Source organism: Phalacrocorax carbo, chromosome 1, assembly GCF_963921805.1.
Source record: "Phalacrocorax carbo chromosome 1, bPhaCar2.1, whole genome shotgun sequence".
Lineage (NCBI taxonomy): Eukaryota > Metazoa > Chordata > Aves > Suliformes > Phalacrocoracidae > Phalacrocorax > Phalacrocorax carbo.
Window position 1 is genome coordinate 147,776,876 of NC_087513.1, and position 118,267 is coordinate 147,895,142.

At 41.3% G+C, this 118,267-nt stretch overlaps 3 protein-coding genes across 4 annotated transcripts; 2 read left to right on the plus strand and 1 right to left on the minus strand.

Moving 5' to 3' along the window:
* The first annotated feature begins 9,092 nt into the window (after positions 1–9,092).
* On the plus strand, positions 9,093–43,797 carry SLC9A2 (solute carrier family 9 member A2). The gene is made up of 12 exons (XM_064439349.1): positions 9,093–9,469; positions 14,904–15,367; positions 20,836–21,086; positions 27,814–28,031; positions 29,390–29,592; positions 32,393–32,482; positions 33,816–33,886; positions 35,374–35,535; positions 36,114–36,210; positions 37,110–37,241; positions 39,157–39,247; positions 41,335–43,797. The coding sequence occupies exons 1-12, from the start codon at positions 9,187–9,189 to the stop codon at positions 41,703–41,705; spliced, it is 2,433 nt and encodes an 810-aa protein (XP_064295419.1). The 5' UTR covers positions 9,093–9,186; the 3' UTR covers positions 41,706–43,797.
* A 5,074-nt stretch (positions 43,798–48,871) lies between these two features.
* On the minus strand, positions 48,872–57,991 carry MFSD9 (major facilitator superfamily domain containing 9). The gene is made up of 6 exons (XM_064439362.1): positions 57,656–57,991; positions 55,355–55,442; positions 54,015–54,058; positions 52,580–52,709; positions 51,080–51,289; positions 48,872–50,532 (listed from the first exon to the last, which is right to left on the minus strand). The coding sequence occupies exons 1-6, from the start codon at positions 57,830–57,832 to the stop codon at positions 49,739–49,741; spliced, it is 1,443 nt and encodes a 480-aa protein (XP_064295432.1). The 5' UTR covers positions 57,833–57,991; the 3' UTR covers positions 48,872–49,738.
* On the plus strand, positions 57,115–91,894 carry TMEM182 (transmembrane protein 182). Of its 2 annotated transcripts, none has more exons than XM_064439383.1 (5): positions 57,115–57,152; positions 69,167–69,266; positions 70,634–70,732; positions 79,398–79,535; positions 90,409–91,894. In XM_064439383.1, the coding sequence occupies exons 2-5, from the start codon at positions 69,248–69,250 to the stop codon at positions 90,630–90,632; spliced, it is 480 nt and encodes a 159-aa protein (XP_064295453.1). In that variant the 5' UTR covers positions 57,115–57,152; positions 69,167–69,247; the 3' UTR covers positions 90,633–91,894. The 2 variants fall into 2 exon arrangements, with proteins under 2 accessions (XP_064295453.1, XP_064295446.1); XM_064439376.1 differs by lacking the exon at positions 57,115–57,152 and adding an exon at positions 68,406–68,765.
* The last annotated feature ends 26,373 nt before the right edge of the window (positions 91,895–118,267 follow it).

The following is a 118,267-nucleotide window of genomic DNA, read 5'->3' on the forward strand; positions in this document are numbered from 1 at the left end:
AAAATTTGTCATCTTCCTTATGATGGCAACGTGTCTAGTTTGTTTCTACAGCAGCCAGCAACCATTAGCTTGTTAACAAAAGTTTCCACTCATCTGGAAGCTTTCCAATGAAGTGTCCACATTTTCCATTCCTGAAAGCTCCTGTAGTCCTGTATCCAACGTCCCAACTTAAAACGCCGTAAAATTCTCTGAAAAGTTTTATAATATTACTAATTCGTCCCATTACTTTTCACTCTTTATTTGGAGAACTCTAATAATGAAAATATTGTACATTTTTCTTTGCACTCTTTTGGAAGGTTAAATGAGGCATGGGGTTCAACCATATCATCTCTGAGATCAAGAGAAAGCTCTTTCTATAAAACAAAAGATTTTGATGCTTGTCTGCTGCTTGCTCTGACCACTGCAACATTGAATATTTTAGGCTGAGACTGTGTTAACCCCATGTACTGATGTTGTTCCACCTAGCACAGAAGGAAGTGCTAAAGACAGGGCTGCAGGTTAGAGGGCATTCTCTGTGCAGCTGAATGCCGTACCCTTTATCTCCAGAGTGAAGATGCAGAGTTTAACAGCCGTGGTCATTTTGACTCTGTGTTTATGGTGCCTACAGGGAACTTCAAACCAAAGGCTTTCTTTTAACTCTCACAGCCTCACTAACTATATTCTCTCAAACACACTTTATCCTTAAGCAGCAATGGGGAGGGTGGGCTGTCCCATTATATTTCTTCATGAATAAATGAATGATTTTCACTAATTTCTTACCTGATTCTTCTGTGCTAATTTTCCCAAGGACAGGGTTACGTGAAGAGATGAGGAAGGTTTATTTTTACACATGACTTTGGAACAACAATGAACTGGACTAATTTTTATTGAAAACAACCCATATATAACACTCTGTGTAAAGTGTAAAGCCAAACTTTCAGCAAGTCAAGTGGAAAACCTATGTTCACAACAGCTGTCTACTGGTCATAAAGCCAAGCAGCTGAGATCAACGAGATTCTGCAAGGGTTTATTAACCTTTTGCAATGAAAATACGGTGACACACGAGGTGCAAACAACGGCTCATTGACCTCAGTGAGTAGGCTGGATAAAAAGAAATAAGAAATAAGGTAAATTGGAGAGAGATAAGCAAAACATAAACTCAAGCTACTGAAAAGAAGCAAGAGTTCAGCAACTCTGGCAATATATATTTCTGAACGCTAATAGAAAGTTACACATAGCATATAGAAAATATCACCCACCCTAGGTTTCTTTTTCTAGATAACATATGATCGCTATTTAACCCCTGCGTACATAATATTAGTATACAGGCAGTTAATTCTTTGGCTGACCACTGCAGTAATCACAAACTACCTTTTAGTGCAACTCAAACTGCAAAACGCCTTCTTTGTACTGGGGCTGCTTCTACTTCAGCCATCAGGAACGCTGTCCCGGCTTCAGTGGGATACTTATAGCATCACACAAGACAGAGTCACCTTTGAGGATTGTGGAGGATCTAAGATAGTTTTTTATGCCATTGCTAAAGGATGGTTCCTCTTGGCTCAGTGATGACCATTGCTGGTCAGCTCTGACTGAGCAAGCACAGGGTGCAGGTATTTGCATTTTGCAGATGGGCTCTTGGTGTAATGGGGAAAGATGAGAGGGTGTCAGAAACAAAGTGGCAGGTGAGAAGAGGGCCATGAGGTGAACAGCTCCCCATAGTACCCACACACACATAGCTATTCCAGCTACTGGTTATATATTGGCCTGCATCACTGACTACAGGATGATGTTCTGCAAGACATGCCAATAGACATTTCTAGGCACCTTCTGAAGATCTGAGTCCTCTTAGAAAAGCCCTTATCGAGGGCCTAAATCTAACCTGCTCTGTCTGCCTGTACAAACCAGCTCATGTCGGTGAAGGGGAAAGCAGGCTTTAGCCTGTGCTTATGAGCTGGGTGCAAGCACAGAGAAGAAAGCTCCTGGGCCAGACGAGCTGGTCATGGTAGGAGAGTCTGAGAATATGGTGGCAGTTGAATTGATTCAAGACAGAGCACAGCCTGGACACATTTTTTGCATCCTTCAGAACTGCTTAAAAAATATTGTAACATTTATTTTTAAATTAAATTTTCTTCAGGAAAAAAAAAAAGCCAACAAAACAAACCAACCCTTCAGCATTTTTGAAAGTGGCGCTTGTTCAACACGCTTGTGCCATTAATCTACAAAGAGCGAGTAGGAAATGTAGCTTAGCAGAAGGCCTCCCAGGACTCTAGTAGTGGGTCAGCCTTTACCTTGCCTTTTGCAAAGAGAGGTTATGCCTATGCTTTACAGGTTGCTAGAGCTATAAATGTAAGTTATAGTACTAAAGGAATCACTTCAGTCACCAACTCCAATGCTTGCACTTATGGGAAAGCATTTAAAAATACTTATATAATCCTATCAAACTCTGCTTTCAAAGAAAAATTCTCGTTGTCGGTTATGATGCCATTGTAAGGCTGAAACTAGAGGCATTCTTTTAGTCATTAACTTTTTTCTCCCCCAAAAAGTTAAACATTTAAATTAGTATTTCTGTATTCATGGCAGTAACAGGTGCTAGGCTTGAGAACAGTGGCTACTTTTGACAGCCAGTGTGGGGACACAGCCTCAGAAATCATTCAGTGACTAAGTGTTCTGGTGCAGAGTGAGCTAAAGAGGGAATTTACAGTTTAAACATTAAACATGTTGCTTAGCTATTAAACAATTACATTGTTCTAATCCTTAAGAGATGGAGACCGGTCTGTCATCTCTGGTTCTGTGTTTCCAGCAAATATGCCCAACAATGTCATTTTCCAGGGATGCCCAGATCACCCAGAACACAAGAATGAAAGAAAGGGAAAATAGCACAAACTCCCTCTGGGCAGCTCCTCTTGATTTTGTCTGTCTTATGAACAGAAGAAGGGCATTTTACTTTCAAGTAACGGCAAAAATTAACTTCATGGTTATTAGCCTTCCTGTGTTATAAGTGTCCCTCTGGAGCTAGAAACATCACTTAGCCTTCCTGCAGTAGCTGACAGCAGGTTCCTTTTTTGTTCTTTGGGATGATATTTAATGCTGATGCCTTGCAGCATTGCAAAAACCTCTCTGTTATTTGGTATGAGGCACAAAATACTCTCCCAGAGCTTCCTGGCTGAACCTGCTGGAGCTGCTGACTCACAGTGAGCACAAGCGCCTGTGTACACACCACCTGGCTGGGAAAGGCCTTAGGAGAAGTCTTCAGGAGAGTGTTCACCTGGGTGCAATTACTCTGATGCCCAGATTAGCTCTGGCTCTGGGGAGGTGGTTGCCCATAATCCTCAGAAGATCCCTCAGGGCTTCATGCTGGAATAACTGTGACTGGTGTTGCGGTGCGGTAGCCTTCACTTGTAGCCTCAGGGGACCCCAAAAAAGCAGAGTTTATCACTCTGAATTCAGCGCTGGCTGTCTCCGCTCTGCATCATGAACTTATGCTCAGCCTCGCTGCTGTTCCGTTCATGGGGCTGCTTTTGAAGATTAAAAAAAATAGCTATGCTCCTCCCGTTGTGCTCCGCGCCTATAGCCTATAGCCTATAGCCATGTAGGCTGTTACTCCTCCCACTCCTCCATTTCTAGAAAATTAGGCGGGTGCCAGTACCTGTGCCCTTTCCAATTTAAACACCGAGTTGTGCAGACACAACAGTTAACATCCTAAGGGCCTTAAAAGGGCTTACCAAAGTTCAGACCTGCACAAGTAAATTGCTGCCATTAAAGTGCCCATATTAGGAAGGTCTAATGCCTCTGGTAGACCTGGTTTATGGGGACGGTTGCTAAGCAGCCCTGGAAAAGGCTGTGGAAAAACACATCTTCAGTGGACTATTGATTTCATATAATAAATCACTTGATAGCTGAGATACTCTTTCACTAATTAATGGATTTAGAGGCAGAGTTACATGGTCAAGGCCCTGATGACATAGCCCTCATAAAAAGAGTCTATCCCCTAATGGAAGAGAGATTTTGAGAAATGTTTGTTAATATAATGCATGCAGGTGAGCGATCAGCTCCCCTCCTAAAGAAAACAACTCTCAGTCAAGCACGTCTGTATTTTATAATCCTTATATCTCCACTGAAGCTACTTCTAAATAAGTAAAAGAAATCTATGTCACCTCTTTGGTGTCTCTTCTCCCTTAACTCTTTGAACATCCCAGTGACATGTGCCACAGACACAGGTTTTCCCTGCGCTACTGTGATTCCCACGCAGCTGCAGATGTCAAGAAAAACTGCCTTTTTACCTGAGGTAACCTCAAAACTTCCTTCTTTGTTCTAATGGAACTACCATAATTTTTAACAAACTTTTTTTAGTAACACCCTGATGTATTTCAGTAAGATGGTTTGTGTTTAAGTCTCCTATACTATACTTTTGGGGAAAATTAGAGAAAATCTTTCTTTCTGTTTTAGGGAAGTGGCTAGGAAGAAGGGTGAAATTTATCCTATTCTTCTGAACCAGGAACACAGAGTTTACAATACTGCTATGTGGACTGTGTCAGAGAAAATTTAAAAAGTATGCAACCTAAAAGCTCCTCCGCACAGATTTAATTTCCATCAAAATAAAATATCAGCAGTAGAATATAACATTTATTTTTAATCTGCTGAAAATGTCTGTCAAACTGAAACAGCAATGAAAATGATGGACAAATATTTATTAATATATTTAGGATTTCCCAACCGTTTTGATTCCTTGATCATATTTACCAGAAAACACGTATAACGTTGCTCATAGGAAATCCAGTTATTGCAATAGTCACAGTAACATTTTCCAGAAATGCTTCCTCGGTATCAAAGAGAGGTCAGAAAATTAAGTACAAAAATATGACCTCATGCTTTCTTGGGAATCCCTAAAAACTGAGCTACATTTATGATACAGTGAAATTTCTCATTTGTTCAAATCAGTATTCTTTTTTTTCATTGTGAAAGCAAAGTTTTGACAATAGCAATAAAGAAAGACCTTCTCCTACTGTATCTATAAAGCTGGATTAATATTAGCAGGTGACATACAACCCTGTAACTCAAAGCCGTGCCTACAACGAAAAAGTCCCAATGCCTACAACAGCAAAAGTAAAACTAAGCTGTCCTAACACCTGTATGAACCACCTGAACTCTTGGAAACCTGCGTGGCGTGACTACCAATGCCTCTTTCCCAAACAGCACGCTATGGGCAGCCTGAGCAGTTCCTTTCTCTGGTAGTAATTTCCAGTAGTAATCAATAAATGGATTAAAAGGTAAACAAACTGAATTATGTGAGTTACCATCTTGATGTATAAAATAGCATGCACTTTGTCACGTGAAATGCTGTTAGCACTGTATCTGGTAAAACAGACAATGCCTGTGAGCAGAATTAAAGAGATGAAAGTACACCCAGGTGCAGATGGCACGGCACAGCGCCGGCAGTGAGGCATCGGTGGGGGCATTGCGGGAAGGTCCTCTATGGATCAGTTGCAATCAGGCAAGTGTGGCGTACGTGCTTTCTGTTTGTGCTATCATTGAAATGGTGCGGAGTGACCCGACAGAAAATTGTTCTGAAGTGGGAGCAGATGCATTGAGCTGTCAGGGGCAGAGCCATGACGAGACACCGTGGCGCCAGGGACACACCTTCACGTCTCCTCTACTGCTCTCTCTGGTTGAGGAGACCACCCCTCCTCCCCTCCCTGGGCAGCTTTGAGACTCAGGAATGTTTTACTCCATATGGTGATGTCCCCAGCCATGTCCTCAGGAAGAGCTGCTTATTGTGCAGACACCAGCAGGGCTGGGCGCAGTGCGAGCGGTGGTGGAGGGGGGTGAAGCTGTCGCTGCTGTCTCATACAGCCTGGGTGAAGCAGAGATAATGGGAATGTCATACCCCACACTGCTGTCTCAGGCAAATCTCTGCCTGGATTTAAAGACCTTCCACCAGTGGTGAAACGTTTCAGCATCTGTGGGACCAGCTGCACAGGGCTGGTGGCAATGAAAAGCAGCACCGGCTGCAAATGCCGAGAGAAACTCCACAAGATCTTTGGCACCTTATACTGTACTGGCATCTGTTTCAACAAGCTCCAAAGTCAAATATGGTCCACTTCCCTGCTGTGTCATGCTATCCTGTAAAGGCAATTCCTACCCAAATGTTGGATATTCTCATCTATACAATCCATCCATAAAATAGCTTATTTTGATGTAACAATAGACAGTATCAACTCTAGTAATTAATCTCAACTCCAGTTTTCTTCGCTCCCTGTTTTTTGGGGTCTGTGTCAATGTATTATTTCCAGGTTTTTTTCTGGCATGTAATTCACCAGCCTCAGGATTAATGACATCTTTCCCTCATTTATTTTTTTTCCCCATTTACCAACTTCTCATTTTCATAATACCATAAAATTTAAAAAGTAGCCTAGTACCCAGACCCACAGCAGTGTTAGATCTAGAAGGTTTTCTGTTGTGTGCGCCCTTTTATTTTTGGGGAGAAGGAAAGTAAGAGGACAAAATAAGGTAAATATGTAGATGGTGCCCCAAGGAAGGGTCCGTATTCCTGCGTCTGGGGGAAACTTTGTGACTGTAGAGGCATGACCTGGGTGCCAAAGCATCGCTCTGTCTCTGCCAGTCCGCAGCAGCCGGGCTCTGTCATCCCTCACTCTCTGTAATGAAAAGGGCAGCGATGAAGAACATTTTCCATGAGAAGGGACCTTCCTCCACCTTCTCATGCCTCAGCACTTTCCCACCCAAAGTCTTCCTTCCCCTCTTGTGGCAAACCGATAATGCTCAGCCGGTTGTTCACAATTTCCAAACACCTGCGGGGCTATCGTACGGTGCTCCGATTCCCTGCCCAGCAGCCTATTTCTGCTGTGACTGAATTGGGGTATGAATCCCAGCACAGGGCGGGATTATGAGGTGGTATTAGAGAAAAGGGTTGATGGGAGAGTACATAAGCAACCGTGCTTCCAATAGCCTTGGCCAGCTTGCTCTTGCCAATGCTTTTTCATTGACATCACTGAGGATAATTCTCGGTCCAGTGCAACATCCTGAAGGCACAGGTCAGACAAGTACAGAGGATCGGTAACACTGCTCTTAGGAGGGCAGGTATCGACACTTTCATAATGGTATTTTTCAGAAAGGCTTTCTTCATCTGCAGGAAAGATCATAAAACGAGACATGCAAGTACAATTACAGATCTCATGATTTCTGGCTGAATTAAAGTTATGATTTACAGTCTTATTTCCAAGTTAGAGATAATGCTATGTCTGTCACCTGAGGGTTAGACTTCTCTTCTTATGGATGGTCTTTTGACAGGGACCAGGAGATTCAGGAATGACGGATCATTTCCTTTCTGTACTTTTTTCCCCATATAAAGGAAATGTCCTCAGAATTGGCAATATTTATCTGTTTCTTTTATTTCAGAGAATCTAATATAACAGATAAAAGGACCTATAAAGATATCACGTACATCTAGAGTATTATATGGTATATAGACCGATTTGATATTCAAACGTGTTCTCTTGGCTGACTTGTAGAAAAAAAATATTATTAGTGTCATGTTTTTAAATTTGTGGTTAAAACCAAAGGCTTAGTGCCCTGTTTTCAGGTTCTGGGGCTAAATGACAGCTACAGATATTCAGCTAATTGATTCTGAGCTTTAACCTTAACTCCCTACAGAAATGGTAGCCACTGGCTACTTTTTGCTGCCTGGGGAAAAAAAGGAGAGCACTCACTACCTGCTTTCGTTTTATCTGAAGTCAGGAAAGACACGCTCTGCTATAAGGGCATGCGGAACGGAGTGCTATAAAGATTTTATAAGTTTGATCTTTGGAATATTGCCTTACTCACAAGTGGTGAAGTCATGAGCACATCGTGGCTGAGATTCCATTCTGTCAGAAATACAGAAAGCCCGTGCTCAGCAGTATCTGATGGAATACCGGCCGTGCTGAAATTCATGGCAAATGCCCAATGCCTCCAGGGACAGGATTTTGCCAATCACTTGTTCAATATTGGTAACACACACTCACAGACACGCGCGTAAATAAATTAGTAGTTATATATTTATACACACATATATGAGAATATGAGTGCGATCACTCATATACGTTTATAGAGTGTGTTCTTTTAACTCTCTGAATGAACAGAATGGAAATCTCTTAACTGACAGGAACAGGATCGTGCCTATCGTGTTTCATGGGGCAACATATATCCATATACTATATATTATTTTATGTATTAAATATATTATATAATGTTACATGCTATGTAATTACATAGCTTATATGAGACAACATATAGTATATATAAAATATATATGAACTTATATGCATATAAGTATACAGAGTGTGTTCTTTTAACTCTCTAAATTAACAGGTTTTAACTCTTAGTTAGCGGGAACAGAATGTTGTCTTTCATATATTTGGTAGAAGCACCTTTCCTGTATTTGGTAACAGCAACACATATATGTACAAATACATTCATGCATATGTACAGAGACATATAAAACTTCATTAAAATACCTATAGAAATACACATCCATATGTGCATATACACACGTTCTGACATATGTATATACACAGTGTTTATACACATATATCTAAACTACTGTTTTATGAATATCTACGTATATTATAGATGCATAGGTATATGCATGTACTATATAGAGATATAGGTATATGTATAGAGACTATACACGTGCATACGTAGATGCATATGTAGGCACCCACATACCCATCTAGAATGTGTTAACTCTCTAAATTCGTTTACATTAATATATACGTGCATGCGTGTGACTGCATACCGACCTCTTTTAAGGCAATTCAGAGTGAAAAGATTTTAACGCCGGCCCTGCCTCGACCTTCGCAGGCCCGCTCATTTCGGGGGGTCGGGGGGGGGGGTCGGAGCCGGTGCTTGGGGGCCCGACCCGCTCCCGCGCCGGAGCCCCGCAGGCCGCTGGCGGGGGCGGGGGGGGGGGGGGTCCGGGTGCGGCTTTGCCCCGCGGGGGCGGCCCCGGGGGCGGCCCGGGGAGGGAGCGGGGCGCCGCGGCCGGCCGGCGGCGCCGGGCCGGGACTCGCCCAGTCACCGGGAGGAGGCGGAGCCGGCGGGGCCGCGGCGGCGGCAGGTGCCCGCGGCGGCGGGATGGTGGCGGCGGCGGCGGCGGCCGGCGCGGGGCCGTAGGGCAGCGGCGCGCCGGGCCGGGCCGGGAGCGGGGAGGCCATGGGCAGCCGCGGCGGCCCCCCGCGCCCCGCCGCGCCTCTGCTGCCGCTGCCGCTGCTGGTGCCGGTGCTGGCGGTGCTGGCGGCCGGGGCGGCGGAGGCGCGGGCCACCTCGGAGAGCCAGCCGCCCGGCGCCTCGGCGATGGGCACCGGCACCCCGCCGAGCCCCAGCGGCACCGCCTTCGAGGAGACGCGGCTCCACGTCTTCACCCTGGACTACCCCCACGTGCAAATCCCCTTCGAGATCACCCTCTGGATCCTGCTGGCCTCCCTCGCCAAGATCGGTGAGCGGGGCCGTCGGGCGACCCTCCCTCCCCCTGCTCTCCCGCACCCGCCGCCCCGGGACCCGCAGCCCCCGGGACCGGCCGCGCCGGGGCCCACCGGCGGCCGCAGCAGCCCAGCCGGGCTGGGGCGGTGCGGGCCCGGCGGCGGGGGGCGCGGGGGCGGCCGGCGGCTGGTGCCGCTCCGCGGGGCGGGATGCCCGGGCGTCATTTGCCGGGCGGAAGATGGGCTTCTCGCGGTTGGGAAAAGTTGCGGAGGAGGAAAGCGGTTATTACCTCCAGCCCTCGCATAAACCCCGGGCTGTGAGCACTATGAAACCCGGAGCTCACCCAGAGCGCGTCTGGCTTTCCCTTGATCGCCCTACTGTCATCCGAGCACTGTCTTCTTTTTCTTAAAATAACGCCTGGTATAATGACAGCTTCAGAACAGAACCACGGATCGATGGAAAGCAAATGTTTATGAGGGCAGAGTAAGCTCATTGTACTTTCCCACCACTCACTTACGTCCCGAGAAAGACAGAAAAAGACGACGCTGAATGAGTAAGAAAAGCCACCTCTTCCCTCATGTGGAAAATATTTGTATTGCATAGTTTCACTGTGTTTTGTGCAGCTTATATATAATGGTTTTTAATTAGCTTTCTATGTTCCAAACAGAAGAATGAGTCCACTATAATAATCTAAAGAATGTCAGGTAAAGGTGTACTAGAGAGCTATTTAAAAATCAGGAAATCTCTGCCAACGATGAACTTTGTATCCTCTTAACTAGAAGATAGTGTAAGGAATAAATCCGTGGGAACAAAAAAAAAAAAAGAAAAAAAGGTTTACTCATGCTCCAGCTGCTTGATTCAGCAGCCTGATTTTGCAGCGCAGATTTCCATAAAAATTATGATCATATTCATTCTGATAAAAAGCTTTGAAAAAACATAAAACTTTGAGTCCTGCTTGTGACATTTAAATAGACTGTGTCACATTCTGGTTAGTGATTAGGTAGTTGGTGATTAGGTAATTAGGATTCCGCAACACCAAAAATTTGTACTCACCTGCCGTGGCCAGGGTTGTAGTTGGGGGCCTGATCCTCTACCCAAGCAACTTGCTATTTCTGCGTTACTTTTTGTGGAAATAATTGCACGTTGCATCCATTAAAGATGCACGTATCTTGATGCATGTATCTTAATGCAGTAAAAATGCATGCTTAGTCTTGAATATGTATTTAGGTGTTTGCGGAATGAGGACAGAGTTCAAATACGATACTCTCAAGTATGTCATGAACTGTAATAGCCAAGTAGTTTGGTAGAGAAGTTACCTCAGCCAGTTGAGTACTGTAAAATAGCTCTGGCTTCTGAGTTTAGATACAGCAAGAGCTCATGAATAAGCTAAGACTAGTGAAAATATTTCTGTTTTATTAAAGATTACAAGGAAGCCATTTGAACAATGCAAACACACATACATACACTAATATATAATATCCGTAGGACTGTACATTCTGACTATCATGATATTTTGCTAGTGCACAGGCATCTAAAAAGTAAAAAAAAAAAAGTGACTTGACTAATTTTCCCAGCTTACTGCAGTACAGTAAACAAGCGAACAGCATAGATGAGGAAAAATGCCCATAATTTTAAAATCCCTTCAGTTACACCAACCGAAAGCTAGTGTGGCTAATCTAGGGCATTACCTCTGCTGTTCTAAGTGTGCGTGCACTAAGCAATGAGGGCTCGATCCAGGAGAGGCCCTAGGTGTGGCAGTGCTCAGCTTCACCACGCCTATCTGCAGGTGCCCTGACTCCGGGACTGGAATTAGGAACATCCAGTTCTTGCTCCTGAAGCTCTGTCTGTGCTTTCTTATCCAGTGAGTGCATCAAGGTAACCCTCCCTGAGACAGACTCCATCGCTCCTAAGTCACGATCCCACAGTGCCAATTTTTCACTCGCTTGTGCCTTCTTTTATATTGAAGGTAGCGCAAACGGGCAGAGTTGTCTATCCACTGAGATACAGGAACGTTGGTTCTGCCACGTCCTACTGTGGGACTAAGCGTGGACCACGTCTCAGTTCAAAGGGATGGAGAGGGATTTTCCAGCCCATCTCTGCCTGTAGCCCTGAGAGTGGCCCTGTAGGACAGGAGGCTCTCCAGTGCATTCCTCTCCCCAGCATTTCCTGCCAGGCATCTCACCCCTGTCATGCCAGGCAGCGTGAAATCCACCTCGAGACTCATGCACTGCCCAGGAAACTTCGGTGCTTAATCTGGCATCGCAAATTCCTTTCTGGGGCTAGGCACCGAACGCTTATGCTTGGCACTGGCGAGCAGCAAACCTTTAAGAACAGAACCCTAAATTCTTTTCAGCTGCAAGGAGCTCGGAAAATAGGGTCGCATTTAATAACAGCTCTCACAGTGTGTGAAGGATCCCCAAGAAAACACTATTGTAGCACCTGCTTATTGCCCGACTGGAGCCTTTTTGAACAAATGTGTTTTCACAGTTTCACTGGAGCTGAAATGTTCCAGCATTTGCTGATTTTTACAGGGGACTTACCTGAAAGGTTTCTCAGACCCTGGCTGTGATCATGTCATTGCAGGCTAGGTTTAGAGGGAGCGAAAGAGACAGCATGAGAAAGGAAAACCCGAAGTGGTCAAGCAGAATTGAGCATTTTGAGAAGGTACATTTTCACAAAGACATTAGAAACATGGTGCTTTTTATTCCAGCACAGAACCAGGGCACATTTGGAAATCTAAGAAATTGCCTTGAAGGGAATTGTTATTTTCTGGCTACCTCTACTTATTTATGTTGTGTGGTGATACCATATAGGTGGTATGTTACATGCTGATGGACTCCATGAGCATATTAGGCGGGACCCAGCGCACCAAAGGTATGCTGCAGCCTCTAGGCAGTGAGACTAGTCCACTTACCTCCCAGTTTTGCTTCATTCTTATGCTACTAAACCTACAAAATTTTTGTCTAGCTGATCCAGATCCCTATTGCTCTACGTTCAATCTCAAATGTGCGATTAGAAGTGTTTCTTCTGGGAACTGAGCTGATATCCTTCCAACACTTCTCTCCCGAAAAAAGGTTTAAGCTGTTTAGAGGGCCCTTGGAAAACTCTCTTGTAATCAGAAGTACATATCTCAGTACTCTGACCCAAGGACAGGGTCAGGGGAGGAGAAAGTGGCTGTGGTCCTGGGTTCAGCATAAAAGTCTGAGTATTCATGTGCTGCAAGGTATCTGCTCCCAGGGTGCTCCTGACCATGTGGCTGTGGATCTGTCAGAGCTGGGAAGATGTCCTTCACCCCGCAGGGCACCTACGCGTGACTTGATGTGCTCTGGATCCTAAATCCTAGCTCTCTGCCCTTAAATTGGGAACCACAGGCTGTCCCTGGTCACCTTTGAATGCTTTTTGTGGAGGCAGGTGGTCTTTCAGGAGCTTTGATGCTGTTTACACGGATAAAAAGCACATTTAACCTAGTGGCAGCCTTTCCATTACCTTTAAGGATAAGGTGGCGTCCCAAAAGCTCTGAGACGGTATGAACTTTCCAAAGAGTGACTTGAAGAAAAGGAAAATATTTTTATTTTTATATTCACAGTAGACATTTCATTGCCATTGCATTACCACTCTGGTTGGGATGTTTTTTGTTTTCACTGAAAGCTGCATTTACTGAAATTCCCTCCTCTTCAATGTTTCTTGAGAAAACAGTTTAAGATACTTTTGAAGGGTTTAAAAACACTTCTCTTTTAGCAAAATCTACTTACTCAGTGGAAACTTCAATCACTGCATTGGAAATTTTGGCATCCTGCCATGGCAGAAACTAAGACAAGCCATAAAATGTTTTATGAGGAAGTGGCTGAAAGGTGAAGAGTCAAGTCTCCACCAGCAAATGCTTGTGTTTCCCGGGTCACTACCTGTTCTGCCAATACAGGGTATTGGTGATTCCAGTTTTGAATAATGACAGTGAATTTGGGCAGTCCTTCTAACGAGTCACATAGGCTGTGTTTCTAAATATTAAAAAGCAGTCTGTCCTTTCATCCAGAAAGGACAAAAATGCAGCTTGAGCTGCTTACTTTAAAAAATAGCTTTAGTAGTTATAGAATATGTAAGTAAAAAATCTGTAGATTACAACAGGTTTCCCCTTGGTCCATCTTAACCATTTGTTTTTCCTAATTGTAAGTTTGGGCTTTCTTTTACCTGGAAAAAAAAATCTGTAATGAAAGGAGAATTAACAAAATACACGTTACAAGACACAGAAGCCTGAAATTGGGAAACTGGATGTGGACTATACCAAGCTTGCACTAGTTTAACTGTTTCGAGTACAGGTGTGATTTCTACTGAAATAGTTTTACTGAAATAGACGCCCGTTATTACCGCACCCAGTGTTTCTGTGCAGCTCTCATTTAGAATAATTTAAATGCTTTTTAGTTAGGCAGGAACTGTGGGATCTTGTGGGTGTGGGTAGTTTTCTATATAATTATGTGGGCCAAATATAGATAAGGAGGAGCCTGGAAAAGATTGGCATCGCCAAGACCTGGAATGTGACCTTGGTGCATAAGGTTGATCATTCCATTAGATTGGCGAAAGTAAGTTCCTTCAAAACTCTTCCCATTCATTACCAGAACCATCCTTAAAACAGTCAACTTATGCAAGTAATGGGAATCTTTAAATCGAAGCTGCATGGCTTGGAGAGTTTTAGTAGGCTAAGGAACATACAACCATTAAGTCCTCATTCAGAACCTTTTTTTATTCATTTTTGCAGCACTTTGCACAGATCTTTATGAGAGGCTCCTGATGCTGACGCAATTCATAGAATACAGAAGAAAGAGCATAATAATACAGGCTGCAACTTACTGTCACGTTATGGAAAACATGTTGGTTATTGCAAAATTAATTCGGAGGCTCCACTAAAATTGAATAATAATACGATGTAAATGCTTCCTCATGGTGGCTGAGGAAGTGACTGGGTGCAGACACATGTGCTAGTTCCCCTCCCTAGCTTTGAGACTCTGAAAGACTTCTAAAAATGAAGTGAATGTACTCCTTAAGCTCTTCCGTGAAGCTGTGCATGAAGGAAGGGTTTGGTTTTTTCCCTCTATCTGTATGTAATTTGCCCTACAGAAGTGTTTGGATTGTTTTTCTGGAGGATTCCACATTACATAAATCCCCACACTTTCACAAACAGAACCCTTTCACACAGTTGCTCCAGCCAGCCTAACTATTAACTGGAACATCTAGCTATTAAATTGGCTCTCCACCAGCTTAACTGAATTAACTACCCTAGCTGACAAATTTGCCTTGCCCTGCTGTGGTGGTCCAGTTCAGTCTTTGCAATGAAAATGAAATTGCCCTGCAGTCGCTGTTTGTTTACTATAGAAACTAAGATAACAGAATCCAAAATAATCTTTTGGGTTCTGTACAAATAACCGTTTTACTTTCTTGTGTTTGAATTTCCTTTGAAGGCTTTCATCTCTATCACAAGTTGCCCTCAATAGTACCTGAAAGCTGTCTCCTCATTCTGGTTGGACTGCTTCTTGGTGGGATTATTTTTGGAGCAGAGGAGAAGTCCCCACCTGTAATGAACAGTGACGTTTTTTTCTTGTACCTTTTACCACCCATTGTACTCGACGCTGGATATTTTATGCCAACTCGTCTTTTCTTTGAGAACTTTGGTACCATATTCTGGTATGCCGTGGTGGGCACGCTCTGGAATGCCATCGGCATTGGAATTTCACTTTATGGAATTTGCCAGATCAGTGCATTTGGTTTGACTGATATCACATTGCTGCAGAATTTGCTCTTTGGCAGCCTCATTTCAGCTGTGGATCCTGTGGCGGTGTTAGCTGTTTTTGAAAATATTCATGTCAATGAGCAGCTTTACATCCTGGTGTTTGGAGAGTCTTTGCTGAATGATGCTATAACCGTGGTAAGTTACTTGATTACTGATTAGTTGATAAAAATGAGAAATGATTCTTTGCATCCCACTTCATTACATCTCTTTGTATCTGGTTATTAGTTTGCTCATAGATGGAAGTCAAGGAGTGCTAATGTGTTTATGTAATTCTAAACTTTAGATTTAGAAACTATGGTACTCTTACTATGCCAGAGTAATGTGTAATGGTAGCATATTTACTCGAGGGATTTTACTACCTGATCTCTTTATTTTCTTTATCTTTGAAGTCTGTTACTTCTCTAATCTGAAACTGGAGGTTTTCCTCACCTGCAGAAATGTCGTTGGCCAGGAGAGGGAAAAGGGCCAATGTGGGGTGTCCCAGCATGTTCACAGGGAGAATGGGCAAGTCATTGAGATGGCACAGGACCCGGTTGATGCTAGCCTTTTGCATGTGCCCATCCAGTTGGAACTGCCCTGAGACCACCAATACATTTCTCCCAGGCTACAGATGAGGTAGGACAGCCATCTGGAGGCAGTAATTTCTAATCATTAACTAGCTGAACTGGGTTTGCAGTGCTGACCTGAGGACAGCAATCTGCAAATTCCATTAACACCCTCAGTACCCCTTGTTTGTACCTGATGACACCACATCTGGGGCACTACACCCATTTATCCATGCCTTACTTGAAATCCTGCCCGTGCCAACTATGTCCTGGCTTGCTTTTTGTTTTGTGAGACATGGAGGTCCAGTTTTTCGTATGCCAGAGGGATCAGAAAGATTCATGAACTGGGTCCACACCTTCCCTGTCTGTGTCACTGGCTTTTTATTCCTGTCCCATTCTATGCACAATTGTCTTTTGGTTTTCCCCTTCCTAGGGCTTTGCCTCACCTGCTTAACACATGTATATCTCATCATTTAATCTGAACCTTGGTACTGATCATTTCTTCTGTGTCTGTGGGAGTACTGTTGTTTGTTTTTTTTCACTTACGCTTCGTGCTTTACATGATTCTGTTGCTATCCAGCCAGCTGAATCACATCCTCTCTTATGAGCTTGCCTTAAAGCCTAGCTTTTCTCAGTGGCTTGGAGCTGAAACTGCCTGCCCCTGCTAAACTGGTACTTAAGCCAGTCCTGAAAATAAGTGGCTGTAAATACTGAGTTTCAAAAGGCTAAGCAGTTCAGCCATGGCTGCGTCTGTCTCTACTCTTACTGGCCACTCATGTGGTGGAGTTCTTTTCATGCAAGTTTTTGTGAGGGGAAAAAAGTCTGGGTTTATGTTAGTGTACAGACTTTATTTGGTGGATTTGTCTAACCAAATTCACTTTTTCCAATCACAAAATCAATCACCTTTCCACTGGAGCAGCAGTTAATCCAGCAAGATTTGTTAGGGAAACACTGCGTCCTGATAACGGAAGTGTTCAGGCGTGCCATTGCCCAATGGCAAATTACTCTAAAACACCATTTTTCTAGGTGCTGGCACAGCAATTTAATAACCGTGATGCATGGCTTTCCTGTAGGCATCATTATTGCCTTCTGTGGAGGTAGTCCTTTTTCACGGCATGCCTGCCCAAATGCCCTAATGCAGGGGAAGATACTCTGAGGAGTCTGCCAGGCCAGCCCAGCATACGCATTGGCCATACATATATTCATGAGAGACTGAAAGCAATATAGCGTATGTTCGGTCCTACTTCCCAGCGATTGCTTAAAGGTAGCACTCGGCAGGAGATTAAGTGGTTTCCACATGCTAAGCATTGGTCTGCTAATGGTTCCTTTTCATGATTTTGCACACCTGCAATCGTGTGATTATACTTAAAATGTCACCCAGGCCGTCACAGATCCCCCATGGGGCACCCTTAGAGGACCTCGCCTCCTCTGCCTGTAGCGGTGCTGCTGGACCAGTCCTCGCTGTGGTGCTGCAGGGGTTACGCAGCTATGCGCTCAAAGGAGACGATGTTTTGTAAATACAGTCTCTTCCTCTGCCCTTGTTGTGTTACAAGGAGAGCTGATAAAACCAGCTAGCAGGCAGAGCTCAGCCCCTTCCAGCTTTTGCCCTTGAGTCCCACCTGCCCTGGCAGATGCCTCCGGTGGGATGTGGGGATGAGGCAGGGGGGCAGCTGACAGCAGGCTGGCCATCCACATCAGCTGCCTAATTCCTACGGCCACTGCAGTTTCAAAAAAACCAGAGGCTATACAGATGGGCAGTCCAGAATGGTGTGGCTTTAGTAAGCATGCTTTCTAAATACTTTAAGCCCTTCTTCCTGATATCCCACTTGCACTGCCTGGCTGCTCCTAATGAAAACTTTTATTACGGTAGCAGTTTCATTATGCTTTCCCTTATCAGGAAACGTGCTACCACACCCTTGTATTAGCTACAAAGCGAGGTGGGCTTTCTCAGGAATCTTAGCTCTGCTGCATTTCTCAGATGGTCTTTCATGCCTGATGGTTTTAACAATATGCCCGTGCATTTGGCTGATCCCTTTCCCCCATGATGGAATTTTGGAGCTCGAATTTGGCTAAGGACAATGTTTGCCAGTTGGCTTCTTGTTCAGATTTGGTCCTTTACCGAAAGACTGGCTTGGTGATAACTAGCACAGTGGTATTAAATGGCAAGATCACAGTTGAAATTGAGCATTAGCAGTTCAAATACCAATTCTGAGCTTAAAATCACAAAGAAGGAGCCAGTGTCATTACAATAATATTATTCCCATGTTAGAAAACATTACAGCAGTGTTCTGTATTCTGCCTCTACTGAAAACATCACTTTAGAGTGCTTTAAAGTAATTTCAGAATTAAAAACTAAAAACTGGCAATTGGTGAAAATAAGCTATTAGTGTCTAGGAAAAATAGAGATACTCTGAGACAAGATTAAAAAGTGAATGCTGACTAATATTCCTTGGTGTAACCTTCAGTGAGTTCAGCTGAAGGATGTTGAGTAAATGAAAATCTTGAACTTGAAAAAAACCCTGGCCTCATACCAAATGCATTACAAAGCATGACTAGAGTTGATGTTGGTTAACTCACCGGAAAGCTTAGAGAGAGCTGTAAAACTGAACTTCTGTAGAGTAAAAGGGAAGAGAACTTGATTATGATCTCATTTACAGCAGTGTAAATAAAGAACAATAGGAACGAGATTAAAATCGTGTTCATTACATTCCGTAGTCCTACCTGCTGCTTCTGCCACAGCGGTCTGATTTTGATCCGAGGTACAAAGGAGAACATTGGTTTTCTTCTTTCAAATATGGCAAGACACTTGAGATTTACAGGGATATCTGTATGTGGAAAAACCAGGCTCCATTCTGCTTGCAGGGTGAACACTCTGCTGTGAGGATGAGGTGATGTTATGGAAAGGCTATTGTTTCAGTAGATCAGAATTATATGCTTCTTTACAAGCAGCTCTCAGTGGCCTTACTTTGGAGACTTGTCTTATATGTATTTGTATAGCTACTTTTAAAAGTATTTAAAAGGCTATTTAAAACTCCAGTTAAAGGAAAAAAATACCTTCCCTAATACATACCAAGGGAGTGTTCTGCCAGGTCAAATTCTGTAGGTGTCTTGAAGAAAACACAGTTCTGGGGTAGTACCAAGTTTCAACACATGACGCGGGGGGACTCATCTCCTTGCAAACAACACAAATGAACAGTATTTTTTTCTCCAGTCTGTAACTCATGGGGACTCCTGGGAGTCAGTGGACTGAGAAGTCCTTGTAAAGTGACTGACAAAGGCACACCTATTGTCTATAGGCTTAATTCTGGTATACTTCTCTTCGTGCAGATCCATAAGGTCCACAAATAAAACCAAGCTGAAAACAAGTGGAGCCTATGCATTACTTTTCTGTCCTGCACGGGACATAGTAACAAGGAACAGGGCAAAAAAGCTGGGAATCTGCCCCAGACAAAAAAATTGAAGGGGTTTGTCCAGGTGAAAAAGAACACTTCTCCCAGCTGGACTCATCCTGAGGGCATCATTCTCACCAAATAAATAGTTCATGCTCCTGCTCTTGCCCTGTTTGCCGCTTTGTAATGAAAATTGGAAATTACTGGTGATCATGCTAGGTTTGATTTAATCTTCTCTTTTCATGCTTGCTCTGGAATGTGTTTTTTCTTTTCTTTTTCAGTTCTTTCCTTTCACGTATCCCAAAGGACCCATAATAGGCCATGTCTTTGCAGTAGTCTATAGCGAGAACTTTTACCTCTGTGAGACCTATCAAATTTTGGCCAAGATGAGCTGTACAACTTACTTTCTATCACGTGAGAGAGAACAAGACTGCGAACATGACAAATCCCTCCCAGTCGCTATTCAAACACCTACATTTTCAGCACAATGCAAGTACTGATAAAACATTGTTCTCTCAAATAGCATTTCTGATAGAGAACCCTGTTTGGCTTACTAAGAAGTCCAGAAAGAACACAGAGGTTTAACTCCTGCAGACTCTCCAAGATGACTAGTCAGGTGTTTTTTGTGACTAAGGTGGCTTAGCCTGTGAACCCACTTTCCACTTCTGGCTTAGATCCTTTTTCTGATAGGAGTACCTTCTCTTGTGACCAAGCCTAGATCTGTACAAGGGGACTGCGTAACCATCATGGTATCGCGAGGCTGGGAGCATACATGCAGCACTAGGCAATGCTTAAATCTCCCAAGTAAGTGTAAATGGGGAGACCCTTTAAAGTTTCTTTAAAAGTAACCGATTCCATTGTTGTCTGTTTTGTAGTAACTGAAATACTGGATATTAGACAAACGTGAAGTCTACATCATTCTGTTTCCAGAATGTTTCTGGCTAAGAAAATGTGATAATCCCATTGACCCAGTTTGTTTTGGAGCGTGGTTATAAACTCTCTGAAAATTAAACTGAGCGAATACATAGTAACAGGTCTTTCAACGGGAATTAAATCCACATCTCTAGAAATCATCTAAAGTTGGAGACATCTTTAAACTGTTGGACTCTTAATGGTTAATACATCAGAGAAAAAGCACTCTATGGATGCCATGTTTCTTATACTCCTTGGGGTGGTCACTGTCCATCCCCTTTCCCCTCCCACCCCATGCTGGGTGGGTCTATGGTCTAAGGCAGTACTGCAGCTCTTGGTATCTTACATAGATCAAACACATTTGAAAATAACCTTATTTTTCACTGTTGTTTTTCCTCCTCCTTTTTTATTTCTTTGATTCTGGGGAAAATATGAAATGGCCGTCTGTGGAAAAATTGGAAGCTTTGCAAATAAGTGAATTTAAAGAAAGATAATGCTCCTGGCCTGCAGAATGTATGGGTTAAGAAACCTGTCCCATTTGCAAAAATTGGAATAATTGTATTTACCCTTCTTTGTATATCACCCTGATATTTATGGATGACAAGTAATATGTCAGAGGTAAACAACAGCATATCTCAAAAGTGAGTTCAAGGTAGATAGAGAAATCAAAGTTCAACATTGAAGCAGAGGAACATAACGACAAGAAGGGAAATTAAGAAGAGTTCAGAAACATAATGTGCTTTCTTTTTCCTCATAGGTCCTGTACAATTTGTTCAAGTCTTTCTGCCAGATGCGCACAATTAAGGTTATTGACATATTCGCTGGGATTGCTAACTTCTTTATAGTGGGGATCGGTGGAGTATTGATTGGAATCCTTTTGGGATTTGTAGCAGCCTTTACCACCCGTTTCACCCATAAAATCCGAGTGATTGAGCCACTCTTTGTCTTCCTGTACAGTTACTTGTCATACATAACAGCTGAAATGTTTCATCTCTCGGGCATCATGGCGTAAGTACCCCAAACTTCAGTAATAATAGCACACAAGTAAGAATGCTAAAGGAAATTGCAGAGAGGACCAGATTTTGCAAACTTTGCCATATGGCATCGTTCCATCGTGCATAGCAGTGATGCTGGCTTGAGGATTTCCGGCCTCTCCCCTCCCGCTTCTATCCCATTCTCTCAGCTTGCTGCCACACCAGCTGTGTCACTAAAACTGTTCATGGCATCACACCATAAACCATATCTTTGAAATGTTCCAAGTTAAAAATAATCCCTTGTATTTTCACTGCGGTTATTTTTAACTCAGGTCAGTTTGGTGACCTGTGTCCTCATGTGACCCTACAACTAGTCATAAGGGCATGGCTGAGGGGTGGCCCACAGTGATGTGGTGGTAGCGGTGGCCGGGAGGGAGTGGGAGTGGTAGCTGGGTTCTTCATGAACTGGCTTCGCTTCTGATGCCAATATGTTGTGAAACTACATTTTAGGATTAGTCATGTGAGCAGCCAGTAAGTACCATTCAATGAAGACAATGTATATATCATTAAGGCAAACTCCTGCTGGATTACAAGCACAGTAAGGACTGGGTGAATGTAAAATTTGCAGAATCTAGTCCTATGTTGATAAACCCTTTAGTTTAGTACCTTGATACGTGTGCCTGTATGCTACAATGCTCTCCGTATACATCATTATGTATAAAATAATATTATTCTTCCCACTTCCAACAGATAAAAATATTTTCACTCCTGGCTTTTCACTCCTGGGCTCCAGTAAAGACAGAGCACAGCCTCTCGCTTGATGCTGTTTATACTGTAGCAACCTCAACTTTAGAAAGAGCCTTTATGACATTTGATATGCTTAAACGGTTTGCTCTTGTTCCAAGTAATATTTTTAAAGGCCAGCCTTCTTTAATGACTTTGTATTGTTCTAGTGGCAAATATGAGTCATTCAGGCATTAGGAACATAGCTTTTTATGAAAACTCAGATGTTACTTCTGAGTATCACTAATAGTTGATAATACCTCATCTGATGATCATCTTTCAGAAAAGCGAAGATAGGTTTGATATCATAGTCATGCCAGTGTAAGGTTTTCTGGGGCTGGGAAGCAATTTACATGGAAACTTACAGCTAATGATTTCAGTAGTATAAAAATAGAAATATGCCATGAAACAGGAGGGGTTAGTACTTTAATATAAGTAAATAACTAAAGATTGCATGGCTTTCTTTCTCTGATATGAGCCTAAATAAAGTAACATATGCATCCACTTTGACTGAGTTCATAAATGTGCCTGCCATCTCTTTCCCTAGCTTCTATTCATAGCATTTGTGTGGTTTCTAGTTTCCTCCACTTCTTAAGTCAAATGTCCTTGTCATCCTATGATCAAATTCTTAAAGGGCTTCTAAAACAAAACGTGTGGCTAAACTGTACGTGGAAAAAATTGTGGCGGTGTGCATGAAAGTACTGATTTGGACATGCTGAATCCAGGATACAACAGAAAGGGCACGGTGGGTCTGCTGGTGGGTCAGTGGACCCACCACGTGCCAGTGCCTGCATCCAGCACACCCGTGCTTCCCATGGCACTAACAACCTCTTCCTTTTCATTTGTAACAGTGGCCCCTGAGTGGGTGCAAAACAGAAGAGGAAACACAAAGTATTTTTTCCTTCCAGCAGCACGACAGAAAAAAAGTTATCTTTAAAATGCCCTGTATGTTTTTTGACTCTAAATTTGTTTTGTGTAGAGCTGGATACATCAGTAACGCCCAGCTGGAGCAGGAAGGCTCCGGGCAGCCTCTCTCCAGCCATACAGTGTCTCAGCTCTCATGACACATAAAGTGTGCCCCCTCCCAGCAGTGCTGCTGAGGGCCTTAGGGCTCCTGTAATCTCTACGTCCCCTTGGAGTGAATCTACCCTGTGCTTTTCACAATTCGTTGGGCTTTGAACTGCGGAGAATATTTTGCTCTGTGTCACAATGCAACATGCACTGGTATTGAGTTCCCTGTCGTTTTCTGCAGTGAATGACCCATGGCAGGATTGCTTGGGTTTGACTTCAAAGTCAGCCCTCCTTTGAGCATGTAGTTGGACCAAATGACCTTGGAGTGTCCCTTACAACCTGGCTTGTTTATTCGTTATATGCTTCTGTGGCCATTTATTGTTCAGCCTACAGGAAATAATTGCCTGATCTCCCTTTTCTCACCCATATCCACATGAGACTGTTACACTATTGATTTCCACTCCCTTCAAAACTAGGTTCATAAAGATACTCAGTGAGAGCTTTTGCTTTACCGTACTTTAGGTGGAGGACGTGAGCAGGAACATATGGTGTTACCAAATAAATAAGATACATACACAGAGTGCCTCATTTCTCTGCAAGTAGGAATTCATTGGCAGAGGAATAGAGGGGAATGCAAACTGCTTGTCCCTCTACTGATAAGTCTGTGTACACGTTCTGGGGACAAACGATTCTTGAACCCTGCACCAGGTTACCTGGCTGAAATAGCGAAAGGACTGAACTGTATCCCTGTGACCTGCAGTGAGAAAGTCCTCTCCAGAAGAGGAGGAAAGAGCTGCTACTGTAGTTAGAGCCAGGCTTGAATCAGGAGCATGGCTGTAAAAAATAAAGATGGGAATCTGAACTTTATTTGCTTGGTTCCATTTCTAATTATAATGCTGCGTTTTCTGCTTACTAATTTCTCATCAAGGCTGTGAAGCAGCAGAACTATGAATATGTGTTTCTTTTTTTTTGCAACAGTGAGTTAGCAGGCTGAAAAGAGCAAACATTGAAACTACTGTAAATTTAGTAGGTCAAGGAAACTTGAGGATTCAACCCAGTGGCCTAGTTTATTGCAGTCATGACAGAAACTGTACTGTTTGTACAGAAGAACTTTTATTCTTCGGAAGCATAGAAGGTTGCAGGTTAATTGCAAATGACTGTTTTTTCCCTCCCCTTCTTGACCAAGGCAACTACCTCAGGTAACACAAGTGGAAGCCAGAATTAATGTGTGTGGATAAGAAATGTAGAATAAAACACACCTAAGCTTTTGCTTAGATTACAGTGACAGTAAAAATTTAGTTTGGGACGAACATATTATAATAGTGTACATAAAATCTTGGATATTTAAATAAATCTATTTTACATTCTAACACTATATTGCCATGTCATTTTCAAATTAAAGAAACCTCAACAATTTTTTTTCTAATGTAGATAAGTACTCTGAAGAAGTACAAGATTCATAAAGTGAGCAGTGCTTAGCTGTGCAGTATTACTTACCCAAAGTGTAACAAATAACATACAGCACTATTTGTTATACTGGTGAACCAACTCATCAATTAGTTGACACTAATTGAAAGAATGCAAAATGTGACCGAAAATAATATTATATATATGTCTTGTCCCTTTAAATTCTAGTGGTTAAGCATGGTAGGTGTTTTATGTTACAGCTTGCAAAGATCCTTATTAATCTGGTGACAGATTCTTATCAGACATCTATTTACAGTGTCTCCATTACCTCAGGATCCAAAAACAAACCATGTCCAGGGCATGCTTCCCCACTCCTCAAGCTGCAGGATTTTCCTAAGTGACTATAATAATGAAAACTATTTATTTTAAAAAGGTAATAAATAGTACTGAGTGTTTTGTTGTGTCTTTAATGCGGGCCTGGCAGCCCTAATGCTTTGGGCAGTAAGCTGCAGCTTTGAGACTGAAACGACGGCGGGTCTGGAAATGCCTGTTTTGCAGCCTGCTCACTGCATTCTTCCCGTATTGCATTTGCTGCCCCTGCACTTGCCAGCACCACTGTGTGTGCAGTCGGCTGGAAGTAGATGGGATGCGTTGGACTTGTTACACTTGTACAGATAAGCTGTGCACGCTCAGGAGAGTTGTTACAACCCATGACATAACCTGAGATATTTGTAGGTCTGCCAGTGCAGCCTGTGGGTTGCAAAGAGCTGTTTTGCTACTGAATATGAGACTTCTGGAGGGTGAAAGTGTTAAGTAGATTTGAGACCCTTCCCCACGTATACTTTTGAGGAAGGTCACTAGAACTATGTATAAACTGAAGAGCTTGGGAACGTTTGACATCTTCCAGGCTTGGGTGTATGTCCTGGCCAAAATATCATTCCTTGTCAGGGCAAAGTCCCTGCATGGCCCACTTTCTTCCTGAGATATGCAGGCACATGCCTTTGTGGGATCTATGGTGGCACCTATGACAAGTCCCCAGGCTGGGTAACTGTAAGATCAGAACAAGGAGGAGAGTTGTGACGAGCATCAGCAGTCTGTCAATATTGGCAAAAATGCAAGGACCTCTGTTGTCCCAGCCACATGCTTAAACTAGAAACATTACCTAAACCACTGAGTGTTGCAGGGAGGAAACCCGCATGCTTATGAAATCTGCATCATTTCTTCCACGGTGGATCCCATGTAACCATGATGATCTCTGCTTCACAGACAGCATGCAACCCTTGGGCCACAGAGGATCCTTCTGTTCCAGACCGTGGTAAAATCAGCCAACAGTGAGGAGAGAGCTCACAATTATGTCAGTACTAAATGCAGATGGGGGTCTGGGATAGTTCTAGTCAAGCTTTCCTTCTTCTTAGTCTTGGAGTTTGCTTAGGATTGGAGCTAGTTTTTGCATGGCAATGGCCATTTTAGTTTTTGCTGACTAGGTCTGCCTCTCTATCACCAAGTGCAGGTGGACAAAAATGCAGGGTGAAGGACAGGTTAGGTGCACTGTTCTGCTAGCACACCTGCTCCACCTGTATTGGTAAGCCACTACCTCCCCCATCAGATTGCATTTGTCCCCACATCAGACCCTCATCTCTGGGTTTTATTCACCCTGGTGTGCCTGCAGGGGCTGTGCTGCTTGACAGAGGTCAGCGAAGTACACTGTGTCATCTGCCAGTGTCCACGTGTCCTCCCAGATTCATCCCTCGGAAGTAATGCTGCCCAGTCACTTTGGGGATGTGGATGTGTGGGTGGGGTCAGAGATCTATAACTATGCTTCAGATCTTGGCCATTGTCCCCCAGAGCAGGCCATACCAACTCCACATAAAAGAAGAAAACTTCTGGACAAAACTAACTTTAATTAATGAGGAGAAACATGTTTGGTGTCTGCCAGTGACTACAGCCTCAGCTGCTGCTATGGACACCCTCTTGCAAAATACTAAGAAAGTTTACTGTGTGAAGGTCTTGTTGACGTTACTGCTGCTTTTGGGATTCTTCTTTATGCTTTGCAAAAATTTTTTTATCCCATGTTTTAGAAAAAAGAACCTAGACCTGTGTGTTCATAATGTCAGTGAGCTTTATCTGAGCTCTCCCTCAGTCTGCCTTTCCATTTTCACTCGCTCTGAGGGATGTTTGAGCTGTTCAGAGATGGGGCACTTGGCTTAGAGGCAGGACATGCTCTGCAGAAGACTTTCTGCAGTGGTATGTATCTCCACGAGATGTGGGAGACTCTTCTTCAGCTTTTTCCAAAGAGATGCTGGCAAACTTACCATCGTCCTCCATGAGAAAGGGAAGTCTGGAGATTTCAGAAGGAAAAAATGTCCCCTGTGTTGGCAAATAAATATAATCTCAAAACCTGGTGGAACTGGGATAAATAACCATAGGACAAGTCCTCATGGGCTGTATTCAGAAAGACAACATAAATACACCTCTCTCTCTCTCTCTGTTTAGGTTTAGTGTACATGGTTTGACTGAGAACCCATACATGGGTATGCATAGCGTTTTTAAGTGGGAGATCAGAGAAGACATGTTTTTGCCCTAGATAGTAGAACCAGGAGTGACAGCTGTTTCACAACACATCTTGCCTTAGTTGCCCACCCTGATAACAGGCAATTCAGATTGTGCTTTCCTACACTGAGTCACCACCGTGAGGTTATCCTCCAGCCAGCTCTGCCAGCTCCCCTTAAACCTGTTAACTTGGTAGCTGAGTGGTCCTGCACCATGGGCAACCATGCTGAGCAAGTGATGTACAGCCAGTAATGTCATTCTTTGCTCTTCCTGCTGTTATAAGAAACTCAGTTTACTGACAGACTTGGGGCACGGGCATGTAGGTGTACTTCGAGTAAGCCCTGTCTGTTCTCTCATGTGTCAGCTGAGATGGCCATTTCATTCATTTGTAGGTGCTTTGGATGTTCAACAGCACCAGCGTGATTTCTGGGGGTGTTTTTCTCCTATTCAGCCCTATGCACAGGCAAAGCAAGCAGTAGCCTAAAGTGGTGGAGGATGACAAATTGTCTGTAGTCTTGCTGCTTACTTTGCCTGGAAAGAGGAGCTGGCTACTGTCACTGGCATTGAGGAGGGGAATGGTTTGGTGGGACAATCGCTGGTGGGAAGGGAGAGAAGCCCTGCCCCAGGACATGCAGTTGCCACCCTGTCTGATATTGCTTAGCAGCAATAGAAGCAGCAATCCTTGCTTTCCAGGGATGCCCCTGGCTCTCCTCTGCTCTGCTTCTTTCAAAACACAGACTTTGAGTGACTCCTGCACAGATTGTATGGATTAATATGTGACAAAACCCTCCATACACTGATGTCTTCTCAGAAAACTCCCCACTGTGGAAAACAAGTCTCGTGCCCGAAACTGTAGGTTCACCAAGTGTATAAATTTGAGCTTGGTTATGGAATGCGTTATGCTTTGTCTGTAAAGAGGACTATGGAAAAGTGAATAATATTCTGTAGACATGAGAGAGGCTGAAAAAAAAATCAAGCCAATGAAATACAGGGTAATGTTTTCCTTTCAGGATTACAGCTTGTGCCATGACCATGAATAAATATGTGGAGGAAAATGTTTCTCAAAAATCCTATACAACAATAAAGTATTTCATGAAGATGCTGAGCAGTGTCAGTGAGACCTTAATCTTCATCTTCATGGGAGTGTCTACAGTTGGGAAGAACCATGAGTGGAACTGGGCCTTTGTTAGCTTCACCCTCCTTTTCTGTTTAATCTGGAGGGCACTGGGTAAGCGAGTCTCAGACTACATGTCAGTATTCTTTGCAAGTGAAACTTTTTACCTCTTCTCAAGTAGAAAAATGCCAAAATTTAGACAGTCATCAGCTTGTAGAATGGTATTCTTATTTGTAAAGTGTCCTAGATTGCAGGTCAGCTTCCACCTTCCCCCAGAATGGAGCCCAAAAATCAGTTTGGTCCTGATCTTGCCCATCTAAAGACAGAGGCAGTCTGCTTGTTAATCAAGGTACATGCATTTAAGTAAATATTTATTTACCAGTAAGCAAATTTTGCTTAAAAGGATTAGCAGTTGTAAAACAATTAAACAGATTGTGGGGGCTTTTTTATTTATGCTTACTAGCTTTGGGATTTTCCCAGTCATTGGCATAAAGAGCATCAAAACAGGAAATGCTCTTAATTGAAGTGCTGTTCAGGTATACATTTTGAAGAAAAAAATCCTGTAAGAAACTTCTTGATCCATCCTGAGTTTGCAGTACTAGCTCTTTTTTTTAAACTTGAGACCTAAGTGCAGGTTAGGCTCGTAGGTCTTAAACCTGCCTCTCGCCCTGGTTTCATCTGTAATGATTCAGTCCCTCTGTGTGTAAAGGCGGCTCATGCTCTGATCTGCCTCTGCACCCCTACTTCCAGCTCCCAAGTCTCCCTTCAGTGCAGAAATCTGGACTATTTTCCCTCCTGTGCCTGCAACCCCACAATTAATACCTTATGCTGAAAAGCAGCCAAGCAGCCTGACTGCTCCCCCCCAGCTCCTGGCCCCCACGCTTGCTCTTTTCACTTGCCTTTATACCTTTGCTCCAGTCCACAACATCCCTGGAGCTTTTGCCTTTGGTACAGCAGCATGCGCTAGTATCTTCTCCCTCCATCCTCAGTCCTGCATCCTTCTTGTATGTGCAAGTAAAATTAAGAGAGTGAATAGGAGTTTGCAGGATCCAAAGCACAGATTGATGAAGGTGACAAGCCAAAGTGATCAAAAGCACTTCAAATCCTATTAAAAAAAAAATTAGGAGTCTTGGTCTATACTGACAGAGAGAATTATTGCTGTTCTAGAGGTGCAGAGTCTAGCAGATAGCTGTCTTGTGGAGATCAATTAGCTGCTTCAGGTCCTAAATCCAGCTGACCTGAGGTAGTTAGCTCACTAAATATGTTTAAGGTGATGGTCCTTAGGCATTTTAAATTTTTCTTCCGTGGTATTTTCAAGCTGCTAAGTAACATTTCATTTCTTCAATAATATATAGGTAAGAAGCAAATAAAAGTGTTTTAAAACTAATGTTAGCATTGTGGGGGATTTCTGTGTAATTTAATTTCCCCTTTTTTTCCCTCCTCCCTTTATTTCTCTTTTTTTTCCCCCTCAGGTGTTTTTGTTCTGACTCAGATCATTAATGTGTTCCGGACAATTCCTCTCACTTTTAAGGACCAATTTATTATTGCCTATGGAGGCCTCCGAGGAGCTATTTGTTTTTCACTTGTATTTCTGCTTCCTCCTGCTGTGTTCCCCAGGAAGAAATTGTTCATCACTGCTGTTATTGTGGTGATATTCTTTACAGTTTTCATTCAGGTAATGCTTTTCTTCTGGACTTCTTTCTCAGACAGGTTGTAAATAAGCAGTGGGTAGAAAAACAAATGTCCTAACTTACTGGAAGGAACATACTTGAAGGTACTCTCCATGGTCATAGTTATCAAAAAACCCCACACTATGCAGACCACAGTCAGGTACCCAAAGTATGCCAGATATTACATACTTATGCTAACATGGAAGTAGTATTAAGCATTTAAGACCTAGCGAGGTTGGAGTAGAGATACAAGATAATCTGGGCACAGCCCCAGCACTAATTCCTTGTTAGAATATTTAAAGTTGTGCATTTACTCAGGAGGTCAGTGTTGGATACGGTGAACAGTGAGCAGGGGCTGGAGGCCACTGAGGGCACTGGGAGGTGAACTGGAGTGTTTGAGTCTGGGTGTTAAGCAGTGATCATGCAAGCCAGCTGGACATCCATCCAAAAGCACCAGGTGTGTGGAAGAAGGTGAAGAACTTGTCTCTGGTGTCAACCTGGCTGTGGAGGCCCGGTCAAGGGTGACCAAGAGAGAGGGAAGTGACTGAAACCAGCAAAATGAAGAGGAGGCTAAGCCCCTCAAATAAACATGTGAGTCTAGTCACTACCCAGAGAGGTGAGAGAGATGCGAGAGGCTAGTACATGGAATTTCACATCTGTGGGAAAAAAAAATGTACTTTTTTAGCCTGCCTTTTACATCAATAAAGGTGCCATGGGAAGCATCAAGTATCTGTGCTTGGGAAAGGGGAAAAGGTGGCTGGAGCAGCTGGAGGTCAGTTAGTTGACCTTAGTATGTAAGCTGTGAAAACTGACTTTGAAGGAGAGAATAATTTAAAATATGGAGGTAATTGGAATGTGTTATGAAATGCAACATGGCTTACGAAAGGGAAACCTGGTATCATTCTTTGATAAGGCAATTTATTTTCTAGACTAATCTCATCTAACTGGGTTATTGTAAAATCTTCAGGGGAGAGGCCTACACTGGAGATTGTTAGCTTAACTACTCGTGAAACTGAAGTTTAGATTGACATTAGGATGATTGTAAAGTTAATGAGGAAGCAGCTGACAGTTTCTCCTATAAAGGGAAACAGAAGCATATGGTCCTTTGGGTCAGAAAGGACCTCTGGGGGTCTCTAGTCCAAACCCATTCCCAAAGGAAGGCCGCCTTCAAAGTTAGATCATGTTCCTCAGGGCCATGTCAAGTTGAGTTCTGAATATCTCTATGGATTCCACAACCTCTCCGGGCACCTGGTCCAGTGTTCGACCACCCTGGTCAGATAATAGGCTGACAAGATGTTATTAATGGAATTCCTCAAGGATGGTTCCTGGGTATGGTTTTGTTTAATATTCTTGTTATCGACCATGACACATAAATGTAGGAGTTTTTTGTTGCTCATGTTTCTTGATTACAGGCTTTGGAAGGTGTTCTCAGGGTGCCAGCGAGATGGGGTATCAAGTAGAAAGAAGAGAATAACTGAGGGCCAATACGATAGAAACAGAATGAAATTTAACAGTAATGAGGTGAAAGGTGTTCTTGCTAGGCCTTTCTTACTAGGGATTTCTCTTATGAAATGAGAACCTTTCATTTGGAGAAAAACAGAAAGGGAAAAATACACAGGTGTACTAGTTGATAACGGGGTAGAGTTTATGCCACCAATGCAGTGGGGACAGAAGAAAGGCAAAACGTGTCTTAAGACATATTGTGATACAGAATAGTGTAATGTTCTAGAGTGATCACGAGACTGGTAAGCCTGTCATGTGAAAGGAGACCAGGATGCCTTGGCCTTAGCAAAATTAAGGAGAAGAGGGAATATAATTACTGTTTATATGAGGGAGTGAACACCAGAGGAGGAACACTGTTTAAACCTAAAAGACAAATGTTGGCACAAGAACAAAGTGGTACAAAGTGGCCATGATGCAATTAAGAAGCAGCTTTCTAATTATCAGAACAATGAGGTTCAGGATGAGTGTTCCAGTATGAGCAATGGGGCAAAGAAACCTACCTACTTTTAAGATAAAGCTTGATTCATTTACAGAAAGAAATGCGTGACCTGGTTGTCTGGGATAGTAGGGACTGATCTCAACACCATGAGAGATTCATTCCTCTCCCCTGTGCCAGTGTGCCTATACAAATAAACTAATTATGTCAATTCTTCCACAAATAATTGTTCAAAACCATGATATCATTCTGGGATAGCCAAAACTTTTTGTTCTTTCTCTGAGAATAGTCATGCAAGGACACATATTTACAAAAAGTCTTAGCGTCACGGGTCTTGAACAGCAATTTTAGTGCCACTGTTGACACATCTTGGAGTACCTGTTGTGGAAGCAATCACTGAAAAAGAGGATTTCATATGTTTCCTTTGGAATGATGGGGATTCTGTTTATTAAATCAGAAAACAAGTGAGGCTTTTTCTAATATATAACAGAACTGAAAAAAAAAAAGTTTAAAAATACCATGGATGGGTTAATTGACCTATTCCTGATGGGGTTTGTCAGGTTGTCCATCTTGGACCTTTTAACTCTAGAGAGACTCTTCCTTCCTTCTGTTGTGTTAGTGGAGTCTGTGCGCAGGCGAGGACTTCATAACTAAATGCAACACTTGCTAATCACAAGAGTGAATTCACTATTATTGTGGCAGGCTGGATTTTGGGGTTAGGAAGGTGAAACGGTATCCAGAGCTAAAAAGATAACCACAGCCACTTTCAGTGCTCTGACAGAGATGGAAAAGACCAAAAGTCTTTGTTTTTTTCTTTACGCCTATGGAAAAAAACCCAGAATTATTTGCCTCTTTTTTCTTCACAGGGTATAACGATTCGCCCACTGGTGGAGTTTCTTGATGTCAAAAGGTCAAATAAAAAGCAGCCTGCTGTCAGTGAAGAAATTTATAACAGAGTACGTTGCAGCTTCAGTGTCATAGATGAAACCCTCATATAGATGTAATTCCTAGTGGCTTTCAGTAAGACACGGATTCAGCATACAGTATTACAGAGAGACACACACTCTTTTAGATTTCTTTCTGATAGCTCTTATAAGCACAATAACTGTAAGCTTATATTTAACCTTTGGCAGTTATCAAAATTAACATTATTATGTATCACTATTTTGGAATCTTCACTTTCTTAACTGCTCACCTCTTGGGGTAAATTAACCTTCTGTAGTTTGTTTCACGTATGAGATAGATACATATTATTTTAGAACTTGGCTATATTAGGAAAGCTTTGGCAATTTAATTACATTACACTGCATTTGAGTTAGTCTAATTAAACAAATGCAAACTCCTCCTAAATACACTCTTAAACTTAACTCTCACATCATCAACCTCTTTATGGATTTGTATTTGGTATGTGTATGTCTGTAATTATTGCAGTTTATTAGCCATGCAAATTCATGAATGTATATCTCCTTGCAGCACACCTGTGGCAGGTGGTTTGAAATTCTAAAAATGAGGAATAATAAGGGCCATATGCAGCAAAAGAGTCAATCTAAGCATCTAAAAGTCCATCCTTTAAGAGCTTATCCTTTGGACATATCTACCAGGATTTCCCCCTGAATTTGAGAGACCCCTACTATAGTACTTGAATTAAGGGCAAACGAGCTGCCTCTGGGGATCAAGTGAGATCTTAGGTGAACTGGTTCACCCTTTTGTAATTCATAATAGACTGAGGAAGAGCATGTTTCTAATACTAGGCTTTGAGGATGCTTTGAGGTGAGTCTAGATCACAGTCCCCCAAAATAGGAGCTCAGGACTGATGCTAGGTATCTCAGTTCTGTCCTGTGCATCCCGAGGGACCAGTGCTAATGCAGGGAGCTGTGGCCCACTCAGGTTGTCTCTTCCACAAAGTCATACCTAGTTCACTGTCAGGCCTGGGGGAAATCCCTGGAGAAGTCCCAGGCATAGCCCTAAGTGGCTAGGGAACCTAAAAAAAAAAGAAAATATGGGAAAAAATAGTTACCTCCACATTCAGGCAGGATCTGAGCAAGACTGATGTTGAGGAAATTAGCGACTAACTTCTGTCCTTTCGGGGCTGTGAGCTAAGGAAGGTCCAGGGGAACAAAACAGAGCCTGGCTCTGAGTTTGCTTAGACCGCAGTTAGTTAAATTGAAGCATCATCCTGAAGTCTGACTATACTTTCCTGTTTTGAATTAAGTTAGAAACTGATCATATCTAAGGGCAAGTCAAGTAATGTCTGTAAGTTTATGTAATGAACCAACATTTTGCCTTTAGTTCTTTGACCACGTGAAGACTGGAATTGAAGATGTGTGTGGACACTGGGGTCACAACTTTTGGAGAGATAAGTAAGAATGCAATTTAACACTTCTGTTATACAGGAGAGGCTAAACTGCTCAGCAGCAACAAACGAAGGCTGTTGGGCATCAGATTTCATTTTCAGTGTTTTATTCTTGAAAGTGGATGGTTGTTTTTAGACCATGTGGGTTACAAAGGGAAAACAGAAAAACAATGGCTTTTTACTAAACCACAAGCAAGTAGAACAAAATCTCCAGCTGGGAAGAAAGGCAGCTCTCTGATCCCAGAGTAAAGGAGTGTACCTTCTGAGGGTGTGTGTCCTCTCCCTGTTTCTGACTGTTTTGGAGCATTTCCTGTGTGTCTGCTGAACCTTTCATCCCATGCAGCTTTCCTCCTTCAAATTGTACATCTCTGTGGTGTTAAGTGAGGGGTTAGTTCCCTATTTGGTGAAAAATATACAAAAGCTTTGGGACTTTCCCTAGACAGATCAAGGCACTAGCTGGCATGAGGTGCATGAGAGATCCTAATGGCAGGCAGCTCCACAGTTCTTGATGGTATTATTTAAGACTTAGTGTCAATTAAGAAGATTACCACTGGCAATACCTGAATAATTCATGTTTTCAGTTTAGCTGCTGAGTCATCATCATCATTGGTTTGGATCTAACTCCTTTTTCTCAGAAGCACACTCTTTTACACTCAAATTCTTTAGACCCAAAGTGTGGGCATTGCTCACTCACCTTCTAGTCATTGCTCCAACAAGAACTTAAATGTTTTCTACAAAGAGGAATAGCAGCTCAGCACCTCGGCAGGAAGGGCTGAGAAGGGCCCTCTCCAAACGACTTGAGGGCATGACAGTGAGGACACACTCCTGCTCCTGACTGCATGATGTGGGTACAACTTCCCTTCACCCACCCTGGTTCTCCTCCAGTCTGTGTAAAATCTTTAGTTACCAGGTTACGGAGCAAGGAGAGTCCCACCTCTTCATGACCTTCAGAAACATTTCTGACCCAAATTCAAGAACAATTTCAGAATCACTGGAGGGCAAAATATTTTCTGACAAACAAAATCACCCCAGCTGTAATCACTATTTTTTCACTAAGCATCCAAGAGGGTTGCAGTTGCTCTAGAGGAAGGGATAACTTCCAAAGTTTTACAAAAGCAGGCTACAATTTCAAAGAAAAAGCAGCCGGTGCAAATTTAGATCTTTTGTTTGTTATTACAGTAAATATTTAATGTTCTCTTTGTCTTGATGAAAATGGAGAATTAAAAATAATATTGTCTAATAACACAGTATACCTTAAAGTTGCTGCTAGGGAGACTGTCCATTAATGTATTAACCAAAACACAGGTTAAGTCCATCTATCTGAAGCAAAGATGAACTTCATCTTTATTATGTTACTCAGCAGTAGGTTCTTAATATGAACAGACATTCCCAGGACATAAACTCCTTCTCAATTGCATTAGCTAGAGTATATTGGCTTTCCCTAACTATACACAATAAAAATTAACTGGTTGGGTTGGTTTGCCTCACGTACAGGTTTAAAAAGTTTGACAACAAATACCTGCGAAGACTTCTAATTCGGGAGAATCAGCCCAAATCCAGCATTGTTTCTTTATACAAGAAGCTGGAAATCAAACATGCCATTGAGATGGCAGAGAGCGGAATGATAAGCAAGGTCCCATCGTCGGTGTCTCTCAGGTAAGCGAGCAATGCCACTGTGGCCAAGCATTTCAGCTGGGTCATGTAATTTATTTCACAGCCCAGTCTGTAGGCAGAATAATCACTTTGACTTAGGACACTTCGCGTCCAAATGTCACCTGAACAGTAAGTGTACACAAAACAAGAGTGTTTTTCTTGCAGCTCACACACAAAGCACTTGGTGAGCTGTGCTTGTCTGGAGCATGTAGTTTTACAAGGGCAGCTGCTCACAGGGACACTGATTTGCCATGTAGAGTAGAGCTGGACTTGAACCAGTGCCTGTACATCTGCTGCAAGTAGCGACGGGAAGCCTAAGGGGAATTTTGAAAAGTACCTGAATCAGACTTACAGTTTAATGTAATTTATGTCAAATTTTGGAGACTGAGTTTTGTGGTTTATCACTGACTCAAATGAGATCAAGGTTTTACTCCTACATGTTACATTTTTACCTGTTCCTTGGTTGTTTTGTTTCCAACTCTAACAAAGGAAATAGTTCAAATGTAATTCCCAACCAGAAAAATAAACCCATTCTTCCTCTCTCTCTCTTTCCTCTATTTTCCTTTTTTGTTCTGCCACAGTGAATATCATGAAGGAAAAATAAAGCCACTTTCTCCCACTGAAATGGAAAACATGCGAGAAATATTAACAAAGAATCTCTACCAAATACGACATCGAGTAAGGATGAAGTTTTGCATACTTAAATATCCCACTATTCTTTGAATATACTGATTCCCTTCCTAACATATCTTTGGACTAGTGCAGCGTCTACTGTATTGCAGCAAAATAATTATTGCTGTTACTTACTACTATTGCCTATGAATCCATTTCCTATCACGTGTAGAGCAACATATTCATACTCCTTTATGTAAATAGCTTACTTGATTGTATACTATGGATAAAGATGAATGTTTTTGTTTTGTTATTATCTGCAATATACTTTAAAAGGATCATAGGTCCAAATTCAACCTGACATTGTCCCACTTATATCAGTATTTTGTTCACTTTGTGATATGGGATTAGATTTCCTATTTGCCTCCAGTTGTGTTAATGTTTGTATTAACAGCAGAGGTGATGAGCTGGAAAAATAGTGAAATAGAAACAAAAGGACATTTCACATTTACCCTCCTGTGGCTAAGTAGTTTGAATGCCTGAGCCCTTGGAAAGCATTCAAAAGTGGAGCAAGCTTCAGCTTGCTGGAGGTAAAAATGACTTCCCCCTAGGTGACTCATCACTTTCAAATGTGCGTCCTCTATTGACATATTGACTGAGCTAGTACAATGTTGTGGTAAACTGTATTATGCCAGCTTCTTCCAATTTCTCATTCATTATAAATATCAGCAGGTTAAAAAAGCCCTCAAACCAAACAAAACAGGTGCTTATGAAGCAGATGACCAAAAAAAATGCTGGCATATTTGCTGCTTTTGTTCTTAATCATCTGCAAGATGATTTTGTTCACAAGGATTTATGATGCTTATTAAAACATTAAAGCAAAAAGCCTGTTTTGCACTCTGCATATTGTTCAACACATTTGACATTATGATTTTCAGAATGTGACCACTGCTTTTATATTTCAGACAATGTCATATAACCGACATAGCCTGGCTGCAGATGCAAATGAAAAGCAGGCCAAAGAAATTCTGATCCGTCGCCGGCACAGCCTTAGGGAGAGCCTGAGGAAAACGAACAGCCTGTCAAGAGAAAGACCGGTACTTGCATTTTGGTTGTTTTAGAGAAATCAGTTCTTTGTAGCTAAATGTCATGCGGAAAAAAGTCTTCTGAAATGCAGAAAAAATAATTCCTTTGGAAATTTGAAAGACAACTGTACGTATAGTGTCACACTTACACCTTGAGTTGCACACATAGGCCCCTTAATTTGTGTTGTCCTGTTCAGCAAAGCTTCAGTCTTGCAGAATGTGATATGGGAGTGGGATCTGCTGCCATAGTTTTATCTCGGAGGAGCTGAACAGACTCTGTGCACAGTGTTCTTCTAAGGGATGGTCAGTATTCTTTATCAGTATTTTGATGAAGTGTGGATGATCAAGGTCAAAAATGACTTTGAGATAGACAAACTACTTACAGTATGCTCCAAAATACGGGAAAGAGAACTTTTAATTGAGTCAGTCAGAGCGAGCTCTTCATTTGACAAATGTTGTGGGCTTTTTAGTATTTATAAAATGTAGTCAGGACTTCACATTTTGACACAGAGTAGGAAAACCCCCTCCGCCTACAAGAAATGCTGTAGCATGATAATATTTGGCGCTCTGAGGCAATCCTGCAATACCTTTGCTGTAAACTTCAGACCATATTTGAATGGAGCACAGTGATTCAGCAGGGAAGCTGATCCCCCAAAATCATCTTGCCATTTAGGTATCATGGAAATTAACCATCCTATAAATATGTATTTTCATGTTACAGGAATACTTAGTGACTGTGGTCTTCATTGATACAGTTGTTCTTCAGCAGCTGAGGCTGGAGTGATGTCTCCAATAATAGCTATATCTCATTTGTCATCATCACCAGGGCTACTGTGGTGTTAATTGTGGCAATAATTCTGTTCCTGAATGACTTTTTCCCCTTCAACCACAGCTACATATGTTGCCTTTGTCATACAAATAAATTATTTATTAGGTGGAATGCTGAAGACACTCAGCAGGATGGAGACATTTTTGGGGCAGGGGGAGAAACAGGGTGTCTGACGGCTTTTTAAAATGCACAGGCTGTAATTTCAAAAGTAATTATCCTTGGATAGATCCACCACAGAAGGAAGCATGGTGGTCCTGGGCAGCACAACAATATCCAAAGAGGAAGAATGTCTCATGGAAAATGAATTTCCTTCCAGGTTCCCTTTGAGTGTGCAGCAATGAATGGTACAAGCAAGGGAGAGCTGGTAGACTGTAAAGGTTTTAAGAAATCTTTGCCACAAATGTAAGAAAGGATGCTTTTGAGAAATCTTTTAATTTTAAAAAAACAGCAGCCTGTCCTGGAAAGTACTTCTCATGTTGCAGGAAGCATGAGGTGTGCTCTGCACCCAGGGCCTTTAGAGCTTAGTCCTGGGAAAACAAGGATTTTATGCCCTGAACTGGTAAATGATCACACTGGTGCCTAACTTCCCCATCAACTTCAGTGTGACTAGTCAACTGTATAAAGTAATTTATATGTATAAAGTGCTTGCAGGATCAGAATACAGATTAGTTCTTGCGTCCGAGCTTCAGTCTCACCCTAATTTTTGCAGCTGACTAGTAAAAAGTTTCAATCTGGAGTTGCATGAAGCGATGTCATGCTTGCAGCGTTTGCCTTCCTTAGGAACACCTGTACAGGTAAGGTTGAGGTTAGAGAGCATACATTTATTAACTTCGATCTCAGAAGGCATATCACTAGGCTTTCCTTTGATTAAGCTGCTTGAGATTACTCAGTCTTTCCCTTAGTTAGCACAGACCTTAACCAGCAATCACCGTTAACTTCAGTGTGTATTAAAAGGTCACATATTAGCTAATCCCAAACTACTCTCCAGCCCTTTAGCTACATAACCCCGTTCAAGCCTCAGTTGTGTATCTTAACATACATTATACAGGTACTTCAGTCTGCAGTAACTTAACATTTCTTGTATTTCTTTGCACGCAGGCTGCTGCGAATACAAAAAGATTCCTTTCACTTCCTAAAAACACTAAACTCCCAGAGAAACTACGAGTGAGAAATAAAACATCATCCAGAGGTAATGAAAATTTTTCTGCTGTCTTTTACTGTGGTGCAGTTGTTTTGCCTATGTAGAAGGAAAGTTTTTCCAGGGGTGATGTAGAGAAATCAGCATATTAATTTTCAAATAGATATTAAATGTTTTATGTGCACCTGCTCTCGTTCCAGAGTTAATACCTTCATAGCATATTTCTAAGTATTGGATATTTAGCAGTGGTCTTAGAGCATTAAAAGTGGTGGGTCCTAAAGCATGTATTTCAAACCTTGCGGGGCTTTCTCAGTTCAAATGCCGCGGTGGCATAGTCCTCGCAGCACATCTCCTCTTATGAGCAAGCAGCAATCTGAAACACTTCTGCACTACCATGGCTCATTCTCCTTGTCTTTATTCTGTAATGTCCAGGTCTTCCTCTTGGATTATTAGCCTATTTGGTTTCTTTTTTCGCTGGGGTCAGGGTAGAGGACGCTGCCCTGAGAACCAAACTAGAGGGGAGAATGAGTACATGAAATCTGGTTTGTAGTTCTTATGAAGAACTTCTCAAAATGCTGTAGTTTACAACCAAAATGTAATAATTTTTTCTGCCTAAACTCACAGATGTTTTTCTATTGGAGATCTTGAATTCTAACAAAAAAAAAATCTGGAGGAAACCAACAATTTGGTGTGAAAATTTGCCCAATTCTATATATTACTTTTGATTATTACCAGCTGCATTACCATGCTTACACCGTGCTCAGGAGCATTCCCTTTCATGAGAAGCGGCCATCAAGATCACTTGCTGGGAAGATGAAATCTCTGCACAATCACTAAAATGTCTTGATTCCCACTCTTCCAAATTAATTTAGCAATAGACCATGTTTTTGTCTGTTAATAATTATATCTTTGCTCTCCTGAATGTAGGATGCCTTTTATTCTGTAGTTCTATCTGCAGAGGTCACCTACTGTCACCTAGAATTAAAGAGGAAATGTGCCTCCAGATTATTCAGTTGTCAAAAAATGTATTATTTGACATATTTAGGGGGGAAAAAGCCTGCAAACACAGTCTGATGAAGACCTTCCTTGATATATATTTATCTGCGTGAACGGACAATTATGTGGTGATATATTTTGTTGACCACTTCCTCACCTTTTTAAAAGAAATAACATGTAGGCTACTAATGGAAGTTGTTCTGATGACTGTTGCACAATACACAATTCTTTGCTTTGATATATTGAAATAATCATAGCTGACTTAAGTCTAAGAACAAATTTGAGGCATTCATAAATGATTGTTAAAATTATTCTCAAATGACTGAAGTGTGCAAGTTTTGGTGAAGATGTTAGTCAATTTAAAAGAAGTCTGCTGGGGAAAGTCTATGCACACGTACACATCCAGCTTAGTTTCCCTGATAGCGATCGCTTAAGGGTATTGCCTGAACGATTCTCAGAAAGAACTGACCAAAAGGTCAGCTTTACCTTGACCATTTACTACCCTGCTGTGATGGAGTGAAGGAGTCTGCAGCACTTGCAGCCTGTGAGATTTGTCATGTAGATTTTCTCTGATATCTTACATTCAGGCGTATTAAGGATAGGATGTTTCCTCCCATCTGTACATTGTCGTTGGAAGATCCTTTGCTCAGTGGGCTATTGACGCTCCTTTTCCAGAGTCAGGTTTCTAGAGCCCCTGTGCATGGAACATTTCCAAAAACATTGGAAATGCCTCTCAGATTAGCTTTCATGGGATGTGAGGGTGAGAAATCTCATTTCTGTATCCTGCTTGGACGTAAGTGGGAACTAGACCCCAGGTAGCTCAAAGACAGGTTTTTCCATGTCCAGAGGCAGAATTGCAGAAATGTCAACTCAAACAGGGGAGCACTTGGCGATTAAGGAACAGCTGAGCAAGGGCTTTCTAAAAAATCGCAGTTTTGAGGGGAGGGATGTTTGTAAGTCAGATCTATCCTGTCCTGGCAGAGGTCAGTGTCAATTCTTAGGTCTAATCAGAAAGCACCAAATTTAGGAAACACAGGAAAACATTCTTCTTTGGGTGCTGGTGCTCAGTGTACTCTTATCTGAATACTCCTGAAACGGTACTATTCTGCACCTAAAATTTTAATTTTGTTTTCAATAAACAGTGGGTGACAGCAGTGACTCTGAGATGGATGCAGCTACCACAGTGCTCAATCTAAGACCCAGAGCCGGGAAAATCTTGAGAGACCAGAGGCTGAGACAGCAGAGGCCACTGCCTGAGTTCAGGGTGGAGTGGAAGAACGAAGTTGACGGGAGCCAGGATGGCCAAGGAGAGCAGCAGGAGCCGAGCACCTTGCCTCAGCCGTCCATCGGGTTCAGGCAGCCACTGCTGACGCGACCAAGATTTGGCACCTTGAGCAGGGAAGATTTGACTGCAGACCATGGGTCAGCAAGACCTATACCACCACCACGGTTAGTTAGGCAGGCATCACAAGGGGAAAGGCAGAGAAATAAGCCTGAGAACCAGCCATATTGAACATAGCTAAAAGAGAACTATTGGTAATAAACCATGGACGTATCTAATTAGGTTTCTAAACTATCTGATCAGACTATGGGATCCATTGAAAAAAAAAACAAGTCTCAATGTGGGTCTAACCACTTACATTTGGGTAAAGTCATTGCCATTAATAAAGTGAAAGGAATACTGAAGCAATTGCAAAGCTGAAGACATCAAAAAAAATCTCTTTTATAAATAACTCATGGCAATGCTTTAATTACATTATTTCCACTATTAAGATAGGATGGAAATGTGCCTTATCACATCATCTCTTGTGGAACCAAGTCATGCAGCTTCAGTACCCAGTTATCCATTGAAAATCATTGTTGAAAGTCTGGTGAAGAATGGGTTCTTAAAAAAATTCTGTATCACTTCAGATTTTATTTATAATCGAGTAATACTTGTTTTAACCAGAGCTTTAATATGAGTAACACTGAAAATTGCACAATGCACCTATCGTACAGACTTTATAAGAAGAATAAATATGTTCCTGAAGCCCAGTTTGTTTGAAGAGCTGTGATGCAGAAAAAGAGGAAGAAGAGAAGGAACAAGCTGTAGGAGCAGAATTGCAAATACAGTATATAGAGAGGAGTTGCAACAGAGGGAAGACCTGAATAGCTTGAATTTTTACTTTCTGAATTTTTGGCATTATGTAACTTTTGAAAGGTACTGAGGGCCGCCAAGGGAAATCTGAATGACCTTGACCTTCACTGATGTCAGCAAGAGCTGAGAACACCTACCAAGACACCAGAAGCCCTAAAAGAGAATATTTCAAGCGGAAAAATAACATTCTTATTCAAAATTGCTTTTTGCACCTTAGTTTCTTGATTGCAGTGCAAACACAGCGGTAGAATAGTTGCAGAGCACTGCACATAGACAAAGCAAGCAGTCTCCTGTTTGAGTCAGGGACCACTGAGACTCGAGAAACGCATTCACTCATGCTTATGACCCTGGTCGACTTCTTTTACTTTTTCTTTCCTCATCTGTAAAAGGGGAAAAAAATATTTTCATTGCCTGAGCTATGCACTCCAAGGAACAAAAATGTTCTGTCTAATTTGTTTGTACCGAAAAGTAGCACAGCAGGGCCCTGGAATCAGCTGAAGTCACTGTGCACCTTAATAACACCCATAAGAAACATGGACTTCGTCACCCTAGTGTAAAAGGCTGCCATTTGAGTGCATATGGGAAGGGAGGGTGCATTAAAATAAATGATACTTAACTGTAGCTCTCAGGAATCTGCACTTTCTGTCCCACTTAATCTGTCTTAAGTTTTGAGCTTGCTTTAGCACAGATACACATTTCAGCACAATGCATAAATTGTTTTCATTCTACTTGTTGCAAGATTGATAACTTTCATTGAAGAATGTACACTGTGAAATCATAACTTTTCATTAGCACATTTCTAAATCTGTGGGCAATAAGATTAATTTTTTTAATTTAAGCTTGTTTTGAAAGAACTATTAAAAATCAGAATTTCCTTTTAAAATCACAGGGTAGATTTCTTTCAAATGTTCACATGCGGTGTTGATGAATTAGTTTTATAAATGGGCATTTAAGACTTTCCTTCTTCTAACAGCTTTTCCAAAATCTTTATTTCATGTGTCTATTTGAAATGTCTAACCTTCCTAAACTCATTTATTGGCATAGGTCTTTTAGTCTTTTTCCTCTGTTCCAGCTATGGAAGTTACTGCTGCATGACAAATGTCCCTCTAAGCTGCCGAGGGATGGCTATGCGAATCCGAGAAATCTCAGTCAAATGATCATGGCTATTCTCGACAAATTATTTTTGTGGAAGGCAATACTTAGCTATCCTTTAATGATCACCTCCTGTTTGGAAATAAAATGGGATTCAAACAAAGCCACCAAGCTTTAAAAACAAATTTTTAATTTGTCTTTCAACAGGAAAACATGTTTCATCAGTAAAATTGTCAGTGAGTACTCTGTCACTGCCTTATCTGGATCATGTTTGAATAAGAAAGAAGCCTTCAGTTTGGATTTCGGTTTTGAAACCACGTCTTCCTGGCAGATCAGACTGCTTAGACTAGGTGCTTTGTAGCAGGCCCATCTGAAATCTGACCAAATAAATAAATAAATAAATAAATAAATAAATAAATAAATCTGAAATGTTGCACAAACACATCTAGTTTACACAATGTGGAGCTTTCTCTTTCATGAGCTGGTAATGACCAGCCAAGCAATTGGCTCGTATCTGGGGAAAGCTGCCTTTTGTTTTCAAATGGTTGTCATTTTTGGGGGGGCACAATTTTAAATAATGAATGCAGGTTTCAGGAACTTTACTGCTCTGCTGGTTGTCCTTTAGTACAGTGCATGCTCAGCTCATCGGTACTTAAACCGGGTGCCCCAGAATACAAGCACATCAAATTGGAGGTTGCTTTTATGAAATCTGGTCCTAAGCTCTTGGTGCTTCAAAACATGCTAGCATGTTGTTACCTTTCCAAAGCACTTTGGGATCCACAGAAGACAAGCATCAAGGCAGACCTGCAGCAACATTACACTGTGAAGCAGAATCACATATCTCCTGGGACTCTCTTACCTTAAAAGTGCTCTCTCCCTTCCCCACTCCTGCTCCTCCCACCCTTTTCAGGCTCTTTTTCACTACTGCTGGGTGAGACCCTCATCACCTATGGGAACTATCCTCATTGTTCTCTTCAGTAGCAATGACAGCGGCAGGTGACAGTCTGTGTCCCAGGTAGCCCTTCTCATTCAACTCTTGCTGTGGTTTGGATCAGAGGTTTGCCTTTTCCTACTTTTTTTTTTTTTTCTTTTCCTGTGAAGGAAAACCAACTTCAATAGCACTTTTTGATCTTTCTAAAAGGCCCATCTAACTTTAGTTTGCAAAGGAGACTTTTCCTTAATGTTGTAGCAAAGAGAGTTTTTCTGCTCGAGAAAGAAATGCCCAATAAATCTGTCCTCGAGCACCATCTGATGGGGAAAGTCATGTATTGACTGGGGACATGTGTTTCACTTTTTCAGGAAACCACATCTTCAGCAGTGACTGGGAAACTCGCCAAATCCATGTACCAATTTTTTGTTTCCAGATGGACTCACCAGTACACTCTGTAGAATTGATATTTTACTGCCCTGGTAAGGAAGCACAATGCCCAGTTATCCAGTTTTAGGGACAGTAGGAAAATATATATGTTACACTCTTAATTAGGGTTTTCTGAGAATTTCTTTCCCCCTTAGCTGCTGAGAGGCCTATAAATCAAAGGTAAATAGGATACGAAAGTAGGTATAGCAAGGGCTAGAGAGTAGAAAGACAACCAGTTATCTGCTTTAAGCAGATATTTGAAAGAGAAAACAAGAATAATTTGCCATGAGGCAAAATTTTAAGGGCTCTCCAGGTAGGAGCAATAGTAGATAGAAGCATAGTGCAAGCTCTACAGAAAGCACTGGTGTTCAACAAAGGAAAACTATGCTGCGTAACAATTTAGAAACTTATCCTTCTCTGCTGAAGCCACGGAGAAATCACACAGAGAAACAAAGTTAAAAATTTGGCCACAATACCATGCCTGCTGTTACGAAAAGTATCTTGGGGTCTCTGGGAGCAAACGCGCTGCCCCCTGCACAGCCTTTTTCAAGAGGTCCACCAATGCCAGACTCCAGCAACATTCAAGGCTGACTCCGCAAGAAATGCTTCAGCTGATCACCATTTCCAAAACTGTCTAAGTTCTGTGACCATCCTCCCGCTCCTGAAAAAAGATGAAGGATTTTGAAATTGGCTGGAGGAATGGGGTTTATACTGTAAGAGCTCTGATCCTATAAAAATACGCTTGTGGATATACTTAAAACATGGCACCTGCAATACAGTCCCAGCCAGGCCAACAACGGATGGGTTGCAGGTGGTAGACAGATCTTCTAATAGGACAACACGATGGGAGATTGGGTTAGCATCATTTCTCTCCCAAGCAGGCAAACACTGATGCGGTTCCCATACAGCACAGACATGCTTTGGAAACCTTTTTATCCTGTGAGATTTGACAGAATATGAGGGACTAGTAGGAGGGAAAGTAATAGTTGCCCTGGCTGCTCTGGTGAGTCTCAGTGTTTCATGATCTGAAACGTGCTCAGGTGAATATGTATGATTTGTGAGTCACAACAGCACCCTAATTGCCACAGGTTTTGTTTCAAAAAGTATTTTTTTTGCCACAAAAATGAAAATGCATTTTAAATACCCCAGTTTACTTCATTTGTTTCATATCTAAGACCTATTTATTACAAACTGGACAACAGAAGACCAGTTCCTATCATGTAGCACATCTCAAAAATAGTCCTTTGATGCTAACATAGGATTAAAAAAACCCCTAGAAATTTGGCTTCATTTCTCCTTGTAAGTTAACACAGAAGTTTTTCAAAACTTCCCTTTAAAACAAGCCCTACAAACTTTCATTTTTATAAGCAGTCTGAACTCCACTCACAATCATGTAATTCTCAGAGTTCAGGCTACAATCTGCTCCCTTGCAAGATTCACGATCAGCTCTTTGCGAGTCTTCAAAATTACAGCAACAAGAGCACAGTCGGATCTTGGGTTTTCAAATTAGTGTCAGGCTATAAAACCTCACTGACCCAGGCGTATTCCACAGCACCCGTAGCGGAATGGGGGCTGGCAGCACCTGAGCATACCCAGAGAGGTTCCCATCAGCTAGAACGAGATGGCATCACAGAGTGTTTGAAGTAATGAGCGAGCCAGTTAGTAAGCAATACTCGTCCTGTTTTGGTGCTGCGTTATCTGCTCAATAATCAACCCATTCTCAGAAAATGAGAATGGTACTGACCTCTCTGATGGTGCTGCGGTGAGTAAATTCAGAGAAAAGAAAACAGGACAAGAAACTGAAATCTGCAGAACTGGTATGTTTATAAAGGATCTCTTCAAAGGAAAGCAGTATACACCAACATAGAATAAATCTTACATATGCTTCATCATTTCAAAGCAACAAAATCAGTACATATCATATGCTACCAGCTGTTTTACAGAAATAAATTACTATATTGTAGACACAGCGTCTTCAACATCAGCTGATCATAAAGGTCAGAAAAGTAGTCACTGTTAAAAAAGTGAAAATTTAAAAAGGTAAAAAAAACCCCAAAACCCAGCCCTGCCTACAAGCCCCCAGAAATTGACCCAGAACTGGAGCAACAGCAAGCAAGCAAAAAAAAAATCTTAATCTGCAGTGATTTCCATGTAGAAACTTTCTTTTCTTTAGTCCACATTCAGATCTCTGTTTTGTTACAGCCTTCAGATGCCACAATTGGATTCAAGAAACTGCTGAGTAATTCAGCAAAGCCCACCAGACTGAAGGCAAAATAGCTGCAACTGGTCCTTCAACTTAAAAGGGGGAGTCGCATCTCCTCATCTCCAGGGATGTCATTTACTCATCACTCTCTGAACTTGCACGGTTATGGCAACTAAGAGACAGCACAGGGGATCCAAACATAGTCTCCAGGCACTAGGAACAGTAGCTTTAAGCACTCCAGCATAAAAACGGTAAGTTCTCTTTTTTCTTTTATTTCTTCTTTTTCATTCACTGTCAAGCCACTTCTTGGATGAATCCTTGGCTCCTGTGCCTTTTGTGTGAAACGCAGGCAGATTCAAATGATCATTTTAAGGAACAGCTTGAAGAGAAAACAAACATCTCCGTTTCACATTGACTTGAACCCCTCTATTTTGTGCTGTAGTTTCAGCAGAGGAAAAGGGGAAAAAGCACAGTGACAAAATGACAGACGTGGAATGTCACTTCATTTTATTTCTATTCCTTAAAAAAAAAAAATAGGGCAAATTTTCTGTAACTGAGTCTTAAAAAGAAGAAATGTTTCTGCAGCACTTCAGAAATCATTTTGGCCTACAAGTCAAAGACTTTCTTCTGTAGCATCAGTTGCAACATCCCCCTGATACCACAGCCTGCCACAGATTTCTCAATTCGATTATTTAATTTCATTTTTACTTAGCATATATGGAGAACTTCTTTTCAAAATAAACCAAAAATATTTGCTGATTCTGGAAAGCATGTTTTTCACATAAGTATATCCAAAAACAGTGAAGTTTTGAAGGTTTTTTTTTTAAGCAGAAAAGCAATATCCAGGCAGCTGTATATGTTAGTATAAACTGAATTTTATGGTGTTGACAGAATTCAGCTTTAATCAGTGCAGCAGCCTAGAAGGGTAAATGTTGTCTGTTACCTCATATAACAAGAAGTATGATAAAAACTACTAAATCTTTCATATATATTAATTTTTTAGGGTTTTTTCCCTACCTTTTTCCTTCCCCCTTGCTATAGTTTCAAAACAGAAGCTCCTGACTTACAGAAGGGTAGCTTTAGGTTAAAAAAAAATATTTTTCAAAGATGGAAAGAAAGAACATAGGAAATTTAGGGCAAGAATGTTTTGGGGCACCTAACAAGTAAGACAAGAACACTTGAAAATGCCTCAGGTTCCTAGGGAGGAATGAAACACAGATTATTATGATAAGGAACTCTGAGGATATGTACTGAAATCATAGCAGTAATATGACACACACTCATTATGTCAACATATAAAATTAAAACAACTCAGAATTCTATACATATTCCCATGGTGGGGAACCACTGAGCTTTCAACAAGAATTTAAATTATAGCAGGCACTGGAAAATGTAAAGAAGGAAAACAATGCAAAACACCTTATATGATTCTCCTGAAGCAGCAACACCATTTGCACGCATGTGTTCAAGGAGATAACTAAATTCTTTCTAATAACATCCCCCGCCCCAAAAAAATAAACCCCCAACCAAACCAAAAATTATACATAAGTGACTTTGTACTTTCATCAAATAATACTGGGAAAAGCATATGGAACGTTATTAGTGCAAAATAGTTTTTTCTATGTTTCAAATGAAATGCAGACATTGCTGACTGGCAAATAGTATGAGCTTGAACAATAAATAGCACAGGAGAGTGCTACAACTCTTAGTAGAGCTCTGAGAGTAATCCCTCATTAGTTAAGCGTTGCAGACAAATGAAGACTAAAATACCAAAAATTACACAGTTTTTCTCTTGTCACTGAAATGTCACTTATGCCTTCAGAGATGAGAGAATGCATTAATCCAGATCCATGAACTTCCAGTAGCTGCTCCAGCACACCTTTACAGTCATTCAAAAGAATTAAGAAGCAAATTTATTCTTAAAATGAAGGTACAAAAATTGCACAGGAAATATTAACAAATAATTTATGACAAAATTGCTCAGTAGAAGTTATTACTAAACAGAAACCACCAGGTCAAGTTTCAATACAGCTTACATTCAGTCTCTGTTTCAGGCTGAATGACCCCGTATTATCCTTACATTGTCCATTTTAGGCCTTCTAATACATGAGGTTAGCATACACCCAGTTCTGTTACCTGGGAAAGACCAGGAATCAGCAGGGGCCAGATGGCTACCCAAGGTGCCTGGTCATGCTGTGCAGCAAGTTTTATAGACAAAGTATGCCTAAAAAATCACGGAAGCAAATGCTTTGTTAATTAAGCTACTGTCACAGCAGACAAGTGGCAGCAGACCACAGCATAAGATATCAAGGCTAACGAGCTGTATTGCAAATTCTCCTTCTGATTAAATAATAAAAATTCACCTCGGATTAAATAATAAGAACCAGTTTCTGTCTTTTAACAATCTATCAATCTAAACATTTCAAATGTGAACTACAAGCGGGATTTCTGTATTTCATGTCATTCTTTTTTCCCCTCCAAAAAGGTTAAAAATCCATTTAAAAAATCGAGCCAGTACAATACAGCAACACCTGTCCCTCTCACAAGTGTTCTAGTGGTACAAGTTAGAATAACATTTGTCTAGAGTTAACATCCCTGCAGCAGAAATATTTACATGTACTTGCCTCCACATGAGTATTACGTGCCCTCTTAAACGATCCTGTTGCTACTACACAAGTCTGGCAGGTGTAAGCATCACCCCAGGTTGATTCACTTTGCCTCTCCTGTAAGATACCTCTATGCAATACAAATTTGCAGCTACTGTTTTTTTAACTTAACATTTCCACGGCTACGGTATTTTTGTTTGTTCACGTTCATTATCAGAATAGCTACTAAAGCTAGTACAACCCCTAGACTTGGAGGGCCACAAGGACTGAACTCCTGAGCAACTCCAGAAAGGAGCGGGGCAACTATACGTCCCACTGATGTCACAGACTGTCCCACGCCTAGGAGCGTACCGCTGGCCTCATTCCCACCAATGGTCAATTCAAGGTCAATGATACAAGTACGACCTATAGTAGTTGAAAAGGCTAAAAATGTGGAAGACAAAATGACCATCCATATGCTCAGCGCTGACGCGTACAGGAGAATCAACATGCAGGTAAGACTGCTGGAGTGCAACAACATTCTGTAGGTGTTGTACTGGTAGAATCTTGTTATTGGTCCAAGCAGACAACCAGCCAGGACTCCAAGTGCACTGCTATAGCTCATCAGGTATCCAGCAAACAAGGGTTTCACCCCAAATCTCTCCTCCAAGGCCAGACTAAAATTACTATAGTACAGCAGTATAGCAACAGACATCAGCAACCGCACTAAAAATATATCCCACAGATCAGAGCACGCGATTTCTTTAATCCTCTTCAGCACTGTTGCAACTTGGATCCACGGAGACCGGAAAAGGCTATTGCTTGCCAGAGCTCCTCCACTAGTTGCTGATTTCAAGTGCAGGTCATGATTTGCCTTTGCTGAGAATCTGTCCATTCCTTTGTTGCCTTGTTGATGTTCCCGATTGCCAGTGCTTTCTTCACTCCAGGGTAACATCCACACAAGACCTTTATAGATCAAGAAATTAGTTGCTTTCTTTCAATTGCATTAACTTTACGTGAAAGACGTTACTCTGATTGTAACACTTTTAGTGTAAAGATCAAAATCCAAAAAAGGACTTTAACAATCATTGCACTTTAAAAAACTACAAAGATTAAGTCTAGTTTTATTCACAGTATCAGCTCAGTTTTAAATGTGGTGAAAACAAGGAAGGTAGAAACACTGATGTGATACATTTGCAAGATATAAACAAATCTAAAGGTTAAAGCCAAAATTCTGATTTCTAGTCTTTATCTTTGGGCACATGAAAAATTCCCCTTCCTGTGTCGGAACGTAAAAGTGATACATACAATACAGAGGAGAAGCACCTGGAGGTTAACTGTTTCAAAATTCCCACCCGTCCACACAGGCTCAAATTCAAAGTGTAGTATCAGTAAACAGAATGTGTGCCATAGATGATAAACACACTGTGAATTCAAGGTATTACAAATGACGTAAAAACACAAAAGTGAGGAACGAAGGGACCCAAGATGCAAAATATGACATGCAGCTTACCAGCATTCATAAGGAAGATAGAGGCACAGATGAAAGCCGTTCGATAAAAGCCATCTTCCAGCTCTGTAAGGTAGCCACCAACGACAGGCCCCAGAATGAAGCCCACACTAGAGGCTGCATTGAAGCGTCCCATTACTAAAGGGCGGTCTCTCTCAGAAACCAAGTCAGAAAGCAGGGCTTTAGAGATGGAGAGAGTGTGTTTAAAAATACCTGCAACATAATATAAACAAAATAATAAACACGTATTGCTCAGTCCAAAATACTTCAAGTGACAGAAACTATCTGAAATATCAATGTTCAAAATCTATTTTTAAGACTCCATAAGTGACAGATTCTTCAATGCTAGAGTCATGCAACACGTTGGGCCATGACCGTCATCCCGGCCAGGATCAAGGGGTTGGACTTGGGAATCAAAATTATTCACGCATCTGTGTTGAAGAAATGCTTCTGCACCCCTGCTGAAAGAAGTAGTAATTTAGCTGAGTGCTGGAGCACACTAGGAATAAAATAGCCACTAAAATAGGAAATCGTGGGTGGGTAATGGTGGAGTAGGCATGGCTTCTCTGTTTATGAACATAGCTCTGTACGAGCTTTGCTGAGTATGTAGATTTCCAGGATTGTGACATACCAAACTCATATGGGAGACTGGTGGGTGGCAAAAGAAGAGCACAGAAGGGTAAGCATACTGCAGGAAGACTAATAATGCAATCTTTTATGCTCCCTCCCTCTGACCAGGGCAATGCTGTCACAGCCACAGTGCTGTTACGTTAAAAAGTATTATGTCTACTAAGTAATGAAATAGCAACCAAATAATTCATTAGTAAGTTGTCTTTAAACTAAGACATAATATAAACAGTTCCTAAATCAAGACTACGGGCCATAAAAATGCCCTTCAGTAGATGTGTTCACAGTAATAGCAATGCTTATTATATCAGAATATATGCAAAAGGTATTCAGCTATTATAAGAACTCTGATATGAACCCTGGCACAAACTCATCTTCAGTGCTGCAAACGTACATGCTTTTGCACAACATAAATATTCTGTTGAAGCAGTCACCTAAAATTTCAGCCAAATTCTGTAGTATCACTTTGAGGTATATTTTATACATGGGAAAAAAACAATAATCCACATATTCCATTCCACATTGTAAAAACAGGCCAAGATTTCCAGCAGTGACCTGGTGTATTGTGTACTTGTTATGACTACCCTTATAATAGCCTCTTTCAAGGAAATTGCTGCACTCCTATTCTTATAAAATTCAGCCACTCAAGGTGGCATAAAAGCTGTGACAGTTTTTGAGTATTCATTTCTAATTATTTTCAGAAAAAAAAGCCACGTGAAAGTTTGATTTGTAGAGATTTTTCCATTACTAGGGTACAGTTGGTGCCGCTGGATGATGCTGCTATGTAGCCATCCACATACCATGATTTCTCTAGTAGAAATTCTCAACCTGAGACTAGAGGGAATTTCAACTGCAAAATGCCAAGCATTTACTCACCTACAGGGACTCTAGAAATGGCAAACAGGAACACAGAGGTGGATGTTCCAAGAAGGAAGTAACCCAGTGCACTGAGAAGAATACAAGCAAGCAGGGAATACTGTCTTCCTACTATATCACTCCAGCAGCCCTTTCAGAAAGCAGGAAATTAATATTAGCTTTTTATAACATTTAACTATGTACAGTGAACAATCAGTAACTCTAAATTAAATTGAGAAAAAAGATCAGAGGACTGTCAATGAAAGCTCAGTAAGTATATTGCACAACATTCCCAAGTGCTCAAAAACTGGAAGTGACGAGCAGAGTTCTGCCCTGCCAGCAGTGCACCTGCTAAAACTATCATTCTATTCAATGTCATGCATACAGCTTTTAAAAAAATAATTTCTCTCTTTAAAAATAAAATCCTGCAATAAACACCATGAAATATTAGTAGCAGGGGCCCTCTGAACATGTTATCACAACCAACCACAAATATTTCTTTGCAACAATGGTTGCTATATACTAGATGCTTGTTGAGCATCCTAAAAGGAATGATCTTAGCTATGAGGAGTTTGTCATCTGAATGCAGACAAGTAGGAATTATTTATGAGGAGGGCAAACAGTAAATTTGCATGTAGCATGCTTATAAATCAGCTTGATTCCAAACAGAACATTTTTTAAGAAAGCAGGCAATAGTCTTGCTGTTCAAAGAAAATGCCACAAGACTATAGAAACAAATTATCCCAGGTGGCCTGCATAACAAACCCTGAAACAGTTTTTTTCATGAGATGCTCAAAATCTGCTCTCTTGAAAGCTAGGAGGTACCGGGGTAATATTAAAGGTGCTCCTGGCTAAACAAATGGATCTAAGGTATTGATAGATAAAGCATCCATTCAAGAGGTTCAGCCTTGAAGTTTAATCTTTGTACTCTTGCTTAGATTAGGATGTAAAAAAAAAGCCAAATGCTAATAGAAAACAAAACCAAACAAAGCTTAAAGGCATAATGCATTAATTTAGGCCAGATGGCAAATTACAGGGCACTACTTATTAAGCAGGGAAAGCAAACTCTAGATAACAAGCTTACGAAGAGCTGACTTGTGAGACTGCTTTTTGGACAGGCTACTGCACTGAAGAAAACTGTTTTACTAGTACCAACACTGAAGAGAAAGCTGTGCGACTGAGACCTACCCAGTCATGTGTCACTGAGCCCAAACCCGGATTCTAGTTTTTGTCTAAAGATTGTATTCTGTTTCGTTCTGAAAAATTTGATAAGTGCCTATAAATGATACAAACATTTTCCACACAAACTAAAAACTGGATCAACCAACCAAAAATGCTTATATAAACACTATAAACATTTGAAAAATTTCGAGAAAAACTATTAATAACTACATCCTTTTTCCCCTAAAATCCATAGAAATACCAACTTACTTAGGAATGTAGGGTTAGAACTCACCACAAGTGTGCTGGAAAATAGTTGCATTATACCATAGAGAGATCCTAAACCAAACAAGTAAAATACCAATGTTAAAAATTAAACTGATTTTTTTTAAAATGAAAACACACAAAATTTTTAAATAAGGAAATATGAGAAAAACTCTGGGAATAATTTACTAGAAGAATAAGAGGGAGCAGGACAAACCAAGGGTGGAGTTTAGCACATAATCAAGGAAATAGTTTCTGCATAGTACAACTATGTAAAGAAGAAGGATGTTGCTTTGTGTAGCGTATTAAACAAAACAGATCTTGGTATTTATAAATGCTTTCTCAGAATCAGGAGAGAATTTTATTATTGGGAGGGTCTAATTACTTTCCACTTGGCGCTTCAACGTGTTACAAGGCACCACAGAAGCCCTGAAGAAACCACAGACCCTGCTCTCTCATTTTGGAGGCTAGGAGTTTAGCAGCAGTTAGCAACAGAATAGAAGCAGCAAAGAGAAGCAGAGAGAAACAGCTGCCACCTCTTTCATTTATAAGAATACAACTGAAAACCCAGTTTCTTTCAATGTTAAACATCAAAGCAGACTGTTGAAATGAAAACATAATTTTTATGAACTGCTGCTTAAAATAATACTCTGACAACTCAGAGCAGAACCAGAATTATTTCATGAAAAGTGCTAAATTTCATCCAAAATAAAAAAGGTAATAAAAGACTGAATAACAGAGCCCATGTCAGCCACATGTAGCCATAAAGAAATCATATTTGTATCATTTCGAACAGCACCATAAGACATAAATAAGAACTTTAGAACCACAGAACTTCATCTTACCACTTCATTTTTAAGATAAAATTCCAAACCTTCAGAATTTACTTGTAGACACTCCTTAAAGACGTAATTATTTTGCCAAAAGCCAGCTGCAAGGAATTCAATCAAACTGGGAGCAATCACAGGCTTTGGAAAGCTCAGGAGAACCAGCTGCTGAAGTATTGTTTACAAAGCCTGTAAATAACAATAAAACTAAAAGCGACACCTCCAGCTCCCAAAGTTGCTGAGCTGTCAATTCTTGGTTGCTGGAAATGCACCTGTACAAGTACTACTGCAAGACTTACCTGTTCTTTCCAAGAATGCTCTTTCCCAAGCACCTGCTTTTGACTATTGTCAATATGCAAGTTTGGACAGGTCTTTGGGTCTAACACAGCATGGCTGCCCTTGCAGTTTTACTTGCAAATTGGCCATACTTTTTATTATTCTACTAGCAAAGAAGAATTATCTTACAGTGTCCAATTTGCAATAAGGCATAATCCAGTTCACATTACCTTATTCTTTGATAAATCAGTCAAGTACTGTAACTCACCTATTATTCCAGCAACTGTATGACTTGCTCCTAGAGATTTGATATGAAGGTTCATTAATGGAACAACCATGCTCACACCAAATAAATCCTGAAAAGAAGGCAGCAAAAGTTTTAATAACTGATCATTTTTACAAAGATGATGGCAACCTGGCTTAATAACAGTCAATATTCAAAAACAAAATAAATTATTTCTATACCAATACAAGATTAAAAGAAAATTTTTCATGGCCATTGTGGTATGTTGTAACCTCTACAATGCATCCAGTTTGTACAAAATTACAAAAACACACAAACTGAAAGATAAAGGATTGCCTCACAGAGGAGTTAAAACTATGAAAATAGCAACCCTTTTTGCCCTCCAGATACAGTCATTCTGAAGATATATATTTAAATTTTAAATATTCCTTTAATGTATATTAAACCTTATCTGTTAAACCTTATCTGTTTAAATTCAAAGTAGTTTGAAATTTCAATCACCTTAAAATAATTTTTACTTGTACAAAGACAGTATATTTGGAAAATCTACAGTATTTTAACACTTAACCACAATGGGGAAGAAGCTATGGTAGATCTAAACCTACTTACAGACTGCCTTTGTGTATAACTTAAGAAATGTAGTGAAAAGAAAGAAACATGAAAAAAAAAAAAGAGCAAAGCATAAATGAACAACGTTCTGTAAAAGGAGGGCAAAGGACACTGCCCATCCAGAACAGTACAAGGATCTCCTACTCATTCCTTTTGATTTTTTATCTTTTGTTAAGCTAACCACACTGACCCAGTAGTTCTTTCACTACTACTGTCTGGCACAGCATACAGTGTCCTATTTCAGAGGAGGCTTACAGAAGATGTATTGGAGCAAGATCACCTTTTATCAGTAACTGCTTGAGTTGAACTAGACTAGCCTTTCATAGTACGCCCAAAGCCTGAATAACTGTGACAAGGTGTATCACTAAGTAAATGCTCAGTCTGTCATTAAGTATCTTTTGATGGTTGAAGTTGAGACTTACAAGGTTAGAATCATTATTAAATAAATCAGCGTGAGCAAACACAGCACATAACTTATGAACATCTTCAATAACACAATATTAGGTGTCACCTGCAATCCTGAAGAGAGGTTCAATGACCTAGTCCAGGTCTTTGATAGAGGCATTAAAAAGAACGAGTCTCAGAATATAGCCTGGCAGTACTGGAATTGTCACAGGCATGCAGGCAGAGCAAGACCCATTAACCACTATCCTCTGATGGCTAGTTATTTCTCATTTCACCTATAATTTCTCATGCTGAAAGATAACTGTGCTGTACTTGCCTTGGTTATAGGAAGCCGACATCACAGGCAACAGCTCTTTATTATGACATTTCACCACACTTTCAACCATCCTCTAAAAGGACACCCACTTCTTGGTAGATTTGTGTACGCCAGCTCAGTGTCAGCAACGTACTACAGGGTTGGAGATCCACAATGTTTAGAAGCGAGCTAAGAAGCAAAGCTTGTTCTAACACAACTTTTCCTGGAGTATTTGCTGGAATTATATTGCACCTTCCCAGGGCTCACGAATCACTACAGAATACAAACCCTCTTTAAATTCTATACACCATGTTCTTTCTGTAAGGATTTTTTTTTCCTAGAAAAAGTAAAGGGGTTTTGTGTTTGCTTTTTTTTTTAAATTTTATTTCATTTTGGTTGGCTTGTGTTTGTTTGTTGGGGGGGAGTGTTGGGTTTTTTATTTGTTTTGTTTTTAGTTTACACCAGCCACTGGTATTTCAAGGAAACAAGGAGCAGCTCTCCGATAAGCAGAAGGTAACCCTCGTCTTTAAGGGCGCTGCGCTATTCCATTGCATTCACAGGGTAAAAATGACCCCTTTGTATCACGCTGCACGGATAAAACAATGCAGCCGCTACAAGCCAACATTCAGACTCCCCCCCAAAAAACTGCAGTTAAAGTGAGGTACCTCAAAACCCAGCAGCCTTATCTAGAGCGCAACGGGGGAGCCGCCGGCGCCCCCGGGGTTCAGCCAGGCAGAGGCACTGGGCACGGGGGCGGCAGGTGTGTGTGTCCCTGTGTGTGTGTGTGTGGCGGGGAGGGGGCGTCTGCCCGACCGCGGCTTTGCACCATCTCCTGACGGCCCTGAGGGGACCTCACGGCTCCGGAGCCGCCCCCCCTCCGGAGCCGCCCCCCCTCCGCCGCCGCCTGCCAGCACGGGGCGGCGAAGGGGGTGGGGGAGTTTCCCTTGGCGGGCACGGCCGCCCGCCCCGGGCCGCGCCACTGCCGCACCCTGCCCCCTCCCCCCCGCCCCTCTTACCAGGAAGCCCACCACGTAAAGGCACCGCACGAAGCGGACAGATGCCGCCGGGCTTCCCTGGCCTCCATCCTCCTCATCTTCCTCCTCCTCCATCCGGCCAACGGCAGCCCCTGGCCCGCGCCCCGTGGCGGCCGGCGGCGCTGGGCATGCGCGCTGCCGGCGGCGCGGCGGGAACATGGCGGCGGCGGGGCAGGCCAGGCCGCAGGGGCGAAGTGCGGTGTTGTGTTTGCGTTAACGAGTGTATTCTTTGGGTTTCCTTTTCTTCACGCGAGGAGGAGGAGGAATAAGGATCCTCGCAGGTTTCGGAGGCCATCGGGATCTCTGCCGCCCCCCACCATCTGTAGGACTTTGCCCCTCCTGCCTCTTCTTGCCTGTGTGTAAATGGAGAGTTTTGCAACCAGTCACCTCAGGGCCTGAGGCTCTAAGGAAAGCAGGAAGGGCTAGGTAGGGTGGAGGGGCTTTAGAGACAGTTGTATGCCCTAGGAACATGGTAACGTGTTCTCTCCCCTGCACTGTTCTCTCATTTGCTGTAGAAAGATTACTTTTAAACCTTGGCACCAGTGAGCCTGCCTCCTTCGTGGGGAAAAGCGGCTGTGTCCCACCACTGCTGTGTCTCTCAGCCCTCTCACGGGGCTCAGCCCGGTGCCTTCATCAAGTGGCGAAGCATTTTCCTGCCTTCTTACGTGGCTGGTGGTTGTGGTACCAAGCCAGGCAAGAAGGGCATCCCTCTTTCTGCTTAGCACTTACGCAGCTGTGCTGCGTTTCTCTTCAAGTCGGGGATAGCTGGAGTTGCAGATGGCTATTATGTTGTAATGCATTTGCATCCAAAGAAGTAAAATGGCATTCTTAAATCCCTGAGCTGCACAGGTAGAAGCGAGTGTCGCATTCAAAATACCTTTATGCTGGAGACAGAGGGGATTATTATTTTGTTGGTTTTGTTTTGGTTTTTTTTTTTTACATAGCTGCTAGGCCAGGTATCCGTGAAAGGGCTGCAGTTTTAAATACTTAAAAAAAAACAACCCAAAGTGCATAAAGGGACAGGGGATGCTTTAACTTGTTTTTTAATTATCAGTAAGAAGCTGCTTTTGAAAAATGATGATGACTTTCAAATTTAAAAAGTTAGCACCGGTTGATAAAGTGTGAGAATGGTCAATCAATAACTGATAATAGGATAACTTCAGTTCTATCTTCATGTTTTCAGAAGAAATAAATATTACAGGATCGAGGGTCTTCAGCAGATTTAGGTAATAAAAAAGGAAGAATGTGGTTTTCCTTATGGTTATGAAGAAATAAGCTCAAAAAAAGCCCAAACCAAACCCAAAAAGGGAAAGTAAGAGATATTCCTAGATATGCAGCTTATTTATAAGATAGCAAAGCTTAGCCTAGCATATGTATAGGGAGGTGTTATCAGAGTCTCCAGAATAACTCAGTTGTTTAATATTCCAGTGACTGTGATATGTTATAGTTGGCTTAACCAATACATCCCATTAATTTACCTCTCTGAGGCCACTTTGTATAACAAATACTCTCAGTGAGATTTTTTAAATTCTGGATATAACATTAATGGAGATCACAGTTGCATACAATTCCTTCTGAAATGGACAAAATGGTTACAAGATATTGAAATATTAGAGCGTCATGGGAATTGGCACTACATTGTCTGCTCAATATTGCACTAATTTTAACTCTGATAGAAGAAATGGAAAGGGCCTGAAGATTTATCAGAGGAAGCTGTTGAAGAGGAGTATGATTAAAGGATGTTGCAAGGGTTTAGGTACTCTTCCTGGGGTACAACGCAGATTGACTTTTGTGCAAACACTAAGCCCAAGTGAAATTTATGAGGTTCTATGTAAATTCAGTCTCTGCTATAAGTCTCAGAAACCAGAGTTAACAATTCTTCATTCTCAGATTTGGAGGATCAAAATGATCTAATATAATGGGGACAAAATATTGTAGGCAGGAATATTGAATTCCCTGACAATGAAAACTCTCTTTTAGTTTTGTCTATTATTTCAAGCTACCTCCATGCAGAATGGCTTGTAAAGCAGAGAATAACTGAACTTTTTGCTGCCTCAATAACACTGTTCATGGAGAAAAAAAGTATTTAGAAAATATATAGGTGTGTCTTCCTTTAACAGATCTCTTACTGCTTTTGTCCTGGCAAACTTGATTAGATTATTAAACAATTGAGCATATTACATGTTTACTTTTACATAATATATTAATAAAAAGGCATTTATATATAGTAACATGGCAAATATCTCCATTGCCTTCGAACTGAAGGCAGATGGTTCCTGCTACCTCAGAGGTTTCCACTCATGTTCTGTCATTGCAGTTACAAAATCTAAGATAAAGGCTCCCAAATAAAGAAATCTTAAGATAATGTTCCCAGATAAAGGGATGGTATGACTGATAAGGGAATTTACTAACAATTAAAGGAATGAAATACAATGAAGACCTTTTATCACAGTCTTAAGGAAAACAGAACCAGTCTGATATCTTTGGGGGCAGAATTACATCATTGTTTGATTAAAATGATGCTATCAATATAGCACACTTACATTACTCTAAGGTATTTGACTCATGGCTACTTTAAGCTGTTTGACTTGTTACTGGATGATTCTTAAAGACAGTAGAGCAATACATACTCAGAAATGGCAAACAGCATGTGGATTCAGAATTGTTTGATATATCTCCAGACTGTATTTGTGAATGGATAATCTTCCCTGGAAAAAAGGGTAAGTCTAGGTGGTCTTCTCATTTCTAACGCTTTTTCCATGACCTGCAAGAAGAGATAGAATCTAAATTATTGATTTTATGGGAAATTATGTAGACTACTATCACAACACAGTCTGAGTACTCAGCTTTCATGAATTATTTATATTCTAAGTGTAAAGGCACAGCTAGAAACAAAGCGTGATGCACGCATAAGGGTTGCACATGTGTTGTGGCAGTCAGTGATTATGAAATGAACTTAGTAGTTGTAGTAGATAACCAGTGACCGTATGTTTTTATTGCTATTCTGTGGCCCAAAAAGCGAACTCCAGTTTTTTATAAGAATAGAGGAACCTGAAGTAGAAAAGCAGGAAAACAATGGTATCAGTTATTTGGTCTGAATGTTTAATGCAACATTGTGTCTAGTTCTGCTGTCCTAATTGAAGATCAATGATGAATAAATGGAGAGGGTTAAAGAAAAAGAAAAAAAAATGCATTTTAATGGCAGAAAGAACATTTCTTACAGTGCTGGGCTGCCAGAGATCGGACTGTCCTCAGCCTTCCCTAGTGAGCTGTTCTTGCCTCAGATTATGAATGGAGGAGAACTAGTCCGGGAGAGAATGTCTGAGGTTCATTTTGCTAATGAGGAGAGGGCTGAAGGGTCTGCAATCCTTTACTAAAAACATCCACTGTGGCAAACGCTTGGTGTCGCCTTCCAAGCAAGGGGTTGAGGCAGCCTGCAGCTGCCTTTTCTCAGACAGCTATGTGGTTGAGTGTGCTCCAAGCCATGACAAAGTGAAAGTGATGGGAGTAACCTGAAATGTAACAAAGTTTTGAAAAAAAAAAAGATCCTTGCATTCCTTCAACAGGGGAGAAAATTTTAAACCTTATAAATTCTTAAATAAAGTTTGTAAAATACTTTTGTAAGACAGATCTAAGACAACTACAGCAATTTACTGTAGTTAAATGGAACATATTCTTGGATTCCTTCATTACAAATAGGTAAGGTCAAGACCCCCAAATGTACAATTTGTCATCAGATGTAGTGAATCTAACAATGACTTATTTCATTCTGGTTTACTGCTTCAGATCATTAGGGTAACATTCAACAGTCATTTCAACTTTTCATATACAAATTGAGCCCGGTAGAAAAAATTACAATCCAGTGATCCAGAACAATTTAAGAGGTACTGTAAATGAACTTGAGTTTGGAAACTGCTGTTAATCTTAAAGACATTTAAAGTGTAATCTCTCTGAAAAGATCTGCAGATGTAAGGAATGTGGAAAGAAGCCTTCTTAATTGACTCCATCCTCAAACCTGCAAGTGCTGGTGAGCGTAACAGAGTGACTTAGAAAACATTTCTAAAAACCTTGATAAAGGAAAGAATTATTTCAGGCGTTGGGCCTAGTTCTTACCTTCTGGATTTTTTCCATGGCAGCATAACTAAGACCACGTAGCTTTCCATGTTTCTTTCAATTTGTGTTTAACAGATAAAATAAATACACTATGAGTGGTTTAGATACTACTAATACTGCTCTGGAGCAGAGGATGGCCTGGATGACTCCTTTTGACTCTAATCCATTTCTTGTACTACAGTACCCTTATGTCACACACACACACAGAGCCTATGTTTTGTTTTGAGGTTGTTTTTTTTTTTTTTTAAATCTTAGGAGCTCTGTAGAAGCTGGAAGTGTACAGAAAGGATTGGAAGCTAGTTCCTCAGGCTTCCTGAATGAAATCCTAAAATGTGTATTAAAGTGTCCGTGCAGTAGGTGGAAGGAGTTACCGCCTCAGACATTCATCATACCTTCCTGCTGTGAAAGGGCACGTGTAAAACAGCAATAGAAACATTAAAGGAGGGTGCAACTCTTAATTTCCGACTATTTCTGGTGTGCAGGTGCATTAACTGCTTCCATGGGAAACTGCCTGAAACACCTCCTAAAATTAGGCAACTCACTCATTTCTGTATAAATTGCACAGAGGGATAAGTCATTTCTTTAAAGCAGGAAACATTAATGGCTTTGGCCTGGCTTTCTTAACAAGTGTAAGAAAAATTCAGAGCACTCATCAAGGATATGAGGAATTCAGATGCACCTTCTTGTACCTCTGATGATTCTTGCAGGGACATATATTCATCACAACTTGAATCAATATCATGACTCAATTTGAAAATATTGTACCTTCTGAAATTTTTTACCTGCAATGTAGATTTAATGTAAAACATTGCAGAATGGGATACGTGAAACAGAGTGACCCACTCAGTCATACTAAAGTTTTCTCTTCCGTTCTGTGATGCTTTGTAGAGCGTCAAAGACCTGAACGCAGAGACGGGGTGAGGCAGGGTCCAAATGGGATATGCAACCTCTAGCTTTGTTTGTCTGGGTGGCTGCAAGTGTACCACATGTTCCTGCAGACGTGTGTTGCACCAGATTGTGCTGATAGAACTGCGAGGGAGAGGCTGTAGTTTTCATTGCCTCCCACACAGTAAATAAGCAGCGTGTGTGATATAATCCCTGGATACATAAATGCGTGTGGATATAATGGTCCATAAAGAGGATTGTTCATGTTGGTTTATTAGAGTTCCTGTTGAAGCTGTTGCTGGGATATGGGTTGCTTCTGTCCTTAGGTCAGAAGGGTAGTTACCATCATCTATCTCTTCATGAGTTTAGTAGAGCTCATATGAAATTAATGTCTTAGTGATGATACCTGTGTTCAAAATGGCTTGATTTCATTCACGTGTAGAGTCTCTGCAATCTCTACTCAGGTTTTACATGAGCCAACAATGTGCCCCTGCTGCAAAGAAGGTGAATGCTATCTTGGTCTGCATTAGGCAAAGCATTGCCAGCAAGTTGAGGGATGTGATCCTTCCTCTCTACTCAGTACTGGTGAGGCCACACTTGGTGCTGGGTCTAGTTCTGGGCTCCCCAGTACAAGAGAGACATGAACTTGTTGAGGAGAGTCCAATGAAGGGCCACTAAGATGATGAAGAGGCTAGAGCATCTCTCTTATGAGGAAAAGCTGAGAGAGCTGGGGAAGTTCAGCCTGGAGAAGAAAAGGCTCAGGGGGATCCTTTAAATGTGTATAAATACCTGAAGAAAGTGTATGAGGAGGACAGAGCCAGGCTCTGTTCAGTCGTGCCCAGTGACAGACCAGAAGCAATGGGCACAACCTGAAACACAGGAGGTTCCCTCTGAACATCAGGAAGCACTTTTTTACTGTGAGGGCAACCCAGGACTGGCACAGGCTGCTCAGGGAGTTTCTGGTGTCTCCAGCCTTGAAGATATTCAAAAGCTGCCTCGACATGGTCCTGGGCAACCAGGTCCTGCTTAAGCAGGTGGATTGGGCCAGGTGACCTCCAGAGGTCCCTTCCAACCTCAATCATTCTGTGATTCTGTGATTTCTGACCTGATTTACTGTAGTATTAAGATTAAAGTGGTCGCATCTCAAACTAGTTATTCCAGGCCCCCTTGTAGTCAGTGGAGAGAGAGAAAAAAATGTAATTGCGCTTTTAGGGTGTGATTCATTGCACATTGAAGTAGTCATCCAAAAATAGGTCAGATGGACTGCCATAAAAGTGCCAATATGACTGTAAAGGAAACCTGAGGTGACCAGCTCAATTGGAGACAGCTACCCTGCAGCTGTCTAGTGTTAGGTAAGATGAATCCCAGCAAAAGATTTAATGGACAAGGTGTACTATACCCTGTATGTCTGCCCAGCACGCTGCTGACGATTGATTGTGTAGGTGCGATGGATAACATCCTGCCCGGCTGGGGAGGATGGACGGGATGAGGATCTGAATCAGCAGGTGAGATACTCCATTGCTGTTCAAAATGTTTTTCTTCAACAGTAAATGGGCAGCGAGGTCTCAGAAGGACTCAGCTCTGAGGCAGCTGCTGAAATTTTTTCTTGGTGTATAGTGAGTGAGACATGCAGCCAGTTCTAAAAGGCTGTTTTTAGATCATGGACATATCTGCCAGCACAGATAAGGAGCTGCCTGCCAATTCCAAACATACACATACAACATTTACTCAATCACACACAAACATAAACAAGCAAATAAACAACCTCCTCCTCCCATGAACTAATCAAGCTTTTTCTCCTTCAGATAGAAAAGGAAGAAAGAGACAGCCTGCTATTGTTTTGTTTTGTTTTTTTTCTTCTTTTCTATTTTTAAATACAAGGAGGGGCTCAGATACTATGTTGAAGCTGGAGCTATTTAGATACATAAATCAAATATGGAGGTTTAGGAGTTTAGCCCTACCTATCTGGAAGGTGCACGGAAATAAAACCATAAAACTTTTGCCAGCTTTGTTAAATGAGATTGCAATCCATCCATTATGTGGGGGCCCTCAATCTTCACACTAAGAATCAACAAAATCAGTGAATGTTGGGCTTAATTGGCCAAACTGAGTGTATATTAAAACTTATCTAATTACTTCATTGTCATAGTAGGGATAAATTTGGCTAAATCACTTTGGTTTTAAAATGCCAGTCTTTCTGTAGAAATTCAGGAGTTTTGGAAGGAGTTGTGGAATTACCTTGTTTAAGATTCAGAATAATAATCAATATTTTTTGGCTTGATAACCTGGCCCTGTTTTCCCTGCCTTGAAACTTTCTCTTTTCTATTGAGTAACCTTCAGAATTTAATTTAACTGAAGAAAAAGTGACCTGAGACTTTCTGTGAGTATTCAAGTAGTGGATAACATGAATTTTTTAAGCTGACATAACGAGTCTTAACATGGCTTCTGATTCATTCCTGACATAGCCAGGCATAATACTGGAGATGTTAGAGAATCTGGAAGATAGCACTGCCAGAGAACGTGCCATAAATATAAAAGAGAGTAATTACATTAGATCCTCTCAGGATGAACATGCTAAACTCAGACCAGAGTGCATGTGCAGTATATTAAAAATAAATACTTGTACTGCACAGGCTGTCATTTGAATTCAGTGAAACTTTTCATGCAAACTAATTTCAGTGAAGCTACTCATGAGAGTAAGTTACTCTCATGAAGAAATGGGTTAACAGAGACACTGACTTATTTCTGACCTGACACCAAGTAGGTGCAATAAGACTGAAACCAGTCGTTTTATTTCTTTTATTCTTGTGGGTCAGTGGCTGAGTCAGGTGGCTGGAGTTCTCTTTTTACTTCTGATGTAACGTTGAGAAAATCACTTCACCATTGTGAACCACAGTTTCCTTAGTTACAGGTATGAATAGCAGTGCATAACCAACTTTGAAGAAAGCTTTGAGATTTGTAGACTAAAGCATGAGAGTGAAAAGTATTTTTATTATTTTCACTGTCAAAATTCACCAAACTCAGGTTTGCATCTTTTGCAGTAGTCATATAACGAGCTGTGCAGCTGGTGTTTTGGAGGTTATAAACACGTATCCTATAATGCTGAAAAATCACATTATTTAAGATGAGCTAAATGGTGTTATGTTAAACAGGACATCAGAAGTAATGAAATTTTATCTGTTGTTTTTTTTTTTTTTAAATGGCTGTCATGAAGAACTTTGTATCATTGATTTTGTTTATATCACAACTACCTGCATCTCTGGATTTCACTGAGTAAAGTTTCTTGAGCTTTGTGCCAATGCTTTGTAAGGCCACACATACAAGCGCAAAATGGTTGGGAGCTCCAGCCCACTGAGTGGGATTCAGTTCCAGATTAAGACCTTTGCATTCAGACATCTCTGTGTGAAATGGGATCTGTGCTGCTGTTATAGTCGATGGAGGTCTGGTTAAAACAATCAGTAGTGCCTCCAGAATAACCTGACCAGCTAATGGAGACTGGTTCCAGCCATCTAAACAGAGGTATCTAGCATCACTTTCAGGTGGTGTGAACCTGGCCTGTAGCTGTCGTTCAAGAAACGTGTGGGTCTCAGAGCTCTAAGTCCCTTGTCATACCTACCTGCCAAATATGGATGCTTTAGACATCCTGGAGCATCCAATGGCAGGAGATATCAGTAAGGCAACTGTATCCCTCTGTCCAGGCTTGATGCGGTCACCATCACGTAGGCTTCTAGTGCCATTTGAGGGGAAAGAGGGTACCTAAGACCCCTGCATGGGGCTGGCAGATATGGTTAAAACTGGGACAGAAATATGACAGTGGCAGCTGAGATCCAGAGCTAGGTGTCTGCCTGAGTGCTTGAAATGAGCTCTCTGATTCTAATCTAGGTTGTGCTGAACTGCTCTCCAGGATCCACTGACTGTATTGACTAGATTGCTATTGATTATAGTGGAAAAACATCTAACTCCTGAAATTGTCTGAATTTGGGCACATTAGTCCTGAACTGAGTCCTACCTTTTTTGTTTGTTTGTTTGTTTTTCTCTCTATTTTGGACAGAATAGAATAGAATAGAATAGAATAGAATAGAATAGAATAGAATAGAATAGAATAGAATAGAATAGAATAGAATAGAATAGAATAGAATAGAATAGAATAGAATAGAATAGAATAGTTCGATCGGTAGGGACCCACAACAATCTTCTATTCCAACTGCCCGACCACTTCAGGGCTCACCAAAAGCTGAAGTATTATTCTAATCTGCAGGTAATTATTTTCTGAAATATACCTTATTTTTGTTTCTAGCACATTCTATGTGTTCTTCTTTTTCCTGAAGATTTTTCTTCAATAAAGAACAATAAGACATCACTTTCCAAAGAGATGTTTCCAAAAATCGCTTTCTGCTATAGCAAAGTGAACGGCATCACTGGCTGTCAGGGGAAGCAAATATGGCAAAAAGAGTCTGTTTGACCAAAAATTCATTTACTGTTCTGCATACACTGAGACTGTGCTGTGCAAAAAGGCCACAAAATACTAGATGTGGTTTTGTATGAGGCTAGTATAGTAACAGGTTTGCATAAAATATGACTTGAAACAAATGGGAATGTGGCGTTAGGCAGATAATGTATTATAAAAACAGGGCACATCTCGGTTCATTTGTCTGGAAATAAGGCAAGGTGGTAGAAACAGTCTTTTCCTTGCTGTCCTTCAGCACACTGCTGCACTGTCCAAAAGGATACCGGCCTATTGGAAGTAGGAGTCCCTCTGGAGACATAAGTCTGTTGCAATAAAATTTTGTGACAAATGTTATCTGGAGTAAAGTGACTTCATCTTTCTCTTGGTCCCAGAGCTTCCCAGCATGGGAAGCCAGTGGAATGTTTCCTACTCTAGTGCTAGGTAACACCAGCGGAAGTTTATTGGGTAAGGACTGCAGGATCTGGTGCGTTATGAACTCAACAGATCTCTACAGGAGCATGCTCTGTAATCCACTAGAGATGTTTGGGAAGGCCTGCTTGGCATGAAAAGAAGTTATTGGAAAAGCTGCCTTCTTGTGCAGCGAGTCCTTAGAGTTTAAATGTGTTACCTCATCACCTTCCAAAATGACCAAAGCACACGTATAGGAAAGTGTATTTTTTTAAAAGATTGAAGTTTCTTTATCATCTGATAAAGAAAGAAGATAAAGAAGCTGGGATTTGTGATAGATGCAGGTAAGATGCATCTGAATAAATAAAGAAGTTAAATGCTTCGTTTAGTGTCGTTAAAGCTATTACTTTAAGGGTAAGATGTAGATTTTTAACGCTAACTGGATTTGTAATAGAAGTCAGGATTTTTCAAAGGCATCTCTGCAATTTGGCTACCATGTTTTCAAAGTTCCATAATAAAATCTCAGCCTTCATTTATTAACATGATTTGCAGTAACTTCCAAAGTGTTGCATGTGTTTCTTTCCCTGCTAGCGACCAAGGAAACATTCACTACCAAGCCTGAACTTTGGAAGTCCTTGCTGCTTGTGTGTGCCCTGTAGCACAGTTCACGTGGACGGACAGAGCCATTGCATCGCCATCTCCACTGATGTTGATGCACCAGCTGTAATAATATTTCAAGTCAATCCCTGATTAGTTAGGGGAAGGTCAGCTATTTCTGACTGGCCTTGCCCAGACAGAGAAACAGAATGAAGCTGTGCCATCAGTGTCCTAAAATAGAAGGCCCTTTTCATCTGTCAGGCTTGAGTCAGCCACATGGAACACAAATTAGGAGACGCAAATCAACTCACAGGGCATTGGGAAACACAGGCAGAAAGTCAATTGAAGAGAAACTTCTTCAGATATGAGCTATATTCTCCAAACAGCTTTTTAGTTACTTTCCCAAATATTTTATTTATTTATTTTACTGCTTCTTTTTAAGTAATTAAAAAAGCAGTGTTTTGGTGTTTTGTTTTGTTTTGTTTTAAGATAACTTTAATAATGAAACTGAGTGTGGGGATATTCTTTGGAGGCTTCTTTGCGGCTCTGGGGGTTTTGCTTTTTTTAGTGGCATTTGGAACTGATTATTGGCTTCTTGCTACAGAAAGAGGAAGGTGTTCAAAAGCACCTGAAGATGCTGGGGTTAGTATGGACATTTTTATTTATAATAAGAATTACATACGTAGGTTTCTTGGATGTGTTTATTTTGTAAGCATTTAATTCTGTATGAACTTTTGAATATACTCATTTTGACCCTCTGGAGGCTTACAAGCCTGCTTCAGAACCTGTTGTAACCAGCTATAATAAACTCTAAAATGACTTTGTCATATTCCCAGAGTAGTATTCACAAATGACAGTCTTTCAAGGGAAGTATAACTTCAGTTATGCTATAGCTAACTGTCATGTATATATTCAGACAGGCTGTGTTTCATTGTGACAGTAGCATTTTTTTACCTCAATATCTATTTCAGTTGAACTTGATTCTTTCAGCATTTAAAAATTTTATGATAATGGCTTCTTTCCCCCTCCCCCCCACCCTGCAGGGAGAGAAGGCCACTTTCCATCATGAAGGTTTCTTCTGGAGGTGCTGGTTTAGTGGAAATGTAGGAGAGAATAATGCCAGCATGTGGAATTTCTGGTATAGTAAGTAACTTTTTCCTTTTATATTATCTACAGTAGTTCTCAAAATCGTTGTGGGGGTTTTTTCCATCTTATGAATCACTGGATTTCACATGGCTTCTTTGGTGATCAGGTTCTTCAGCTACCGTAAATTAAGTTATTGACAAATGCTTTTGTAATCTGTACTAAAGGAAACCCTGGAACAAAATAATACATGTTTAACTATCAACTTATGCTGTGAGTGTTATGGCTGTCCTGTTAACCTGAGTCTATTCTTATCAGGACAGTTTGTTGCCACTTATTGTTAAACAGTTTATTTCCGTAACGTAGGTGAAAAGAGCTTAGTGGTTGGGGTGGTCCATGAAGTTTTGCTTGGAGAGTTTCTCCAACTAATTCTATGAGTGGGTTAAGGAGGGCGTGGGCAATTCCACTGTGAAAGTGGTGTAGGACATATCATCTCCAGAAAAAATCCCTCTACTAAATTCACAGATGATCCTTTGCTTTCTTTCACTACATGCCAGGATTCTGGAAGATCAGATAGTATTTTATAACAAAAATCTCCCATGAAGAAGAGGTCAGTTAAAACTTGTTTTGCAGGCTTTGACCCTACCTCTGAGGTACAGACCTCCCTCTCCTTATTGCAAGATTTCCACAATCCTTGTGAAAACCAGATGCCATCATACAAATTTGACTTCAGTAACCCACATTTGCTAAATATGTTGCTTGGTCTTAGATGAAAAATATAATATTCACTGTAGTTAATTTCCCCTTGTTATTTATCTGGAGAATTCTGTGGCCAGGAATCTGATATTTAAATGTGGTTTAAGCTATAGTCAGCCTTTATCTTTCACAAGGAGGATGGTGATTTTTTATAAGCATTTAATACAGAGTGAAATAACCCTTCTCGCGGGATATTGATTCCATAGACTAAACTCATATTTGTTGAGACAGCAGACTTTCTGAAGATGCTTGATATTTTTCATGTTCTTTAACAAGAGAAAAAGTAATTTCCTGGTTGTTTTTTTTTTTTTTTTGTGGGACATGCAATAATGAGACAGACATAATTAACTCTCACAAGAGAAAGGTACGTATGCATATAAAAGCACATGTATGCATTGCATATAAATTGCAGTGTGCCAGATCCTTGCCTTCGGCAAGGCTGCTTTACTGTTCCCATAGTACAAATCTGTGTTGCCCTTTAAGGAATATCCTTGGCTGGCTAACAAGGCTGGTATCTCTTACCAAAGCAAAATCCACTGTAAAGCTATTGCCTGGGAAAGAACCTGGAATCTTGACCTACAAAACTCAGTTTGCCCATTTGAAGAGTAGGCTTAAAATATTTTATTGTTAAGGCAGTAAAATATTAATCTTTAGCTTTCTTTCACTTTTAGCTAACCAGTCACCTTCTAAGAACTGTACACATGCTTACCTGTCACCATTTCCTCTTATCCGAGATGAACACAATTCAACCTCCTATGACTCTGCAATCAGTAAGTATTTTTTTTGGCTGCAAATGGATACAAGGCCTGTAGTTTCAAGAAAACAGTTTGGATGCTTCAGTATAAAACAGCCTTATCGCTCCACACAGTTTAATTAACAGAGTTTTGGTGTTTCGTACTTCTCATAATTTTACAACATGCATATTTAAGCCACTGTTTAGCAAAGCACTTGAAGCTTAGCTTTAAGCATGATGGCAGAATGGAAGTATTTTCTAAAAAAAGAGGCATTTCCTTTTGTAGTGCTTTTTTATCCAGCATAAAAAGTATCTTCCTTGGGCTGAATGCATGAAACAAGTACTTCTCATGTATTCCAATAAAACTGGGGTTTTTTTTTGTTAAATAAATAATCACATATGGAATTATATTGCATTTTTACTTTGTGAGGAAGAAGGAGAGGGTCCTTGATACTGTCTAAGTTTATTCAACTAACTCAGATATCCTGCACTGACAGCTGGATGTGCTGGCTTCTCTCCATTGATACCATAAGGAGCCGAGGCACTGAAATTATACTGAACAGTGTGTGCCATACATCCATAATGTAGTTTAAGATTGTAGCAATGGGCAGTTTTGTTTTGTGAGCTAAGCTCTTTTTCTCTATAATAGTTTTAAACACTTACTGTATTAAACTGACATATTAGCACCAGGAAACTCTAGTGCAGTAGGAGAGATGTGTATATATATGGAAAATATAGAGTAATTTAAAAACTTACGTTTGAATAATGCCTGGAAAGCTGTTTTTACAATTCCACTTAAAAATATTGGTCACATTTCATCAGATCAAGGGCTTTATGCAAACGTTTTTGTAGTAAATAACTTGTGATACCTATTTCATATGACTTTTTAAATAACCCGTTATGTGTAGATGCTGCACATCTCTGAGCTTGCTGACTCGGTGACTTAAATGATCCCTTCCTGTCCTGAAGCTGTTATTACGCCTTTGCTAACTTTGAAGTGTCTTCAGAATCCAATTTTTATGCTGCAGACATGAGAAAAAAATAAGTTGGACTGATAATGGTTCTGTTAATCTTTAGAAATTATGACCTGTTTGTCCAGGTGGAATTCAGACCCCACCATTCAGAGATCTAATCTGTAACTTCACAGCACATCTAGAACAATTTATCTTTCCATTTGAAAGTGACAAAGTCATCAGCTCCTAATAATCTAGACAGAGTTTGTATTCCACCATTCGCTCATACATTCACAGAGGATCCTCAAATTATATTGCATGATTACACAGAAGTGGACAAACAAAGAATAAGGAAAGGAGAAGGAATATCATCAAAAGTTTAATTAATTTTAGTTAATGTTTGCCAAAAGAACCACTGCTCAAATATAATTTTCCTATCTATATTTCATATTAGGAGATTAAAAATAGACAGAACTGTAATATAGATGCTGGCCCAGGTAGAGTATATTCAGAGCCATTCCTGCTATATAAATAGATACAATTGGATTGCTTTTGGGCTCATTAAAACTGAAGAGGGTTTTTTTTTTCTATGCCTTCAGTTCATTTTCAGCATCCAAGACGAGTTATTTACTAGAGGAGGTGTGCTTGTTCAAGAATCTTTCACAACTTTTTTGAAGAAGGTTATGTCATCATCTCTTCTGTTAGTTCAAAACTTGTTTCTTTAGTCTAGTTTGACACTCCTGCCCATGATATTTGGCAAACAAGTTTTTAAAACCTTGCTGCAACTGCAGCTGCTAAATTAAGAAATACTAGAAGGTTATCCTCTTCTTCCTGATTCGCAGCAGAGGAAATGCTTCTCTATAAAAGCCAGTGGCAAACACCCCTGGTTTGATTTCATGAAGAACAAGATTTCATGAACTATTTGTACATCCATTTGGCTGCATCTAATACCTTACATCAACTAAACAGAGAATAAAAGGGCACTACCAAAAGATTGAGGCTATTGTCCCTTTCTTTTTTGGTTCTGCTACTGCTGCCTGATACAATATTACCATTTTCATGGCTCATAGCTTTCTCAACATATTCACTTTTGGGGATAAAAAAAAAAAAGAAATCTCCCACACAGGTTTATGACTGTGTTTTTACTGAGTCCCTCACGTCCTATTTTAATTAGGAGTGGATAAGAAGAAATATTCTGTCATTTGAAAAAATGTTTGTTCTTTCATAGAAAAATAAACAGCTGAATAAAAAGCTTTAAACGTTATTAGAAAAACCAAACATGTATGTACAACACATTTTTCTAAAAATCTCTGGCTTTCTGTTAACAGTACTGTTAGTTTCTGAGCAAGCAAAGGCACATGACTTCTTTTCAGACTGTTTGGCTTGAGAGACTTTGGGACCTTATCAGAGGAATTTGGGTTTAACTGCAGCCCCTAGTGGAAACGCAAGTGTGGTTTGTTGGTGGAGTGCCATGTTACCATCCAGTTAGAAGGGCTCAGGCAAAGATAAGTTTCCTGAGGAACAGAAAATCTCTGATGATTTTTGAGCGCAGTGACTGGACCGAGTTCTCTGTTGACATAACTCCTTTGGTGTTAGTATCAGTAGGAATTTGACTCGGGGCTTTTCTGGCCCAGAATTCAAAAGACACTCAATAATCTGTCCCCTCTTAGCTTATTTACATCCTTTTGTGTGTCGGTTTTATGGTGTTTGTGTGATAGTTCCCAAAAGACCTTCAAGTTAAGCATTTTAGTACACTTTACAAAGCTTTACACCAAAGGCTCGGTTCATCCTGCTGTGCAAACCTAGACTATGAGCTCTTGGTGTCAAGAATTATAGCCTTAGATGGAAATGTAAAGACAGAGGAGCCTACAGTCATGCTTATATTGGGGATTTGAATGCATGTTTTAATGTCTCAGGTTTCTTTTCATCATTACTGTCAGATGCATGATCAGCTTCAAAGAGTTAGATAGCACGCTTTGAAATTGCAGCTTTCTGTATCTTTTAATTGCAGTTATAACGGTTTTGTTCATTCACAGGTTTTGTTAAATATCTTGGTAGAGTGGGGAGGACTTCACCTAGCTGCAGTGTAAGGTGCAGTCCACAGCTGTGCTAACCATCATTTATGGTTAATGTGCTTAAAGGAATTTGTAGGCCATTTCATTTATCTTAACCTGAAATAGGCATCTAAGTTAACTCAGGGGAAGCCTGACTCTAGTGACTTTCAGTGATGGTACAGTGGTTTATAGTGACAGCTATTATAGTGTGAAGCTATTAAGTAGACCTAGACAGCACCTCATTGTGTTGCCAGCACATTAATTTATATGATGATCCACAAACATATGTGCAACAAACTACAAGCTAGGAACAAAAAACCTGAAATTAGCCCATACAATAAAAGTGCCAGAGTAGTGACCTCTACATTCTAAAATAAACATACACTTGTATAATCATTATCAGATTGGTTATCCCATCAGGCTATTTTGAAAACATAATAATCTACTACTTAAATAATAATTAATTGCTAGCTAGATTAATGCATGGTATCATGCTATTAGATTACTGAACACTGACATTCAAGGACTATCACACTTTTATAAAACTCTCTTTTACTACAGGACAATTCTAGGTCTGTTTTTTAAAAATGTTGAAAGTCTTTACTTGTACGAGTAGTCCCATTGGCTACAGTGAGACTATTCCTAAGACAAAGAAGTGCAAGATCTAGCACTTAGTCAAGTCATTAATTTTATTTTTGAGGTTTTTTTTAACTTAACTTGGAAATAAACAATAGTTCCTTAACTGTTGTAAATTGCCCCAGTGCCTACTTAATATAAATTGGAAGGCATTTAATGGGGCTGCGCCAACACATTAGTTTAATACTGTGATTTGTAGTTACTAGTACTTTTTTTCCTAAGCATTAGTGTCTTATTTTGTCCAGTACTGGGCACATTGCCAGCATTTGAAATAATGCCTAATATAATGTTAGAATACAGAATGTTCACAGGACTGAAGCAAAATTGTTGTTCAGCAACTATTACATCTAAAATGGTGTGATCAAATTTATTGGCACATTTCTTACTAGGTTGAAATTAACCTAAAGTAATCTAGATAATATCAGCAATGAAATCTGAAAATAAAAACTGTACAGTGAAATGTTAGCAGTAGCCTATTTCTAGGGCAAAAAAATGCTGTTATGTAATACAGTCACATAATTGCCCATGAGAGATTGTAATACAGTACATTTACTAAAGGAGAGCTCCCCAGCCACCAAGCAGTGATAAAACAAAGAGTATTTAAAAAAGCAATGTATTCATACTGTGAATCTTGTATTTGTTTTACTGTTAATGTTATTTAAAAAATTATTACTACTACTAAGGGATAGTAAAAGGTACTGAGTGAAACTGAGAAAAGTTTTGCAAGGTTTACTGTGTTGCCACATGTGTCTCTTGCACTGCTGATGAGATGTGTGATCTCATTTATAGCTGTTTATCTGCAGAGAAGATACTCCTGATTTAGAGCAGTTCAGACATTTCACCTTTCATTGTATTTTATATTGTGGGTGGCATTTTGACACCTCTTGTCAAAAGCATTTTGATACCTCCTACATTAAATAGAGAGGTAAAAAAGACATATTCTAGAATACAATCCACAGTCAAATCACAGGAAAGGTTCACTTTAGGATTTGAGCTTGTGGGTGAAAATACAAGGCAACATTTCCAAGTCATTTTGCCTATCCTTAGTAATGTTTATGCAGCACTGTACTCACACATGCTTCAAAAAGTTTTTCAGCTTTGTAGTGCTTAATAATTCGTGTTTGATATTGAATTTTATATTGAGTGACTGGGGTTTTTTTGACAGGCCATAGAAAATGTTTGGGCCAATGGCTGGGATTTTGAAACGCTTGAAGTCAGCAAGGGCAATAAAAATACGTGGTGTGGTTTCAGGAAGTTGGTGTTAACATCTCCGGTTGTCCATGGGTGTTGCACTGTGTCATTAGCTAACCTGTTCTTGAATAGCCCATAGGCTACTACACAACAAGCGTGCGTTGCAGGTGACACAGCTGCGTAACGTTGTCACATATGTTATTGCTTCTCTGTCATATCATGCACCAGCAACATCTTAAAATACGAATCTGGCTTCAGTTTGTAATCAACACTGGGATCTACTATACTAGAAAAGCAGGCTTTTGATAATTCTCAGCTATTTCTCAAAAATTTGGTCCCTTTCTCAAAACCAGGTATTTCTTCCAGTTTTTGAATGATGCAGAAGTCTCCAGAGGAATCTAAATTAGGACCTTTAGGGAGAAAAGCAAGTGGCAATGGAAAACTACAGGTCATGCAATTTTGGAGGAATATACTGCAGCTATAATGTTCCCATAGCATCCAGGCTGAACGGTACAGACCTCAAAGGCAAGCATACCGTGTGTACTCCTGTTTTCCTCTAAGTCCTATTTTATTTTTAGGGCTGCCTGTCACTGCCAAGCCAAATGTTGTACCCCAACGAAGGGGCAGCTTACCAAGAGAAGTTACAGAACCTTCTGTTTAGCACTCTTGCAACACAGAGCAATGGTATCTAAGATTAACACTGCAGATATGTTTACCTCGGACTCTTGTCTGAGCGGTAGTGCTTGTACTCTATTACTTCTACTGTAGGAAACACTAGGAATAATGCATGTAGTTGAGGTAGCTAACTCAAACATGTCTGTGAAGTACCTTGCAGAGGCAAGGGCACTCCATATCATGTGGACCAGAACATGGCCTGTCTTATGAACTGTCTCAGTGAAATTTGAAATGGTGCAAACTTCTCTAAACACCGTGTATAGGTACACTGAACCATTATTTCTTGAAACAGGCTGCTTGGATCACATCCATTTTCATGGGATATAAAGAAGGAAAATTCAAAGCAGGATCTTCTGTTGTTTTTTATCTGTAATGGTTCACCTCAGTCTCAGAGCAGCAAAGTCTGTGACTTGCAGAGTAAGTTCATTCTTAGGTGGTTTTAATTTCATCCAGCTCTTTTGTGTTCGTCTATAGATGCCAGCAAAGCTAAATGACAGCGGTCGGGCTGCATTGTAGTTTTGAATGATTAGCTCTGCAGGAGCTGATCTTGCCCATCTAAGCAGAGAAGATGGGAAATGTGGTCTGAGCCATAATGGTCTGAGCATGAAATAAGGGAAGCCTTCTTTGCAGAAAATTGGTTGCTTTTTAACTCCCTTACTAAAGAAAAAGCCTAAATGCTCTTAGGATGTTTCCTCAGACCTGTGACACAAATGACTTACTGTCTTGCAGATTAGAAGGGGTAGTCTTTCACTTGAAAAGCTGCTGATTTGGGAACATTGCAGACTTTTTACCTGCCAACTCTGTTCTTTTTTCTAATTGACAGAGTTAGCTGGCTAAACAAGTATTAGGATCATCAGAATTTCTACATGTATTTATCTAGAGTAAATAATTATTTCTGGAGAAATAGAATGGAAGCTTATTTCAGATGATAGCTACGTCAAATCAGTATTGCACATATAATGCATAAAATAGTTATGCTGTTGGAGCAGAGAAACTGCTTTTCTCTTGTGTAGTTACAGAGAAGTTTAAACAAATTTTCATCAGTTGCATTTGTACTCCTTTTGTGTTCAGGTTCCAGGAATATTTGAAAAAATCAAGCTTTTCTGGTAAAATTTGACTAAAAGCAGACTTCAAAGCTTCCTGTATGAAGAGCAGATAATGAAACTGTATACTAATTTTGTAATGCTGGAGAAGCTTGTGTCCTCATCCATTCAGAAAATAGAAACACTGCTGTATGACTTAGGTGACTGACCATAATGATATCGAAGAAAGCTTTTTCAAGGTCCATTTTGGCCAATGTGCCCGATTATGTAGCATGACTTTGAAGTACCTTGGGCCATCCGTGTAAAAGAGTTGGGTGGTTATAGACTGATTTAGCGGTATTAAGTTTTAAATGAGGAAGTAATGTCCCATGGACTTGGGGACTGCGATGAAGCTTAGCAAAGTAGTCCCATGAGTAAAATAATATGAAATTGCTTCAAAGACCCAAGACTGAAGGACTTGAGAGATTTACCTTTCTAGGTCTCCATTCACTGCCCATTTGCATTAAGTGAATCATTTAACTATGTGTTTAACTTTAAACAGGTACCTAAATCCCGTAAAAGGTAGAATGCTTAAGCCAGAACACACACTTAACTGCTTTGCTGAACCACAGCCTTATTCCTTACCAACTGTTTCCATGTTTTTTGTTTGTGTGGCAAGGAAACTTGGATATGAACCAAAACACAACTTTAACCCTTCTGCCAGCTACTTTCAGACACATTTGTCCTTCCTATGCCCAAATCTGCTGATCAGTGTAGTGGAAAACCATGTCTCTGAATGTTTGCCTGGAATAAAAAGGATGTTATTTAAAAAAATGTAGCTAATGTGATGTTGTGAATATGATCTCGATAATACATTTACAAGGCTGATAGAAGCAAGACGGTGTATACTTTAACATGAGTTAAGCTGGTCAAGTTAAAAACTAGATTTTTGGAACACATCAGTGGGATGCACAAGCCGATAATGCCTAGTGCACTTTCAGATTTCAGATGAGAGCAAACCCCAATTATTCCAGAATAGCTGGCTCTAACAAGCTGTATGAATTTGAAACTTTCAGGATATGGACCAGTATAATAGTTGCTTGGTTGTGTTTTGCCATAACAGTAAGTAGGTGCTGTCAAATGATAAGTGGCAGTTTCTTTTGTGACTCACTTTTCCTGACTTGCCAGCTGGCTTATATGCTTTCCCTCAGTTGGGTGGAAATGTTTTTCACTGACTGAATTGTCAGTGCTTCAAGATTTTCAGATCTGACGATGGAGATCTTTGCAACTCATAATTTTACTAATGGGTTGTGTTAATGTACCAATTTTTAAATTCATGGGAGAAATTTATGTCACTCTTGTAGCATTTGTAAAATGATGACTTTGTTAAATGGATGTGCAATTAGCCAGCTAAAAAATAATTGTTAGAAAGACTTTTTTGGCCAGAGTATGTCACAAAACTCTCGGCTCATTTATCACCAGCTGCATCCATTAATTCAGCACTGCTTGGCACTGTCTAACAGAGACTTCTGAAACATCACATTTTAAATTTAATAAAATGCAAAGAGCTTTAGAGCTGGTTTAAAATACTTAACTGTTTTTCAGAAACCCAGGTTACATTTTTTTAATTTCTCCCCCCTCCTGCTTTAGATTTCCTTCTGTTGAATATGACTGAATGTAAGGAGAATTATCCAGTTGTAAATTGCAAAGAACTTACAGATTGCTATTGGTGATACACTCTGAGCACTAAGAATGCCAAGATGTTACAGTTCTCTGCTTCTCCCAGACAATTTCAGTAAACAATTGTGTCCTCTCAGTCCAATAATTTATCCCAAAGAATCTTGCTGCAGCTTTGGTGTACCATTTTCTAAAGAGCATAAATTTGGTCAGGTTGCTCTCATACAATCCACTGCTAAATATTAGGCAGATGGATTTCATTCATGGGAACTTACAACCTATTTTCCACCATCATCACATAAGGACTGGCATTCAAACCTAATTTGGTCCACATGGTATATAACATATATATGCACAATAGAATGAATGTTTCATTTGTTAATAAGGCAGGAGAAAAGAGAAGGGGAGAAGAAAAATCTTTGTTAGCTAAATATGTCACTTGTTTATGTTGTAAGAAGTGTTGTATTCTTATTTTACTTCTTCCCTTTCTCCAGTTTATCGAGGTTTCTGGACAGTTCTCATGCTCCTGGGAGTGCTCACTATTGTGATGGCCAGTTTCTTCATCATCTGTGCAGCTCCTTTTGCCAGCCACATTCTGTACAAAGCAGGAGGAGGCTGCTTCATCATTGCTGGTGGGTATACTGTTTGCTCAGTCAACTAAAGAATAGAAAGGATGAAGTATTTCTTCCATTTCCCATGACCAAAAATTATATTAATAATGGTTAAAAGACAGAAAAAGCATTTGCTTCTGTCCTTTGGGTTGTGGAGTACCTGCCTTGGACACAATTCATTCCACAGTTACTTAGTCATGAAGCTATTCTAAAAGCTACTTTTAGATTAAGATAAAAAAATCCAAGGCAAATAATGGAATTACACTGCAATTTCAATCTACCTTTTTAGAAAGAAAAAGAGTGCATATTAGGGATGCTGCCTTATAGGATTCTCAAAGGCTTTAGCTATGGAAAGGGTCTTTTTTAGTCAGTGACACAAAAGATGGTTATGGTGGTCTCTAAAGAGGTTGGAAGATGCAACATATTCACATGACCAATATAGGAAAAATGTTTTGGATGGGATTGGATTTTGGATTACACAAAATAGTTGTCACATATGAGTAACTCAGAGCTCTAAACCTCTGTGAATGAAAGATAGCAAATAACTGAATTCCCTCCTTCCTCATAACCCATACATACTATGGAGGATGCAACCTCCCTGAATTCAGCTGATATGGGCGCTGTTCTGTTAACTTTGAAAAGTCTGGGAAGATGCCACACTGGTGTGTAAGATACAGTTGTGCAGGATGTAAATGATAGTATGTGATCAATCACTGTTCTTCTTTGTATAAAGCCTGGTGAGAGGTAGTCCTGTGAAAGCAGGAATGTGTTATGAGGTGGAGCCACTCATATCAGGACCAAAAGGCCTGGACTCTCTTTCTACTTGTTACTGACTTGCCCACATTGCTTATTCACTTTGCCTTGCAGCTCTGCATATGCAGCTAGTGGGCATTATTCCCTTTTAAAGGACCCTGAATGAAGTGTGGGAAGTATTTTATAATATTTTTTTCTGAAAAAACTCCTGCATACTTGCATTTAATCCCTTGAGAATTACTCCTCCACTCTATTAAAAGACATACAGAAAATATTCAGTCTGATGGAAATCCTAAGACACTTCATTGCGTTTTGTCACTAATTTGCAGGGTAAGAGCCCATGGAAGTCCTACTCTTTTCCTGCACTTGTAATCTGTAAAAAACCTCAGTTGTCCCTAGGAAGTAGCACAGGCTGTTGGAAAGGAAACGGCACTTGGAAGGCACCAGGAACTGATGGGCAGAGGTCTGAAGCAATGTGTGTGTTCTCCCTTCTGGGTCAGTCCATCTTCCCTCATTTAGGTAGGGGAAGGTTAGATCCCCAAGTCCGCACTGGTTTCCCTTGTCTTTCCTAGGAGGCCTGCAGGAGGCAATAACATTCATTGGCAGTCAAGAGAGTAGGTGTGTGAGAAGTTCCCTCATCTGGGGATTAATTTAATTATGAAAGAGGGGTCTAATATGGGTTGGATGATTGTGTTGTGGAGGAACCATACACCTCTCTTTCCTTTACTAGGGGAATCTAGAGAGACTATTTTTTTAGGTGCATGAAGTTAAGTGAGCTTTATTATCCCTGTATGTGACCTTGGGCCTGTCTCTTTGCCCCTCTCACCCTTTGTCCCTATAGAACACATGTTCTTCAAGGGAAATCCTGACCTTTTACTCTCTCTATATGTAGTATCTTTCAAATTCAGGACTGTTCTCAATCAGGGCTTCACAGAAAAGCTGTGTTATTTTTACTATTACCATTGTTGTTGAAAAGCAAAGACGTTTAGCAAAGTCCTGCTATCATTTGCCAAAAGGTGATAGTGGCAGCAGAGTATAGGACCCTAGAGCCATTCAGTTTGCACAAAACATTCTGGCTTGGGTAAGGGGACACAGTTCCCAACCAAGCTCTTCTGCATCTACTCCTAGTCACACCAGTAGGGCAGGGCTGCTTGGAGAAGGTACTTACCGTAAATATCCTAATCCTATCTAACACCTCACCCACAAAAACATTAAAAAAAGTTTATTGCTCTCACCTCTTTTCACAAGTCAGTATACTCCTGTAGCCATGGTGAGGGTTAATTATACCATGAATTAAAATCATGCTGGAGGGACTGACCATACTGGTATAAGAAGAGCCTATGCAAAATACTTTGCATTGTCCATAGTTAAAGCTATGTTCTGTGGGATGTCTTGGGCAACAACTCAGTTTCCTGTGGTGTTACTGATCAATGGCCTGTCATGTTAAATGGAGAGTAGGAGGGATTCTCAGACCCAAAGGTATGACAGCATGAAATTGCTCTCTCTTCCTCTCCCAATAGGAATTCCTCACCATCATTAATATCTTAAATCTGGGATAACTTGGGAGCAGAGCAGGATAAGGTAGAACCTGATGCAGGAGTGTTTTACCTGCCTCTGGAAGGCAGGGTGGTGTGCTCTGCTGTGTTCCCTGCTGTCCTGACCCCCTCCTCTACCCACTTCCTTCAGGACTAGAGAGCCTGTTCAATTACTGCCTCCCAAAGGGAAACAGGGGATGGAAGGGGAGAGTGATGAGAAGTGGTGCGTGTAATTTACCACTCATACCAACATGCAATCGGGTGCAGCCAGGGTGTGCATCTATTTAAACACAGACCTAATGGGAAAATAAAAAGACGTAATGTGACTTAGATCATAGGTGAAGTTAGAGTTCTTGTAAGACAGAAATCAGCATATTGATTTGAAGAAAAAAAAGAATTATGTACATTGTTTTGAAAGGGCCCAGATGCTGTCTTACCACAAAGTTCAAGTAGATGTTACACTGGAAAGAAAAGTAAGCTTCTGAGAAGGAAGTTAGACAAGGTGGGTGTTCTGTGGAAGTTTGGGAGAAGATAGAAAGACCAGTCATTTTCCTACTTTTAAGAAAAATATTAGCTGAAGCAATTTTAATACCTGTTATTGGACTGAAGTATCTGTTTCCTTTTGCAACCTTAACTGACAAATTATGTAGCAGATAAAAGCTCTGCCTCAGCTGAAGAGAACAGCTTGTAGAATGGTCTTCTCTGCCATCTTAGGGTTCAGAAAGCAGCTGAAGAAATTATTGGGAATGGTATTCATGCCAAGTATTTAGCCATCCAAAAGCTAAGTGTTTTGTGTGAACCAGCTACTTAAACTTATAGTGTCAATAATAAGAAACACACTCTCAGAGTGACAATTCACCTTACCTGTGCTAGGGCAGATAGACTTGCCTTCTGGAGGGACCCATGGAAGGAGCCTAAACAGAGATCCTGAGTGACACAGAATAATTTTAGATTGGAAAGGACCTCTTGTGGCAATTGAGTGTGACATCCCTTTCAAAGCAGGGCTTTGAAAGTTAGATCAGGCAGCTCAGAGGCTTATCCAGTCAAGTTTTAAAAATCTCCAATAATTGATATTCCACAGCATATTTGGGCACTTGTCCCAGTTTGACCAACTGTATTGTGAAAAATTGTTTGTTTTTTTTTTAACTTATATCCACCTGAAATTGTCCTTGCTACAGCTTGTGACTGCTGTCTCTTTCCTCCAGTGTGCATGTCTGTGAAGAGTCTATCCCTATCTTCTCTGTAACTCCATTTAGAAAGATGAAGACTGTTTTCTTCTCCAGACTAAAACTCCCCAGATTGCTCAGCCTCTTCTTGTCCTCCATTCCCCTAAGCATCTTGGTGGTCATCACCTCAGTTCATCAGTATCTGTCTTTCAGCAGGGGGCCTCAAACTGAACACGGTATTCCAGATATGATGCCACAAGTGCTGAGTAAATGGAAATAGTATTATTGCTGACGCAGCTCTGCATGAGGTTAACTTTAATTTCTGCCAGACGTGCTTGAATTCTTTCACACTGAGAGGGACCATTCTTGTGCTTTAAGGAAGTTGCCTGTGAGGAACAAATAGTTGTTCTGGGCCCCTTTGCCCTTCATGGCATCCCTTGTCCTTCAGGGCAGCCTTGCCCTTCAGGGCAGCCTCCCTTGGGATCCTACCTACCATTTCCCTGAACAGGCTGAAGTCTGTGCTCCTGAAGTTCTGGGTCTTTAATCTCCTACTCACCTTCCATATTCCTCCTAGGATACTCAACTTTGCCATTTCATGGCTATTATAACCACAGCTAACACCATCTATCATATTCCTGACCAGTTTTTCCTTATCTGTGATTAGCAGGTCCAGCAAAACACTTCCAATAGTTGGTCTGTTCCACATGTGTTTCAAAAAGTTATCCTTGATGCAGTCCAGCTACTTACCTCCTGGATTGCTTGCTCTCTGCAATGTTGCCCTTCTAGAAGATGTTGGGGTGGCTGAGTACCTCGTGAGAACCATAAATCAAAACTATTTTTCCGGTCCACTTCCTCTTCTTGATTGGGTGGCCTGTAGCAGATGCCCACCATGACCACACCCTTTTTGTCCACCTTGTTGATCTTAACCCCTAAACTCCTGTTACTTAGAAGATCTTTGTCCATTCAAGGTATTTCTTTGTGCAGGCTGCAGCCACCCCACTCCATCTTAACTACCCGTTCTTAAAGGGTCTGTATCCATCCAGCAAAGCATTCCCATCAAGCAGGCTGTCTCAAGGACTAAAGGTCTCTCTGCCAGCTGGTGCCTGGGTGGATGAACTGCAAAGGCTCTCTGAGGGCCAAAAGAGCCTCAGAAGACTCTCCACAATGTCACATGTCTGGGGCCCAGAATAACAGCAAACCTACCCACAGAGCAATTCTGATGTCTGATCTGTGGCAGAGTCACACACCTGCCTTTTCTTCATCCTGATCTTTAAGAAAGGCTGCCCACTTCTCTTATTGAGTGATGCAGCTGAAGTACCACAAATGGAGAGGCACACACAATTATTAGTACTGCTGGCAGCTTATTGACTAGCAGCTTTCCCTATTAAGCTTTGTAACCGCATTAACTACCTGAGGCTGCAGGTGAAACTACAGATGCTACCCCTGTGGGGAAAAAGTGCCTATCAATTCAGCGATTCCACAGCCAGTGACTTGAGCACTGTCTTTGCAGCCTCACTTCCATGCCTGCAATATCAGAGGAAGGACAAAGGCAGCTACGGTAGTGCAAACTGTAAGAAGCCTTATAGTTGCTTCAATGGTCATAGGAAAGGAGGGAAAAGCTGCCATAAAATAGTCACTTAGAGCAGCCTTCAATAATGTCCATGATTACCTTGGGCCTGTTCCTGCCTGGGTGGCGGTGAAAACTGTCCTCTTTACTGATGTCAAACAAGCAAGCCCCAGGACGTGCACGGAGCACTACAGAATCACACCCTTGTGAAGAACCAAGATTTGAAGTACAAGTATGACTTCTGCTTCCTGCCAAAAGAGTGAAAGAAGCTGATATTTTAATTCTAGCTCCTAGATGAGGACAAAAATCTGTCTTCAGAGCTATGTGCCAACTCCCATAACTCTTTAGTGGGATCCTTTGTACATACTTCGGAGCAGAATGTCAACCATACTTTTAAAATAAAGGTCACAAGAGACCAAGGTAGGTGGTAAAATCTGTAAAAAGGACAAGGACAGAAAAATGCAATTGAAAGAAAAATATACACACGCATACAAGTTTTCCTCAAGTGAGATAAAGAGTTCTAAGCTTCTAGGCACAAGGAAAAAGTTCATATCATTCTTTCTAGCACCTGTTGTCTTCGTGTCTGCATAGTAAAAGATTCATGCCATAAACAACCATTCACCATTGACAAGTGAAAGGCATTTCTACGTGGGAAGAATAAGTACTAAAGGCCAGCAAACTGCTTCTTGAATTCATAGACATTTCTAAAGGTTCTGTATTCTTTCTCCTCTGCAATATGCACAAGTCTGCATATTGTCTGAAAGAAATTCAAAAGAATAAATGTGAAAGAGAGAAAATAGTGACCTCAGAGAAGTCCATGTCTTATCACACTGCACAGAGCTGTGTATCAAACGTGTGTTCTTAAAAAAAATGCAAAATGGAAAAAAAAGAAAGAAAAAGTAGGGGGAGGAGAGTATTTATTTGTCTTAATCTCTTTCAGACATATTTCATGTTCTAGGAATAATTTCCCCCATCGTTCCTGATTCATGCAGCTGCTGTTTTATTTTATATTCACTAAAAGGCAAGGGCAAATGGACACCCACACACTATGCAAAAGGTCTCACTGCTGAAAATGTAGAAATACATCATAGCACACATTGTTCCTAAAAATATTTGCTTCATGAAATTATGGAGGTTTTTTTTTCAATCTCAGTAATTTTGCCTTGGATCTTGGCTATGAAAGTTCATGACATTCACAACAGATAGTCAGTGCAAGACTGCAGGAACAGATTTCCCAGAATAAATATATATTCATTTTAGTATGTTCTTCTCCATAATGGACAGGCATTCGTATTACACTTGTAATGGATGCTTTCTCAGCTCTTACTGGCATGACTAATATTCTGAAGGAAAGAGACAAGCTAGTGAGGCAAACTTGTGAGTACAGAAGTAGGATGGAAAAGCAGTAGTGTAGTTATACAAATAGAGGAATTTTCCCCATTGTCTTCCACAAGCAGCATAAAATTTATCTAAGAAAATGTTCTCCAGCAGTTAAAGAGTCTAATTTGGGATTTTCAGTTTTTCTCCCTTCAGTTTTGCATGGACTCTGCCAATGGTTCTGTGTTACTAATATTCCAGTGACTCTACTAGATTCTTCAGAATCAAGTAAAAATCTTGTGATTGGGGGTGATGTAAAGACATAGGCTAATTTAAAACTTTTTGCAATATATGATAATTCTTCATATTCATTCATTCAAAAATACCATATTCTCTACATATAAATTGATGCAGTGAGATTTTGCAGTGATAGGAGCTAGTTTGAAACACTTAAGCAGATCAAGACAGACAATTATGTCGTAAGATTTTGCATTGCCTTCAGTCTAATGCCTTTCCTTTTAAGTGTGCTCCAGTGAATGATTCTTCACTGACTGGTATAAATAACAAAAGCAGAATGTTGCAGAAATAGTGTAGATGTACACACAAGGTAGAAGGATGAAGAGGCAGAAGACTTGTATTTATTAGCAACTCCGTTATGATATGTGTTATGTGTTAAGCAAATCTGCCTTGGCTTTGATGAGCAAAACACCTTTGAAGCCAGAGCCGAGACCAAAGCTTGGGTAGTTAGAACCTCTGAATATCAGATTAGCTGTTTCTGTGCCTTATTTTTCTTTCTACAAAGTGGAGATAAACCCAGCTTTTGATCTGTAATTTTGTAAACACCATATGAAATGCTGACTGTTATTTGACATGACTAGTACAGTTCATAATGCGTAGACCAAATTGATATCTAGTGGCCTGTAAAAAATACTTCACGTTATGTGCATCTGAATTCTACATGCCAGTCAGTCTGCTTGGCAAATTGTACTCTGTTCTTGATACTGCTTTTTCTTCAAACCGTTCTTGAACTGCTGACATCCCTCCATTTCATTAAAGTAAGACAATGCAAACAGACATGAGATCATATAATCTGAAAAGAAACCGTATTCTTTTGGGATCGAGCAACCAGATAAATACTTAAGTGCTAGTAACCATTCATTAAGCTCACAACATGCCTTTGAGTCAGGTATTTTGATGCAATCAGTGTGTATGCCAGGAGGAAGAACACTTTAAGTCAAGGAGACTTGCACATATGCTTAAATTTAAGCACAACCTCAAGTGCTTAATGCATAGGAAGGAACTAATGCCTCTGGCCCTAAACATCAAACATTTTAAGTAGATGCATTAGTGATAGTAGAAGTACAAGATCTGCTTCCCTGCTCTTACCACTGCTTCTCAAGTACTCTAACATCTTAGGAAACAAGACCAAATGGACAAAACAGAGGGTCTACCTGTTAAGAAATGCTTCTGTTTTCCTTTTTCTCTGTTACCATTTGTAACACACAAGAGCCTCAGTAAACTCCTGTGAAAGTGCTTAACTCCCATGAAATCATAACTGTGAAAATTAGCCAAAAGGAGCACTAACGAATGAAATGCTGTTGGAGGCAACAGGACACGGTCAGTTTTTACTTAGCCTGATTCTACTGTTCAAGACATTTCTTGAACACACTAAGCAATGTACCTACTAATTATCCTCCATTAGCAGATTGTGAGAACCCTTAAATACTCCTCCAGTGCCTTAATTAACTAAGAGGGTTTACATATTCTCCCTTTCTTTTTCTTTCTTTTAAAGAAGGACATTTATCTCTGCTTGACATACATTTCTTCAGCACATTTCCATACCCAACAATTTGCCACACACAGGTATTAGCAGCTTGCTGTGAAATCACCGGATGGATTTCAGCTTCCCTGAAGTTGTTTTACCACTGGCAGCACTGGCTTGCTATTTTGCACCTATGATGTGGAGTTGGCCCTAGGTTAACCACCTAGCAGGTGTTGCTTCAGACTGCCTGAAGAGCAAGGGATGCCCATTTTGTGATTGAAGCACCTCTGAATGAGTTTTGTTTTAATGGCAGATGCTTCTGACTAACTGGGCTATATAGCTTTGTGTTGGCCTGGGGTGCTGGAGGTCAAAAGCATTCCAGATGTGCAAGTTCTGGTTACACTTACTGGCTGCTACAGTAAGGGAATATACATCACTACTTTCTGTAATTATTATTGGTTTGGACTAAGTTTGCCCCGATGGAGAGAGTAAACAGAAAACTACAGACATTTGAAAAGGCACAGGCACAGCCATCTGAAGAGGTAAATTCCAGTGTTCATATGGGTTGTGCCATATTATCAATGCCTCCTTCCAAATCTTTGGGCTATTTTATTTTTTAGTTAAAGTTTTGAAACCTTGAACAAACTCTGTATCTCTAATAACTCCATTTATGAATTTGGCCCTGAATCTTCTTACATCAAAAGTTACTACTTCTGGTTCCAATTTTCCTGTGTTGCTACATTATCTGTTATCATTAGATGTTCTGTAACAGATATCTTCTGCTCAGTTTGACTTATATTTGGAGAGTCTTCAATTTAATTTCTTATTCTTTAAGTCTGGCCCTAAGGTGATCCTCCTCTCCGATTGTTTCACCACTTTTATGTTTAATACAACTGCAGCACTAAATTCCATCAAAATGGAGTTTTACTTAGGTAAAATTCTTTCAAAATTGAATTTATGCCTTTTAGAGTTGAGTGTTGTTTTTGTTTAAACTTTGTTAGTAATTTGAGCCCTAGCAAAAAATGTAATCCTGGAAGTGTATTTCATAGACAGGAAATGTGTCTGCCTCCTTCTTTATTTAGTTTTTCTCCTTTCAGCCTCATAAAAATTGCAGATCCTTTGGGATTTTCAGTCGTGGTTCGATTATGCCTCAGGTTAACTACTTCAGTTCATTTTTTTTGTGGGCTTCAAAAGGTAGTGCTCACAAACATTGAGTTGTGAGCTCTCACCTGTCAGATCTTCAGGATGTCCAGAATGTAAAGGTATTACATTTTGACAATAAAGCACCAGCAAGAATGTCAGCAGATCACCAATTTAAACTGCTGCAGCTAACCTGTCTGGTTTTGCCTGAAGCAAGTGAGGGAGTGGTGACAAGAGTTGCTCCCTGGTAAGCAGGTAGGAGGGGCAGGGAAAGGAGGTGGTGAGGCAGCGTCCCCGGGTGGGGTTGGGGAAAGGTTACCAGGTTACCAGGACTGGTGGGTCTGGAAGCAAATGCCTGTCCATGGGTGCTGACAAAGTGCATTTTGCCACAAATGTCGCATTTGTTCAAGGTCGCATTGCAAGTATTTAGGAGGATGGGGAAGAGACCACAAATTCTTTTGACTCTGCTGTTCTACAGCCTGTAGACTCAAATTTGGCAATAAGTGTCCCCAGGAGTATGCATGGGGTTGTGGTTTTAATGAGGCACCTAAACATCCTGGGATAAAAACATGATGGGGTGGTGTCTCCCAAATATTTTAATGTTGGAATAGACAGTCCTGCTGCTGTAACTGTGCTGTGACAGCTGGAGCTCAAGGAGCAAGTGGGTACAGGCTGGAGCATGCGAAAAATTCAGACCTGTGCCCTCAGTTTTCCAGCAGATCTGCTAGAGCATCTGTGCTGCAGGCTTGCATTTCTCAAGTGTCCACATTCCTCTAAAGTGAAATGAAATATTAGGCATGCAACTGATACTTTGGAAAGCACTTTCTTCTTATATCTCCTTCTGGTGCATAGTAACAAAGAGATTAACAAAGTTTGTAAGGACATGTGCTCCTATTACTATCATGTGTAAACAATCCAAAGGCCTTTCAGAGGAGTGGTTGGGAAAAGACTGTGAATTATGTGGTGGTTTAATTCCAGGAAACTGTTGTATCCAATCTGAGGTTAATACTAATAGCCTGCTTCATAGCTATTATTTAATTATTGTTGGGTTTTGTTCCCGTACCAGGAACTTCTGTTCTAATGTGGAGGATTTTGAATGAAATGCATCTGAATTTGTCTGCAAAATATTTGAGTAGAATACTCTGAAGCTAGTATGTTCCAAACAAAGCCCTTTTCATAAGAAAAAAGAAGCAAAATGTAGAGAGGTGAAGGTGATAGAAAGATTTGCCATCCCTTTCCCCTTTCCGTATCTCATCCAAAGCACTGTGTTAGAAAAAATGTCAGAGTTTGGGAAGTAGTTTTTTTTTTTTTTTTCCTCCAGGTCATCCTGACCTATTCCTTCTTCTTTCCCCTCCCTTGGCTCATGAATTCAAAATAGTAAATACCTGCCAGAATTTTGTCGCTAAACAAAGTGGGTGTCTGCCCACCAAAACCAGATATAAACTTTGTCATGGGAGTATGCCTTTCAGTGCAAATCAGAAGCAAGGTGGAGATAGTGCTTGTTAGGGGAAGCCAAAGGCAGAAAATATCCAGTGGTGGCTGACCGTGCCTTGCAGACGAGGCCTCAAGCATTGATGGGTTTTTAGGTATTACAGTAAATGCACCCAGGATTTTTCTCACACTCTGCTGTTAAAACCTGGTGTTTCTTTTCCAGGTGTCCTGTTTTCGCTGGTAGTCGTGATGTATGTCATCTGGGTCCAGGCGATGGCTGATCTGGAAAACTACACAAACGTGAAAAAAATGGGTTGCCCAGACTTTGTTGTTTATGTACGCTATGGCTGGTCTTTCATGCTGGCTCCTATAGGAGTATTTTTTGCTTTATTAGCAGGAATGCTGTTCTTGTTGGTAGGGCGTGCCATTTATTTACACTCAGACTAGTCATACACTGCTGAAGAGAATACAGGAATCCTAGTGAAGCTTCATGACAGTTGTAAACTGGAACAAAATTTTATACATTATTACCATTATGGTGACCTTGAGTATGCAGTCAGACTTCGGAAAGTTCTTTTGTTACTTGTTTAAGGGTAAAGGACACAAAACTCAGTACATGAAGAAACCACCTTTAGTCCCAACGGGTTGGTTTTAATTCTTTAGAAAGTACCCACGTGGTTCTCCATATTGTGCTATTAGCAGCATCTTTGTAGTTTTGCAAACAGAGGAAGGCAAAAATTTCCTGCAACCAAAAGCCCAACATGAAGTGGGCCAAATTAACGTTTTATACATTTGTCTTTTAACATTTACTTTGTGCTTCTGCTTGTGGAGAATGGTAAAACGTGGAGGAGAAAACAAACATTCACACGCAGTAATTCAATCTACATCCTCTCCTGTTTTCCACTACTTGCTTTAGCTTCAATGCAACCAAACATGTCTGCACTTCATAAAAATAGAGTGCAGTTGTTCGTGCAGCATCCATGGGAAGAGAAGGCAATTGCCGTGAACAGTGACGTGGTGCTAGTCCGTACATGTAAAAGCTTAACTGCTTCCATTACACGTTTCTCTTCTCTGTGTGCATTTGAAAGCTGTATACTTCTGTATTCTGAAATCCATGTTTGTTGCATGTTTCTGTAAGCCAATATGCCATAGTTAAATCACTAGCTGAAGTTACGCTGAAATTGTACTTTGAATTATAGCATTAATATTTTAATCAAGTTTTAAACCTTTAATTTTTGAATGGAATAATTGGCTCCTTCAACAAACATTTTCCTGGTTGTGTAAAATGACTTTTTTATTAAAAAAGGTTTATTATGAAGACAATATCTAGGACATGAAAATGTATGTTTTATGTAGCCTTCATTTTCCCAAATATTAAAAATTGACTTTATAGACCAAATCCAACTTGCCTACTAGTCATCCCAGGGAAAGCAAAGAGACTATCTAAGACAGCAGGGGAGATGGATCTGGTTCTGTATTGCAGGAGTGGCTGGTTCTCTGTGTCTGTGTGTGTGTGTGTGTGTGCACGCATATATTTAGAAGATGGGTGAGGATGGGACTGTATGCATGGTATGGAAAAGATGGAGTGGAGTTTTAACAATAGAGAAACTTTGTCTGGCGTTGGGCCCAAGCTGAAATCAAATCCATCTGAAAGTGTGTTGGTTTTCACTTTGTAACCCAATGCAGAATAGTTTGGGACTGATGGGGAAAAATAAAGACTGCATGTTGGTTTCTTCTTGTTCATAATGCTTAATTCCACAGCTGTTATGAATACTGAAAGCATCGCTAAAAGGCAGGAAAGGAGTGCCCACCTAGAAGATGTGGTGGGCCAGATTGGATGTTGCTTCCATTTTGGGAGCTTTTGTCATTGGAAACTTTCCAGCCTTCCCTTCTAGTTATTTATTTTTCCACCATCAACATTATAGAACAGGAAGACAACAAGGGTGGGGGGTAGGGGGGGCTGGGACTATGAGGTTTGGAACAATTACCAAATCACAAAAATATTTTTATTGGCAGCTAACATGGTGGTTTTAATTACTGTGTCAGAGAGTATGATGGGTGAATTTTAACCAAATATTCATAAGCATATATATGAACTCCATATAAATGATAGCCATCCGGAGAACATTAGTGTTACACCATAATGCCATTGGTTAGTCAGGAAATGGTGAAATTAACCCTGCCCCTTGTGCATATGGTATTATATTCCTGCCCTTAATTACACAATCACATACTGTTTCTCAAATAATACAATCTGTTGGTATTTACTCCCTTTACAGTCTAAGATACTCACTGGTAATTGTGGAGGTAAATTCAATAATCAAGAGTTATTTGACTAGGTATCCCTCCCAAACCCCGTCTGCTTCTCTGCAGGGGAGAGTCCTTCTCCACAAGAGCTTAGAGGGGGCAATACGCTTGAGCCACTTTCTTGCGACTTTTAGAAGCTGGAGGAATTGAGAGGTGCCTCAGAGCTGGACTTCTTCCAGCAAGCCTAACCATGTGTGCAGCAGCAACTAATAAACTCTGCAAGGAATGAGCCAAAGGCTCCCGTGGAGCCCTTAATTCAGCCCATGTGCATCTTCAGAACTCTCTCCATTATGCAGCTAAATTAGCTACACCCCTGTGTGCAAGGCAGCCTCTCTTGGAGGCAACCCTTCAGGTCAGGCTGCGGGCATAATGGCCGTTGAAGATCCAAGGTGTTTCTGAGGGTTTCCTTAGAAACTTCAGGAAGCCTTTCTGGCGTCAGTAGAAATTGCTTGAGTACTCATAGATTCTTCACTCAAACTCACACTTTTGGCAATAGTCCATAGCCCTGTCCATTTGCTTTAGTTGGATACCACCTTCTTCTCCTTACGGCAGAACTGAGAGTCAGGTTCCTTCTGAAACAGTGTGGACAGGTTGCATCCTCCCTCAAAAACATGTATGTAGCTGAGCATATGATGTAGCTGCTGCAGACCAGGGAACGTCGCTGAGGGTGATGGGGAGGCATTTCTTTATGGGTATTACCTACAAGCACAGACTAACTCTTGTTCTTCTGATTTCATTAAAGAACTATATGCAGGGGAATAGGTTTGTAAGAACTCAGGGAAGACAGGCCAGCTAAGGAGACTCACTCCATGGCATTCTTCCAGATATGCTTTTGTCTAGAAAATCCTTGGCGGCGATGCAGGGATTTTCATGATTAGAGCTGAGTAAAAGATTGTAAAGGGGATTAAATACTGTAATCAAAATATTCTGTGAAATTGGTTGAAGAACTGTGTTTCTCACAAACATATAGGGTTTTGGAGTTTTTATTTTTAATTGCCTGGCTTGCTTAATAGCCTGTGGTCATATTGGAAGAAAAGAGATTTTTTTAAGTAACGTGTTTCAATCTGACAAGCATCCGCTTGTCCAGTGCAAACATGGCGAGAACCATGACTGCCCTCAAAGGAGGCAGCGAGAAAATAAGGGGATGGAAGTAAGAAAAGAGGGAGAGAAATGAGGGTGAGCATCCCTCTGCGATGCCCTCTGCCAGCCCGCTGTGCAGCTGTTGTGGATTCCTGGGGGACGCGCTGACACACCGTGGCAAAGGCAGCTGCGGACAAAAACAGTCAGAAAAAGATTTGCGCCGGGTTTATCCTTGTTACTCATTGGGGTGGCTGCTGGAAGATTCACTGGAGCTGAACTTCATGAAATATGTGGCTGTTTATTGACATTTATGTTAGTGAGGTAAAGGAATATTCTCCTCTGAGGAAATGCAAAATAAAGCCTGCCTTATTTCTCTGCAGGGTGCCTAGCTGCTGCAGCTGAGTCTGTATGCTATAGTGTGCTAGTAAACTGCTAGTAGGACGATCGTAAGTATTGTCGGCACTGCTGTGTCCCCCTTCTTGCAGAAGCCTAACTGGCTGCAAAATATGTTGTGCTTGTTATCTTTTATGAAGTCATATTGTACCTCTTAAATGAGCTATTTACCTTCTGATGCAGCAGCTGGGTTTTCCTCCGCCTCTCCTGTTCCTATCTGTACTTTTGGCAATGTGATTTCCAGGCAGTGAAGACCGGATAAAGTATGTTCACGTGAAGTTCTGCTGTGTTAACTTAGAGTAAATCTGGACTGATGCTGCTGAAGTCGGTGGAGATACTGAAATTGAAAACAGAATTCAGTCATCTATAATCAAAAGTGACAGAAGGGATGAAGAATCACAAGTATTTACAGTGCCACTTTCCCCTCCATGTCTCTTCCTCACACTACCGGTTTAAACTGGTCTATCTTTCCGGTCCACAGTGTGGCTCATCTACCCAAGAGACATGTTGACAATAGGAATCAGTAGAGCCATTTGACATGAAGGTAAGAAGGAATGGAGGGCTGGCAGCGTCTCCTATGTTAGACACCTCCAAACTCTGCACCTAGTTTTTCCCTGCATCCCAAAGAGCCCAGAGGGGCCTCGTGGAGTGCTGCAAGGCTCTACATTTTACTGTGAGGATAAGGGGAGAGCCTGAAGCAGAAGTCACCCCAAATTGTTTGCCGTAGGTCTGTTCCTTATCTGTTCCTAAAAATTACCAAGGATGCATTTAGTACAAACTAGGGGGAGTCCCTACACATGGAAGGTGCCTTTCATGCTGGGAGGCAGCCACTCTGAACTGGGTTGCAGCAAGGGAATGGTCTCAGTGGTGGTACTTCATATGTGGCACACCGTTTCCCCCGAACCTGTGCCCTGGGTGCCCAAGGAGATGTTCTCTGAAATGACCTGCACATGATTCAGGTTTTAATCAGTTTAAGGAAAAGATCTTAAATTCATGCATCTTGAAGATAGAAACACATTCAAAACAGAAAGAAACCCAAAAAGATAATGAAAAACGTTCCCCCCTCCTTTTCTATACCACATCAGATTGACTTATCCTCTGTTATGTGGCTTTACTTTGAAACAGATCACTCTCATTGCAACACGTTCAATGCTGCCAGCCACCACATGGTTATTTGGCAGCTATTTAAAGCTCAGATCATATTACTCTGTCGCAGTGCTAGGCACCCGTGTTCCAACTGGTATACAACTGATCTAAAGAGAAATCAGCATCAGGTTTTGTTCTCTGAAATTAAATGTGATGGCATGATCTCTATGATCCCTTTTTTCCCCCTTTTCTCCTTCTTTTTTTGGTATGCATTATTACTTTTTGGAACAGCATTTTGCTAGCACCACAAGGGAAATTCAGTTAGGTTGTCAGCCTGATATAGTGTATTATCAGAGGCGTTAGCTTTTCCTACCTCTTACATTTGCTTAAGAGCTTATAAACCACAGAGAATAAAAAGTGCTAAATAGAATGAAATGACCTGTCAAGGGTAGATATGGTATTTGTGAATGACTTAAATTCCACCAGCTTCAGGCACTCCAGCCTCACTGACTGTGCTATCTTGAAGTTTGGCCTCTCCCTTTTTTCCCCAAAGTAAAGCACTTTGATGGTCATTGATCTTTGATAATTGTTTCTTGAAAAGGACTAATTTTGCCTTCCCATATTCAGTCCAGGACGAGATTTTGTAGCAGGAGAGGATGCCATTATGAGATTTGAAATAGATTTGAATCCTGATCTTAATATAATAAGCCTAATCTTGAATTTTACAAAACATTGAACAAAGTCGAGACAAGTGACTCCCAAGAAGAATTAACCAATAAATACTTTACACTGCAGGGAGTTTAATTATTTTATTAATGAAGAATAGGAGAATTCTCCATAGGAAATAAAATGACTGATCTCATACCCAGGTCATTGTTAACCTTGATAGATGTATTAAATTGAGGAGCTGGGGCGATCAGCTTGCATTTAACCTCTATCAGGAAATATGGGATAGTGCTTACCCAGAAGCTTCAGTAGGTATTGATTAGGAGACTGAAGTTTTGTATGTAATCCTTCTTTTACTCCTTTTTTCTAAAGTCCTGCCCATGTCATTTGTCATTGTCCCATCCCATGCCCTCCCTCTCCCACAATTACATCAAAACCTTTTCAGGGTTTAAATCTTTGCCCTGAACCTTAAATAGCAGATCGCTAGTCAAAGCAATATGAACAGGATGTTCTATACATTCCAGGACTAGTGCTGAGGTTATGACGTAACTTGTTTCTTTCGCACGTACATCACGTAATCTGGTACAAGAGCACGGCTTTCAGCCTTCCCTGAGGAGCAGGCTTTAGGGAGGGAAGTGGTAAGGCTCCCTCGGGGCACCGCATGCTTTCGAGGCTCTGCTGTGCTGCTGCCACGGACACAACAGTCCCGGACACGCCTCGTGTTGAGACGAGCCGGCACAGCTACGTGAGCTGCTCCAGGACCCACACTGGGGTCCAGATGTGGGAGGATACAGCTTAAAATGCAGTCTCCAGAGATGTCTACGTACCAATGTTCTGTGGACATACCAACTAGCTCCAAAAAGTTTGCCCGAGTACTGGATTCTGCCAGCTGATGATGACTGTGCTGTGGTGCGCAAGACAGAGTTGGCCAAAGAGAGAGGAGGGCCTATAACCTGGACTATGCTCTCTGCCTTGCCCACAGAAACATGGCCCAGTGTTCCCATCGCTGTAGCTATACCTTTGCCTAAAGCAAATTCTTGGTTTGTTCTTGAAGTTGCACAACATACCATTAATTTGTAGGTTTTCCAAATATCAGCTGTGTCTGAGGAAATGAGCCTGGTGGCGTTCAGAGCAGAACGTGATACGTGTAGGTTGCGACTCTTCAGCTGGATTGATACAGTATTGTATAGAAGCTGTGCAGAGCTTCATATTTCCTTGGAAGACCTTTCTGATAGAATACTAACTCTCTGTTTCTATAGAGAATGCAATCCACAAGAGGTACGTGTTTCTATTTGCTACCAGAAAAAAAAGCACTAACCCGATCAAAAACACCCCAACTCCTATCAGCCTAGTTTTTCTAGCCCAAATTAAAACCTAGCAGTACCTTATTTTACGAACAGTCCCATAAAAACTGGTGTCACAAGGCAATGACGTACATGCTCAAAGACAGGATGGTGGCAACCGGTTCTAGTACATGAGACCCTCTTATAACTCTAACCTGTGATTCACCCAATAGGAAAATATTTGGATAACGTTTCTGCAGAAAGAAGCATTACTTCCTAGTTCAGATGTGTGGGAATATTAAGTAATTATATCCCAATTATTAATTGCTATAAAAAGGTATGTCTGACATTTTTACTCTGCAGAAAAGAACCCCAACAAATTCTATGCATATTTCAATGTCAGTGAAATACCCTTCAGTTTGCCCTTGGTAATCTGTGCCTGTATCTCCACTGCTCCAGTGAAATAAACACATCCCTTGAAGACTTTGCATGAATCAGCTATGGGCTTTTTAATTTAATAAGGAACTTCTGCACTCAGAGATGGAGGAAATTCATGAACTAGAGAGACCAAAGTAAAAGCCCCAGTTAGAAGCTAATGCCCTACATCTTGGTATCTGAAATTCTTTGATCAGTCGTATGCTAGGGTTATTTGGTCAGATCCTTATTCCAGTACGAACGCACTGCCTGTTCGGTTATCGCCTGTATGTTGAGACTTAGGGATACCTTTAGATGCAAGAGTGTCTAAAACCTGATCAATAATAGAATAAGATGGGGCGCTGAGAGAGCGATTTAACAAAAAGCATTTGGCCCATGCCAGCTTTTCAGTGCACCCGGATTCTGCTGACGAAGAGTGCTGAAGGCGTGGCTTGGAAAGTTTGGAAAGGACACTTGTACTACACGAGCTTCTGAACTACCTGTTCTTCCAGTGTAAGGCAAATGTTTGGCCAAAACAAACTCATCTCACGGGACAAGTTTGCCCACCAACTGCTTTCTCTGTGAAAGAAGAACTGCAACCTGCATCGCGTTTAATAGAGATTTGTGTTTGCTGTTTATCTTAAGAGGGAACACAGGTAGTATCCAAATACCCCCTGTGCAAGCCACAACCCATATGTTGTACGCAGGATGGGCATCCCGTCAGCTGATGCCTGCATCCATCAGCCCACCACTTTTTACCCTCACTCGGCAACTCAAAAGCGGGCTGGATGAAGACGATGAAATTTTCGGAGAGGGGGTGCATGGGCCAGGGGTGTGTTGCTGTGACGAGGTCTGCCCTGTGCCAAGGGGCAGGCTGGGCTGCGGCAAAACTATGGAGTTCCCAGCAGAGCCGTGGGGCAGCGGGGCCGAGGCAGAGGAGCCCAGGAGTGGTGCAGGAGTGATGTGGGAGGGATGTGGAAAGGATGCAGGAGTGGTATGGAAGCAGTGCGAGAGTGATGCAGGAGCGGTGCGGGAGGGATGCCGGAGTGGTGTGGGAGGAATGAGGGAGTGGTGTGGGAGTGGTGCGGGAGCGGTGCAGGAGCCTAGGAGTGGTGCAGGAGTGATGTGGGAGGGATGCAGGAGCAGTGTGGGAGTGCAGGAGTGGTGCGGTGCGGTGCAGGAGGGATGCAGGAGCAGTGCGGGAGCGGTGCGGGAGGGATGCAGGAGCGATGCAGGAGCGGTGCGGTGCGGTGCAGGAGCGGTGCAGGAGGGATGCAGGAGCAGTGTGGGAGCGGTGCAGGAGGGATGCAGGAGGGATGCAGGAGGGATGCAGGAGCGGTGCGGGAGCGGTTGCGGGCCGCCCGCGGGCGGGCGGGGGCTGCAAGGCGGCCGGCGGCCACCGGGGGGCTTCATTTCACCTCGAAAGGAGCTCAGCCGAGAGCTGCTTCCAGAGAAAGCGGCTTGTTAGCCCTAATAAGAGCTTGGCTTTTCTCCCGTCGCGGAGCGTTTGCTGTTAGCTCAGGTTTTATCCATTTAAAGGTATCTCGGCCTCCCTGTTTATTTTGGGGGCTGCAAGTCTGTCGGCCTTCACAGAGTTGAGGCTGATACACTTAAGCACATTTTCCCCTTGGCAGGGGTCTTGTGTTACCTTAATAACAACAAAGGCCGTTTCTGGGGCAGGACAGCCCCAAATGTTGTGCTAAAAGCTTTACAGCCTACCAGATTCCTGTTCCCGCAGTGCTGCTCTACTTTTTGCTATAAACGGGTGCTTCAATAATTTCTTGCTTAAATAATTAGCCGTGAGAGTAATACATATTAATAACTATAATACATGGAGTTTTTTTAAACACTTATATTCATTCATAAGATCTCAAAGTGCTTTTTAAATGAGGTCAGTGCAATTAACCCTATCGAACCACTGCTGCAAAGAATTTCCAGACATGCTCGTAACTGCTGCTGTCACTGTGCATCAACCGGGCAAATGCTCCTGTTTCTAACACCTTTAAGCCAAGGCTGGAACCAAAACCAAAACAGCAGGAATCCTCCGTATTAGATAAGGCTTTTGGTCACAGAAGCTGCTGCTGCCTTGAAGGGAGGAAGAAAACAGCCTGGAAGCATTTGGAAACTGCCCTGCTGTGATTAAAATGGTTGGGGATCGCTGAAGAGCTGAAATGAGGAGAAGCAGCAGTTGGCAAAAACTGGAAGAGGTAGCAGTGAGAAGGAGAGCGAAGTTTCTTAATTAACATGTAGCTTAGGGAGCTGTCACAGTTTTGAGATAGGCTCCTGCCCTCCCTCGGAGAAAACTGTTCCCAGTGATCTGGAAGAGTGAGGGGGCTAAAGACCTAAAAGGAGGCCTCCAGTTTTAGAAATGTCTCTCCTCTCCATAATCCCTCCACTTTTATAACATTTTCTAGGTATGACATTATGCAAACTGTGTACCTGACAAATCCTCCATTTGCGTTAGATTTAAGTGGCTTCCATCCCATCACTCCTCACTGTTAAAAATACATTACAGAAATTACTATCCTGCCTAAGAAAAAGTATGATGACACTGGTGTCTGTCGTTTATTTCTAAAACATTTTGGCACTTTTCCTGCCAGGTTGTCTTTTCCCTTCAGCTTCGAGGTGGGAAGGGAGAGTGCAGCGTTAGGGCAAGATTTGCAATTTCCCTGGTTATTGCATGCATGCATTGTAGCCCACATGCCAGGCCTGATGGGATCTAAATGCTGAGCAGGAGCAGTGAAATCCTCAGGAGGAAAGGAGAATAGAAAGCACAGGGAAGCCACGGTTCGGGCTGTCATAAGAATGGCTGGATCGAATTGGACCAAAGGTTTTGGCCCAGGATCCTGTCTTCCTACGGTGGCCAGTATTTACAGAAAGACTCTCAGCAAACAGCTAATGTAACATGACCTTTCCTCTCGAGTGAGCTGTCAGCTTCTGCAGATTCACCCCTGCTTTCACCTCCTTGCCACATGGGCTAAATTTAGCCCTCCACATCCAAACGACCCTTCGATCTCCTTCGCTCCTTTCTCCTGCAGGCCTCCGGCTGATGCTCCAGCGCCTCTTCTGAGGGGCTGCTCGCCCAGGGCATTTCTCAGCATTAATCATGCCGCAGAGATCCGTTTTCCCTCTGATAAGAGCCCGGCTCAATCTGCAAGGAAAGGAGGAGAATCAATCTGCCTGATTGCTGTAGACCCTTCATTTTGCACTCGTCGAGCCCCTTGCCAAGCGGAGCAGCAGGGGAGTCTCTGCTCAGTTGCTCCCAGCAGGTGTCACTATGGAACGGGAAAATGCAGTTCCAGGGCTGGGAAAGGAGCCTGGCTGCAGGCAGAGCATCCTCTGACACTGCTGCCGAGGTAGCACACCGCTATGTCCAGGAAACTTTCATAATTTGATCTGAAACAGATGTGCTGCTGCCCTCTGCTTCCCCCCCTTTTTCTCCTCTATAGCAGCAACCCTAATAGCAGCTCAGAGCAGTTTTCCCATTTTGTAAAACATTGCTTAGCAATGAGTGAAGAGAAACCCGTCTTCATGGATCACTACCCTGTGTAGTAACACTGTACAATAACATGTGAAGTTTCCAGAACTGTTGGTAATTACTGATAAGCCCAGTTCAGCTCTCAGTTACATACAAAGCTGGGTAAACAATGGGAGGAAAAAATTAATTAGAGCCTGTGTTTGCTAAAGCTGGCTAGTGATTCCATCTGATCACGTTTCTGCTCCTTTTATTCCCTTTGCACAAACATTTGGGTGGTCAGGTTTTGCTGGCACCTAGGTGTGCAGGAGGAGCTTTTGACTGTGCAAATAGTAGATCTCTCCCAGAGCATGGACCCTTCTGGTGAGCGCTCGCCCGTGCTCTGCCCTTGTGTTTGCAGCTGGGAAGGTGTTTGGAGGCCTGGGGAGGCAGAGGTTACATGGTCATACCTCCCAAGCAGTGCCGGGAATCTCCACATCAGGAAGAGCAACAAGGGAAGAGGAAAGAGAAGAAAACCAGGAATGGGAGACAGTGGGAAGGACACTCATCTGGAGACATTTTGCATGTGTTTTGGTCCTGGAATACTCCTGAGAGGCATGTCTTCTGTGGCAGTAAGCACAGCCTATGTGAAAAGGCAGGGAGGAATTCAGCACCCCACAGAAAGTTTCTCTTAGGCATGCTCTGGACACACTGGTGACACAAACGTTGGGCTTGGCTTGGTCTGCCTCGCTTCCTGGGAAAACCGGAGCAGGCCCAGTTCTTCAAGTTTTGTCCCGGCCAAATAGTAAGGTTTGATGAGTGCTACACGGCAGCCTGAATACTGCATGGGCTGCTCGTCCCTCCCCAGTTCCTCATCAGGGACTCAGGCAACTTCTGTCTGTTCCAGGGGACTGAGGGTGTCAGAGGGTGTTGCCAGGGCTCTAAAAAGCATGTTCTCCTTCATGACTGATTGATTGAATGCCCTCACTATGGTGGATCTGATTTACTGATGTCAAAGCTAGCCCAGTCTTGAGAAGGTGGTCAGACCAGATGACCTCCAAATGTCCCTTCCAACTAAACTAACTCCATAAGTCTATGAATGTTGGGTCACATTTTCTTAGCCATGTCCTTGAGCAGAGCCCATGTTTTCTGCATGCCATTTACCAGCTTTATGCAGTGGCAATTCCTGTTCTTCTACTCTGCCATTCTCAGAGATCAGGAAGGCTGAATGATACATCTCCTCAACCGATTATAAATCTGGTGTACATTTTCCCTCTCCTTCATTCTGGGAGGAACCTGAATAACTCTGCAGGTGAGGACCATGACTGGTCAAGGGTGAACAGGAAAAGACTTCAGAGCCTTCAGCATTATCTGCTGCCATGCACCATTCCCTGAAGTCCTCCCTGAGTCAGGGCCTCAGCGATTTCTTCAGATTGAGCTCTGAAGTGCAGAAACCAAGTCAGGCAATTCTGGGGATGGCTTGATGTTTTGCTGGCAATGAACAGTTTGGTGAGACCTGGCATCTGCTTAGACTCATGATGTGTTTCTTCTCTTGTGAAGAAATGCTTGGCAGATGGATCCATAAAATCCTGCCCTTAAGTGCACCCCTTTTATTGGTGCTGTTCATGTCCTGGTGCACAAAGCTGTGTTTTATGGCGTGCTGGGAAAGGCTAAGATCAAAGTTAATGTGATTTACCCGTGATACTTTCAGCAAGAAGAGGAGTTCAAAAGATAGGAAATAATCTATGAGGACAGTCAGGCTTCACATATCCTTTCCTGTACTTTATGCAGAGTTGGGGCCGCAAAAAGAAGGGTTCTGGGCAGAGGCCTAATATCAGTCCTGCCCTTTTCCCACTAGCAACCCATCTAGCTTGGCCTGTGGGGTGTCCCCTTGGCCTCCAACCACAAGCATCTGTCCTGACAGTGCGCTTCTAAAACACACTCGGACTGTGTGGGTGTAATTAAATTCTCCCCTCTCCCTGTTTGAGGTACTGTTAGGAAAAAAATCATCCCTATGCTCTAATTTTTGTTTATTCTGAACACAGTTGCTGGATGTAAGCCATTCTAATTAAACTGCAAACTTATTTTGTAGAGAGCTCAGATGTTGCTGAAATCAATATCAAGCGTTACGCAAGTCTGTATCATTTGCACTCATCTTTCTAAACTCTGCTGGCATAGAGAAGGAGTAGCAAAAAACCCAACCCCCAAAACCAAGCCCCCAGATCTATTTACTGTTGCACTTCAGCTGTCCCTGGGGTCTCCATGGAATTTACAAAACCAGGAGCAGAACCTGACGCAGGGCGTCAGCTGGCAAATGTGGGTGGTGCTCGGGCGTCAGATAAAAATTCATTTAGAAATGCAACCGAGGAGAAGAAAGCCTCCTTCCATACCCAGCCCAGCTTTTGCAAATTTGGTATCATGCAGCGAGCATGTGCTCTGCAAGTTGTTCCCCACGCATAAGTTACAGAGGTGATGGTACTTTAACCTACATAGTTGCACCGGGTGTCCAGTAGAAGATCCCGAGACACTTTGCTAGTGGTGCGGGAGGGTCTGGGACATGAGCCAGCCGAGCTGCATACACTTGCTCATACTCAATTAGCAGGTTCAGGCTGTGTAGGTAATCCACACTGCCTACAGTGCCAAGCCGCCAGGTGCCCTCAGCAGCTAATAATATAGAACTGCGAAGTACAGTTAATTAAGCAGGTACAATTTATTCCGTAGTATGTTCCCTACATACAAAATGGTGTGTAGTTTTCTGCTAGCGATGTAGGATGTTGCTTCCAGAGTTGTCCCTTGTGGTCCCAGTCTCAGGTGCTGATGCCTTCTCACATGCTGTGTGCGGGACTGTGGCCTGTACCTGATGTTGTGGAGGGCATGACTGGCACCAAAAATATTAAGTCTTCTTTTGGACTAAAGTCTTAGTAGTCTTGGAGTCTGGACTTGTGATGGTCTTTCTTTGGCTACCTTTGCCATCGCTTGCCTTCTGAGCTAGGACCCCAGAGAAGATCTACAAGCGTAGTTCTTTGTTGTTGGAAAATAACAGTGTGGGAGGTAGAGGGCAGGACAAGAATGGTCACTTTTCTAGGCTAGCATCAGGGTTTCTGTGGAAGCTTCATGCCACTTGCTCATGGTCTTCCCCGTCAGCGTTCGTTCAATGCACTGAAACACTACACAGCCGTCTAATGCAGGGATTCTGTGTCAGCTTTGGTCGTGCAGAGAGGCAGAGAGCTATCACTTAGAGGTACAGAGGATATACGGGAAATGCTTTGCAGATAGGAAGGGGCTTGTTTTATAAGCTGCCAGTGAGTTCGCTTTCAGAGAGAAAACATGTTTTTCAGGCTGTGTGTCATGTTGTTTGAAGGCAGATTTATGACAACTGCGTTGTTAGTTATGGGGTGAAGAGGGGTGCAGTGAAACTTTATAAGGACACTGAAAATCATTAAAGAAAAAACAAACCCAAACCAACACTGGAGTTACTTATGAATGACTGAGAGTAATCTGGAGGCGATTGTATGAATGAAACCTTGCTTTCTCCTCTGTCCCTGCTCGTTACGGTGAGATTTTGGCAGAATCTGCCATTTGTCTGGGTCAAGGTGAAATATCCATTTGGTTTTGAGGAGGAATCAAGCCTTTTTACAGCGCTTCTCATCATATTTCAAGTGTTATTCTGGGATGCAAAGAAAGCTTTGCTACCACAATGTAAATGAGGTGTAAGTCCCCTGAAATAAACTCAGACCAGTCTAAGCAGAGACCCGAAAACAGTACCACATGTTTCTTTTTGAAAAGAAAGAAAGAAAAAAACAACAAACAAACCAAACAACAAAAAAGCTGGAAGAGACACTGAAAGATAAAGATGTATTTGAATGATCTGGTAATTATATGTACACCAAGAGCCATTCATTTGTTTATCTATTCTTCCTTTGCCAGCATTGGCGAGCAGGCAGAAATGAGACTCTTCCAACCTTCTCTGTCATTTGCTGCTTCTTTCATCTGCTTTCCAGTTTCAAAATCAAACACTTAGCTCTCCCTCTGCTCTGGAGATCTGTAAGGTTTCTGTTGTGTTTCCTTCCTTGAGCTGGCTTCCAGTTCACGCGGCAGTGGACGGGTCCAATATGAAAGGTTAAATGATTAGTCCGTAAGACTGAATGATTACTTTCAGGAGAAAATAGAAGGTCATGAATCCTGCATGCTGGGAGTGTCACTCGCAGTGATGAGGAAGGCGTCTAGGTGTTAGGGAGGGCTGATGGACACGTAATGGACACAGCAATGTGCCACTTCTCTACCACCGGTACAGGGATAATTGCCCTACACACACATTTCAGAATGGGAAGGCAAAGCGTCTGCCCGGAGCAGTCTAGGGTTTGACTTAGAACAAAATACAACAACAATTAGGAGGGGAAAGAGCAAGAATTAGGAGAGTAGTAATAAGATCACACAGTAAGTAACTGCCTACATGCACAATTAGACAGTTCCTAGCCACTTTGAAGTGGAGTTCTGTGAATAATTGATTTTTTCAGTTCACTGGTCAAACTGAAGAAAAAAAACCATTCATTTTGGATTGACCTGAAACTAAAATTTTATTGGCTTTCTTGGCAAAATGAAAAAAAAGTTAAAATATTGATTTGGGATTGAAGTCAAAGTTAATGGTTCACTTAGTTGGGGGAATTGTAACTCTCGTTAAGTGCTTTATAAATTTAGAGAAGTTTAGAAATAATAACTTTTGAACAAAAGGTTGCAATATTGTGAAAATATGGAAATAATTTCTCTCTTTTGAAATAATCTTATTTTCAGTCAAAATTATTAGCCAAATCAAGCCAAAGGCAGGAACAATTTTGACCTGATCTGCTTGCCTGATACCTAATGACAATGGTTCCCTCTGTCCTTCCACCTTGCTTTCACAGGACTGTGCATTTGTTGGAAGAGAAGTTGCAAACAGTTTCTGAGGGAAATGACAATTTGATTTTTAAATTAGGATCTTTAACTCACTTCTCTTGGAGATGAAGGACATAATTCTAAACCCATTCTTCTGCTATAAAGCTAATATTACAGAGGAAATATTGAATTGGAGTGATTCTACAGGGTTTTTCTTAAGGTAATATGTAAATAAGGCTTGATGAGGAAAGTAGTTATTCTTAAGCAGTCCATCCAAACTGCTACTGGTAAAATCAGTAATTACCAGCCCTAAGAAATAAACCAGAATAAAATAATGTGTGGTGTCAGAGTATTCAGATAAGTGTCACGGATTTGCAGTGGAGTTACAAAGTCATCATTCCTGCAGCAAACTGGTGGCAACGGTGGGTGCAAAGGGCCACTCTGTGGAGCTGTAGACAGGGGAGGTTGTTGTCCGGTCATGCTGGCTGCCTGGGTGTCACCTCCCAAGGCTGAACTTCTCATTTTCACTCACTAGGGAAAAGCTGGCTTGCCTCCTGTGGGCTGTGCTTTCAAGGTTGCTCTTCTTCCTGCAACAGTTCAAAGATCAAAGAAGGAGCCGAGGCTATTTCCCAAGATCCCAAAAGATGCCCATCACATGGGTCTGGCAGAGGTGCCTGGCAAAGAAACAGGTTTTAGTGATCATTTTGGTTAGTAGCAGGTTCCTTCCTCCCAACCCCTTACTCTTCCTTATATTGAAAGTATTTTCTCTCTTGTAAGTACCATCTACTCTTTATCAGTCTCTCTCTTTCAAAAGCGTGCTTTATTTTTGCACATCACACTTCATATGCACTTTAAAATTACTGAATACGCTACTTCTACTTGCATTAGCTGAGTAACTTTGAGCAAGAAAAGGAAAGAAATTGTCTGACATGACCACCCTTCTCACATCCATCTCTCAGCATCACTGACCTGGTGTATTTGGTACACGGGGCTTCTGCCTGCATCGGGGAGGGGAGATCTTCACCTGAAGGGAACTATATCAACCTCTCCTCACGTGGGCTCAGCACAAGAGTACAGGCAGTTATTCATGGCTCTGAAGCCTAAGCAGCTATTCGAAAGGAAGACACCTTGATCCAGTTAGGTTATGGAAAATAATGGGCACTATACATGCACTTTGATACATTTGCTTTTCTTTTGATTTGACTGAAAGCCTCTCGCTCTCTGTCTTTCCTCTCCCTACTGTCATTTCTCTTTTTTCTCTTTCTATCTGCCTTTAAAACCTGACTTAAAGAGTTTATGAAGGAGAACCAAGCCCCAGCACAGCCATTGATCTTAAGGTGAGCGGGTTTCTGCCCATATCAGTCTGTCCTTTGGGTGCTGCTGAAGCAATCAGCCAATTGATTCCTTTTATATTAAAACTATATTAGGGACAACCAACCTTGTTTTTCTTTGTGTGTTTCTCTGTTTCCTGCTCCAGAAAAACGGAAAGAAATGGTCACACCAAGATAAATTCACAGAGCAATTAATAATGACAAAAATAACATCATCACTGTCATTAATGTACATACTTTCATACTCTTTTTCAGGTAATAGATCACCTTTTCATTACTTCTGTGGGTCTCTGTGCAAAAGATTAAAAAAAAGCTTCTCATGGTGTATAAAGAAATTGAAACCTGTTTATTTATGACTGGATAAGAATGAGCTGCCTCATTAATGTGGTATAAAATGGGTATAATTCAGCATTCCATACAATCCTCCATGACGTGTTGACAGGTGCTGTCATGCACTATCACTTTTAGGTTATTGCACTCTAATAGACTACAATTATAGCTCATTTAATATGATATGACAGTGGGAAAGCACGTGTGAGGTTACAAGCAGTTACACTTACAAAACAAGCTGGTGGCAATGGGTACAGCTACAGGTAAATATTGCAGGGGCAAATCCCTTTTCCACCATCACAGGACCCAAATCTCTGCAGCTACGGGTCTTATACATACGGTTCTTGCAATGAAACGTTTGTGTCTAGCCACTTCCTAGCATATTCTCTTATTTTCTGCACAAATGCCAATATTACTGCTTTCAGTTGTGCCTCCTAATGTTGCTCCAACAGTTGAAACCACAGCAGGGGGTGGAGTAGGCTTGAAAAAAGCCGAAGCTGTAAGTAGCACAAGATTTATAACAGTTGGCAGCCCAACATTTCATCTCATACAAACAACTCGGTTTCCTTTTGGCGGCCTGCTGTGCCACTAACAAGGCAGGCTACAAAATTCACCCACTGGGTGACGGGGGAAGGCGGCGCGAAGCACACGCCAGCATTGTTTTCATATGGTAGGAGAGTGGCAGAAAAGTTGGACCCCACACTTTGGTTTCACTCATTAAAGGGGAAAACTGCAGAACTGCTGCTGGAGAGAAATATTTTTAACCAGTTAAAAAAAGTCCCCTCAGGGAGTTAAAGATTTCACAACAACATTTGCAACCCAAGGATTGCAGGGTTTCATCAGGGCAAGATTCACACTGCGGCCATGGATGTGATATTATAAGCCAAAAAGATGCCAGCTAGTCTGTATTTTTGTCTAAGCCGTATACCAAAGTGAGTGGCTTTGCTACTTTCTTGCTTAAAATGTATTTCAGATATTGTTTTAAATGCTGAGGTCATAGCTGTGCTTGCACACTGAGCAACTGTAGGATATACTCCTCCTGGGAGTTGCCACGCACTTAAATTCAAGGGCTTAAATATAAAAGCCTAGAAGCTGACTATGCGATGTTTTCAGAAAACCAGCTTTCAGGCCCGTGTAGCCGTGGTGCCTCGACAGCTGGGTCACGCCATATGGGTCAGGATGCTGCTTCTCTGTTTCACGCATCCAGGGAGCCAGAGTAACGCTCCTCAACCGGTTCGTAATGAAACATCTCCTTTGCATTACAAAGAACGCGCTTGTTCGCTGAAACTCTTTCCCCATAAGCAGCAATCATACGCTTGGCATACCTACTGGAAGAGTACACACGCAGCCTCCCCTGCTCCTCCTCAGCAGCGCAGAAGGCTCAGCCTCATGAGCTGTTGCCTTCCTCCCTCCCTTCCTGAGCAGACGCCTCTCTCCTTCACAATTCAGTTTTCCCTGCCACTCATCACATCTTTCCGAACCTCCAGCTCCCGCCATGTCCTCTGTGTACTTGCTCTGGCTCCTGCCACAGGCTCGGTGAAGGGCAAGGGAGGTAACTTTCAAGTCAGGCCCATGACCAGGCTGCTGCTCCTCTGCCAGAGGGAAATGATTTTCAGCCAGCCCTGTGTGCCTGGCAAACCAAGGTATTGTGACCACAGCTAATTTTCACAGGAGACGCCTATGCACACTTCAACTCGATAATCCCAGCTGGTTGCTATGTCCCATGGACTTGCCCAAAGGATGCATACTGGAGCCATCGTCACATAGAAACCCTGTTAAATTAACTGTGCCCTCTGTTTTTTAAGGAGCTTGCGGTGCTACAGAAAACACCACAGATATGCCCCCCTGCTAAAAATGGTGGCATGCTATTTTGCATCTTTTTAATGCTATTTTATGCCTCCATCCCAAGGGAGGAATTGAATGAATACAGCATACTGGGGTGCTAGAGAGAAAATATGAGAAGTGCTGATATAATCATGCAATACTTGCCTTTAATATTATTGTTAATTTGGGGCAGGACTCTGAAAAGCTCCTCCTGCTCTTTGGGGAAGATCTTCCTCTGCAGAGCAGTGACACTTGGGATCCCAATCCCTTGGTTCCTTCTGACAATCTCCCATTTAATATCACCATTGTTTTTAATTTCTCCTACAATAAAGACAAAATTGTGACTATTAAGGTAAACAGGAATACTTTGATTAGTAGCTCTTTGCCATTTGGAAATTAATTAATCCAAATATCTAAATATTTGGACTACAGTCATTAGTAATGGGTGCTTTTTAAAAAAGTTGATCTCATGTCACAGCCATCAGCCCTTTTCTTCATTGCTGTGACCAGTCTCAAATCTGGTAGCCTTTTATTATTTATAAAAGTACTAAAATTTAAAAGCTTGCTTCAGTATACCAGTAACGTCACATCATTAAGATCTACTGAGAAAGTGTGAGTGCTAACATTGTCACAGCAAAGTAATGCTATCCTGCAGGCTGAATGATACAAACAGTAGCATCTATATGCACCGATGCACCAAGCAATGCCTACTGCTAAAAAAAAAAAAAAAGTAAAAAAAAAAAGTCCCCAATTGCTACCAAAAAAAAATAATCCCCAAACCAAAAGGAAACACAATTGAGGCTGGAGGAGCACAAAGCAGAAACCTTCACTTCTGGTTTTTTTTGGTTTTTCCTCTTTGGCGCTAAAAGCTGTCACTGTAAATTGAAGGACAGTTGGACCCAAAGCTTCTGCCCCTGATTAGTGTTTGGTTGGCAGGAACTGTGCTGTCCTTGGTTTTGGGTTGTTTGTTTTTTTTTTTTTTTTTTTTTTTTTTCTACCAAACCTGAATAAAGACTCTGTCTCTTAGTGGGGAGGTTAGGAAGGAGAATGAGAGTTAATGCTGCTTGAAATAAAGATCCAAGTGAATTTCTAGAAGGATCTTCTGGGGGCTCCTTAGGGATGCCACAGATGGTATGTGGGCCTCCCGCTTTGGACTGCATCCAGCAGGCACCTGTAGATGGGTCTGGGGCAAAAGGAGCAGTGCCAGGGAGAGCATTAGACATGGAGGTTTTCTTTTCCTGCAAACTAGCTGTGAAACAGCACCAGCAACAGGGCAAAACCTTCCCTATTGCAAGCTTTGGTGGTTTTATCACACATCTTTTAATATTTCATGCTTGTAAGAAGCTTCCTTCATCCCTTTCCTCATCCTCACTTCCACAGTCCTGGGAAAGCAATTTATTTAGCCCCCTTTGCTATGTACAGAAACTTCAGTTGTGGCTGTGTGGTTTTTTAGTCAAGTTTTCAGGACTGAATGTGTTTCGCCCTTCTACTGTAGAGTGATTAACACATTTCATAGATTTCCTTCTGAAAGAAAAAGTCAAGTAGAGAATTCAAAGTCCTCTTTTTAGTGCCTGTCTTCATGAACTGCTCACAGTGGATGATGCCATAACCTCTACTGGTAACATGGAGCATCATTAAAGCCAGGCTTTCACAAATCAGCAGGGAGGTAGGGACCTGAAAGGCTTTTTGTTTTGGTTTGGTTTTGATTTTAAATGATGGTCAGATCTTTGCAGGTATCTCTTGGGTTTAGGCTCTGTACTGGTTTTGGCTTGACTAAAACCGTGCTGAAGTGGTGAACATTATCTTTTCCCTCTTTGTTCCCAGAAGTTGTGACCTGTATTTTTTTTATGAATCAAATATTCAGACCTATGTATGTGTGAAAAAAAAGAGAGAAAGAGAGAAATTCTGGTATATTAATGTGGTTTTCTTTAAACTACTGCAGCATTCTTCTATTTTGTCCTCACATAAGGAATACTTTGGTGGTACACAAAGGAAAGAATAGAGGCATTGCATTTTTTTAAAAACAGTTTAAGATTATTGAACATTTTTGAAATCAGATTCTCTGTGAAATTAATATTTGTATTTTTATTCCCTCACATACTCACACTGAGAAACTGTGGGTCTTATTAGAATTTGCCGAGTTGGACACATTTTTCCTTTCTGTTTCTCTCTCTCTTCCTTCTTTCCATTTATCTTTCTTTCTTTCCCCTCTCAGTTTCCTTCCTTCCTTCCTTCCTTCCTTCCTTCCTTCCTTCCTTCCTTCCTTCCTTCCTTCCTTCCTTCCTTCCTTCCTTCCTTCCTTCCTTCCTTCCTTCCTTCCTTCCTTCCTTCCTTCCTTCCTTCCTTCCTTCCTTCCTTCCTTCCTTCCTTCCTTCCTTCCTTCCTTCCTTCCTTCCTTCCTTCCTTCCTTCCTTCCTTCCTTCCTTCCTTCCTTCCTTCCTTCCTTCCTCCCTCCCTCCCTCCCTCCCTCCCTCCCTCCCTCCCTCCCTATTATCTTTCTCTCTCCTCCCTTTCCCTTTCCCTTTCCCTTTCCCTTTCCCTTTCCCTTTCCCTTTCCCTTTCCCTTTCCTTTTCCCTTTCCCTTTCTGTCTCTGCCCCCCCCCCCCCCCCGCCCTCTCCTCCCCACTCCCTCTCCCTCTTATGTTGTGTAGAGTTTCAAAATGGAATCAGTGAAGTCAAATCAACCTCCCAAGTCCATTTCAGGCTTTCTTTTTTATTATTTTTTTTCTCTTTGGACATAAAACACTTCAAATAAAAGTTCTATTAATAAAGCTCTAACCACAGATTAAATATTTCTGCTGACATTATTTGACTGATGATATCAATTTCAAAGTTCAAATTTTAATAAGGTATTACAAAGCATAGGAAGAAACAAGCTAATCAAGCCAAGTTTCATATTTCCCCTCTTTGTATAAAATGATAAGTGAATTTAAAGCTATGCTTTGTCTCTTTAATATCTGCTAAATATGGATGAATTACTGAATATATATTTATTCTTAGCCTCATTTGAAGGCAAATATTTACAAGGCTTTTCTCTTGTAATCTGATTTTAATATCTCAACTGCAAATGATTCATAACATGTGGCTTCAAATACCCTGTAGTTAAAGAGGCCAAAAATTAATTAGCTGATTCTAGCAAGGGTTTCTTGGAACTGACCTTGGAAAAAAAAAAAAAGCGGTGCTGTTTATCAGATTATTGTACATTGTTGTTGCTTGTGCAAGGAATTTCAGGAGTAAATAACAGAGACTAGCAATAACTTGTGTCTGATCCTTGGTGCTGATGTACGTGTACATCCTTCAGTTTTCTGTGGCTCTTCTAGTTCGGCTTCAGGGGCCAAGTATCCTCTGTCCTTTTGGTGTGGAAATTGTTCAGACAGGCGTTGGTATGTGAAGCGGGTTAGCGACTGTTATGCAAGCAATGGGAAGCACCTCCCTTTAATGCCTTGTCCAGATTAACATGCAGTGAGTGCGGAAATACTCGCAGGTCCTTTTTTCGCGTCTTATAAATATACTCAGGAAGCCATCTGGGAACAGAAATACTCCCTAAGTACCGCTGACCTGAAATGCAAGTGTCTTTGTGAAGTCAGTTTCTCTCCTTCCTTTGAAAGACAATCTTGCTGATGCTGACTGCTAAAAATAAGGACGCAAAATCTTTTCCAGCATCTGGAGTTTTCTGTGCTTTAATCTGTTCATTTCCTTATGTATTGTTATATAGGTATTTCTGTGCACACTCTGATTAATGTACAAATATATATTTTACTCAGTGGGATTAGAGTCAAGTGGGCCTGATTCTCCACTTCCTTGCATATTGCATCGTTAGCTGTAAGTGTAGGTAAAGCCCTTTTAAGAACTGTCATTTTAAAAGTAGCTTTGGGGAATTAGATTAACTCTTGCTTTGCCACTTTACAAATAGTATCCATCTATTGTGAGCTGAAAACAAATCTTACCTCTTCCTTTCTTTTTTTTGGCTACATGCTTTTCTAGAAACCTGAGCTGTGGGTTATCTTCTGTCCCATTAAAGCAGCTGTTTCCAAACGGTACCATATGGTCCAAACCTTCCTTGGGGCAACAGTATTCCTGTAAGTGCACAGTGGTATAGGTGTTGGTATTAGATAGGTATTTACACTGTCTAGTTGCCAGCCATAAAGATGCAAATAAGCAGTTTAACAGCCCTCCCACAAATGACCTCAGAAACCTTCTTTTCAGTTCCTGTCATGAGTGGTTTGCACTGTATTTGAGGAGGTCTCCAAATGAAGATGGCATGCCTACTGTCTGTATTTTTGCGTGTGTGTGCTCTGGGCAATGGCTCTTTCAGCTTTGCAGTAAATCACACATTTGCTTTGCTTATGTCCATTCTCCTCCCCTCCTACAAAACCGGGCATCATGGTAGGTGTGGTGTCCTTGGTTGCTACAGCCACGTTATCTCAATAATGTTGCAATGGCAAATGCTGTGAGAGTAGGTATTCTCATATAATCCTGTGTTAGGGCTTAAATCTGTACAATCTGCATATTTCTGATACTCCCACTTGTGTATTAGGTTGGCACTAATCATCATTAAAAGCATCAAACAGTAAAAAATATTTGACGCAATTTCTCCAGCAATGATGAACTTTGGTTTGCCATGAAGAAGGGTCTTCATAATTATCTGAGTATGACAGAAATCTGGTACCAGAATACTGATTCAGGTATAATTTCATAAATGCGAACCAGGTCAGGAAGCCGTTCGGGATTCCAGTTTTTCACAGAAAGGAAAAACGCAACAAGGTTTGTCTACTTAACCAAAGAGGGGTAATTCCGCAGCTCCAGGGTTTGGGTTTTCTCAATAACTTCGCATCTGCTTTGGTTTCGATAACATTAATCCATTTTAAAAAAGCCAGTGGAATTTACTCAATATTAAGAGTAAAGCATGAGAATTATGTAAATACATACATATTCTGTGGGATATTGTCTTCCCACATGGGTGTGTATGTGCACACGTGGGCGTTGTATGCCTCATGAAGAGCCCTGAATGCCCCATCTGTGCGCTGGTAAGAGAGTGTGCCAAGGATGCAGTGCTACTGATGAAGCTGAGGTGATGTGCACACTCCTGGTATCTGTCCTGCTGTGTCATGCATCCTTTATACTTCCTACTACAATATATTGATTTGTCCGTGAACAGCTTTTTGTAAGAGCCTTGAAAGCTTAGGTGTACTGGTGGGACTTTGCCAGTTTGGTGTTGTCCAGTGTTGCACTGTTATTCCCTGAATTAATGCATTTAACAGAAGTTCTGTCAATGACGGGAAAAGTCAACAACTTGTTGGTGCCTCTGACTTATTGAAGGTTTTGTATTTCAAGAAACATGAGGGATCGTAAACCCACACTTAACACTTTGGATCAAGTTGCATCTAAAAGGAGTATATGTGTTTTTATCAATGAATGGGTTCACTTTAAATAGTTTTTTCTCCTTCCACAAGGTTAGCTTTTTTTGGCATAATTGGTAACTTTTCATCTTCTCTTAATCAAAACAAGCTCTAGAAATGCAAGATATATTTTGCTTGAGAATGAAGTTGAGGCACAGTTTTAGGCAATCTCATATGGTTAGTTAAAGGTGGTACAGTTTGCTGTTTAAAAGCTTCTGCTGTAATCAGCTCCATATCTTGCATTTTATCAGTGTAATGTGATCTAACAGCCACAGGAAAGACAGAATATCCTGAGCAACCAGCAACTGCTACAGGGCAGTATGATTTGGCAGAATCCTACTTGTAATTGCTGATCTTGAGCTGAGGAAATACGGATGGGAAAAAATGAAATAAATACAAAATTATTTTTGCCTTCCCTTTTTTTTTTTTTTTTTTGTAAAAGTGTCAGACTTTGCTTGAGAAGCCTGGATTCCTGATTTTTAACTTCTGCTGCTTTTACAAAAACAAAGGAAGTAATGTTCTGAGTGACCCTTTCTGTGTACAGACTATCTGTGGTTTTGATATAGTCTCCTCATTATAGTAGCCACATCCTTCCCTTCTCATAATAGCTCTTTTGCTCTCATCTGTAGTGCCACCGCTTATTTCCTCCCTCTTCATTATCTTGTGTCGTGGACTTACAAAGATCCATTCTTTACCATCAGCTAGATGACCTAGTCTGGGCTCGCAATAAAAAGGATGTGCTATGGGAATACCAGGAGCTTGTTGTGATCTTTGACCAATGTTTTGCTGTTGTTCGCTGCTGTATAGGTCCTGTTCCCACAACACGCTCCTGCCTACTACCATTAACACCATCATAAAAAAAGAAAAAAAAAGGAAGTATTTAATTTCAATGATTTGAAAATCAAGTTTAGAAGCTACAGATGTAGACACTGGATGGTTAACATGTTTTGACAAACACAGATCCAGGGAGATGGCTAAATACACTACTGAGTTACCAGGTCAATCCAAAGAACTTGCATAAAGTTTGCTGGTTTATGATTTCTTGAATGCTCCTAGTCATCGGGTATTAGCAAGTTATGCTACAGAGTTTACGGCACAGCTTATACACTCCGCGGCCTGTTATAGCCATAATCCATATTTTAATGCTTTATGTCAGGCATCCCTGCTGCCCTCTAACCATTCTTTAATAATAAGACAAAAGTGATATTTTAGGGTAACAGTTAATAAATAACGTGACTTATCCAATCACACCTTTCACTAAAATATTATTATCTTTTGACAGGTTCATTACTGTAGAGACATCGGGGACTGATGAAACATTGTCTAATTCTACCACTAGTACATTTTCTGTAGTTGTCTTTCTTTTAATTTAATTCTCCTACTCTGAAAGCATACTGTCCATTGCAATTATCGAATGAGCATTTAATCTAGCATAACTAAAGCATTTTAATCTTTTCTTATGGAAAAATGATTAAATGGTCATAACATTGCTATGATGTGCACTCATCTACTCCTGACTTAGAGAATCAAAGTTTTCTCCTTTCTGATAACCAAACCTCAAGTAAGATTTTAACTTTAGTGCAGCGCATCGGCTGCCTGAGCAAGAAGAGGACTGCTATTTATTTCATGATATTGCAGAATCAGAAAAACAATTTCTGGTTACCAGTCACTTCTGGTAGAATCGTTTCTGGACAAATTCTGCATATGCCAGTGCCTTTTGCTGGGTAACCTTTTTAAAAAATTTTTATTCCTTAAATTGGAGCTGTATGAATAGTACAAACCCAAAATATAAGACACTGAAACAAAGCAAAAAGCAAAAGAAGCATGCCAGAAACACTTCCTGCATACTGATGTGATCACATTTCAAGAAATACGTTTCCTGCAATCTGGGGTGTCCTTTTTGTCTGACATTACATGTACGGATTTAAAGGGAAGTGAATTTGAAATACGCAAACATGCACGCAGAAAATAAAATACTGGTTTTCGAGATTGCCTGCAAAATTTGGCTAGAAACAGAGCCCATCCGTACCAAAAAGATGACTGAATAAGAAACTCAAATTAACTATCCCAGAACAAAACAGGAGCTCTCAACCTTTTCTTCTTACTGAGATCCGGCTGGTATCTCTCTAGGACGGTGGTTCCTGTTGACAACATGGAAAGGGGCAGTAAGTTCATTGCTCTTTCAGAACATGCTGCAATCTCCAAATTCCCCTGCAGAAAGTGTATCAGATATCCACAGAGCTGTGCTTCAAAGCAATTCATAGACTTTAAAAGAGATTTTAATGGGTAGAATTGTGAGAAAGCAAGCTAAAATTATCAGATAGATTTATTGCTCGCTGCAGTCCCCCAGTCAGCTGTTTTTAATAGCTCATTATTTTGCTCTTAAATAACTATATCTGTACATGTTGTAATAAGGGATGATATGTAGTTCCTAACCTTCTACCCATATAATAAACAAAAACTTAGGTAATGAGCCACTGTCTTTACAGAGAACCATAAGTAAAGTCAGAGTTCTAAATTGAAGGAGAAAGTGCTGGTACGCATGTATACCCTGCAACATGCTTTAGCACATACTAAAAGTATGACTTGACCAAGTTGACATTCAGGGTGTCACCATTCAATAACTCTCCATCCCAAGCAAGGATGAAAAATGTCTTAGTCCACCCTCACAGGAAAATACAACTGTCTACAAAAACTGTCTAATATTGAGGCTTTTTGTCCAGTTACTGTAAATTTTGATTTGGAAATGTCACAGCAGGGTCTCATGAACTCCCATATCCATGGGAGCTGGGTACCTTATAGCCCTAGGGTCTTCTAAAGATCCCTTGGCTAATTCCCCTTCTTACTGCCTCACCATCTGCATACCTCTCATGGAGTTGAAGTGTTGCACTGCGAGAGCCTCTGGCCTTAATGAACCATGGTGTAGGTCTGCAGTGAGCAAATAGACAATGTGAGACAAATAACTGGTCTAGAAGGAGACCAGCTGTCCATTTAGTGAACACCACCATTGCGAGTGGCAGCTGACTCTGGCACGAGAGCAACACTAGAGATAACGATGCTTCAAAATCCAGCAGAGGTAGCAATGGCAAAATTGCATCAGCTCCTATCCCCCAGAGGTGTCTTTTAACTTCTCCCCTACATTCTTAGCTTATGGTTTTGGAGGACAAAGGTCTTTTTTTGAAAAGACGCTTCCCAAAGACATTTCCTACCATGCTAGGCAGAAAAAAGGGGTCAATTCCTATTTGCCATTGAAGGATTCATCTAATATTTGTTTTCCCAGACAAATACTGACAAGAACTGTTGGTCCTGAACACAGTAGCTCTCTGTGAGGGCAGACGCGTGGCAAAATTGGCAGCTGTACAAAAGCTCTTCTTTAATTTAAAGGTAAATAATTGTTAACATCTCCTTCCATGCTGACAGCATAAGGTGTGGAAGACTCCTCTATTCCTGCTAGCAATGAATGGCAGAGACTACTTTTGTTCAGTTTTGAACCTGCTCAGTCATTAGGGGTTTGCAAGTTGAATTCAGACTTAAAGGTTAAAGTGCCTGCGTGCTACTGGAAAAAGATCAAAGCAGGGAGAGGAACAAACACCTAAGTCATGTCACAGAGGAGGGACACTTTGCAGGGTTGGACATTTACTAC

Excerpts from the sequence above, each read along its gene's own strand:
- SLC9A2 (XM_064439349.1), top strand. The coding sequence starts at position 9,187 with ATGGGCAGCCGCGGCGGCCCCCCGCGCCCCGCCGCGCCTCTGCTGCCG. Across the intron at positions 9,470-14,903 it reads GGCCTCCCTCGCCAAGATCG|GCTTTCATCTCTATCACAAG; the intron begins GTGAGCGGGGCC and ends TTTCCTTTGAAG. Across the intron at positions 39,248-41,334 it reads AAATAAAACATCATCCAGAG|TGGGTGACAGCAGTGACTCT; the intron begins GTAATGAAAATT and ends TTCAATAAACAG.
- MFSD9 (XM_064439362.1), bottom strand. The coding sequence starts at position 57,832 with ATGTTCCCGCCGCGCCGCCGGCAGCGCGCATGCCCAGCGCCGCCGGCC. Across the intron at positions 54,059-55,354 it reads TACAGTTGCTGGAATAATAG|GATCTCTCTATGGTATAATG; the intron begins GTGAGTTACAGT and ends TGTTTGGTTTAG. Across the intron at positions 52,710-54,014 it reads TATTTTCCAGCACACTTGTG|GGCTGCTGGAGTGATATAGT; the intron begins GTGAGTTCTAAC and ends GCTTTCTGAAAG.
- TMEM182 (XM_064439376.1), top strand. The coding sequence starts at position 68,625 with ATGAAACTGAGTGTGGGGATATTCTTTGGAGGCTTCTTTGCGGCTCTG. Across the intron at positions 68,766-69,166 it reads AAGCACCTGAAGATGCTGGG|GGAGAGAAGGCCACTTTCCA; the intron begins GTTAGTATGGAC and ends CCCACCCTGCAG. Across the intron at positions 70,733-79,397 it reads CTCCTATGACTCTGCAATCA|TTTATCGAGGTTTCTGGACA; the intron begins GTAAGTATTTTT and ends CCCTTTCTCCAG.